Source organism: Harpia harpyja, chromosome 9 (genome assembly GCF_026419915.1).
Source record: "Harpia harpyja isolate bHarHar1 chromosome 9, bHarHar1 primary haplotype, whole genome shotgun sequence".
Classification (NCBI taxonomy): Eukaryota; Metazoa; Chordata; class Aves; order Accipitriformes; family Accipitridae; genus Harpia; species Harpia harpyja.
The window spans coordinates 10,883,831-11,005,726 of record NC_068948.1 but is presented as its reverse complement, the minus strand read 5'-3'; the positions used below and the strand labels follow the sequence as shown (position 1 = coordinate 11,005,726).

Genomic DNA, 121,896 nt, shown 5'->3' with positions numbered 1-121,896 from the left:
TCAGTACAGTGACAGAAATGGCTGATTAACGCATTCTAAGAATCAACACTGACAGTTTTGAGAGCTACCAAAATAGTTAAACAAATGCAGTAGGTTTTAAGATACTGATTCTAAACATTGCGCTTTTGTCCTATGCACAAAGTGTAATGTATACAAGACCAGTACTTTCCTCCTCCTGAAGGCATGAGGTGGTGAAAACACGTGTGGTGGTGCAAATGCTCCAACTGAAGAGGCCAATAATTGATTGTCCAAGAAAAAAACCATTCACAAAAGTTTTATTAAAAAAATTCCCCTTTCACCTCAAACAAGTGAAGCTTAAGTTCTGTACTACTAGATTATGTTTAGAAAAATGAAAATAATACAGTAATTTTTGAAGGCTATACATTGTAAAATCCCATTAAGTCAGCATAAACTTGGACTGTGCAAGCAAATATAGCAAGTATTTCAGATGTCATTTATTTGGTCCATCAGATGTACAGTATAGTAGTAGTATCTGAGTTTACAAAACATCAAATATAAATAACCTGAAACTGTAACAATACACAAAAATTTGCTTCTTACATTGACATACCAGGCAGTACGAGCTGAAAAACTTGAGTAAATTAACAGTTTTACAGTAATGTACATAGTGCCAGTTGAACTTTAAGAACACTGTTAAAACATGGCACTAATTTCCTTTATTGAATTTTCTTCTTTACTTGTTCAGGATGTGAAAAATATTTAGGACTAGGCTAAAAATATTCTTCTTCAAGCAAAAAAATAAAAATGTAGTTACTTAAAATCTGAGCATCAGATGATGACCCTTTACTAAACAAGAGCAGGTTTTTTTATCCTATTGAATTATACCAAAGAGGTATTTACACAAAAATAACATGCTTTTTTCATGACTGTTTAAGCAAATACTCATCTGTAAGTATTTATAAACTATGTTTCTACTACATTTAATATATGGAATTAATATGGAAAAACTTCTGAAAAAGTCTATTGAGATGAGAGCTTTATCATCAAGAGAAAGACACAAATTATTTAAGCCAGTGGTTTGGTATTCACTTGGAACAAAGGCCTTAAAATTAGGCTAGTTCTGGACATTTTTCACATCCCAACATAATATGCTGTTACTGTATTACATTATCCAAATCATTTTGTCAAGGGGCATTTGCACGTTCAGTCTAATGCTATAATTTCATCTTGTTCTTCTGTCTGCTCAGTACGCACTCTCTTTGTACTGACACACTCTTTATCTTCTAGTTTTCTCTTGCGGCTTTTGTTTTCCATATTATCATCAACATTGCTTGAAGTACCTTCATCTTCAGAATCAACAATCAATAGATCGTCTTGATCTGGGGCTGCAAAATACACATTTTTAATTCAAATGGATACTGTAAAGATAGTCTACTCTCAACCCAAATTTCATACATAAAAATGTCTCTAATACAACAAATACGTCCTGGAGCATTCTTTATCCATTCATTCAACTGCAAGAGTGTTTTGAATTTCTCTGAAATCAGTATAAAATAGGCTTGTCACATGGTTATTCCCTCTTCACTAGAGGCATGAAAAATATTGCAGTAACCCAAAAGTATGGGAAATGCATTAGTTCACACGATTTTTGTTTTCCATGTACAAAATAGAAGAGTTGCACACTATCTGCAGCAGTCCTTGAGAAAATAACTTTTACACACACTGAGCTGTAGAGTCCAGCCGCTCCTTTCACTACTGCATTCAACAGAACTCCCACTAGAAGCCATGCTCCATGAGAGAGAGAGAACATGGAGAGAGGGAGAAGTGGAAGGGTGAGCCAACTTAAAGAACTAAAGGATAACAATGGGTAGTATAAAGAAGGGAAAATAGAACCAAATGTGAACTTTCAAGACATCTAGTGGATCTTGTTTGTTTTGAAGTACAAATTCACTGTAAAAACTAATTTTATGCTAGTTTAATATAATTTGAAATAAATTTTAGCAATACTCTTAACATTTAGTCTCCCCTGAAACAAGAGGCAAGTGGGAGTGACTACATACTTGTGCACGTATCTTAAATAGGACCATCTGACAGGCAAAGGAACATCATCCAAAAGTGCAAGACAGACCTACAGATATCTAACTTATATCCGTCACAACAAGTATTCAGATTCATACACTATCCCTATAAAACAGTGTGACGTTTCCAGTACATTAGCCTTCAGTGCTTAAGAAACCCATATTCATTTAAGTTGAACTATTTTGAGTATGTTCAAATAAACACTCTACGTTAGGAAGGTGATGGTACTTCTTCCTGGATAGCAAATACTATTTTCTTGCCATGCTTTGTTTGGTAGGTGAAGAACAATTATTTTGTAAGCAGATAATAAATTAACAAAATGAAACATGATCAAAAGACATCCACAAAGTAATTTTTAATCTGTAGGGAGAAAGTGACAAATTTGGTTGATTCTTTTTTGTCAAGCAATAGCGTGACCATCAGATAGAATGGGTCCAACTTTATTTAAATCACTGTGCAAATGATGCACTTAAGCTGACACCCCACCAAGCCCTTGTGCGTTAAATACAATTTCAAGGTGTATTTACTGTAAACCTTTGTAACAAGCTTAAATGTGCATTTTGTAACAATCGTAAATGTGCATTTTTCTATTTAATATTATATTTATACACAGAGGCAACTTAAATGACATTTATTTCATTTTGGCGAAGTTAAGTCATAAAACTGAAGACAACTATTTTAATTGGACTGCACTATTAAAAGATTATTTTATTTAATATTGATTACTGTTATTTACCTGTTGATGTTGACGGTTGCGCTCCATCATCGCTACCATTGGTAATGTTCTTGGATGTTGGTTCTGATGGTTTAGGGCCAACTTTTTCAGGGGTATCACCAACAACTTCAAATTCTACATCTTTTTCTAGGTCTTCACTGCAGAAAAATACATATGCTTTTAAACAACCAGGTGAAAATAAAAACCTGTCTTTTTCACAAAGAAAGTATATAATTCAAGTATTAGAGCACACTGTAACTATGACAAAATGAGAAAAACAAAAGAGAGGAAAACCTGTTCAGTCCTCCTTTGTAATTTATGCTTTGTCTATTCATAAACACTGTTCTACGCAGTGCCATGGCTTAAAATGCTTAGGAATGACAAAAATCATTACCTGAGCTTACCTTTCTTCCTCAATGTCACATTCCTATTCTCACTGAAAGTGCAGTGTGTTAATTTACTGTATATAATATGTTTATTACTTATCCAGGGTTAAATACACAGACCAATGAGTTCAAAATGACTTCTATTTGCATTGCTGTATCTGAACACAGGTAGTCAAACAGAGGATCTACCACTCCAGCAGGCTGGGGGGGGGGGGTTGCCCTTTTTTATTTTGTTTTGGTTTTTAAATGGCAGTTTCTTGCTTGTTGGCTGCCTCAAAAGTAAATTTAGTTTTGCGCTGTATTTTTATGCTGTGTAATGACAAATTATTCAAATAAATTTTTCCAATTATTGTGTAAAAATAAAACCAAAACCACAACAAAGAACAAAACCAAGCCAAACCAAACCAAACCCCCCTAAACTCTATAAATTCATAAAAAATAACAATTCCTCTTTTACCTCTATTGTTTTCTTTCTGCAGCTTTATCTTTGAGCTTTATTGATGAATTTAAAATTCTGAGTTGGAAATTACCTGTGGAACTGTTCTACATGTATACACAAAAATAATCCTTACCTATGAAGCACATTGATTAACAGTGTATAGTCCTGGAGGAAATCATCTGCTTGTAGTCGAGTGCCATTTCGAATTCCAAAGTCTGATAATTTCCTGTGGTTATTTGCTAGAAAAATAGTGAAAAACGGCAGTGTATACAGCTACTTATATAAAGATCCTTTACACCTGAATAAATACAATGAAATGAGTACTCCAGAAGTTTTATGTAGAAACATAAGATGAACATTTATTAGCTATATTTAAAGTAAAACCTGACATTTAAGCCTATCAGGAGTTAAAACTACTTATGTTTGACTTATTTACCCCTCATGCATCATGTTCAAGCACTTCACTATTATTACATTTAGGAACATTTTGGAGATAGTATTTGTATTACAACAGTACCTACAAGCATCATAAAAAGACTACAATCTAAGAACAGGAAAATGAACGGGACTTGCAAACAGAGGAAGATAACTGGTGCACTTTTATAGCTGAATATCTATTCTTGAAAGGAATCCTGACACTCCAGGTGAAAAGTACTTTATACAGGAAAGCTGAACTGGACTTGCAGGCTTGGAGACAATACCACTAGCTATTCTTGAGCCACTTAAACACTTGCAGATCCATTCCTCTTCAAATACTAGTCTACAGGATGAACACTAGAACATTTGCTATACTTCCATTCTGTGTATCTTGGTTTCTTCCTAGTTTTTATCTACTCTTATCTAAAAGGCTTCAGTATGCATACCTTCTGTTTCTCCTTCTTCTGAAGAGATAAGAATAGTTCCTTTTCCATCATCTATTTGTACATCTGGTGCTACCATAGCAAATTTTTCTTTCACTATCTGAAAAGACGAATATGATTATTTAATCAATATCTGACTTAAAAACACTTATAAAAGAAAAAAACTTGAATTGTGTTGATTTTCTTATCCTGGCTTATTTTCAGGCATCTCCTGAGAGTGTATACTTTTTTTTTTACTTCCATGAAAAAAATAATTGTATTGTTGCTGTCTGAAGCCTACAGGTTCAAATACACTGAAAAAATTTTTAGTATAATTCATAAAATGACAGAATTACAAATCAGTTGTGACTACACAACTCTTATGTGGCTACTGAACTATTCAACCAAAATACAAATTTAGTTTTTCACTGTTGGATATGAATAGGCTTTAAAACCACCAAAAAGTTACAAAATACAAACATTCTTTCACAAGATACACAAGCACACATGAGCAAGAAGCATACTGGCTAATAATCTAGCTCCTCTTGTAGCTGAGGGAAATGCAAAATGTAGAGCAAATATAAACAGCTGATGTTCCGTCAAAATATACTGAACAAAAACCTAACTTTAATAATTTATAGTATTAGAATAAAAATGAAAGCTGTAGCTAATATTCAAGATTTACCTTATCCTGGAGTGTTAACACAGTAACTTTGTGTACATTAAGTTTCACAGTCACTTCTGGCTTACTTGCACATACATAACAGTTAGGATTTGGTGGATCCAAAGCACAAGGAACCAATAGCTTCTTTCTGGGATTTGGCTGCTTGTTCAGAAAAATCTTGAAGACAGACAAGAATAAAACAAGTTATTCTTTAAGTAATAGCACTCATAAAACTTGTTTTCCTACAGATTTACTCTCTTAGTCTCACAGGTTTTCCTGTTCCCTAATCCTCTTTGACATGCCTGCTGAACAGGAGAAAAATGCATATTAACAGCCAGTCTGCAATGACACCTGTGCTGACTGACCAGCTATTGCCAAACAGATCTGTAACATGAAACAACCATGTTTCAAGTGATGTCAGTCTGGTTATCTCTCCTATCCAGCAGCCAATTTTCATTAAATCAGAGGAATTTAATGATCCTTGAGACTCCCACTTCTCTTCTCATTGTGGCTGAAAGTTCCCAGCACATTCAGAATCTACTGAAGCAGCAAGTGAGACAGTAAAACTACTCAATAGTCAAAGCAGGTTAAATGTGACTTTTAAACAAATAATAAATAACAAGAAAGTAAAAGTATCTTATTCCCACTTACCGTTCTACACTGATCTATTTTTCCTGATAAAATCTTCAAACCCTCCAGCACTATCAGACCAGCTATTACTGCATTAGTAGTAGCTATAGCTGGGATAATATTTCCTGCCATTGCTGCAAAATAAGCAAGAGTATGCAGATTTTTAACAGTAAATGAAAATGAGAAGTTTAGATTATTATTTAAAATAAAACAATGTTATATTCTATCCTTACACTTGATATCAAATCTGCTCTTCATATTCATACTGAAAACATGCATCCTGAGATTCGCAGCAGAAGTGACAAAATCCATTGCAGAAGGGTCATCCTGACAAGAAGTTAATACAAAAAGTATTTAAAAATCAGATTATTCATTGGAAAAAGTTTGCAACACATGGCTCCTAAAACCTTAAAAACAGAAAGTTAAAAAAGTCTGCACAATATTCCATTTCAAAGTCAATATACTTCCTCTTTCAGAAGGTATGTTTAGACAGAGCAGTAATACTTTAAATAGACGTGTTTAGAAATTGTACTTAGTATTTTAATAGTGAATTAGTGTATCAGTATTAATGGAATGCCTTGTATGTTCAAAATAATGTCTAAATCCTAAATCTTACAATGTTTTGTGCTCAGTTTCAAAAATTGGTGTTTCAGAAAGAAGTATTTTTACTATTTGTTGTAATACTATTTTGTCCCCCCTATATTTACAAACTACTATTTTTTTTTTCTTATACCAAATGACAACTGACTGCAGGAAGATTACACTGTCTCTGGTGCTAAAAAAGAAAATTCTTTTCTTGCTTTTCTTCAGCAAAACTCATAATATAATACATACCTATCGTCAGAGCTAACTACTATGTACAACTCAGTAGAAATCTAGCTACCAACCACTGTATAAGAGCATGTTTTAGAGAAAGCTAAAAAGGAAAAAATGGAGTTGCATTATTAGAATATTTTCAAAAATAAAAATACGAAAAATACTTCTGAAGTTGTGCTATTTAAAGTTGGTGAATTAAGTTATTCTACATCACAATAGTTAATCCTTACACTCAGTGAGTTACAAAATATAGCATTTATAGTATATATTTGTTTACATATGGAAAGTCCTTTCAGTGAGGTGCCAGACATTTTTTTCTAAGTAGTACTATTTTGGAATGAAACTGAATGAGTCCAATTAATATTTGTAATACATATATAGAATATAACTGGTTCTTATGTATTTGGCAAACTAACCTTATCCCATATAAGCTCTGCTCCATCACCCTTCTCAGCCAGGTGAAGTCTCAGGGTTTCAACACTCTTTGAAAATAAGTGTGCATAGCTCTTGACATCGAGAACCTGCTGATCCTTCAAGACTGCAGAGGATTCATTTTGTTGGTCAGATATGTTTTTCTCTTTGGGAAAAGAAAAAAAGAAAATTAAGATCAGGAATACTCATAAATCCCACAGAAGTTCTCTCAAAGAGCTAAGAATTTTCCAATTTCGGCAAAATTAAGTATTTTCTAAATCAAAGAACAATATCCTTAAACTACAGTAGCCCAAACATTTTACAAGAAGTCTGCATTTAAAACTGCAACTATAGCTATCGTCTAGACATCAATCGTCTAGACATGCACAAATTACAACAAATGTACATTTTCAGCAAAACTCAGCTTTCAGAGATAAATGTATCAGTGCTCATGGTAAGGTCTCCTAGAATAAGCTGACATGTAATTCACATTTTATTTCATGAAATTCACATTTCATTTTGTGAAATGTGAATTTTCTACAGCCAATACTAAGTATCTAAAATAACAATTGCAAAACAGTTTTAGAAAAAACATTTTCTATATAGAGAAATTTAAAATCTTCAGGAATCACAAAGAATTTAATATGTTATCAGTACTCAACTGTGACAGTGAAAATGTACGTATCACAGAGATGCATTACCAAACAGCAAGTATGACTTACAAATACACAGTGGGAGGAGGGACAATTACCTTGATTTTGTACCTCAGCCCAGTCCAGTGGCACTGGAGGCTTTCTTTTCCTCCACAGCTTATCCATTGTCAGCAGATATCTAATGTCATCTTTGAAAAGCTAGGAAACATTAAAAAAAACAAAACCAAAAAAACATCAGAATGAAAGGGGGAAAAAAAGGACATACTTTATTTTTACATCTGCTGTGAAACTGAAAAATCAGCATTAGATTTATGAGATTTTGCTTTTCTCCCTGAAAATATTTTCAACCATGTAAATAAAAATCAAACTCCACAGGAGGGAAAAAAACCCCAGATTCGAAAAACTTCTTATTCCCCATTCTCTAACACTTACTGCATAAAGCAGACACAGCTCTGATTAATCTAGGGGGGAGTAAAGTAAAAATCAAGAAACAATAGTCCAAGCAGTGGCGCCCACTGTAGCCATCACTATAGCTCTTTGTGTACTCTCCCTGAGATACTCTTACCTACATGCCAATGAATTTCCAGAGTAAAGTTATTACTACCTATCAACATTACATTCTGTACTAATTTCCTCTATTTATCCACTTTCAGCAACTATTTAGAAAGAAAACTCCTAAACTGGTTTGTATTTTCTTATGCCAGAGCCTGATTATACACAGAAGATGACTGATAGCTTTTAGGTCCTCAGAGTGGTTCTGATTATGCCCAGTGAAACTCCTACATAATTCAAGTTTACCTTTTCATATTAAAAGTAATTCAAATTAAGTTTTTTCTGTACAGCATGGACAAGCTGCCAAAGCTGTCTGTACAGATGCAGATGGAATGCCGTAAAACAAGCAAGTGTTGTAAAAGACCAACGCTACAGCAAAACTGCTGGAAGTCATAACATAATTGCATAACTGATGGCTATCATTAGGTATCCAAACTGGGTTTTGACCCAACTTTAAAGCACCTCATGCACTTCAGATAAAGACATTTATTGAGGGTAAAGAAGATACCTTAGTAAAAAGTTTAACTGGATCGTATCCTGTTGATTTAGCCCACTCCTTAGTTGAAACACGTTTAATCTCACCATCTTCATTGGATGCTCGTGCTCTGGCTTCTGCTTCTGCTGGCTCCCCTATTAATAAAGTGTTAACCAATATTTTAATTCAAAAAAAGGAAAATCACATCCAAATACTTCCCTAGAGTCAATAACCAAAATTATACCGGGACCATAAAATGGCTTTACTGCGCCCAACAAAAGCTGAATTAGACACAGTGCAACTACTGTTGCTTCTGGAACTGCAACTCACTAATTTAACTTGATGTTACCTAACTCCTTTATTGGCAGAAACAGTGAACAACTGTTTCATATTAATTTTCTCCACATAATGTTGTGATTTCATAAATGTCTAACCATCCCCTTTTAGTAGTCTCTCTTCCTGGCTGAAAAGTCTTAGTTTGGTTAGAACTTCAACACACACACACACAAAAATCAGCTTCCTACCTCTGGTTATTCCTATACAAAAAAATTCCATGCATACAGATGCTATTCATTTTGTGTTTCTTTCCCAGTCACATCCAGCAATTGCTATCGTGATTCCGAATAAGCAGCAGGTTGATGTTTTCATAAAACTATCTATTAACATCTTGACCGAATGAGAAAAAAATAAATTCAGAGACCGTAACTTTATATGTAAATTTGTGAATGTTTCCCCCCTTTCACCAATGCATCATTTCATGTTTATCTGCACCAAATCTACCTAACGTCTCATTGCCCAGTCATTCTATATTGTGAAGCTTTCTACTACTTTTTGCAGTTAGTCCTCATCTTTACTGTTCTGAGTGACTTTGCTTCATCATGTATGCTGAACAACACTGGTCTGATCCCTAGTCTGAGACACTCCTCTAATTACCATTTATCTCTACGATTTAAGTAGTTTATCCACTTCAGGATCTTCATCCTTTTTTCTCCCCATGGCTGCTTAGCTCCTTCAGGTTCCTTAAAAAAAAGTTTTTGAGTGCCCCCTGCAGATTCAAAACAGCATGAACGACATATGCTTGTCCACAGGTTTGCTGATTCCTTCAAAGGACCTGCAGAGCTACGCAAGGCACAACTTCCCTTTACAAAGTTTGCATTGCCTCTTCCCTGATACACCCTGTATGTCCACCGATTCTAAACAGCATTGTCGCTACAGACGGTTTACTCACTACAGACATGAGGCTACAGCTCAGGCCTTTCTATAATTGCCCTGATATCTTTGTTTAAATAAGTGGCGTTGTGTCTGCTACCTTCCAAGTATTCCAGCAGCAGTTGTTTTAACTGAGTTTATACGCCATTCTTTTTGAGACTGAGCTATTTCATTCTGCACTTCCTGGAGGAACAACCTGTCTGGTGATCACTATCTGATGTTCGGAGAATCTGAAAAGTTGGAGGATCCTCTAAGCTCCGTCTGCAAAGTCCATTCATCTATCAATGGATCCAAAAGAAGCAATGATGCTTATTCCCCTTCACAGTAACTATGATTACTGTCCTTACAGAAAAATACTGAATAGCTGCAAAAACATTACTCAAAATGGGCATATTTCCTATGTAGATTAACATTGAAGTGTTTCAGGCTAGAAGGGTTCAAACACAATCCCTGTATTTCCTTGCAATCCCTCAGCTAGGAGTGGAAAATGCAGAGTGACTACAAATATCATTCAGTTCTCAGTCCGCAGTTCAAAAGACAAGCCTCCCAGCTGCAGGGAAGGAAGTGCTCCATCAAATCCAAATACACAGGAAGAAAAAAGGCCACCTTGTGAAGATCAGTTATGTTTAATTTACACTTCAAGCTTACTTTTCACTTCAAGTTTCTGTGCACATGGGGAAGACTGTTCGCTGCACAGGGAACAGGAGTATCCAAACAGATACAAGCCTATTCATCTAAATCATATATTTTACACCTGGATGTGTTAACTGGAACTTTATGACTAGCGAGTGTATTGTGTTCCTCACAACTGTTCTACCCACACTATCTGAGAACAATTAGTGAATGCCAGTGACCCATCTTACACTGTATTAAAAAGTTTTCACAACAGCTGAAGTAATCATTTTAATAATGTTTTAGGCTGCCCACAAATGCCACAGTTCCGACAAGTGAAACTATTAAACTGTTGTCATTTTGAAGAGTATTTTTTGCACATTACCCATGCAAAAACCTCTGCTATGCACTACGCATCAAGTTGACTAAAAAGACTGAAATTGTTTCAAATATCTAATATGTGTCAGTATGAGGGAACTAAATTATGCACAGTGTGCATGAAGGTCTGTAAGGGAAATTACTGCTAACACACCCCAAATTCTTGTTGTCCAAGGGTACAGTAAATGGAATCCTCTTAAAAGAAAATGGAGCTGAACTCTCTACACTTAAGAAATGTACAGAAACAAGTCATAATCTCTGAAATAGAACATTTCAGTAACAGGGTAAGCTATGAGGTTATATCACACTCACAGGCAGCTTCAGGATCAGCTCTGTCAGGAGAAACTTCTTGATCAGCATCTTCTTCTCCAAACAACTGGCTATATAATAATTAAGAACAAGAACACAACACTAGAATTCCACCATATCTGGCTAAAGACTGAAATATTTGCTAATGGATATATATCCACTTTAGAATTCTTGCTATCAGAGTGCCTCTTCATACATTGCTTTTTAAATTGTTGGGATTCATCACATGTGAACTTAACACTGATGACACAAAATGTCCAATACAAAAATGAATTTAGCAAAACGGTTCTGTATAACTCACTGAATAGTTCACCTAGCCTTATATTTACATTGCAGTACTGAATAGATTGCTTATAACCCTCCAAGATCCAAGCAAACTTTACATCTATTTATACATGCATTAAACTGAAAAATGTGTTAACTTCACACAAAGGTGAAGAATAAAGTACGGTCAACCTACACCGCTGCGCCAAACTACTCTGCCAGATTTTCTGTGATATTTGAACAAGGCCTAAGTACTAACCAACCTTCCATCTTTATATTAAAAAAAAAAACAAAACAAAAAACCCACCCCAAAATCCAGGTCAAAGAACTGGAGGTTTTTGCTATAATTCACATTAATTACCCCCCCCCCCCCCCCCCAAGCACATGTCCGCTTTATTTCTCGGTCTGTAGGTTTAGAAACCAGAAGAGTGAACCACAGTACCTATTTTCTTTTTTAAAAAAAATCACTTACTTGAACAAATACTTAGCCCACACAATGCAATGGATAGGTTCCGATGGCGTATTTCGGATTGTGCAGCCTGGAAAAGTCTTCTGAGTTGGTTTAGGATGACATTCGTAACATTCTGTCACTCCCTGGTGAAAAGTGAAATATTTGTCACACTTTGAAGGCTACTGGTAGTATATCCTATTACCAGATGAACTGTAACTGTATCTCAAAACACCCAACTCCCTGTTGTCTAAAGAGCCAATGATTTAAACTTAAAGCAACAAGAGTAATACACAGCCTAACCTTTTTAATAACTGTGACTTGTCCAAGGTAACCTGCAGTTCCACTCTCTATAAGAGGAACATCAGCAGCCAGACACATCCTGTTCACATGGTTGCGGGCAGCTGCAAATCAAGAGTTTTTAAAGAAAAATTTGAATAATTAGAAAAAAAAAGTTTTACTTCTCCAAATTTAAGGTAGCCTCCTATGCAAACATTTATCCTTAATCTGTCTTATTTCATTATAGAGCACTACACCTTTTCACAAAGTCAATTTCCCAATTAACACAAAATATATCGACGCTATTACATATAGCAAACTCAACTGAATAAAATTACATAGGTACACACAATACTCATCAGATCCCATAAAGCAACAACATAGCAGTTAATGTTTACTTTCAAAACACCTGTAAAAGCACTAACTACCCTTTCAATGTTCTAGTGAAGCACACAAGCATTAGTCAAACTACAGATGGGTTAAGAGGATACTTGTTATTTAACTGACACTGCAGAAGTACTAAAGAGTAGAACACATGAAAATTGTTTCTACGAACAAGCAACAGTATTTTCATCTCCAATACAAAATCATAGTGAAAACTTCACCTCTGTTATCCAGAGCATTCATAACCAACGTAAACTGGCGGAAGAACTCTACGTTATAGTCAGGGCTACAGAAAAGAAAAACAATACTCAAAATGGCTTATCAAAGTTGTTGGTTATTATGCCACAACAGAAACTATACGCATGCAAAGGGCGGATTGATGTTCGTGTGGTAAATTACACATATTATAAATTTACTGCTAGCCTTTAACTGCCCCATTTGTCTTCTGCCCATTTTAAAGCTGGGTGAAAGCATGAATTTTATGCTGCTGGAAGGAAGCTATTGCAATTAGTACTAATTTGACCAAGGAAACAGGCAGACAACGAAAAAGTGATTATACTGCTCTGACCTAATGAGTAAATTGGCTGAGCTGTGGTAACTGACCTTAAAAACCATCAGCTGAGGCTAAAACATGCACACTGTAATTACCATAGCTCATCAGACTGTTGATAATTCATTATACTGTGATAGCGCAATTGGTTTTGATCGTGCCTCCATACCCTTAGGAGCCAAGGCATGGGATTTTAAAATCTTGATGCTTTATTATCTTTACATTACATTTTTCTGATTTAAAGAAGAAGGTGGCAAAGAAGAGAGAATAAAGAGGAAACAGGATTAACGGTTTTACAGTTTCAGGAGAAGGATGCAATGAGTCAGTGTTTCAGTGGCTAATGGCAACATCAGAGTTCAAACCTTAATATTACAGAATATCAATTTTTAAGAAGCTGGACAAATATAAATTAAAACATGGGAAACAGCTAATGAAAGTCTACATAATATTTTACTCTACTCATTGGTTATGGATCACAAAGACTAAATTTTAACAGTTTGGGGCATATATAAATGATACTCAGTTACCTACACACACACAAAGGACTTAATTTTTTTAATCACAGACTCAACATTCACATTTATTTTATCTAATTATTGCTTAAGACATCAGGGCATCTTTACAGTGTAGAAACTTATATAGTAAATATTACTAATAAAATGAAAAATAGACACAAGCAAATGACTACAGCTTACTACCAGAGTTTAAGAAAACTCATGCAAAATCCACACTCCCACTCGGGTGTGTGGTACTCTTATTTACAGCTATTTCTTCTTACTGCAGTAGCTTTGTAAAATATCTTAAAGCACACCATTGTAGCATTTAAATAACACAGTACTTGCAAATCAGAACATGTAATTAGAGCTTAAAAACAAACATACTTCATGATGCTATCATGGTAAGCTATAATATTAGCTTCTGGATAAAACTGTAACACGCTTTCCTTGGCAACCTAGAAATAAAAAAAAAACAAAAACAAAAAAAACCACTTATTATTTCTTTCTTCCTTCCTTCTAAAGATACTCGATACTCAACTGGTATCGAGTCTAAGTTGACTACCTTAAGAGATTTAAATAATTTTATAATGAAATGTTGTGGATAGCCATGATCAACCAGCCAACACTTACCTCTTCACAGTAGAAACAAAACTGTGACATGTGTCTAACACTGTCCATAAAATAATACTAAGTAAGACTTGAGCTTTGACCTTTTCCTCACCTGTGATTTCGATCTTCCAACATGTTTCTTTTGAAACAAAAACTGCCTGTTGAGATTGCTGACATCAATAGTATCCAAATCAATCTATAAACACACAAGAGACAGCCATTTCACTTTTACAGAAATAAAAGGAACAAAATCATTAACAGAGTTTGAAGCAAATGTGATTGACCAAAATGCATAAACTTTACAGATCCCTTTTCAGACCTGCATACAGGTGTTATGTCTGCACTATAGGAACTGTAGAGGCACAAATGATGAGCTAATCATCTTCAGAAATCCATACATTTTAAATAATTACTTACAATAGAACCATATGTCAAAAATTAGGGCTACATGACAACAAACTTTCTGAAGAAAGAGTCCCTACTAAAAACGCACATGAATTTTGACATACATTTGCACAGTGGTTAGTAGAAAGTCGGTAACTGATTGTCCTATTTACCAGACGATAAAGATTTTAGTGAGAATTTATCAGGAGCACAGTGTACAAACTCAGAGGAGATACTGCAGAAATCTCTCTAGATAGGTCCAGTTAGACTCTACGTGGGACTAACCACCCTGAACGCTGCCTCTGTACCACATTTCCCCAAGGTCCAAGAAGACTACTCAGCAAACTAATTAGTATTTCTACTTTATATTTGAACATAGCTTTGAGCAACTGAATCAGTAAACCGAGGGCTGCATTGTCATCTAATTCATATACTGCAGGGCAAAAGCTTTTACTGTTTGTCACCAGGACTAATTGCTGAAGTGCACATTAAAAAATTATGAAGTCTACTTACAAAAAAAAAAATAATCCAATCATGCAATCAAAATGTTTAAAAACATATACCACAGCACACCTGTGATGTACCACCTCAAAGGATGCCATGACTGTAACTCCCCTAACAGCCATGTTTCTATTAATATATGCACATGAACATCATAATTTCAAATGTCTTTATGTCCCACCACAAGAATTAAGATTTAATTAGAACTCTGAGAAGATTTATTCCTACCTTTGATGCCACTACTTTTGCTTTCATTAAACACTTCTCTCTCATCAACCACTCTTTAGAAATCCTCTCCTGTCCCTAACTTTTAAGTAGGAGGGGAGACAATTTTCCTGACCCTCAGAGGTATTTATCCCAAATTCCCATAGATAATGCTGACATACTCAACATAGTAATGCTTTCAGCTATATGGAGAGTACTATCAGACTGACTGTGCAGTGTGAAGTTTAAACATGACCTACTAAGGGTATTCTCATACACTTTTAATTTTATTAACCAAACTTGAATAACGAAAAAAGCATGCTACACACTTCTCATTGAAGATCCTTTGCATGTGAGATCCAAGCTCCAAGATTAAACTTCCCAATATTTTTAATTTAAGGATTAAGTTTTAATATCCTAAGAACTGTAAATAGCTAAAGAGTTCTATTTAAACATTAAATAAAAGCACCTGTGGATATAGAGCAAACAGAAAATATAAAATGTTTTAGAAATGTATTATAAAGAAGAGACTGTTAATCTTTATTGCCTGTAGTATCCTAGTAACTACCCGTGGTCTTGTATCTTTTCATGAAAACGGTATTTGCATGAAAAAACATTTCTACCTCCTTTCCTTTCTCATAAGACACACTCAGAAAGCTTGCTTAGTCCAAAGCCAAAAAGCCCGAGAACCTCAAGTGAAAATTATTAAGTGCATAATTCTGTTAAAACTTCCACTACCCAGAAAGCTTTTAGTATTTTAACTGGAGATGATAACAAATGACATAAGCTACAACTGAAAACAGTACTACCAAGACCAAAAGAAACAGAGGAAGTTTTTCTCCACAGAGAATACTTGAGACCATTAGACCTCAACAGAAGCTTTAATCTAGCTAAGAATGATCAGAATTTAACAGTTCTCTTTATTTTAATAACTTTTACACTGCTCCCATTTTTGTAAGTTAGAAGGAAAGGCCTCAGAACTTCCTAAGAATGTATATTGATGTTCTTAATTCAGACTTGCATTTTGAGTAATTTCATTTTGTTCTTCATTAATGACAACAATGGCACTGCCTTTCAACAAAGCATAGTTAATGAAATCACATATTTGTGAGTTATCTGGTATTCAAAACTATTATTTTTTTTAGTATCAATATTTTGTTTTAAAAAATTTTCAGAACTTATAAAAGTAAAAAGCATTTTCAGGTGTTCAAGTTTGTTAGTATTTAATTACCAAGGAGAACTCTCAACAGTATTACAAACGTTAACAAAAGCAATTTATTCTCCTAACAGCGAATTTCCTCTTTGCTAACAATTTTCTTTTTGCTCTCACCTTGCCTTTTGCCCACCCACTTCGTACGTTATCAAAATGTTACTGTCTTGCATAAAACACTACCAATGATATTTTTAAATGAAGATGGCCCTGCTCCAACATGTACTTAAGTTAATGGAGTCCAAGTTGGCCTTGAAAGACAATACAAAAAAAATCAAACTATGGTAAGTGAAACAATAAGCATACCCCAATGAGATTTATGCCTAATGACTAACTGGAAAATCAGAAGATATTAAACTCTTTCTATTACAACAGACTGCAGGAATCCACAAATGATATAGTAAGGTAGGAAAAAAAAAAAAAAAAGAGGGTAAGAAACAGCAAAAAATTCAGGCTTCCACTCTTCTGCGTTGTTTACTTCACCAGTACAATGTTAAAATTGGACAGGCCCTCAGTGGCAGACTCAAATCAAAGGGACAAGTTGGAATTGCACTTAAGCATACCCTACAAGTTTTAAGAAGTATTCCAGTAGGAAAGCCTGAGCCGTATGAATAACAAGGCAAACCAGTAGCTATACTCTTCTACAAGCTGATAACAGTTTTAGATAAAAGCTGTTTCTAATAAGCTCTGCTCAACAAGTCTGACTGTAAAAACAAACTTCTCGCAACTTCTGATACAAAACTCTCAGATGTGACTCCTGGCCAGGCACACACAAGTAAAACGCATTCAAGGAAAGGGACCTGTGCTCTAGCTGGATTTGTACTCCTGTGACTTCTTAAAACCATATACTTTTCACAACTACAATAAGAAATTTATAAAGATCTGGAAACCAGGCAATCAGAGTTTTGCTAACAGTATTTATCTCTATCCCGTTTACACGACCACCCTCTCAATTCTGCCCTTCCTATACACAGTCAGAGATTAGCATCAGGAAGCAAAAGTGAAAGCAACAGCCCGCGGGAAGCTATCGTGACCGGACTTCTAAGACTGACAGTTTTACAACTCGGTATCTAAAAATACAGTTCGCCTCCCACGTATTTTGTTTTTCGCTGCGATCCAGCACCGGACCACTATCCGCAGCAGTAGCAAAGGCGGCATTAGGCAAAACTAAGACTTTAAGGAGCAATCGCCGGGCAGCAAACATGGCACACCACCACCGTTTCCCAGGAGATTTCATCTACGGGCTCCCAAAGCGGCACAGCCGCTCCGCCGCCGAGCGACGGCTGGACCCGCCGCTGCCCCGGGGGAGGCGGCCCGACCTCGGGGCGGCGGGAGGCGGCCCCCCTCTCTCCCTCCCGCCGCTCGCTCCGGCGGGCGGCCCGGGCACGGCAGCCCGGGCACGACAGCCCGCGGGGAGAAGCCCCTCGGCGCGGCCCCGTGGGAGGCGGGGGCGCGGATGGCGCCGGCAGGCCGCAGCCCCTTTGTGGCGGAGCCCATCCCCCGGCGGCAGGGGCGGCGCGGCAGCCTGGCCCGGCAGCTTTGGCGGGCCGGGAGCAGTTTGAAAACACGCAGACAATGCGGCGGGCGGGAGGGGCCGCGGCGGACGCGGGGGCGCTGTGGCGGCGCGGCCCCGCCGCCCCGGCCTCCCTCAGGCCCCCGCCCCGCTCCCTGCCCCCCTATCCCCCGGCCCCGCCGTCCCCGGCCTCGGCCGCGCCGCCGCCCGCCGTCCCCTCACCCGCCCCGGCCCCCGCCCCGGCCCGCACCACGTCGATGTTGCTGAAGCCGGTGAGCACCAGGTCCTTGAGGAGCTCGCAGCCGATGCCGCCGGCTCCCACCACCAAGAGCCGCGCCTGGGCCACGGCCTCCGCCAGCTCGCTGCGCAAGGGGCCCGACACCGGCACGGACATCACGGCGGGCGGGCGGGCGGACGACGGCGGCGGCGGCGGGAGCGACTCCGCGCGGCTCTCCTCAGCCGGGCCGCACTCCGGACAGCGAGCCCGGGCGAGACCAGAGCGGCCCTCGCCCGCAGCGCCCCCTGTCGGCGGGGAGGGCCGCGGCCCTCTCCCGCGCGCCGCCCAGGAAGGCAGCGGCGGGGCCGGAGCTCGGGCGGGACGGGGCGGACGCAGCCGCCGGTTCGAGCCCCGCTGCCGCCGCCACCGCCGCCCGGGCCCCCGCAGGGCCGCCTTGGCTGGGGCCTTGGCTACGCCCGGAGCCGGGGGCAGCGCCTCGCCTCGCCTCTCGCCTGTCTGCTGCAGCCGTCGGCGCAGCCAGGGCTCGGCCCACAAACTGCGCGCGCTGGGCTACCTGCCACGGCTGGGGAACGGTGCAGGCCGAGCACCCGTGGGGAGCACTGGCAGGCTTCGAGGCGTAACGTCAGTTAGCCTCACTTAACAGGCTCACCTCTAGAAGCTGACAGGGCAAGGTACAGTTCTTCCTTAAAAAAAGCGGTTTTGCAAACACGTTCCACTATTTTAGCTCCCCCCCCGCCCCCTTTTTTTTTTTAACCCCACATTTTTAGTGCATTAATTTACGCTGCAGCATTAAACCTGTACAAAAACCTTTAAGGACACTTACTTGAATTACTTCTCCGTTAAGTCAATTGAAATACTGCAATTTAGCCTAAACCAACAGGGAACTCAACAGAAAAATTAAGACTGTTTTAACTAAAGCAGCACGATGAGCCTGCGAGCACTAGACTGCGCTAACAAACGCAGGTGCCGTACCTACCCCCGCCATTCTGTACCTGTGAGAACAAAAGCACTAACAAAAACCCCCAGCTTTTCCTCATCCAAAGCAATGTGACTGTCAGAGCTCATCTGGCCATGAAAATGTAACTTATACTTCACTGGAAAAACATATAGAAAAGCTTAATCATAGGAAGACTGTAGTGACAGCCACTGCCCACTGAATTTCCAATCTGTGGTTAAAACAAAGCAGATCTGTTTTTTAAAAATTGAGCCTACATTAAGTTCTTCACTGCTAATAGTTTCTAAAAACTGGACCCTATTTGGCTGATGAATGCTAACAGTATAACAGACTGCAATAAGACAACCTTTCTCCTCTACTGTCCTCTCCAAATGTTAATTGTAACTAGAACCATGAAACAATCTCTGCTTAAATTTCCATGTGTAACCAAAGTATGCAAGTTTTCTGCTGCCGCATTTTAGAGGCATGATAATATATACTTCAATCAGTTATTCTTGGAAATAAGGACAATGTCATCTAATGAGTTTCATTTTTCACCACATCTGAGGAAAATTCTGTTGCATAATTACACGCTTTCACCTGTAGTAAAAAAACCCAACAGACTTTCCATCTATGCGGAGAAATACAATTTATTATTTAAATAATCTCTGATCTGGGTCTTCTTGTACAAAAATAAATTCTTCAAGAGGGGTTTGATGATTTGTTGGCCAACAGCTTCTCTCACATGTGTAAACTATAACAGTTCCAAATTCCACTGACAGATCTAAAAACAAAGCAATAAAGGTATGTAATGTAAAGGTATGAAAAATGACATAATCGGGGCTATTTCTTATTGCTATACTTCAATCTTTGCCAATTCAGAGAATATTTTTCATATTCAATCTCCTACATACATAGCATTTTCTAATTTTAAAGATTCTAAAGCAAGCTGACTCAATTTTCAAATTGCTTTTTAAGTGTCTGCAATCTTACTGACCGTATTTATTATTTTCCAAAGCCTCATTAAGAGGCAATAAAGACAAATTACTCCCAAGGTCATGGAATTATCTATATTGCTGCTGTTATGAGCAACTGAAGTTGCAATCATAGAGTCTCCAAAAACCAGATTTTTATCTTTTGTTTAGTGAAAACTATAATGGAAACAGAGTGGATTCTAAATAAGATGATCACTGTAGTTAGGCACATCAGTGCGTGTAGTTAGCAAGAAACAACCCAAATTGCAGTTCACTACACTTTACCACGAAGGTGACTCTTTCTAGTATTCATTCAGCTAAGTCAAAGGTCAACACCTGAATCACTCTGGAGCATGCTGACCAGCGCTGGCATGAGTTGAAATTCAAATATTCTGTTGCTTCCACAGTTACTGCAGGCTGGAATACCTTTGTCAATGTTGGCTGGAGGACACATTATGAATAAAGGCTGGCCACCCCAAGAGTATCTAAGAGAAGACAGGAAAAAAGTATTCATTTTTTGTATCTAAATTTCATACAAAAACATACATGTTGGCAACAGCGTTCAGGATTCTTTGAAACCTCTGAACTTGCTTGAAGTAAAAAACATTGTTATGAGCCAGAATCATTGCCAAAGTTTCACGTGAGTCATTAAACAAAGAATAAAGATGCAATGGAGAAATACTTGGAAGGTCAACGCTTGGGAATTCTCAAGGAAAGAGCTGGATCTAAAGGAGACAAATGCTTTGAATTGACACCTCCAAAATATGCTGTACCTGACTCATTTAATTAAGCGAACTACACTTTCCTGAAAAATGGAATCCTAACCAGTGGCAGTTGAAGATACTCAACATAGAATAGGTCTCAAAATCACTGTAGTTATGCCACAGAACTGGTGTTTTATTTGTAAAAGCTACCGCAGCTCCACAACTAACAGGAAACAAGATCAAAGACAGTTTCCACTGAATGCCAAGCAGGGGATTCCGTGCTGCACTGAAAGCCCAGCAGAGATCTGGCAGCCCAGGAGAACTGGGGGTCTGACAGGCATACTCACAATACCCATGAAGGGGAAAGGGAGGCCTACATAAAGATTGTAACTGGTGATAGTCATAGGGATCACCAGAGGTGATGTTTTAGAAGAACTGAAGAGCATAATACTGCAGTGTGATAGATCCAGTGAAAAAAAGTTGTCTGAAAATGTTACTTGCACTCTGCACTAGTATATTTTCTGTACAATCTTTGATAGATAATTAATGGAAGTTTCTTATATTTCTTATCTGTGTAACCAGCCCCTCAAACTTCACCTCCTCATCAAAAAGGTACCAGTTATTTCCACCTGGTTCTGGAAACTTGATAAACAAGGGTCCTGTCACTACACTGAGACAGCTTGACCAGATAGGCTGCATTGGACTCTCTGGAACAAAGTTAAAAACTAACACTTGGTATGAACCCTGAAATTCATGTGTACTATCTGATACTATGAATAATTTATCATTTCAACTCTTTGTTATGCTTTCATTCAGAATTAACTCCTCTTTCAGGAAAGTAGCTGCTCTGAGGTTCATTCTGCTTTTGTTCTAGGAAAAGCAACAGATTTACAAGAACTGAAGACTGCAGGGTCCTGAGGGGTAATCACAATAAGCTGCAGAACTCAGGCTTTAGAACGAGTGATTTCTTACTTCAGTGACATCTCAAGGACTGAGATATAAGCAATTAAAGTAAGGTTACAAAATTTCAGAGGAGCAGATAGCCTTGGAAATCTATCACAACAGCATACCACTGTGTATTATACCTCCACCTCAAAACTGCCTCTTTAAAACCTCTACGTCTGGATTTCAGCGAGTCTTCAAAGACAGTCTGGGACTGTTCTCATCAGCTCTTATGTTGAAGAAAGTCTCCCATAGCCAGATCTGGGGTCTCTGATCCTGCTTTGCTTCTCATCAACTTACACTTTATATAAAAAAGCCCAACCAGGGACTGAAGTCTAACCACACAGGCATGGTAACAGCCCTCTTAGCAATTTTTTTTATTAAGAAACAAAAATATACATCTATTCCCAATAAAATGGTTTATTTTGATGTACTAACAATCCATGTCTCTGCTCTGGATCTCCCTGTTACAACCAGATGATCAACATACCTTAGAATCTGTTCATGACACACTGATATTCTTTTCATAAATTTATGGAATGTGTGGTCCCTGCTTTTGACTTCACTCTTCTCATATTTTTCATTACCACCTTCTCCTGCAAAACTGTAAGGAAACAAGAAAAGAAACAAGATTTCCAATAAGGTTTTCAGTACGATGTGCTTGCTTTAAATAAGCAATGGTTACTACACATTCACATTAAATTATACTAAGTATACAAAAAAGCCCTATACATGTTAAATTAAGAGGCAATTCCTGTTAGATGTTGGAAGTGAACATTTTGCTTCTAGTTCTTCGGTTTCTGGTGGTTTACAATTACTAACAGTGTTTCAAACTACCACAAGAGATTCAAATCCACCAGATACCTGCTTATTCCTTAAAAAAAAAATCATTCCTTTAGTAAATTCTCAGAAGTTTTGCTTGTTTTTAAATTATGATGTCATCTTTTAAAATTTTGAATTAAATGTAATTAAAGTTCTACGATTCTATAAAGGTCAACAAAACTCAACAGGAACACCACTACGCTAAAAAGCGTTCTATGCAGATTCTGCAACTGACAGTAGCTTTAGTTATCAAAAAATTCAATGTCGCCCACAATCCAGGAAAAGTCACTGTACATGTTAATATAATCAAAAGAGAAATGGTCTGGATATAAGTGCCCACTTAAATTAATACTGAAAATATTTTCCATAACTACTTTCAAAAATTGTTTTTCAGACAACCTTCTACAAAACCTTATGGAGTCTTACCATCATCCCAGCCTCTAGTCAAAATCCCTATGTAATTAAACTCTTAAAAATGCAACTGGAATATAAGAAAAGCTTTAGCCTTGTAAAGAGAAAAAAAAACCAACAAAAAAAGAGACAAATGTTACGATATAAACTCATACCATTTAGCATAAAATATTGTTTAAACCACACTGGTTTGGTTTCAGAGATTGACAGTCCACTGCTCTATCTGGAGCCCAAGGACACTCCAACTGCTCAGTCACTCAGAAATAGATGCATCTCTGAATAACTCAAAATTTGACAGAACTGGGTGCATTGTTATGTTCTTCCACCAAAGTACTACACATCAATGATTCCTGAAGGACCCAGTTACGAACAAAAACCAGTCAGATTTAGTGACAGTCAGATTAGATCATCAATCAGCATACAGGAAACTGCGTAATCCCTTCAGTTTCAGCATGAAATCCAGACCTGTTCTCACCTTTCTGACATCAACTGTTCCAAATCGACACCCTCCCTCTGCTGATACTCCTTCAATAGCTTATCTGCATGATCTGTATCAAGGAAACCACTGTAGTCTTCCTCATCCACAACACTAATGTAAAAGGGCTGGAACACAGGAGCTGAACTAGATGTTGCCATTACTATTCCCCCACTGACTGGAGGATGCGTATTCAGGGAATCTGACCCATCAGTAGCTTCAGACAAGCAAAGCTGTTGGAACTGGGATGCACATTCCACCTCTCTGGACAAGGAGCTGCTCACAGCTTCATTTAAGCCAAGCAGCTGAAGGGAGGCACATGTAGGAGATTCTGCTCCATCACAGACTCCCCAGTCATCTGCTTCATCACACCAATCCTTTGCAGCAAAGTTCGATTCTTGTTTCTGAGAAGAAAAAAAAAAAAACAAAAAACCACAAAAAAAGGAAAAAGAACATTGTTAATATCAGCCACCCTAATGCACTTCAAATACAGCTTCATAACAGATACGAAAACTAAAACCTTAGCCTAATGCTTAGTGTTATTTCACCTATTCTCCTCATAGTGGTACTTACCAGCATACCCATATTTACTTTTCACAGCACCACACTTATGGCAAAACGTATCTCACACTGGAGAAACAGAACAAGAATTCACTGCCTTTTTGAATGGCCTTTGTACACTCTGTTGCCATACCTCGGCTTCTGGCGTGACCACTAACAGCTAGTTTGGGTACGTTTATCTGAAGCACAGTTACTGCACCACAGGTAAGCTCTAAGGGCAGAATATGGAGGAAAATAAAAACAACAACAACAACACTGAAAATACCATCTTTTTATCAGAGTACAAGCTCATTTACCACAGACCAAAATTTCATATTGCAAATGCACCGGCTGAATAAACTTTCTGCCTGTCATCACTAGTTTGATAGCCATCCTTCTCTTTCAATCTTCTTAAGCCAACATGCAGTTTTCCTCCATCGGCAAAAATACCCAAAGCACATTAACGATAATCGAGTCAGATTAATTAAAACTGATGGTTAAATTTTTAAAAATCTATTTAAATTAGAAAATAAAGAAAACATCTTAAAGATCCAAACCTAAACAGTATAGCCCAATCATTTAAAGTTGAAAAATAACATTTAGGTAGCTCAAGTAATTAAAGTATTAAATATCAGTTTTGACCATACAGGTGGACTGCAATCTCCACTTTAAAACAAGCCTAACACAGATCACAGACAAGAAGTTAATCTTCCAGTAAATAACGCATAGGACTCACGGTGTCAGAAATTCCACGACCACGACTTCTCCACGTGACCACATACGTGACTCGAAACTAGCATAGAGCGCAGCTTCTTGAGAAAGGTTACGGTTACTTAAACAAGTGTATGCAAGGTGCGAAACTCGCCCAGCTCAGCTGCATTTTTATTTTAAAACCTCCTCGATACTGCACTTCATACGGCACGCGGAAACAAAGGACAGAACCCAAGAAGGCAGTTTGCTAGCGTTACCTGTTTTAGGCTGTCATCGCCTGTCTCCTTTCCTTCTGTTTGCAGATACTGGGAGCGCAGTACCTTCCAGCTTGAACATGCCGCGTCAAGGAAAAAACCACAAAACCAGACACGTAAGAACACAACGTTTGAGCCGAAGGGGCGCTTGTTAGTCGCCGTCGAGCTGTGCCCGTTCAAGAGCAAAAGGCAAAGCCGCGTCCTCACCTGCGGGGCGCTCCCCAGCACCCCTTCCCGGCACACGCGAAGACGTTGGCGACGCGGTGGAAGGGGGACCCCTCCAGCGGGCAGTACACCTGCACCAGGTGCGCCAGCGCCCTCCCGCACACCCCGCAGCAGGGAGAGCTCGGGCGCACGGCGGGCACCCAGTCCTGAAAGACGAACAGCGCGGGCACGGCTGGAGACGCTCCGCGGGCGTCCGCCGGCCCCCTCAGGGCGCGGCCCCTCCGCCGCCATCCTCCCCCCCCGGCCCGGCCCGCCCCGGCCCTACCGCGGAGCCGCCCAGCTTGCTGGTGGCCCAGGCGGGGGCCCGCCCGCCTCCTCGGCACGGCCCCACCATGGCGGCGTCGCGGAGCCCCAGCAGTACGGGCGGCCCGGCCGCCATCGCAGCGCCGCCCTGCCCGCTCTGCTACGGCAGCCGCCAGCGGACACACGACGCCCCGGCACGGCCCGCTGGTGGCGGCGCGCCAGTGCGCATGCTCGCGGGGTCCGGCGGGACACAGCCCGCCCCGCGGCGCGGCGCCCCTGAGGCGGCGGCGGCGGCGGGGGGGGGGGGGAGGCCGCCCGTGAGGCGGGAAGGGAGCCGGGCCGCCGGGATGGGACCGGGTCACCCGTTCCCCGCCGCAGGGTACCGGGCACCCGCCTGCTTGAGCGGGCGCGGCGGTCTCATTTGCGGTCATTAAGAACGGAGATAATTAGGGCTTGGCATGGTATTTAGGCAGGCGTATGAAAACTTACCCCTTCCGACCAAAGGCGGTCCGGCCCCTCGAGGCTGTTGCGCTGCGTTTAAATCCGTCGTCTGCAGCGTGGCCCGCGGGAGGCTGGGTGCTGGGTGCTGGGTGCTGGGGCGCTCTGGGTGCCGCTCCGTGCGGAAACCGCTGTGGGAAGTCGCTCCAGGGTGACGGGGACGTCGCGTCCCAGAACTGACTCCAGGTAGAGATCGTCTCGGGAGAGCACGAGGCCAGTGCTCTACAAGAATACTGAAATTCCTTACTTTATTAGAAATGTTTTTATCTTAACAGTGCTCAAACGCAAATGACGAGTAAACAAATTCTCCAGCAGACCCCAGGCAGATACCTGCCAAGAAGGGATTTCCAAGTGCAGAGCCAACGTCATCTGCATGACCTGCTTTTACGAAGTTTGGTTTTGAACTTTTAGTTGAACTTGGTTGATGCTGACATTCACAAAAGTACACTGTATTGTCTAACAGACAAGTAATCAAAACTTGGAGCTGGTGCTTCTGTGTTACTTGTTACAGCTCCACTTGGAAGCAAGAGGTCTGCAGGAGCTCAAAGGGGAATTACATTGACATCTGCTCAGGTACTACCCGTCAGCGATGCCTGCTGTTTTCCTTGTGTGGAAATCACTTGCATAAGGAAAACAGAATTTCAATAATTTTATTTTCACAGAGTTATCTCCAGCTCACTCCGTTCCCTTCTGGGACAGGTTGTTCTCCTCAGATCCATGGAGCGTCTCCTGGAGCTTGGGAACCAGCCTCAGGGACCCTGAATGGATGGAGCCTCTGCAAAGCCTGAGCCACAACCTAGTGCCCTCCCTACACCTGACACTTAGTTCAAGGACAGCACAGGACATGGGGGAATTCTGCTGCAGTGTCTGTATCCAACAAAATGAAGGGGGAAAAAAAGCAGAGACTAGTGCAGATCTGAGGTACCAACCCTCACTTAGATAGAGGTCAATTGGCACATTAAAATTGCCTCTTCCTGTGAAAGACTCTGTGCTCTTAAATGCTTGAATGCTACATTTTTGTCCAATCCTTTTGCAAAAGGAGGGTATTTCAGCACCTGCAGAGTAAAAGTGTTTTCTGTGAGCTCCTGTGCTCCTGAATAGTTAATAAATCAACATATAAATAAAAGGCGTTATATGCATCTTACAGTTGGAAGCAGAAATCCAAATTCATGGTTTGTTACTCCTATTATGTACGGGACTGCATTGATCCTTTTTTCAGCTAGTAGCGGTGATGGGTTTTTAGGGAAAAATATACTGTCCACAACTGCATCAATAAAGAGAGGATGCTGGAGAAAAAAGCACCACTTTGTTACTTACATACTGGTTTTGCTCGGAAAGATAATTCAGCTTTCTTAGTATTGACTGAAAGAAATCACCCAAGTGACCTATTTTTAATTATAATACATAGTGTCAAAGGTAACTGAGTTTTAGGCCTTGTTCTGAGGTTCTCTTACATAATTTTAGTACTGCACAAGAATTTAATACTGAATGCTCAAGACAGAGGATGACTTGTTAACCAGTTTGTAACTCCAGCTTCTTAGGGTTGGATGAGTAACGGGGTCAAAATAGGCTTATGTGGTAAGATTGCAAAAGAACTGACAAGCCAGCACAGTGATACGGAAAGATTGATTATGGCAACAGATAAAACAGCTACTAACAAAAGGTCGGTTTTGCAAAAAGGAGAGCTTTTTCAATGACTGTACTTCCTAGAAAGGTTTGATAAATGCTGTATTACTTCCTCCAATATGCAGTCCTTCCATCTTGCACACTGTATTAAAAAATCAGCCAGCTGCTGGGAGGTGCGTTGCTGATGACAAAGGTGACATGATGGACTGTGCAAAGCTGGCCAGTTCCATTTTTGCAATTTTAACTTTCCTATTTGGTATTCGTGAGCCTGCCTTGTTCAGAACCATTCCCAGGGGAAAAAAAAGAATTTATTGTTTACATTCCTGTGATGGATGCACTTCTACCCTGAAATGCAGGGTGGTAGGGAATGTTCCTGTTTTGATTCTTCAGGTGCAGTATTGTTGTTCAAGTGCACTGTTGTGAAGTCCTGCAACAGCCAAGCAAGTGTCATACAATGGTTTTGCCTCAAGTTATCTTAGTCTTAGAGAAGGATTTATTCCATCTTATAAAACAAAGTACAGCACTAGCTACTGTTTTTAGAGTTACGTTTAGCATCTCTTTTGCCGTTTTTTCTCTTAAGCACTGAACCACTGCAGCCAAATCAGGTTTTTCACAGCCAGCGTGGTTGCAATTCTCTGCAATCAGTGTAACAAAAGACCGACAGTTTTCTTATATTAACTATGCTACTTACTCCTCCGTGGGCAGTACTTTCTCAGCAACTGAGTCACAGTGAACAGTCATCAGCTACACTGTGCTGGGAATGCTAAGTGATTTTGCAGAACTCCCGATTCCTTCCATCACAGCTGAAGAGTGGAGGCATGTTTTGTGTAAAAGCTGTGACATAAATAAGTTGCAGCAGCATGCACAATACTAAGTATTTGCAAGTTTGAGCAAAGCGGTATCATAAATGGGTGTGCAAATGGATTTTTTTCACAGGAAGCATCAATGTGTGGAAAGCTACAATATTAAAAGGCTAGTAATAATATTGAATACTATTAAAGTACTAAAATGTGGAACAATATACATTTTAAAATTAATTACTTTAGCTTGTCTTTCAGGACGGTCAGTTATCAGAGTTCTGGCTACAGCTCCACTCTCTGAGATAGCCCTATGGAACAAACCCCTTGCCAGAGGAGAGATGACCTGAGAAGCAGGAATGGCACCTAACAAACATACTTGGTCACCGACTTAGAAAGGCAATTATAGAAATTATGTATAATTAATAAATTTTTAAGTAAGATTAAGTGTTCTATTGACAGAATGTGAAAAATATAACAGCAGCATTTCTTGCTGAATATTATCAACGAAATATACTGCTAAGATTTTCTTCAAATATAGGTGCACAGTGCATACATTTGTATTTAATGTATATGTACTGTTACCTTGAGCTGAACTGGGTATCTATACCAAGTGACCATTAATATTGAAAATATAAAATAAAATGCAGTTTGGAGCATAATGTAGGAATCTGCTGCTTAAAGGTAACTTATACATTGTGGCCCCAGTGTTATTCCTTTCTCAACTGTTTGAAAGCATACCATTCTTTATATTTGGGGTTTTAAAGTAGACAGATGGACAGAACGCTGCTTCTCACACAGTTGGAAAGTACTTTGTTATGATATGTGCCTAATAAAATAAGGGGCCTCACTTTTCCACAGAAGTTATAGCTATGATTTTGCATTCACAAACACATGGGATTTTTTCTATCATCTTGTTTAAGTTAATGATTTTTGTGAACCTACAAGGACAGAAACACTGATTCAACAAACAAACCAATAACGGACTTAAAGGCTACTTCAGATCAAAACAGGGGAAGGAATAAAATGCCCAGTGTGCCCCAGATGCTGCATTATGAAATGTGTGACAGAACTAGCAGTATGGCTGAACACTGTTGCTACAATTCGCTGTTACTTAATGATGGCTTTTTGCAAGTAATGGTAACAACTAGTGGTTTTTGCAAGTTATGGAAAAAATGCACAAAAGGGGATAGCCAGGTAGAAGCTCAGTATAGATCACACAGCTCAAGGTCCACCAATTTGTAAAGGCAAGCCCAAGTGAACCCAGAGGTGAGGAGGAAGAAGAAGACATCCTCAAGAAATCAACACCTGCAGGCAGGAACTTGGGCTGCCAATGTGTCACTGTGACAGTCCCTCCTGGGAAGAGCAGCCATAGACTGTGGGATGCTGTGGGAGATGGGAGGGTGAGCTTGACACCAGTTAAGGGAGTAGTTACAGCTAATTTATTGCTGTTTGTTTATTGTTATGAGTACAGTTCTTATAGATTCTTGGATACTTACATTGTGTGTTCCTTTGTGCCTAGCAAGCGTATCTTGCTTGCCATGTAACTTTGCAAAAAAGCCACTCCACTACTTGTGTGTCCTGATGCATTCCAGGTATTGCCAAAAATGTGGTCACAGCTGCTAGTGCCCTTGAAGGGAGGAAGACTGAGGGTGCATGCTTTGCACATCAGCAGGTCTTCCCTTTGTGGGCCCACGGACAACGCTGAGCTAACAACATGCAGCGAACAACATCATACTTTGCTCTCCCCTCTGTCTCAGTGGGTGTCTGTCCTGCCAGCAAGGCTTCCTCCCTCCAGCCAGTGAATTGTGAATTCTTTGCCAGGAAGGGTTGAAGAATAGATAATCATACCACAGAATAGCCTGTGAAAACCCTGGAGCCTTGAGACTCAGCTTCTGCAAAGAAAGCTGGAAAACTCATATCTGAAACCCTTTAGGTTGAAGAAAGAAACTGGGCACATTTCTGGCTCCTTGGGTGTGATTTAACCTCTTGGAGTTAGCCTGTATCAGTTAGGTGAAGGAAAAGGAAGTTGCAAAAAATCAAAAGCAACATTTACTTATAACAGTTTACAAAACAAGAAAACAAGTAGAGATTTTCCGTTCTCATTTGTGAGATGTCAAGCCCATCTCACAGATGTTTTTTGATGAATGCTCTGCTCCCTACAAGCTATTTCCAATTAAAGAAAGTGGAAAGAGGCTGTAAGAATGACAACTGACCATTCTCTTCTGAAAGAAGAGGGGAATAAGCATATAACATAGTCTGACACTTATGATATATTCTGTATAGATAATTTCTTACAGATTTCAATATATTTGACAATTTCCCCCTCACTCCCCCTTCTCACAGGAGCAGTATTCAGTTTTGCTATCCACTGAGTAGACACCATGGTCTTTTCAAGCCTGAAAGATTGTGGTTTTTTTCTGCTTGCTTCGTTAAATAGTGATTTTTAGTCCCACAAACATTCCAAATTTCCCTTGATTCTCTCCTTTCACTGTGATCATGACAGCAGGTTACACAATAGTGAGTTAGAAGGTGATTATTATTGAATTCTGCATCCTGACAAACTAATTTTGTTTGACCTCAGATTTTAAAAGCAAACTGTACCCTCCACAACTCTCATAAATCTGTGTGTTCTCTCCTTTCATTCATCATTTGTTTTGTGAGCTGTGTCCAAAACTCCATTTTGCGTTCTTTCAATTTCTTTGATGCCTTTTGCATTAGGTCTATTTCCAGGTATCTTTCATCCAGATCATACTGAGGCCAATGGACCAAGCCTTCTCCGTTGGGATTTCTGGAAATAATATAACGAAAAATTAGCTTTCCATTTGCTTAGCAATTGTGCTCTGACTGCTCAGGTTGAGAGCATTTCAGAAAACTAACATGAGCTCAGATTATGTGATTCTAGTACCTGAATAGTTGGATTTTTTTTATCAAAATGCTCATCAGTGGAATAGCAAAAGTTTAATAATTGACATTACTTTTGGATCTAAAACTCCATTGCAGATGGAGTAAGAGCTCTTGGATTTTTTTTTTTTCTTTTTTGGTCTGCAGGTTCATTTAAAAGGTTTTTCTTGCAATCATTAAGAATAGAAATAATTTTTTGCTTTAATATTTAGCTTAAATTCTGCCATATTTGTAGGAACCACCATATAAGTATTGCTTCAGGCAAGTAAGTACATTTCAGGCAGGACAGACAAAACTTGAGCTGTGATTAGCATTATGATTCTCACCCATTTCTAGCAAAGTTAGTCCAGTATCTCATAACAGTTCTGCTAAGTTTATTTTCTTCTTCTGTAGCATATCCTACAAAGTGAGAGATGAAATGGCAACATTAAAAACTAATAATCAAAAAAGTAGTAGCTATATCAATTCCAATAGACCCTAATCAGTTCTACTTGCTACTCTGAGCTATGGCACTTTTACCAGAGCAGAGCTCTCGGAGAGAACTGCAGACGAGTGATTTCATGAAAAGTAACTACTAATAAAGGCAGAAAATGTTTATGTTGATTCCAATGTTTCTAAGGGAGAAAGTCTATTCTAAAGCCCTCCAGTAAGTAAAATGAATAATAATGTTTTAAAAAGAATACTTTAGTAAGCATGGATACGTCACCAGCTAAGAATGGCTTTCCAAAGACAAAGGCAATCTCATCTCCATGATCTGCTTTTACAAACTCTGGCACAACACCTGCCGCTGAACTTGGCCGATGTTGAAATTCATAAAAGTAGACTGGGTTGCCAGCATCTAGTGGAAAATATACAGAAGAGTGTTAGTTTGAGAGCTGAAAATACCTGCCACCAAAGATCATAAACTTTCATTACAAACTGTTTTGATAAAATGAAAACGCTATCAGTTCTTTCGATAATGAAGTACGATGCATACTGTCCACAAACACACCCCAGGATGGAATTCTACATTTCTTCTAATAGATGCTGAATTAGAGACTTACCTCTATGGTATCTTGCCACTTCAATGGCTGAAAGAACAAACAAAGGGTCTCCTATTGCATCGAGAAGGCCATCTCGCACCTGAGCACGGTTTTCTGCATTCCCTATGTATTCATTGTATACTCGATTGACAACTTCAGAAGTAACACCCTGAAATGAACAATAAAAATACTTCTTATAATGATGATTAATATTATAAAGCATATCAGCACTAATTGGATGTGCCATCTGCACATCCCTGGCTAAACCCCAAACATTAACTTCTTTCAGAGAAAATCCTCAACTGTGTTAGAGTGTGGCTCAGAGCTCAGAATTGGGAGTTACGCAGCTACTGGATATAGATGTTCTCAGGGAAAGCAGGTTTTCAAGATCTAAAGATCAAGCATCTTTAGATAAACATCAGTCAGTGATGCTGATAAATAGCTATGGTAGTCTGTTCTCCCTTCTTTGGAAATAACCCTCATAAGAGAAAAGAAATCCTGTTGGATTTCATAAAACTCATTTATTGTTGTAGATGACCATAATTTACTCCCTTTCAGAACAAGCCTGGGCTCTGCCTTTCCAAGTTCATGATGGATGTCCGTGACACTGAATGATCCATTGCAAGTACTGGCCATATTTATAAAGTTCTTAATTCTCATCTATTAATCTGCATTTTTCTATACCTATTAATCTGCATTTTTCTATATTTAGTAGTTTCAGGAGAGCACAAAGGAATGTGAAAGCTAAGAGGTTTGTAAATTACAGGGAAGCAAAACCTCAAGAAACCTGAACATAGGTCTCTCAGTGCCATTTTAAACATCTCAGGTTTATTCTTTCTAGTCTCCAGTTACTGCTTCAGAAGGGTGTGTTCTATAGGTCTTGTGTCATACCTGCCAGTACTATGCATGTCTTGGATAACCTAGGGTATCTAAAATGTCACAAGACACCTATGATTAGGTACCTGAATCGCTCCTGGATTTCCACAGAACTCCTTTTTAAAAAGAGGGGCATTTAGGATAGAAATTTAGAGTGCATTTTCAAACACTAGTGGCAACAGGAATACACCCCATCTGCTGCGCATTACTGCCCCATGGTAGGAAGCTGTCAAACTGAACAAAGTTTGCCTCTAAAATATACCTCTCCAGGAGTACAAACACAGAACCAGACCAGTAAAGAAGCAGCACTGGGTTATTCTGAAAATGGCCTCTTACCTTAAGTGATAATGCTAGGGAGCTCTGTAAAACTTGACGTGCAACATCTTCATCCAGACCATCTGTGTAAGCAGGAACTTTCATTGTCTGCATGATACAGAGAATCGTATTTATTAGAAAATCTTATATTAACAAAATGATATATAAATAACAACATTCTAAGTCTCTTACCGTAGGAAGTACCCATCCAAATTCACAGTTATTTACTCCTATTATATATGGGACTGCATTGATCACTTTTTCAGATAGTAATTGCCTGGGACTCTTCGGAAAAAATACACCATCTGCAGATGCACTGATTAACAGGGAAGGCTGGAGGGGAAAAAAAAAAGAAATCTTCATTAATACATGAATTTTGCTTCTAGAAACAATTTTCAGATTTTTACTGTAGTTCCAAAGCAAAACAAATTAAGTGCCAAGTGAAGATATAAGAAGTAATAGTCTTCCAGCCATCTCTAAATTTTCTCTTGACAGATTTTCTGCACTAAGCAGAAGATTCTGTGAGGATTAGCATTGTATTTTTAATGTTGTGAAACATAGGTGATTATGTCCAATTTACATCTCTTCTTAGTTAATTCAATCCTGTTATGGGACGTGTGGAGCAGTGAGGGAAAACCCAGCTTCTGTGTTGAAACTGCAGAGAAACGTGGAATCCAGCATTGTGATAAGAAATTTTAAGTAGGACGTAATATATTACATTAACTAATTTTCAGGTTCTCCAGGAGATACTGTGACATTTCCTACACTCTTTTCCTTCCCCTGGTAGAGCATGACAGCAAAACACAAGTAGCTCAAAGTTCATGCAGAATGAAAGGGAAGTAACCTGTTCACATTCTTCAGGTGAAGTATAGCATAGCTGCAGTGTCATCAAATCCTGAAAAGGTCAAGAAAGTCAGATGTTACATTCACTTCAAGTTCTCCTAATATTACAACACACAAATAGCATACTCCATTATGATAAAATTTGAAATGTCATTTAAATGCAAGAAGTATCATTTCACCTACCATTTTTTGTGTTATCTGTACTATCTCTTCTTCTGTTTTTTCTCTTAAGCATTCAACTATTGCAGCTGAACTGGCTTTCTCACAGCCAGAGGCAGTAGCAATTCTCTGCAATCAATAAAAACAAACAAACACTTTTTCATATACTTCCCATAGAAGGCTCTAAGTGCAACCGAGCCTTAAAGTCCAGCAGGGAGGAGTCTAAACTTCTGCACAAGGATCATTGAAGCCAGCCATGTTCCAGCTGCAGAGGTAGAGAATAGAAAGCCCTCGTGACCCTTCGCACTGTGGGCTGAGCAGAAGGACAAAACACATGCCTCCAAAATATTTTGATACAGAAATAGACCAAGATAGTAATTCTGGTAAATAACATGTTGGGCGGAGAAGACAGGATGACATAAAGGAGTTAAGAGTGATGCGCAGTCAGAATACAACCATGTAGATGGTAACAAAGAGCACATACCATTCTTGATGTCTTTTTGGGTCAAGTAACAGCTGTCATTAGAGAGACAGAGCTCATTATAATGTTGCCTCTTTTATATCCCGGATTATTAAATTAGGTTCCTGGAAGTTGTTTCTTGTAGTAGAAAAAAAAATAATTTGGTTGAAGTCAGCTCTTCTTTTCAAATATAAACAAATTGAATGAAGTCTTGTTTATATACACACAACAGGCATCAAACAGGAGAGGAAGAATATTCAGAATCTGGTGCCATTTTCCAGCCAAAAATTATAGCTCAACTTTTCTTGAGGACAGTACATGTTATAGTATTCCTTTACATTTCACAGTTCTTCCTGGCCTTCTCTCTTCGCTTCCTTAGTCTTTTGCTTTCACTCACGCATATGTGGATATTTGGGTATTTGAAAAGCAAAGCATCATTAAACATGTATTATTTGCACACAGAAATCCTGTCTTTAATGACTGTGGTTGTAGTTTCACAAGAAAAAAATTCTGGTTTTACATTTTGGAATAAACAGTTTAAGATATGCAAAACTATCTGGAAAAATAATTAAAAATACCACAAAATACCCACTTGTGCTTCCTCCTCAGGCTGGTCAGTGAACAAAATCCTGACTGCAGTACCACTCTCTGAAATGGCCTTATGGAACAAGCCCTTCGCCAGGGGAGACAAGACCTGTAAAAAGGGAAGGACAAGCATTATGTTCTAACCACTGACTTAGAATTTCATATCAGGAATTGCCATTTAAAACATTTTGAAAACAAATGTCATAAGACTGTTATTCTGTAGCCTCTGATCATAGTTTAGCTATGCAAAGGGCTTTGGCAACACTATGAGGGATAAGGAGTCCATGCCTGCCTTTCCCCCTCCCATAGCACCTTGCTTCCAAGACTTCATGGAATGACACTGCAAGCCAGATATGGATCAAATATAACTGTGTCCAAAATAATCTGGCTGTGCTGCCGAAGGGGAATAAAGAACTATTGGCCAGAGGGCAGGAGCTTAGGAAACGAATTTTTATCACATGTAGTGCTGATCCTTGGTTTCACTGTGTGATCTGTACCAAATTGTGAGAGACTGGAGAAGAACCTCTTAGCCAATGTGCTTAATGTTGATGTAAAAATCTTACATAATCACTGGGTCACAAAATGCACGTCTAGTTCAGCTATCATGACTATTCGACTTGGTTACTTTGCACAAGTGACTGTCAAAGCAAACAGGAAAAGGACAATATACCCTCTTCGAGGACTTTTCTCACAAGGATAAATTTTTGGGGTTTTGGCACTGCAAAATACCACCTGGAATTTAATTTAGTAGATAAGGAATAATATTTTGGGTCCGAACTACAAGATTTGGTTATGAAAAGAACACTTTTATCAATCAGAAGCTGTATTGTTGTATTGTATTGTTGTATTATAGACCAAGGTATCCCTTTTCTCTCACTGACTTTTCATGCAGGTACTAAAAATGAACGTGGACGGTGGTTTTTTTCCCTAAGTAATTAAAATTCAGTATTACTGTGAACTTACAAGAGCAGAAACACTGAGTCCTCCTGCAGATTCTCCAGCGATAGTGACGGATCCTGGATCTCCTCCAAAATGTATGATGTTTTCCTGAATCCACTGAAGGGCTGCTACTTGATCTAAATACCCCCAGTTACCTCGGGCATGCTTATCACCAGTGCTGCAGAGAAAGAATAGATTTGTTTAAATGCTCAATGCGAGAAAAAAGGCAGAGAAAAATACAATCTGTGGTGTCAGAAATCAGCTGCCATGCTCTATACAGAGATTCTCTACACGACTGAAAAATAAATGGCTCAGAAAGTGTTGAGATTAGAGTACCAATCGAACAAGAACAGACTTGGAAGCTGACTTGGGACTTGTAAATTGTTCCCAACAGTTGCATATGTAACTAAGAAATGTATAGGTTTTTTGCATAAGCAAGTATTGTGCACATCTCTTCACAAAGGCTTTGCACACATGATTTTGGAAATCACTTAGCAAAAACTGAGACAAAATATCTTACCTAAAATATCCAACAATACCTAATCTGTACTGAATTGTTACAACCACCACATTGTCAAAGGCCGCTAATGCTGAACCATCATATGATGAAGCTGCTCCAAAAACTAACCCACCTCCATGGATCCATACAAAGACCTGGAAAGACAAAACCAGAAACAACCCAGCACAGATAAGAGCTCCCAGTGATAAAAACTAAATATAAACCAAAATATAATATTTTGCGCTGTTTCACTCCTGACTCTTTCAGATTACATTTCACAAATAGTAGAAGTCTTTTGAATATGAGGCCTGCAGTCTTAAAAAATGGCACTGATTTTATTAAATACTTACACTATACCAGTGCCCCGTGACTTTTCACGGATTATTTAGAGGAAATCAAACATTACCTAGCTAAAATGTCAATAAAATTTTATTTGTAAAATAAGATTTTGTGTCTCTCTTAAACCTCAGCAAATATTTACTGGGGCAAAGCATGTAACTTGATCATCATTACAAAACTGCACCTGTAACTCTGCATATAGCACAGGTTGTAGGTTTGTTGTAAAATAATTTTGCTAGAGGTTTTATAATGGTTTTGCTTACAGGCAGCTTCTCCTGTTTTTCTGTAGAAACGGGTGTATACACATTTAGGTATAAGCAATTTTCAGACACTTGGAGAAGAACTTTTTCTTTTCTATTAGTAATAAAGTCCGAAAAAACCTGTCCTTGTACTTTATCCTGTAGACACCTGAATAAATGAAAAAATAACAAGCAACAGAAATAATTAAAACCTCAAAGCTATGAAGTGTAGCTTTTTTGTACTTCCACAACAAAGTGCAAACCAGAAACCAATCTCTAGTACATTTCTAGATTGTTGGCAACAGAAAACATAGAATATTTTTTTCACTTGTAATATATTTTCTTCCTTTGACCCAGCATTAAGGAGATCTGTAAAAAGGAGCCACAGTCTACAGCAGTACACAGTGACATGCAGATATAATTTTGCGTGTTTCAAAACATTACAGAAATATACCTGCAAATACATATGGCTATAAATTACTTCAATGAAAATGCAAATGAATTATTTTACATCTTCAGTAGCTTTTTATATTGTAATGGTAGGTATTAGGCTTGAGGCACTAAACAAGGGCAGTAGTACAAATGGAATAAGACATTTACAATATAGACTAGAATTGGTCTGCATTTCTTATGTGTCCTGTTAAGCATGTGACTCAGTCAGTAATTTTTTCTTCTAATATATTCCAACATTTCCTCAGCTTCTTTCTCTCTCTGCTCCAAAGCTCACAGTTTCTAAACATTGCTAAGTAATGGCCAAATGCTCCCAAACCAGAACATTATTGGCAAAGTGCTGGTCCATATTAGTTCATCACTGATGCCCATTAGATAGCAGTTTTTAATAAAAAGAGCAGCTTATAAAGGTGTCTTCAGGAATGCATTCATTGCAACAATTGCGGGTGGTAACGAGATGGCACCAAGGAATTTATCTTTGCGACTTTTGATTGCCCTGTACATCAGTGTCCCAAAATTGCATATAATATAAAATTATTAAAAAGATCAATGGTTTTGTCACTGTCTTACATTGGTGGGTAGGAAGTGGCATCTCTGACACCTTTCCATGGCTCAGGTGGCTGGGGTTCAGAAAACCTCAGTGGTCCAACTGGAGGCTTAGCAAAAGGAAGTCCCAAGAAGACATTTACACTCCTCTCAGCTGCATCTACTTTGAACTGGTACCCTTGGACTCTCCCATATTTGGTCACCACTTCTGGTTGCTCTGCTTTTTGTCCTGGGGGATGTGAGCACAAAATCACATAATTGGTCTATTCGTAAGTAATTGCCAGATTTCTAAGAGCTTTAGCTACTTAAATATGCACCTTTTGTTTGCTTAAACAATTTCATACATAAGGCTTCAGCAAACTATAATCAGTATAGCAGACATTATTTCAGCCTTCATTTTGATTGGTTTGTATGTATAATCTCCCTCAGGTATATCATATGTATCGTCTTACTATACACACAATTGCACATAGTTCTTAATCCTTTTTGATCCAGGTTGTTAGTTAAAAGTCCAATAGATTGCTCTCATTAAGAAAAGGCATTACCTTTTTCAGAAAAGAACTGTGAACGCACAAAGTATTTTCCAGACCCTTGACAGTATGGACACAGCCAAAAGAAAAAGCTTCTAACATACCTGAAAATAGTCTGGGATATACAAATACTGTTAACATTTAGGTAAAATTCATTTTAAGATCGGTGTGAAAGTTCTCAATACCAGATTACAAATGTGGTACAGTGGTCTGCTCTGCCTCAGCAGACAAGATTTTGGGACGCGAATTTGATTCACTATTTGCGAAAAAGGCAGATAAGACAAATGACTGAAAACAGGTCACAAAAAGAAATTAAGAACTATTGCTATTCAGACTTAATTTCTATGCAGCAAGGTTGGGTGCCCAGCTCCTCCGGTAAAGCTGGGGTTCCCCTAGGTGAGCAAGCTGCATATGTGCTCTATTTCCTTGCAGAAGGCAATAGGGAAAAACCCTTCTGAAGCTTACCAGTAGCTCTAAGTGCTGTGACCCCGACGGTGAGAATCAAGAACAGCAGCGATGTGTCCTTTCCCGTTGCCATTTTGCAAGCTAGTCACATATTTACCTCCTCAGTGTGTTGCCTTATATACTCTGTTAAGTATAACTGTTACGCAAGGGAAACGCTGATTAGGAAAAGCGATACTCAAGCTGTGAGCCAGCCTAGCTGTGGGCAGCCAGAGCAACTGCCCTGCCTGTAAGCCACCCCTCCCAAGGGGCTCAGCTGTATATGGGGACAGGGAGACCTCCTGCCTTGCAGAATGGACCCACAAGTTTCTCACTGGCTCCCTAGTGCTCCTTATAAATCTTATGCACAAAACCTCAGGCATCAACTATGATGTGCTTTAAAGTGCTTTGAAAACAGCCTTCCATTGCACCAAGAGATTCGTCCTGCTGCTATAACACTATTGTCTTTCTCAATGAAGTTAGGATTTCCTCACACTACACAGTGAAGAGATCAGGAAGGGAACTACACTTTTACCTTATTACATGTTTACTTCATCTTATTATTAATATCTCAATGTAAGGAATACACAATATAGCCACAAGGACCAAATTCCAAAACACTACTCAGGAAAAATGTGCTTTTGCTGAAGTAAATTTGAGGGATTTTTATTCTCACAAAAGGATATTTTTTGACAAAAACAATACTAGAAAAATCTTAGCTCCACTTGCCACTCAGTCCTGCGTGTTCAGGGATGTTTGTTTGTTATCTAACACAATAAATGAGTTCTGCAACACTAGACAGATGATTTCGCAGCTTTTGTAGTATGGGAACAATATTAAAGGATTTGATTGGTAACTATATACATTTAATGCCTCTGAAAAATCAGGAGGGTTTATGGACTTCTGTGTGAACTCACATCTATCATTGGAGCATGATATGAAAAAGAGGGAAGAGATAGCTGAATAGAAATAAAAGATTTTCTGCCCACGTTAACTAAGAGCTTGTGTTAGTTTTATGTAAGCTTTGGGCTCTGTCTTTTTTACTTTTTTTGGGGGGTGGGGGGTGGGGGGTGGGGTGCAAGGCTCAGTAGCTCTTGCTGCAGAAAGGCTGTTTTGCGATTTTATATCACGAGAATTCTCAGTTGTCAGAGACAGCATTTCTGTAGATGAATTTACTGCTTGCACCTTTGTTTTCAGCTAACTGGGCTGTGAAGACCGACAGTCGTTAAATTGGTTCAGCACATGCATTATGCACCTAGTAGTCCTGTGTACTATGGATATGCTTGTGTACTTCAAATGTGTATCTGCACAGGTGTGATTTACAGCCCTTGTAGATAAATCCCAGTCAACTTTAAACTGGACTGCTTAGAGAGCAAACTGTTGGCAGGTAGCTTCAGGTGTACACATTCAGTGCATGCTGAGTATCTTAAGCATTTGCTCTGTTAATCAGGAGACTCCTGCCCTCTGTACTGAGCTCTGTGCTGCAGCAGCTACACCGTTAACAATGTCAATGCTGTGCTAGCATGCATATCAGCCATTTCTGAGTGTATGGTTAGTGCACAGTATACATTGGCAAATGGGATAACACTGTAAATTTGAGCTTCTAAGAAAATAATGTGGACAATAACTTCATTGGAGATTTTTTATAGCTGTACAGATGATCTCTGAGAGACTTTTTTCTTGTTTCTCAAGAGTGAAGTTCATTATACTAAAGGTCAATAAAACCGGTCTGGGATTAGTCTGCACTGTTATGAATGTACAGTCTATACTGTATTGATGAATGTATGCACTGTCAAAAGCAATGAATAGAAACAGGTGCCTGGGGTACAAGTGATGGAGTTTAGCATAAGTTATCTTCTACCTTTATCTGTGTGATAAAGGTTTCCTAAAAGCCAAGGGCAGCTGTACTGTGTAGTAGTAAACTCTGCATTCCCATCTGCCTGTTTGAATACTGTTGCAAATTCTCTCACTGTCTCCACTTATCTTGGACTGCTTTGGTTCCTGGCATGGGAAAACTGTTTCCATGCGAGGTGGAACTACAAGAATCCCTGCTTGTGACTCGGCTTCCATCCTGATTGGCATGCATGCCTCAAGTCACTTGTGACCCGCAAACTACAGGAGTCCTTTACTACAAAGCCAAATGCTGTGTACTCTGCTTGCTGCTCTCTCCTTTTGCTGTAACAAACTTTACCTCCATAAACAATTTATTTTCTATCTCCTGATCTTTACTGATTTTACTAAACTCTGTCCTTTCCCATTGTTTTCCCTTTATTTTTCTCCTTCATTTACTATTCTATTTTCCAAGCCTTACTCTTCAATCTTTGTTCTACTCACTACTTCTCTCTCAAGTACCCAGCCTGCAAAATGTCTCAGCCCATATCCCGTCCACAGTCCCAGAGAAGTGTCCATTCTGAAAATATTACCAGTGCAAACTGGTTTCTGCAAACTCTGCCAATCTTACTTACAACAAACAAATGGGATTTTAGATCCCTACAGCCTTGCGTGTTGATACCTTGTATGGATCTACAAGCATGGCCTATATGGTCTGCAAATGTGGAAACACTCTAGACTAAACTCATGCCTTCTGGAGATAGTGCTACATACCTGGCAAGTGGAATTCTTGAATCCTGTTTGGCATTTCATTTTGAGAGAACATGTTGCAGCTTACCCTCAGTCAGTGAATAATGCATAAGTCAGGGATCAATCAAAAAAAATCCTGCCATATGATGACATTTGCCTCTTTAATGCACTGCTACCTTTCTTGATTTCAATAGCTGAAAAATAGAGGCAAATACCACATTTATAGGCCCATAATTGCATAAGAGCTCACAATTACATCTTGCCTCAAGTATGTATGGTAGTAATGTTTACAAGTCTGCATTTAAAACAGGGTCAGTTTGGTTTTTTTACTTAGCCCCCAGTGAGTTTTCAATGAAGCTAGAGTGTATAAAACCTAGAGCTACAGTCTACAAAGCTAGTGCTTGGACAGCTTTAACACTCTGTCTCTTTAGCAGTGGTAATCTCACATCAGGATGTCTCTGTGATGAGACAGAGTATCAGAGCACTCACCCCTAAGCAGACAGGAGTAAAATCTTTTGACATTTTCCACTGTGATTTATTTTTAGCACTGTGACTATTCTTAGCACTATGCATAAGAAGTCAGTTCCACTGCATTTCTCTGCATACACTTACAACATAAGCATATATTCTGTGCATATACATACAACGCTGCCTGTTTATCTCCTTTTAAAGGGAGCGGTACAGGACCTCAGGGGAATTTACGTGCAATGAAAATCTATCAAGACTATTTTGAGATTATATTCCCCTCACAAAACATGTTAGCTAAAACAATGGAAGAGGGACAGATGCTTAGCAGGAATTCCCGTTTACCAAAACACCAGCTGTGCTAACAGTCTACCTCCCAGTCTACCTTCTGACTGGCAACAGAATTTGGGCAGAAAGATGTAGGAATCCCACCCTATTTCTTCCAATAAAGTCATTCAGAAAGAAGGGATGGCCAGTTTGTTGCTGTAGGACATTATTAGCTATAACAATCTTAAATTCTTCCAGAGATACAGAGGGGAGATGAAAGAAGGGGGGAACAGATGCCTAGTGCCCCATAGGATCTGTGGAGCTGCATAACGCTGCTGTGAGGTAGCAGTACGGTCAGGAACATGGTTCGGGTAGCTGGAGTAGCCTAGGAGCCAGATATAGGAAACAAACAAGATACAGCAGAGAAAGAAGTCCTTGACAACACTGAAATGAAGTGTTCAAGACTTGTTCTTGGCAGTCCAAGTGCGTATCAGCCAGTAAGGGTACCAGAATAATTCTGGTACAAACGAACCTCTCGCCAGTGCTAGTAATGAAGGCCTGTGACCCAGTGCAGAGAAACTGGAACTGACTGATGGCCCAGAGAACAGCCTGGAGCACAACGTAAAGCACCATGGAAAAGACAAAAGTATGAAAATAATGTTGCCAACACTGATCCTTCTAGGGGAGTTATTGCTAAATTTGAAAGGAAAAAAGCGTGGGTAGTGGAGACAGCTTCTCCCTTTTTTAACATTTGAGAGAAGTCTTAATTCCAGCACTACTGTTACAGATTATGTATTGGAACAGTCAGAAATATACCATCTCTGTTGTAAAACCAACTTACAAAGCAGAACATTCTTTAGTTGTTTTTTTTTTCACAGAGGATATTTCTGTAGCTAAATCAGACCAAAACTTCTGTACCATTGCTGATACACTTGACATCAAAAGACAGTTTTACTTGCAAATTGTGTCTTTATTGATTTCACTTTATTAAAACAATGTTGCTGCCACATTCTGTCTTCAGTCATGGGGAAGCAACAGAAAAACCTGAGCAGTGGGGAAATCTGGTACCTATATTTAATAAGTGAGGCTTCCGCTGTAGACACAAATCCAGGAAAAAGTAAATGATCACAAAGGAGAAATAGATCAATTGGAATTATTACAGTGAATAATTGCAAATATGACAACTGTGAAGAAAAGGTGAAAGGAAACATAAGTTTATCCTCAAAATTACTTTAAGTAATTTCTTTTACTATCCTAATAGTTTGCATATTATGTGCATGCTTAGATTGTAAATTATAACTCTGAATTAACCTTCTTGTTTTCTGTTCTTTTCTTATTTGTCTTTTCAAACATCACCTTTCGCCAGAAATCTACCTTCTTTTCTTTCAACTTTCTGGCTTTCTTTTGTTTTAGATTTATCTGTAAGTATTCTTCATTTAGGTTGTAAGATGGCCATTCAACCAAACCCTCTCCGTTAGGATTTCTGTAAACAACAAAAAAGAAAGAGTGAATGCCCTTTTCAGTCACAGGGGAATTAAATCACAGAAGTTAAGATTGAATCAACAGAACAGCTAACTCATGATGCAGTCAGTACAAACCAGTAATATGTGTCATGAATCTCATGATTCTTACCCATTTCGAGCAAAGTTAGTCCAGTACTTCATTAGAATTCTACTAAGGTTCTTTTCTTCCTCTGTAACTTCACCTGAGACACAAAATAATTATTATGTGTGGCAGAAGACAAAACATTGCTACTACAGAAGCAGCATTTCAGTCTGTGAGTATGTTGTAACAACTTACTGATTACAACAGAGGCACCACACCTGCACTATGTTAGTAATACAGCAATCACGACAAGAAGATTTCAGCACTATTTATGAATGAGATTAGCATAATTATCCTTATTCTACAAATTGGGGAATGGGGGTACAAGGAAATAAGGTGATTTGTCTGTAGCTTTTCAGGAAACCAGAAGCAGAACCAAAAAAAGAACCCATGTGTCCTGAGTCCCATTACAACTCAAGGAATGGGCCACATGGTTTAGTTTCACAGATCTCATTCTAGCTTTGTGGGACTGAAATTCTCCCTATTATTCAGAGCATGACGAGGCAAAGATTTCTTCATTCTGATACAAGATGATGTCGTTCCACGTCTCAACACTTCAAGAATATTCACTTAAATGTAGTTACACATATGCCCACTGTATCAGCTAGATGAAAATAATTTTAGTGACAGTGTGTTATTATAAATGCATCTCAATACATCAAGAAAAATATTTGCTATTTTAATGCTCTTAGTAAATTCAGGCAAATAGAAAAAGAACTGTAGAGTGTTTTCTAGTGTAGGATAACATAAGTAAAAAAATAAATATAAAATACAAGCAAAATCAAAAGGCTCTAGTAACAGATTAACAAATGCTTTTACAACATAGCTGGATTGCTCCAAAGTTCAAGGGAGTAAAAGGAAATGCTTTCATTTATGTAGGCTTTGAAACAGACCATGAACTACTGTGCAAATGACAAAAATAAAAGCAGAAAAAATGGTGAATTCACTTAAAATAAGTAGAATTTCTGTGTTTGTCAAAATAAGAACTGCTCCTAATTTGTTTAATGGGAAAGAAAATACTCCATCCTGAGTATTATTGTTTTAGGCATATGCAATTAAAGCAAATTGCTGCATTCATAATATTCCTGAGGATGTGGCATCCTGTATCTAACTGTTCAATGACTGGCACGTTAATTTGGACTATAGCAACGTGGGATTCTGCCTGAAGGAACCAGAACTTCCAGAATCCTATGAGCATGTCCAAACTGACAAGGCAAAGGCAATTTTGGGAGTACACCCTTAATCCTTCATCAATGGATCAGTTCCATTTTGAATAAAATGTTGAAATATTGAGTCATGGGAGAAAACAGTCTTTAACCTAACCATTAGATCTTCACACAGAAAATTAAACACTGGAGTTCCAAGCCTTGCTCTAATCAACACAATGGGAACACTATCTGCAAAAGAGACCGAGTCTGCCACTCTATGGAGCCTGACAGCCCATGGGATTTCCTGGAAAGAAGGAGACATTAGCTTAAATTCCTTAGGAAAAGAAGAGCCTAGATTTCCTGCTTCCCAAGCACTCTGCTAATCCCCTGCAAGTTTAATTGACCTTTCCTTCAATTTATTTTTCAGCCAAAGCTATCTGGCAAATTCATGAACAGTGCTGGTATAACAACAGTGATGTTTTCTTGCAAATGTCTGATTTGCTAAATTGTTGACAACACATGTAACTTACTGTGTTTCGGAAACAGTAAACTGTACATGATAGAGAATGGAGAAGAAGAGTAAGTTTAGTGTTAAATTCTAACAGGAGAAAGGGTTATACTTTGGTCTCACTGTTAATAAATGCACTTTAGTCTGATTAAAATGGAAGTAGCACTACTGAATAGAATAATGCCAGTGTTATGAGAGTAATTTATAAGTCAACATTGAATGTTCTACTCCTTACTACGTAGCTGAATATCACCGGCCAGATATGGTCCTCCAAAGACAAAGCCAACTTCATCTCCATGATCAGCTTTCACATACTCTGGTTTATTATCCCAGTATGAAGTGGGCCGATGCTGATATTCAAAGAAGTAGACAGGAGCTCCAGACTCTAGCAGACGTAACATTTAGAGAGTTAAAGAAGAGATGCATAAGTTACAGATTACATCAGCTGTTTAAAATATTACTTTAAATATACCCAAAGCTTTATACTGGGCACATTTTTAATGAAATGTTACATTCCAATATGTATTTTTATTTTTAATTCAAAACTAAGAACTCACAGCACTTACACAAAAAATTGAAAAATTCACCCCAGGAAAACTTACAGAAAACATGATAACATCAAATTATTTTCCAGTTCTGGGTATTTTGGCATGGCTTGTCTGCACTTAAATACCAGAAAATCTCCAGGCTACAGAGCTGCTGACTTCCCAAGTCGCAGTGGGCCAAAGGACAAATTCCAGGTTGCTTTAATATGTTTTAATTTTTAAGCCTGTATACTTCAGTTAGCAAACATTTACCTGTGTTATTGTGCTCTGCTCTCAATATATTGTGACTATGAGCACAAGTGCAAGACAGTAGTACAAAGATAAAGGAGTACATACACTCGCTTCACACAATCCTGCAGACCTATGTCACTTTTCACCCTCAAGTTCTCAGTAGGAATCTCAAGAAGGGCTCTCTACACATGACAGGATTTGTGTCTACATCATTTGATCCAGCATGTCATAAGAGGTTTGAACACCTACTGTTGTTCATTAGCTCACCCCTGTGATAATTCAATGCTTTAATGGATGGCATAACAATTCCTACATCCCCTAGCAAATCCAAAAATCGGTCCCGTAGCTCAGCAGGATCATCTGTGTTCCCTAGATACTCATCCACTATCACAGGCAGAAACTCTGATGGTACATCCTAAGAGAAGAAGGGGAAACAAGAAACAAACAGAAAAATTAACACACTCTGAATTAGCAACTAAAAATGTCATCTTTTAAACTTCAGAGTTTCCACAAAGTCACAAAGGTCCAGGGTAGCACCCATGTTGATGGGAAATCACGATGACAAATAAAACCTATTCAGACTTTTTTGGGGGGAACGCCCCCCCCCCCCCCCCCCCCCCCAAAAAAAAAAAAAACAACCCAAACCCACCAACCCAAAGAAACCACCTCAGGTCAAATTTGCAACAGATTTATATGGGTTAAAACTCTACAGGAATCAACAAGGATCCAGCAACTTCTCCTGATAATACCTTTGGCTTCTGTTTTCTTCGGGAGAAAAGAGATGGGAATAACAAAAGTAAATTCTGTGAGTCCTTAAAGATTTATGGACTATTAGACTACAGGGCAAGACCAATGGGATCTCTAAACACAGCTTATGTTTTTTAGGGTTAGAATTTGCTGCTTGAAAGATACATTTCAAAACTCTGAGTGCAAAGTAACTACTTTAAAAGTTACATTTAACATAAACATACTGAAAAATCCTGCCTTGAAACCCATCAACCAGGAGATTAGCCATCAGATACCATAAGATTAGGGACACTATTACAGTAATCCTACATACAAATATGTAAGACAAAAATGTTGGTTCAGACGTCTAGAAGGAAAAAGGTATTTCCCCAAATCCCCAGCCTGACTCAATCCTATTTCTGTGTAACTCCATACACCGTAGTTCTGTCAACTTTGCTGGGACTCTCCCCAAAGCATAACATGACCTCAAGTCTTAGTAAGACTATGACTCAAGCAGGAAATTAGAGAACACCAAACTTCACAAATCTGTTATGTGCATTAAAAACAAATTTCACTTACCATCATTGGTAGTAAAAACTCTAAAGTTGAAGTGATTGATTTTTTATCTCCTATTTCCTTCAAACCTGGTATTTTTGATGTCTGCACAGAAAAAAAAAGAATATTAGTGCCATTCAACTTCTCCAATATTTTTAATATTGGAACTACATTATTCCACTTTATTCTTACTACTGGTGTTTATTTTTGAAGCATTGTATCACATGCAAAAATGCAGTATGATGCTGCAGCTGTCTTGAAAAGCTTGCATTTACTGCAGTAAATGTTTCCTTGGTGCAGGTTTCTACATAAACCACTCATACTAAGTAGTTTATCCTTAAATCAACACACATTGTTAAGAAACTTGTAAGACTAGAAAGCATTAGGGCAGAACTGTAGCAAAATGCTGCTTCTGTCGCAAAGGCTTATTTTCCCTCTGGTAGGGGAGATCTTAAAAGTCACTGGCAGCCTCTCTGTCTCTAGTCCAATTGTTTGAACCCTCTGAAGTAAAAATAAGGCAATGCTCCTCTTTTAGAGCATTACATAAAATGACTCTTCTGTCTGCAAAATTAATTAGAACAGATTTCACTATACATTTTTCTTCTTGGACTCAGTACCAGCACACTCCCAGAGACACACAGTTACTACGTAGATTCAGACAAATGCTTTGTACTACGTAGATGAACATCAATACTTAGGAAACGAAGAAAAGAGGACAAGGAAGAGAGAGGACAAAAATCCACCTCCTGTAGTTTTGTGCACTGTACAGCAATTGCTTATTTTTTGGAGTTACCCACGGAATTCATATGAGAAAGGATTTATGCACTGAGAATGGGTTGGACACCTGCATTATCTCCACACACTGTCCCCAGATGAGATTTTCAAATGGTAGAACTTTCTGCATGGTAACAAGGAACACAGGGGCAATGATATAACCAGCAGTCAGAGTTCATATTGACATACAGGGTAAGCTGTTTAAGGTGATCAACGTCACATTTTTAAACAGCCTATGTACCAATCCTGAACACTGCGTGTTGTGGGGGAAAGGATTGGTTTCATTTTTCTTTCAGTAATAAGCCCTTGACTGTTGCATTCTTTTTCCTCTCTCTGCCTGGATGAGGGATTAAAATTTTAGGATAAGCAAATACTGTATAAAATTGATATTCCAAAGATAACCATGTAGTTTAACTTGCAGGATGAAGCTTGTGTCACTGTTTTGTGACCAACTGGTTCTGGGTCATTACAGAATCATAACACAAGCAAAGTTTACCTTGTATATATTTCCAACAATGCAAAGCCTTTTGACGATACTTAAAAGGTATCCTACCAGCAAATACTGTCTCAGAGTTGCCTGCATCAGTTAACACAAACATTCAAAAAAATGAAGAATAGCCATTAAATTACAGATCTAATATTCCAGCCAAATTCATTGTTGGTGACTCCTATCATAAATGGGACTGCATTAAACTCTCTTCCAGCCAATATCTCTTTGGGTGACTTATGAAGAAATACTCCATCCAAAACTAAGGGTAGAAATGGGATTTCCTGAAGGAGGAGAAAAAAAAGATCAAATTACTTGTTAATAGTATTTTCCATTTTTCCTTCAATTCATATAATAAAATGTCCACATTTAATGTTCCAAGGGCAAAAAAGGGCTTTAAGAAATCTGAGTATCGACAGCCACTGTAACATAAAATTACAGTTTGGCACAAGACTATAAAATGCAAGCCTGGTTGGATCATGGTATGGAGTAATGTAATGGTTTCCTGATCCTGGGCTGCTTCTAACTGACATTAAAACATATGTACGCTTGAGTCTTGCTCACAACTTTACACGTGCTGTGACACTTCACTGAAAATTCTGATGAGAAATTATTTCAATATTTAGGGGGTATTTTGACAAAAGTTAAGAAAAATCAGCTTTGGAACAGGCCAACAATGACCTCTGGTCAGAGGCTGAGCTAAAGTTTTATAAGCGTGCTGTTAAAAAAATCTGTTACTAAGTAAACTTTTACCTACCGTACTGTTAAAGACTATATCATCTGCTTCCTGGTTCCTTAAGCAGTTTATCAGTGAGAGTGAACTGCTCGTCTCACACTTAAATATACTTGCCATTTTCTGAAAATTATTAACAAAGATAAAAACTGTTAGCTACAAGGTGGTCTTTAAGGAATTTATAAACAGAAAATTATTATACACGGTACTGTTAATAGTTTTATTTAAGGGCAGATTTAGGTGAGCTTGATAGGACTTAAAGTATTTTATTTTACTAGATATACTACAGTTTGATCATAAAGTGAAATCATTCTGGTATACTTCTCTTTCTTCCTATATTTCCATTCACTGTTCTACAACAAACCTTGCTGTAGAGATAATATGAGGTTGTAACATAAATCCAATAAGGCAAGAAAATTCAGAAAATCAACTTATGAGATTTACATTATTACTATGTGACGTTTCAGGAGGAGAAATGAAAAAGTACTTACACAGAGGAATTTAATTTTAAAGTTTGGGGGTTTTTATTTATTATTAATTTACTTCAAATAAAGGTCCTCCATAAAAGACCACAGCTGAATAAAAACTGAATGCCTCTTCTGGATTCTAGTTAAACTTTCCGTAATAAATTTCTTAGTTACTATATAAGTTACAGTGTGCAGGAAAATGGACATATGCCTAGCTTGGCATGTGTATAACTGAAAATACCTAAGTCAACGCACAGGTATTATAATCACATAACTGTACAATCTATTTCCAACACTAAATGAGATTGAAAATAAATAGACCATTTGAATGAAAATTTACTTAGTGCTAATCTATACATTTATAGGTATGCCATGGGAGTAAATTTGATCAACTTTGTTACATAATATGCAATCAGATTTCCCCTCTTCTCTTTTAACCAAATTATCAGATATAAGAAATGTCCTATTTTAGATTATAAAGGCTTTAAAATGCAAAAAAATGAGCCTACCTTAAGATCTGTTGGAAGAAGTAAATCTTTATCAGGGGGGATTAGAATTCCACTCTCTGATATTGCTTTATGAAAGAGACCCTTAGACAAAGGAGATAAAACCTGCCAAGAAGGGAAGAACCGAAAGTATTTATTCTACATTAAGGTCCTTATGCCATAACTTTACGCTTGACTTTACTGGATTCAGAAGGGAATTACACATTTTGATGTGCTCACAAGGGAAGTGTCCAGACTTAGCACAACATGCCATTAATCTTACTTTCAAAAATCAGATTAAGCATGAAATGTTACACTAATTGAGATTTTGAAGATTTTTTTTTTAAGACTTTACTTTCTAGTGTATATACTACATGCCTACATGTGCAAAAACAGAGCAGGATCCTGCAGATACACCAAAGAGTGTGACAGATCCTGGATCTCCACCAAAGTGTTCAATATTTTCTTGGATCCATCGAAGAGCTGCTACTTGATCCAAAAATGCCCAGTTCCCACGAGCATGTTCATCACCAGTACTGAAAGAAAAGCATTATAAGCCAACTTCTCAGGAAGAGTAATAGCTCTTCTAATACCAGAATAAAATAAATCTCACCAATTTACATTTTGTTCAAAGTGTCATATTTGGCCAAGGAAAGATCCGTATAGCCGACTGACCTAAAGCCCCACTGACTTACTTGCCTCTACTGTTTGTTCACCCATACACAGATGGATTCCTGGCCTTTACGCTATACAATTTTTTGCTTTACACACCAATGGATGGAAGTAAAGGCAAGAACAAACATCCTGTCCAGAACCAAATAAGCCCAACTATGATTTGATAGCAGGCTACAATCAAATGACAATGCAAATGGAATTTACGGACATTTCTTAATGTTCTTAAGTCCTGATGTCAGTGAACTATGTACATTTAAACCACTGTAACAGTGGGGAAGCTGGTATAGAAGTTCAGCTGATTTAGAAAACAAAACTACCCATGCTTTAAACATAATAGGAAGTATTTTGTAAAAAGTGAAATAGGTCATCTTACTTGAAGAATCCAAGGAGTCCAAGTCTGTACTGAATTATTACTACCACAATGTTCTCATAGGCTGATAGTGCAGAACCATCGTACCTAGAAGCACCACCAAATATAAAATTGCCTCCATGGATCCACACCATTACCTTAGAGAAAAAAGGGCGAGACACACTTTTATACATTGCTTGGTAGACTTCATTTGAAAAAGGAAGACAACATCAGAGAATTAAGAACTCCAAATCACCAAAGCTCAAGGGGAGCTGAATTTTAGGTTGGCGGACTTTGAATTTTACATAATAGTATTATTTTTGCTAACACAGCATCACATTTTCAAGAGCAATTAAGTGACTTAGGAGCCATTATTAGGTGCAAACTTTGTACAACACAAGTTTGTACAAAGGGTTTACGTACAGGTAACTTGTCCTTGTTTGAACCATCAGGGCTGTAAACATTTAGATACAAGCAGTCCTCAGAAGTTCGGAATGAGAGGTGTTTTTCTTTAAAGTTTTTTTCAGCTATTTTCAACATGGACAGATCTTGAGGACATCTTCACAAAAGAAGGGAAGCATGACTATTAGTAATAAAACTGAAATAGCAACGATGTAGCAACAATAGAGAAAACACGCTTTATTTTGCCCCACAGACTGAATTCCCACAGGGTGCTCAAACTTTGTGTTACTTAAATACAGTTAGAGGTGCAACCTGTAAAAGCACAGCTCTATACTTGTACTTAAAAAGCTGAATTATTTCAGCACAGTATAACGAGAAAATGTAATTTCCAAAGACAGCAATTTCCCAGGAGTTCTCTGTGGTTCCTAGTCCCACAGTTCTTACGACATATTTCAGTACCGGCAGCGTATTCACTACCAGTCAATACAAGCTCCTTACCAAAAATCAGACCTCTGTACCCTAAAAACATGACAACACTGACACACGTGAGCAGGTCCTATATACAAATGAACTGAACAGCTCTCACAGTGGTGGGTAAGAAGTTGCATCTCTCACATCATTCCAGGGTTCGGGTGGTTCAGGTGGGGAAAACCTCAAGGATCCAATAGGGGCTTTTGCAAAAGGAATCCCAAGGAAAACATTTACAAGTCTGTCTGTCCCCTTCACATTTGTTTGTCTCCCTCTGAGCCGTCCAAGTGCAATAGTCACTTCTGGCTCAGCACCATTCCGTCCTAAGTAACGTATAAGATAAAAAAAAATATTTTAAATCGCATCTTCATAATTATCAGACAGACTTTTCAATGAAGCATTTTTTACTGACTTTAATTTAGAAGATTACAGCTTATTCCTTTCAATTTTGTTCAGTTTTCATTTTGCTTTTGTGCAATGACAGACACCCCCTGCCAAATGCTCCTATAGCTGGCTCTGCCAATGACAGCTGGAGCTAGGTAAGTTTAGTTTAGTCACTGTGCAAGAGCATAAAGCTTAAAAACAAATTTCAGAGAAAACAGCAACCATCAAAATCATTAACATTTTCTAAATTTATCATCCAAAAAGATCTTTAAAATATATTTTTTAGATAATCTGGAAATGATTTTGCTTTCTACCTTTTAAGAAAGAAAGTTTTATTTTCATAAAATCATCTCAGAAATAGTTTCATCTCACAAACCCAGTAATTTTTACATCAAGCTTATTAGGATACTTTTGCAGTTTGCTAACAGAAGTATAAGAGATGTACACCCTTAGAAAGTCACTGCACTGCAACTTGTTAGCACAGTTGCTTCTGCAACGGCAATAACAACAGGTTTTGCATCTCACCTTCTGCTCCACGAGTGATGAATGCTATACTACAAGACAACGTACAAAGCAAAGCAATCTGCCTTTGAGAAGCCATTTTTCACCCCCGTTTGGACTCTAGATTATTTTCTGGTTCTATGCGGAAGAGAATGGTACAAAGGTCCTTGCTGAGGGCATTCTGAGTAGGGAGCGCGGCTAAATTCCCTTTTGAACATGCACTGCATTAAGTACTTTCAGAGTACTTGATACAGAGTGTAAATACAATCCCTTAGTGTAATGCACCTAATCATTACCTGATCCTGAGAATGGATTATCTGAAAATGACCCAACACCATCTGTGAACAACAATAAAAGGTCTAATCAAAGTTAATCTGAGTTGATCCTACAAGTAGAGAAAACAGTGAAGCTCTGAAGAGGTTCCAGAGCTGTCGACACTTAAATTCTTGAAAAAAAACCCCAAAACAACAAAAAACCTCGCCAAAAAAAAGGATTACATATAACTAGAAATAACAATAAAAAAAAAATCAATATAGTTAATTCTTGCAGAAGTTTTAATGAGGGCTAGCACATCTGTACCATAACTGACACCATATGCGCTTTCCAGCAGGGACTCGCCTCCAGCCTCCAAAATAGTTCTTCATCCCTTCTTGAATAAAAATAGGTCTCCTGCATTTTTCAAAATTAAAGGGGAGATTTAAGTTGAGGGTCAGATTATAGCTTCTTCTGTATGAGCAGCTTCAGTGGAGGTCAGAAAGCAAGGTCTACTTACCAACACCTTATGGGGTATGTACTTCCCTCAAAAAAGTGGGAAAGGGCCATGACCTCACCTTCTCTATAGCTTCCTACAATGGAAATAGGCTGGCAATCCAACAGACAGCTTTTGCCTGCTGGCTGAAAAAGTCCTAAAAAAATTTGTAGTTTGTAGAAGCATGACTACAGTGTGGATGACTGGCCCTAAACAGATTAGCTTCAAGGCCGCCTTCATAGTTGGGCCTACAAGCCCAGCTTGCTCCACCAACTCCCAATCTTCAACTGGCAAAACACCCTCTATAAAATGGGTCTTTTCCTTCCCACCTTTGATTCATTTCACATCTCCTGGACAAATGGTGTCATCAGCATTCCGCTGGCAAAGCATACCGCTTCAGGCTCCTCTGCACTGGTTTCACTTAATTCACCTCCAGTGTGGACGCTCATACAGCCTGTGAAGCCAACTTCTCCACCACAGATCATATACGATGTAAGCTCATCCTGCTTGGGAAACAGGTTTGTCAGAGTAAGTCAGTTCTTTTTTAACGAAAAGGGTCACAAATGAGATAGGTAAAACAAGATTTCCAGTGCAAGAGAATTCAGAGCTACTTGCTATTTCTTATACAGTTCCTGAGTCTCTAGGTTGCGATAACTTTGGAAAGTATGCCAATTTCTCACGAATTTCACCTGGAACTGTGCAAATATGCATTGTGGAACATATCTTGCCTTTTATTTTTTATACTTCCCTCAAATCTTTCTGGAAAATCCTTTCTGTTGCAGTTATTTTTGTTCTAGTCCGATGTGAATAGCATTGGGATTTTTGTAGATTCTTCTGGTGGACTAGAAAGACAGACCAAAACCAGAAGACAGACTTCAACATATGGGAATAGGTGTGTGCACCTGTTTGTGTGTGTAAGGATTGGGGAAAGCAGGATTCCATGAGGCTACTTAAGTTGAACGCTTTCTATCAGTGAAATCCAATGAATATGGACTTCTTGTGCTGCCAAACTGAACTGTCTTTATCCAATTAAAAAACAAAACAAAACAAAGCAACCAAAACAAAGCAACCAAAACCCACTTTCAAAATCAGCCAGCATCTTCACCGCTAAGGGTAAGTCAGCTCAGTCAGCTTTGTACTTCCTAAACAGCCAGAAAAATGATGCTTACCAACAAAATGTATTATCCAAAACAACATACACTAATTGAAAGACCAACTTAAGATAACAAAGGATAAGATTAAGAAGTGAACTTTAATGCCAACGTAATCTATACATTAACTGAATATAACACAAAGCAAAGATGAAAGCAGAGATAAATGGAAACTTTGCTCACAGGTAGTTTGCTTGTCTTATTTAAAATATCACCAGATGTGTAAACATATCAGTAACCTTCAGAACAAGTCCCACTGGGGGCAAACCCAATCCGGCCCAACTCCCTGCAGTCAAAAGCACACCTGAGGTAACCACCATTTCTGTAAGGCAGTGCTGAGCAACAGAACCACAATATACTAGTATTTTCTTCCAGTTGCAACATCTTTTGAAGCAGCAAGTCTCAGGTACTTTCAAATCCTCTTTTCTGTCAGCTGCCGGGGAAACTGCCACCCTCCGCCTGGGGAGCATGTTTGCACCTTCTTACCCATGACTGGAACTTGACGTGGCAGGCATGGAAAAAAAACCAAAATCATGTTTTGCAAAGAGAAATCAAACATATGGCGAGGAGGCTAAACCAGATGATATACAGTATGATTACACGGCAGTACGTGCTTTAACCCCATTGTAAAGGGGTGTATGAAGCCAATATATGTCATCATCACACTCTCTCGCTCCGGCTTCTTTAAGTTTGCAGGTTTTTTTAGATACGGTTTGCCTTTTCAAATTAACTCGAAGACGAAAGAAACCGTTTTAATCAAGAGCACTTGGTATGTAACACGCCCCCTAATCTACCCGTCCTTGACCGCGCTCCGTGCGCTCAGAGGTCCCTCACAGACCCCCGCAGCGTCGCTGACCCCAGCGAAGCCGTTCGGTTTGCGCTCCCAGGCTTTAGTTTAAAGCCGTCCCCGAACGCCGCCTCCCGCCTCGCCAGCGCGCCCTCCGCGCTGCTGCCCCCGCCTCCTCCCGGCCGCCCCCAAGGCGACCCTGGAGGCCGCCCGAGCTGCCCCGCCGCGCCCGCTCTCCGCCCATCGGGCCAGTTGCGCGCCTCGCCCGCAGGAGAGCACTCCCGCCACGGGCAACGGGCGGACCGGGCCGCCCCAGCGCCGCCCGCCGTCGCCGAGTGCCCGCCTCCGCGCCCGGTGCGGCGGCGAACGGCGTCCGGGCTCCTTCCGCCCCGCCGGCAGCGCCCGCCCGGCAGCCGAGGCGGGGGAGGGCCTGAGCGGCGGCGGCGGCCATGGTGGGCCCGGGCCCGGGCCCGGGCGGCGGGGCGCCGCTGGAGAACGCCAACCCGCTCATCTACCGCCGCTCGGGGGAGCGGCCGGTGACGGCGCGGGAGGAGGACGACGAGCTGCCCGACTCCATCGACGACCGGGAGATCTTCGATATCCTGCCGGGAAGGGCGGGCGGGGGGGCCGGGGCCGCTGGGGCGGCGGCGCAGGGCGGGTGGGTGCCGCTGCGCTCCGCTTTCCTTGACCCGGCACATCTCATTCGCTCCATTAACGACCCCGAGCACCCCCTCACCCTGGAGGAGCTGAATGTCGTCGAGCAAGTGCGAGTGAAAGTGAGGCCCCCGCTAAGACGTGCCTGTCGTCCCGCCTGCGCGGCGGGCCCGCCCGGGGCTCCCGGGGCCGCCGTCGGGACTGCCGCTCGGTAAACGCGTGCTGTGCTGCAGGGCGGGGCTGCCTCTGCCGTCTGACTAACTTCCCCCCCCGACATTAAAAGAGGCTTATTACAGCGGTCTACTGCAGCTAAACATAGTGTTTTAAAATGTCAGCGAAAAAAACTGTAAGCGGCCAAGTCCAGCTTCAAGCTGCATTTCACAAAACCGCCTCCAGCTAGTGTGGGGTAAAGCCGGTGAGTTTCGTACATGCAGAGTGTTTGGTTTTCAACAGGTGAATGACGCGGAAAGCACGGTGGCAGTGGAGTTTACTCCCACCATTCCTCACTGCAGCATGGCGACATTGATCGGCCTCTCCATAAAAGTGAAATTGATCCGATCTCTGCCTGAGAGATTTAAGGTGAGTAATCAGATCACTCCGGAAAGCAAAAGAGGGGGATTGGGTTTGAAAAGCGGAAAAAAAAAAAAAGGCAAGAAAATAAGCTAACCAACTTACAGTGAAAAAAAACTAGAGCTTTTTTCATATCATGGGTGGTGTAAACACTCTGGGAACCAGAGAGGGCAGTGGACTAAAATATGGATGCAGAATTACGGTTCTGTGACAGTCATGTCAAGAGCGAGTGGGGCTGTGGAGCGAAGTTACCCGTAGTGCTCTACAGCATGGGAGGAAGAGAGGTTGGTGCCTCACCCCCCTGTCTGAAGGAGGCTTAAGCAAAAGGGAATGCAGAATATTCTGTGATTTTAGACTTAATTTATTCTGCTCTATACAGTAACTGGTATTGGCAAGAATGTTTTCTTCCCTCTTATTGTCTTATTTTTGTTATGAAAGAATTTGAACTTTAGCTTCCAATGTTTTGCTGACTTGTCCCCTTTTTCTTTTGTGATGCTTTTTAAGCTGGATGTTCATATAACACCAGGAACACATGCTTCTGAGCATGCAGGTAAGATTTTTAGTGCTCTGATGTGTGGTGGTTATTATTTTTTTTAATCTTGAAAATTAAGAGAGGAGAGAGATTCCCACACCTGCAGAGCAGCTGTTTAGTATCTGGGACTTTATGGGCATCAGCTTCTGGGGGATGTTACAGAACAGGAATGTGTAATAATGACATTTAGATATGTTTTGTACTGTAGTTTAAACATCTCCTCGGGCAACCTGTGCTCTCAACTAGTCATTGATTTGCCTGGGTTATGGAGGACTCAGAAAATGGGGAGAGGCTGGGGGGAAATTTCTTCTTCTGTTACACCTGCACACACGTAGCTCCCTGCTGCTGAATCATAAACAGCTTGCTGGTTTAACTTGTGATCACATGCTAGCTTTGACTTCAGACTGCAACTCCGGAGTGTACGTAGCATCTGCAGAATTACTAGTCTACCTGAGTACCATAGCAACAGTCTGATTATGTGTCTCAACCTAAAATGCTTTAAAAAAGACATTGTATACGATTGTTTTGACTGGTTTCTTGTGGTGTTTTTTTTCTGCACAGTTAATAAACAGCTTGCTGATAAAGAACGTGTAGCAGCTGCTTTGGAAAACTCTCACTTACTGGAAGTGGTGAATCAGTGTTTGTCCGCTCGATCATAATTGCCTGATAAGGAAATTGCTGGTATTCTGCTGTGTAAACTAATTTTGTATATAAGTGGTGATGCTAGTGTTACACTATACAAATATCTATGAGCAAAATAAAATTACTCGGATTTTCTTAAAGAAATGTTTCATTACTCCTACAAAAACTAGTATGTGGGAAATTAGCTTACAGGCAGCTACAAAAATATTATGAAAATTGACTTTTAAATGTTATTAGTCAACGCATAGGTAGGATTTTTCTTTAAAAAGATTTGTTTCAAGCTGGTTTTAACTGGTTTCTCACTATCCAAAATTAGTTATAAACTGCATTTTAGAAGTGGATTTTGCACACTGGACTTTACAAGTACACCAAGCTAATTGGCAGTTAAAATCTTTACATTCATATGACTGTTTGGGGCTGCTAATATAATTTTTAGCTTCAGACATCAAAAACTGTATAAGTTCATGTGTGCAAAGTTGTAACACATTTTAGCGATTAAGTGTAAACACTTCTGAAGCATCTGCCTGGTTTTTATTATATTAACTTGGATTAGCCAAATATGGAGGGCTCTTTAGACCTGTATAAAACATGATTTATTTTTAATTACTCATTACTTGTGGTAGGAAATACAGTATCTTTGAGGTAGGGGTTTTTTTCCATGCACCTGCCGCAATATAGGAGAGAGTTGTTCATAGTTTTCAGTACGAACAGTCCGGCTACCCTCTGCTGAAAGACTTTCCTGGCAAAGTTTGACAGCTAAGTGACAAGTTTTGCTTTAAACGTATTGAGATTTAATAATAATACCTAGCCTACGCTTCTGATCTGGGAAATGTGGCATTTACTAAAGTATTGTCTTTGGCAGAAATTGACAAGAGAAAAATTCATTAAGATAGAATTCCAGAATTAATTTGAACTTTTGTAAAAGATGTTTCTAATCGTGGACCACATGGGGAAAAAAACAACCTGCTAAAGAAATCCTGTCAGGTATTTTGGTGCTTGCACACATGCAACATTACCTTCATTGTCATCAGTTATCTAGAGAGTAACTAATATACTTTTTTAAAAGTAGATTGTGCTCGCCTGTTTGATGGTAATGCTTTATATTTCAGTAGTATTTACTCTTGGAGTAGTCCAGTCTAGTCTGTGTTGAGCAGCTGAGGAAACTGAGGCAGTGGTGATCCATGTGTGACATCTAAAGTCACATAGCAAAATAGGACAGAAACAAATCCATATCTTCCCATTTCAGAAACGAGGCACCCAGTTTGCACAGGGCTTCTACAGAAAGCCAACACTGCAGCAGCCTTAATCTGCTTATTTGGCTTAGCCCCCTTTGAATGATCAACGCTTGCTTGGGTGTATGAATGAAACTGTAAATAAACACAATATTTATGTAGTATTAATATTGGGAAAGGAGCAGAATGACCCAGCTGTTAATACTATCTTTCCTCTCTGCCTCTCTTGCTGAATCACTGAACTGATTAGTTCTGACATTGTCAACGTTTGCACCACAAATGAAACTTCAACCATGGCAATGCATGCAGGCAGCTCACAGGCAACACGCTTGGCTGGTTTGATTTTGTTTTCTGGTTTTTTTTTATAGAAAATGAATTTTGCCCTCACAGATTTTGGGGAAGAAAGGAATGCAAATATGTGCCAGGGGAAAACAGAAGGATGACTAAGCTGCCAACAGATTGCTTCAACCTGCACTCCAAATAGAGGAGGAATCAGTAAATTATGCATTGTTGAATCTCTCTGCTTGGCTTTCACTGCTACATAATAATTGTGTTAAATAATTTATTGGGATGTTGGCACTTGCCTCATGAAGCACATTGTACACAGTAACCCTGGGGGTGTGTTTTGCACCATTCACCTTTTCAGAGAAACAACAGTATGGGGTTAGATTGTTTAAATTTATAGTATATAGTTGGGGGATGACTTTTCAGTAAAGGGACTCCGTTGTGGGATATCAAAGGAAAGGTCTGACTTCTGCTGCTTAGGGATGGAGAATTCTATTACTTTAGATCTGGTGTGTTTCTTTAAGTGATGTGGATGTTGTATTTATGAGATGATAGAAACAACTGTAAGGACAAACCACGGTTACTTTGCTGAAGATCACAGGTCTTCCTGTACAGGCTCCCTCAGCTTGGATACATGCTGAATGATAACATACCAGCAGTTCTAGCAAAAATCTTCCATTCCCTGGTTTTAATGATTGTTAGCTGGCTCTTCCTGTATGGAGATAAAGCGGGAGAAGAACACCTTAATTTGTTACAAATATTTCTTATCAGACTTATTTTTCCAAAAAGCTACCCCTAAATTTAGCCTCTGGAATGCTTTGTATTAGGATGCATTCCATCAGAAACTATGACCCTTGAGAGCAGCTGTATTGAATACAAACAGCCTCATTCAATTCCAGGAGAAATGCCAGAAGCAGACATCTGTTTTGCATTCCTAGGCTCTGGGCAGAGCCTTCCAGGGGTGGCTGAACGGCATTCACTACTCTCAATCTGCAAACACTGCAACAGGAGCTCCCTAGGGCAACTGGCTGTGTTGTGCACTAGAGTAACCTGCCATGTGTTTGAGCCCACAGACCAACACAGTTTGTGCATCTCGGGTTCCACCACACTGCACATACTTGGGCCTGCCCGCACAGTCCTGCTCCCTGGGAGGAAGCAGACTTCTTCCCAGCTGCTCCCATACTGTCATTGCTGCCTAGTACCAGCAATCTGAAACTTTTGAAGACTGTTCATCGCCCACTTTCATGAGTGGCAGGAGAGCAGCTCAGCAGCTTTGTATCCAAAGATGCAACTGAACTGTCCATGAAATAACTAACTTCACAATTCAGTGGCAATATTTCTTGTGCTCCTTGGGTGGAGCAATGTGTACCACACACTGGGAACTGTTAGTGAAAAAAAGTTCTTTCAGTTTTCTGGCCATGCTTAAGATTGATGTGTTTACGTCAATAAAGTGCTTTGATAAAGATCTCCCTCTGTGGCTTTGATTTATAAACTATGTGTTTTACAATGATTTTTTTTTATAGCTGTTAAAAACATTTCCCTTTAGCCTGTCAAGCAGACAACTATACCACTTTCACTTCCTTTACAAAATGCACTGTTTGGCATAAATACAGACTGAAAAAGTGGCAGAGTGAACTTTTTTCCCTAAACAAAAGAAAAGTTTATAGCAAAATCTTTCAAATGTTACTATGGAAAGGTAAGTATCAGCAAAGAGAATAAATCCAGGGGAAGTTGAGACTATTACCTGTGTGTTTAAGTCTGCTGGTACATCTCACAACCATTTGCCAGCAACATTTAATAGCCCATAAAACTTCATTCATTCCACAAAACGCTAAAAATACACAACGTTTTTACAAAACGTACAAATAGCAGAGAGCCCTTATTTTGTTCGACACACTTCAATAGTTGCAGAAGACACACTATTACATTCTGTAACCTTCTTTCGTATTTCTTATTATCAATTGATGCATTTCTTCTTTCACCTTCTTCCTACCTGTAAAGAGCTTTTGCGTCCTGTGGCAGGTTATCTTCACTCCTTTGTGGATCAGCCCCGTCTGCAGTGATAAAAACATCCTGGTTGGTTGGCTGGATGGTTGGAAACCCTGCTGTCCCAGCTTCATTCCACACACTCATCGGTGTCGCTAAGTAACTTGCCAGTTGTCTTATCAGTTTTGTTGCTTTTCAGCATCTTCTTGTGGCACATGCAAGTTTCAGATGCCAAGGCTGTCTTCTTTAGTACAGAAGTTAAAGCAGTCTCTGGTTCCTGCCATTAGCTCAGTTCCCAGCACTGGACTGGAAGGAGAGAACAGGGCAGAAGTTAATTTCCAGCAAGTCTGTGGAACAAATGTAACATGGGAATGGGGAGCAGCTGCTGCCTGGGAGCTTTGGAAAGGCACAGGAGGAGAAAGAGAAGGAAAGGGCAAGGGTGTACAGCACCTTGCTGTGCTGCTGCTAGCCTCGGTCTGTGGCAACATGGAGAACAGGGAGCTTCTACAGTGCTGGAAGCTTTGTCCTCCAAATTGCAGGGGAAATAAATGAGCTCCCATTACCTCATGCTGGACATCTCCCACCCCTCTGTTTTCCTCGTTCCCTACAAGCTGGCTGCTGAAGGAGAGATTCCCACATGGGGCCTGTAGCCAAGGCATGGCCACAGCATGGCCCCCCTCTGCCCTCTCTTGCTGGTTACTCAGCCCATCCTGTTAGTGCCCTCGCGCTGCTGCAGGTAACAAGAAAAGCTTTGCTGTCCCACTGCAGTTAAGTCATAAACAGCAGGAGGAGACAGGAGGATCAGGAGAACAAGTATGTACATAAAACTAATGCTTTAAGTTGGCAAAGGGAGATGCACACCTTGCCAGATCGTAAGTGCAGTGGCCAAAGAGTGTGGGCAGCAGCTGGGTCCATGCTGAGCCATGCGGGAAGACCCGAGCGACTGGCAAGTCATCACTGCCAAACTCTCTATGCTGGATGTGATCGTCCCCATTATTTTGGTGTAACTTTGAGATGATGGTTTATCATAGCACTTTTTTTCCTAATCTACCCAAATTAGTTTCATCTGGATTCCCATCAGATGTGTCACACGTGGCTTTGATCAAAATAACAGTAGATTTTCAGGAGCTTGCTTAACCCCAGGATGCCTGGCAGCTTGATTTCTCTACCCTTTTGCTAATGGAAGAGCTGGTACATGCTCTGTCTAAGGATTATGAAGGTATCTAAGCAGCAATACTTCTTATTTCCCTTGCAAAGTGACAAATAAATCATCTGTGTACTCTGAAATGCTTGCAGAGAAAAACAATAAATGTCAATAGATTCCATTTTTTTTCCCCCTAACAAACAGTTTGAATAGAACAAAACTAGTTTCATTACTGAAAATCAGAAAATAGTTTCATTAACACTGCAGCCAACTTTTTTAAAAACCCAATTACTTCTGAGGTAGACAGAAAATTCTGATTAGGAATGAGTCACATAAATTGTTTCTCTTCAAATTGGTACTGACTTATTTTCACAACAATGCATTTTAGACACTGTTTTTTGAAACATAAGTCAATAATGTAAAGAGCCTGTCAAATTCTACTTTATTAGTGATTCTTACTAATGACAAAATTGACTAAGAGCTTGAAACAGGAGCTGTTATTTAAACAATTTCTTCCCCTTCCCCTTCAAACTCACCATTCTGGGTCTGATTCTGCAAAGTCAGAGCTTTAATTGAGGTTATACTCTGGATTATATTTTTAGCATAGAAGTGATAAAGTCTTGTCACATTTATTTTTGTCAGTAAGAAGAATATTGGGCCATTCCTAGTAAAACAACTGAGAGTTAATTTATTTTTTCAAACAAAAAGTAAACATTGTATCAGCTTTAACCTCAGCTATAACTGCCTTACTTTAAATGCATATGCCATTTGTGTGTACATATTTAAGTTCATCTGTAGTCTAAGCACTGAACTCCACAGGAGATGTACTTATGCAGTTACCAAGTCATATAATTAATAGTTTTCTGCATTTTATGGATGAGTAAATAAACACTATAGCTTAGATGCAAATTGTATACACATCAGTTAATATATCATACTAGTTTAGCACTTGCAGGAACTTTGCTATGAATGTTATGAAGACGGTGTACCTTCCTCTGACATTTTACTGTGATCTGGTCTTCATCCTCTTAAAAGTTGCTTTCACTGACTACAAATAAATTGTGTCTTTTATTGGCTTGCATGCCTAACTGGGCAATCCCTGCTTCGCCACGAGGAATGACAAGATGAAAGAGACAACGTGGTATGAATCGTGCCTTGGTCCAGCTGGGAAGAACGGAAGCCATCCCACAGAACAGGCTCTGAAATACACAAATAAAATAACATGCCAAAGAGAGGAAATACATACCTGAAAGCTGCCAAGACTGTGACATAATGTCTCTGATTAGCTACATTCAGGTCTGTACCAGAAAAAATATTTGCCACAGAAACTGCAATGCACAGAACGTGCTCTCACAAACACAGACAACTTGAGAGGGACTGCCCTGCTCCAGGACAGATGTTTTCCCTGGTGCCCACAGGTCTCCTGCCAGCACTGTGCACGGTCCGTCCCAGCCACGCAGGCTGCCCTGCTGCACCCGGACTGGGAAACAAAATTTGAAAGCTTTGCAAGTTAAATACGTTTTTGCACGTACAGACAAATTGTCAAATTAGCAAGATGTAGAAAAGGGAATATAGGAGAAATGGGAAAGAGGGGATAGCTGAAATCATGAGCTGAGGTCGTGAATCCCGGTGTGGCTCAGGGGCTGATAACAGCACCCCCGCAGATGGTGCTGTGATTTTTCATGGGTCAGTGGCTGTCCTGAGACCTGGCCAGCACAAATCCAGATGAGAAACAAGGGAAGATGTCTTCATCCAGCATCTCAGAGCTCCTGCTGCCTCTCAGGGCTGGAAAGAGTCCCTCCAAAGCCCAGAAGCTGGCCTGGCACCTCTGTCATCCTCTGTTTGTTGGGTTCATCACCCTCATCCGGGGCACCAAGGCATTGATGCCTACACTGTACCTGCTAGATCACATCAGGTTCACAGCTTGCACTTAACCGAATCCCTTCACAAGCATAAAATCAGTGTTCACCATTCACAACAGCTCTGTCCCTACATATAGTGATGGACTGTACATACAACAGGATGTCTTTGCCACTCATAAAATCTCCTTTTTAAAGATGACATGGTTTCAGCTGAACTGAGATACAATTTATTTCAGCTGACTTGGTAATTATTGAAGCATTCCATTTTAATTAGGATGATGGTTAATGAAATCTGCCATAAAGTCATTTGTGCGTTTTAGTCTTTGTAAAAAACCTTAAAAATATGTAATAGATATAGAGAAATAAATTGGAACAGTATACAATGCATTGTTATTTTCTGTCACAGCTCATCAAAGGAAGCCTATACATCGATATGACTTGACAGTGACAGGATGACAGACTAATTTCTCCCATGAACCATTTTCTTCTTATAAGGCAAAAAAAGCACTGCATCTGTATGAGATCATCTAGAAAAGTCCTCCTTTCTGAAAAATACTATATTCTTTTTTGTTGCCTAGCTACATGCTGTTGTTACCTTAGAAGGCTGTAGATTCATCTGAATGATTCCGGTGGTGCTGATGTGCTTGAGCAGAGGAGTAATGCAAATATATAACCCTTTCTTTCGTAAAGATTATGAAAGAAAGGGGTGAGTATGAAAAGAAAGAGCCTTTGCAGAAAAGCAATTCGCTGTATTCATCATATTGTTTTTGACATTAATTGTTGAATAAAGACCATTTCCCCCCACAGACCTGGGTGCATGAGCAGGCAGTGAAATCACAGACTTGATGCTTTTGACGTGAGAGTCTGATGCTAAGGAAGTGTTTGCCTGGTTCATGTTAATTACTGCTATGAGTAAGTGTAGAGAAGGGAAACGACTGTCAAGGCCTGATTCTGATCTCATTTTCAAAACTGTAAATGGGAAAATGCCATGAAATGCAACCAGTTTGCTGAATTTCATTACCACCAGGCACTGGGATGATCACCGAGTCCTTCTTTGAATATAAGTAGCTTTGATGATTTGGAAAATTAAGAAAGTCCACTTAAAATGCCTAAGGCCCAAAGATTTACATTGTAATGTGCCTGTCAAAGAAACCTCTGACAGGGAACTCTGCCCTCACACAGGAAACATGCAGAGATGGCGAGCTGAGCAATAATTGCCTGGCACTTCCCCAGCGTGATCAGCAGCTCAGCATGCCACTGCCTCGCCAGAGATTTTAGTATTCTGGTATTCATTAGATGTGGGGAAGTTGCTTGCGGGAGGAATAAGATGAACGGGGAAATAAAGTTATTTCTTACCTGCTTCACTGTAACTCGTTTGGGTGTAGAATGTCCTTGATATGTGTCAAGATTTTGCAGTTTTATCTTTAGGACTGAGAGACTTTCAGCACTGGAGTTTTGATTCAGCTTTTTCTGGTTAGGGCTGGCTTTGAAATTAAGATCTGCATTTGCTTTCATAAAATAATATTTTTCAACTCTATTGTTTATAACCCTCTTTTTATAAGGAACACACTTCATACCATTCTATTACCTCAGTCTATGCTTGTGCTTGCTCTCTGTATTTTATCATGAGCCTAGATCCTGATAATTTTATATTTTTTGGAGACAAAGTGGTAGATAATGAAGGATATCATGATTATTATAATTATTACATTCTTTCTCAAGAATAAAATCAGAAAGAACTTTGACAATTTAAAGTGAAAATAAGAAAGTTTATTTGATTCTAGTATAATTCTACAGTAAGAATTTCGAAAGTCTTCATCAGAATATCCTGTATAGCAGCAGAGGCAAAGCAGGAAATGAGACATTTAAAAGAAGCAGAGATGCCTATTACTGCTGTGATGCAAATGTGGAATTTGCCAAACTCAGCACATTCCAACTGGATAAATTCTGCGTTTCTCCTGGAACAGATGATAATATCTCTCACATCCAAATTCCTACACACTTTACATGAACGATTCCATGACATCACTCACCACAAGAAAAGACACCATAAATTCTGCACTGGGTTATAAAGAAGTGTAAAAGCCTTTCTAATTCAAATTCATAAGTCTCGACTGTGAGTTTTTGTCCCTGGTTCAAGCTTTCATTTGTTGAAATGAAAGACAAATGGAGTTTTCCCCACAAGGGAAACAAGATCAGACTTTATCACCTAAAGCAAAAGGGCAGCTATGTTTTAATTCTGGTCACCGCCAGTCCCCACCAGGAGTCTTATAAACGGTGCTTATAAGCGATTCTAAGCATAATAAATGCACATTTGGACACAAAACTAAAGTTCTCTGTATATGAAAAGATAGATTACAAAATCCTTGTCCTTTTTTCTTATCTAGTGCACAGAAGAGGGCAGCACAGTTAAAGTTTCACTTTATATTGCCACAAAGATAAATTGTGTTTCTGTCTTACGTCCTTCCCTCAGTGACAGATCAATGTGACTCTGTGCTGGAAGCGAGTTGGCCATTTCCTCAGAGGACCAGTGGTCTGCTCCTACTTGTGGGTTTTCACTGCAAGGAGACTTTTCCTTGTTCACCTGTCATATTCATGGAAATATCTACAATATGATGACTTTACCCAGATTTTCAGATCCCACATCCCCAGATCTTCTTTCCTGTGATAGCTCTGTAATGTGTTGAAATGTAAGCAATGCTTTGTCACTGGCACAATCTGCTGTACTCCCGGCACTCTCGCTGGAATCTCTTGCTACAGAGAATTTTTCCCTTACAACTCTACTTTCCTTCTGTGGTACTATGTGGAAGAAGCCTTCTAACAGGCAACTTTTGAAGACATTGTCCTGCAGGCATATGGAAGAAATGGGCCCTGCAGGTTACCAAGGGCAGCTTTAGGCTGTTTTCTACCCAATTTCCTGCCTATTAAATCCTTAGTGCCTCAATAAAAGAGAGTTACAGCAGGTCCATGAAAATGTTACTCAGTGCTCAGCTGACAGTGTAAACAGATGCTAGGAATTCTTAGGGTTAACAAAGAAAGCAGAAAACATCACTGTCCACTGTGGAAGTCCATGGGCACATGCAGTTTGAATAATCTGTGTTTCTAATCTGTGTGCTTCTTGTCCCCTAACATCTAAAAAGGTGTATTAGAAAAGATACAGAGAAGGGCAAGCAGGAATTGTGTTTATACAAGGAGTGACTGAATACTCTAGGTTCCTCAGCCAAGAGAGATAATTACTACAGAAAGCTATAAAATCATTACATGTATGAAGACGATATGAGGGAAATCTCATTCTCTGCTTCACAATACAATAAATGAGAGTGCTGCAGGATATCGAAAATCTACATGGGTTAAAAAGCAATTAGAAAAATATGCAGAAAAAACACATCAAGGGCCTCTGAACAAAAGGAATACTTTTAGCCCGGTGGTTGTATGGGGGGAGTTTTAATTGCGTTTATCATGTTCTTACTGTCCATTCTTCTTTAGATATCTGCTACTGACAGCTGCTGGAAACTGGCTGTAAGTTGAGTCTGACCCAGGACAGCTCCTTTAATTTGTTATTGTAAATAGATTCATTCCTCTTGCCAAGAGCTATTGCTGGTAAACAATAAATCTCACATTTGCAATTTGCTTCCTTACCACTATGTACCTCTTAGTAAGACAGACAGCCATTTACTTTGCCCACTCCTTAAACCAACTGTCTGTTGCAATCTGTAAATTCAGAAACCTTTTCATGGTATCAGACTTCTAGACATTTCTTGTAAAGGGCCTCTGAAATCCACCCTAAGGAGTATACATCCCACAGGAATTGTAACAGGATATTTAGCATTCCACTCATGGATGGATGATGTATGTCACACACATTGGCCATGACAGGCTTAATACTGAAAAAGAGGAATTAGGGGTGATAAAAGAAAATAATTATGGAAATATCTTAGGTCATGTTCTGATTTTACTCCAAACTTGAAATGCAATAGGAGCAAACAGCTGATCACATACAGTACGTGCTAATGAGTCCGTTCCGCAGTGACTGACGAAACTAAGGGGGTATCCAACTCTGATTCTTGTAACAGGGTATAGCACAAGTGGTTACCATGTCAGTATGAAGTAAACTTGAATCTAAAAAACTAAAAATCAGTGCAAATTTGAAGCTAGACTGAGACAGAACGCTTTTCCCAAATATATTCTAACAGGATAGTTTACTAATAGTGTGGTGCACTCTGTGAAAAAGAAGTGGGGGAACCGCACAGGCAACAATGAAATTAGATATGCCACTTGTGCAACTTCTTTTTTCAGAGCAATGATTCACCTGGTTCAGTTGGGCATGAGGTTATCTAGTAGTGGAAGTTTCTGAGCTTACTCAAAGCAGTGAGAAATTCAGAGCAGCAGGAAGATGAACCACATTTCCAGCTATTCTTATCACAAGTTATTTTTTGCACTCTTTTGCAAGAGTTTCAGAAAGACAGGCCTTTGCTTTATGTAACAAGCAAAGGACTTAAAATGTACCTATTTTATCATTTTCTACCTGAAAAATGCAAACACTACTATATTCTTTTGCAGTGCCTATCAGTGACCTTTAGAATTGCTGGTCTGGAGCTGAGAGGAAGCACAGTAGCCATGAGAGGAACCAATTTGTGATTAATTTTGTAGATATAATAATGGATTTAGTTAGGTTTCTGCTTGCATTTCCCCCTGGGCACTCTACGTGAACTTTCTAAGCTATGTCGATTTCTATTGACTCCAAAGCTCGTGTTTTGTTGCAGCCCCAATTCATGGCTACCACTACTCAATCAAAAATATTACCTGTCATTAAATGCAAGCGTAATTATGAGAAAAAGCATGACTCCTTGGCTGAAGGGGTGTGCCGCCCTCCCTTGGCAATGTCCAAATATAGGTTCAGCATGAATGCAGTATTTATCAGGCTTTCCGACAAAGGAGCTAGTGCTAAGGCTGAAAGCTCCACCATTGCTACAGTTACTCGTACAGTTCAAACTGTAGCTTACTTTTACATTCTTATACATGAACTGCAAGATAATACAATATACCATATGCTACACATGAAAAGCTCTAATATGTATTTGCATACAACCCACAAACTGAACCGGTTAAGCCCAAATCTGTTCAGCACACACTCATCTGTGATTTTAAGGGTGATGGTGAGGAAAACTTGACACCACATTTGCACTATATCCTACTTTTTGTAGGATAAGGAAAAAATGTTGGGTTGGCTCTTTTTTTTCATTTCCCTGTACCTCTCTCTCTCTCTTGCTTAGGTTAAAAAACCCAACGCAATTCCTACTGCTGCCTCTGTCTCTTCTCCCACTGGCCTGTGTCTGTCAGTTCTGTAATTAAAATAATAATAAATGCTGCTATTTCTTTTTTAGTCCAGGTATTTTGGAGGTAGCCAGACTCATGCTTCTGCAGAAGTAATGCTTCATATAACTTGGCAAGAACAGACCTTTGTGGATATCTCTGCATTTTGTATAGAAATAACTTCACCCACATAATGGCTGATTAATTAGATTTGAGGAGTGCAGATGAGTTGAAAAGTGAGGAGAGGAGAAACCCATGACTTCCTTCCAAACCTCACTGCTGCTAATCCAGTCTTTGGGCTGTTCAAAATATTTCTATTATTCCTAATAAAATGTGAAACAATTCAAATGTAAGACAGCAGAAAAACCAAAAATTGGAATTCAGTGATAATATTAATTTGATGTAAAAAATATAAATACTATTTATAATATGGCATTTGACCTTGAACAAACACTGATGAGGTAGAATCACATATAGTTAATTCAACCCCCAAAATTCTGCTTTTTTATCTGAAAATTCACAGGGGAGGACGTTAGGTGTTAGGTTATACATGATTAGTTATCACTGCACCCCCTGCAAAGTCTGTGCTTGTCATTTAGACCGTGAAATGCACTCTGCACCTGATATAGCATAAAGATACGCCAGGCACAAGCTTTATTACCCCGGGAATAAATAACTGGAAAAACAGGATCGGACTGCATGTTTTACATTTTCCATATGATGAAAAGTACTCAGGCCAAAAGAGTGCACTAGAAATAAACACTGACACTTCTCAAAAGCTAGAGAAAAACTGAAAGGGAAAAAAAGAGAGAAAGAATAAGAAAGGAATGAGATAACAGAAAAAGAGAAACGGGATATACTACAACACTAAAATACAAAGAAAGGCACCTTAAGTGAAAAGCATATGAAATAAGGAAAATTAAAATCATGAAGATGAAATGAAACTGAAAAAAAAAAAGTAATCCCTTTTTAGAGAGCTTTGTGCTCAGTTCCACACAATATAGGACATCAGTGTTCCTTTCCTCCTAAGTCTCAGATCAAATTCTTCCATGAGAACCACAGGACACACACCACAGATGCTGGGCAGCCAAGCAAAAGTGAAGTTTTTGGATTGATTCACAAATGGGAGGTTACAGTGGCTCCGCCAGGATTCCAGAATAACCTGATAATTAGGATGTAGTTGACTGGGGTCTCTGACACCCTGAGACCCTGTGCTCCTGGCCTCAGCAGAATTTGCTTGTTACTTGTGTTAAGCTGTATCTCCTCATGCAGCTAGGATCTGGGTTAGACAGCAGCCCCTGGGCTGCAGCTCTGCTGCTGGTTATATGACACAGCCATTGCAGGGGACGGGCACCTGAATTGCTCAGGAGCCACCTGTGACTCAAGAACTGCAGATGGTACCACTGCTGCTGTGATAACCCTGATTCAGAGCACTTACAACCTGCCATGGAGGCTGGAGTGGACTTTTACCTTCAACATTGATAGACTTCAGGTCTGGCTCTATGTAAAATCTAACAAAATTATGAAATTTCCCATTTCCATTTCAATACATAGGAATGGTATATTAGGCTTACTAAATATATCAAGTCTACAGTATGTGTCTGAAGCACTCATTTAATTAAAACAAACCCCAGACCAGTAGAAGCTAGAACAATAGAAAATAAGAGTAGAAAAGCAAGACGTGAAAATCCCTTTTAAATAGAAACAAATTACAGTTAATATATCTGTTAGAAGCACAGTCACATAGAAATGGAAATGGAAGGCAGGTGAGAAAGGAGATGGTCTAAAATCCTTCAAAGAAACTAAAAGATCAGCATTTCAAGCCTGTGGTCCCATATGCACCCCACTGAAATCAGCAGATGCCACGGTAGTGTATGCATGAATATATAGCAATAATTAACAGCAAACAGAATTACATGCTATGCAAAAAATCACGTTATGTGTCCAAAGTGATTAACCTGAATTATCTGTTAATTCCTTCCAACTTCACAAAACAGCTGGACCTATTGAGATCAAAGGAGATAAGCCAGCTACATGACCCCTGTGATCTCCCCCTCTCTCTGGTTCCAGGCACAAATCCTGTGGCGGATGGGAACAGACCTAACTGCCTTGGCGCTCCTCTGTGCTACTTGTACTTACCCCTCTAGGAATAAGTGAAGCCCCGGGGACCTAATCCAAGGCCATCTCACTTTCCGTTAAAGGACAACTCACAGAACCCAGTGCCAGATCCTGAGTAGTATCCTGTAACCATGGTGGTATTCTATAACCATTAATTCATTAATTGTGCCTGGGTTCTGGCACGAAACAAGTATTTGCCACAGAGTCCTGAATTTTCTGTATGATTTCTATTAGGATTTATTTTATTTTCACTTTTCCTGCTGACACACTGTTCTCTCAAAGTTTTTATTTAGCACTTTTACATATACCTTTCCTGTTATTTTTTGGCTAGTGAGGGGTCTATCTTGCATTTACATAATTAAAATATTCATAATTCTCATCAGCAAAAGACCTGGAATAAAATATGGCTTCTTTAAGTCCTGTCAGTGAAACTCCCATTTTTAGTTTTGTTCCAGTCAATAGTGCTATATATGGCACAAAAGTGGCACTGTGTCTTCAGTTCTGATGCTTCTCAGATGTCCCTTCTTTCACACAGAAAAGAATTAAAAATACCCTCACTTTATTTGTCAACTCCTAAAGTTTGACCCTGACACACGGTAAAGGCATGCAACAAAGACTGGTCCAAAAGACTTATAAACCCACTCAGAATATTTCCAGGTGAGAATTTTAAGCAGAAACATTCAAACTTTTAAAAAGTTAACTGAAGACAAACCATTTCTGGAAGTGTCTTTACATAATTAACTGTATATAAATACAGATAAATCAAAATGGTTTTGCAAATTCCAGTTTATCCAAGTTAAGTAATCACGGTGTACTTCAAATGCTAACCAGAATTTATTTAAATATGATTTTAAATGCTAACCAGAGGTTTATAATTCAGTTCAGTTAACTGAAGCATGCACTGCGTTTCACCACCAAACTCTATTTAAACTGACAAGGCTATTTTGGTTGCTATTTTGTGAGACAGGCAGAGAGAACTTGCTGCAAGCACTTGGTGATCTTTAACTGCCACATTAACACTTCAAACTGCAGTTATCAGGGCAAAGGGGCCAAAACTACCCCAAGAGCATGGACTGGAAAATTATAATTGGCTCCTGAAAATAACAACACATTCACTTAGTTTCATGGGAAAAAATACCAGTTCCCTGTGGTCAGTCCCTTCAAAGTATTTTTCTTGTTTATCATCGTTGCAGTTAAGAAGCCGGAGAAGTTTAACATGTTATAGGAAAGAAGATGTTTCTGAGCCAGTATGCTGTATTGTATTGGCTATGCAACCCCACAGCCCAATCCCACAGATCCTTTTCTTTCCCTTACTTTATTCTCTACATCTATAACTTCATTTGCATCACCTCCCTACCTCTTGCCTTCTTAGTCTTGTTTCTGCAGCTGATTTGTAAACCCTTAAAACTTTCACGGATTTGGTGGCAACTGTCCCTATGCAGAGTCACAGGGATTTTCCCGTACTGATCAGGCTGTAATCTTTTGGGACGAGGAGCCAGAGTTACTTTGGCTGTAAAATGTCTAACATGTTTCGGTTGCTAAGTAAACAATAAACTGTATACGCGATGCTTGGGTGAGCCATTCAGAATACAAGTATAGTTATCTGGTTAGTCGTTTCTTCACCTGATCACACGGTAATGACTGTGCCACTTATGAGATAAGACTTGCACTGTCTCACTTTGCTGCTCAGGTGAAATCAAGAGAACTTGACCTTTATGTTTTATAGTGGCCTCTTGAACCGTTAACACTGCATGTGGACACACGGGCAAGCTTACTATGTAAGCGCAACACCTAGCACAGGTGCTTTTCTCATAACCCACTCCAGAACATGAAGTGAAGCAAGCACGAAGCGATGCAGATTTGGCAAATCCGCAGATGTTTTCCCTAACACCGCTGTAGACACCGGGACTACACCTAAACTCCCGGGCAATGCCATAGAGCCTAACAAGCCAGGAAACCTATCCGCATACACCACGCGCCCTCTCACGCACGGCTGCAAGTGGAAAAAAGCGACATTACATCGCAAACGCCGTCTGCCGTTCCACCCGGGGGAGCACCGGGGAAGAAAAGCACCCCGGCCCGGGCAGGAGCAGGGACGCGGGGCGGACCCCGCCCGCCTGACCGCGGAGCCCCTCGCTCCCCACACGTAACGGTATTTCCCACTGAAACGCTCCGCATCCCTCCCTCGCCTCCCCACGGCCCCGGCCGCGGCGGCTTCTCCGCGCCGACCGGAGGGGATTCCCGCCGCCGCCCCCTTCGCTGCCGCCAGTGGACCGGACCGGACCGGACCGGACCGGGCCGGGCCGGGCCGGGCCGGGCCGTGCCGTGCCTCCCCGCGGCGGGGCTCCCCGCGCCGGGCTCCCCGCCCCCGCCGAGCGGAGCGGAGCCGAGCCGAGCTGCCGTGGGCGGACGGCGCTGCCCACGGCCGCGCTGGCAGGGCGCCGGGAGGCGCGCGTCACGGCGGGGAGGGGAGGGGAGGGCCGGGCTGGCGGAGCCATAAATAGGGGCGAGGAGCGGGGTGGCGGCAGCACTCGCTGAGGGAGCTGCGGCGGCGGCACGGGCGATTAACGGCGGGGACTCCCTCACTGCTTCCCTCCCTCCGCGGAGCGCCCCGAGGTAAGCGCTGCTCCGCGGACGGCGCGGCGGGGCTCGCCCGTCCTGTGGCGGCCGGGGCCGGGGCCGGGTCGCTGCAGGGGCGGCGGGTGCTGACGGCTCTTCTCTCCCCTCCGGCCGCAGCCCGGCGCCCCCATGACTCTGAACCGAGGCGACAAGCTGCGCTACCTGGACAAGCGGCGCGGCAGCATGCCCTTCTCCGTGCACCAGCACCTGCACCGGCGAAGCATGCCGGTGGACGAGCGGGACCTGCGGGCCGCCCTGCCGCAGGGCGAGCTCTCCGGCCTGGTGCGCTGCACCTCGTACAGCCCCGGCGAGGCGCACCGGGAGAGCTGGGCCTCCGACTCCTCCGACTCCGTCATCTCCTCGGGCAGCGACTCCGACAGCAACCTCTACAAGGTGATCCTGCTGGGCGAGCACGGCGTCGGCAAGACCAGCCTGGCCCGCATCTTCGGCGGCGTGGAGGACTGCGCGGACGCGGAAGAGGCCGGTGAGGGCGCGGGGCAGCCCGCGGCAGCAGCCCGGCGGGGGGCAGCGGACTCCCGGTCCCGGGGACCCGCCGCTCGGAGCGGCGGAGCGCGGCCGCACCTCCCCGGGCATCCCCCTGCGGCCACCCTCTCTCCCAGGCGGCCGGCCGGGACGGAGAAGAATAACTTCTTTTTTCTGAACTTTTTTTCCCGTAGGAAATACGTACGACAGGTCGATTATAGTAGACGGAGAAGAGGCATCTCTCGTGGTGTTCGATATATGGGAGCAGGTACTTGCAGACTTAAGATACTGTTTCTTCACGGCTTGGTCAGTGGTTCACTGTTAAACTAGAAATGGAACAACTACATCTGCCCATTTCTTCGATCAGATCAGTAACATTAAAAAAGTGACATTAAAAAATTAGAATGCATACTGCCTTCGTTCGCTCCTGCGATTAATTTCTTGTAGCTAGGCAGGCAATTTAAAAACCTGAATGGGGCTGGAGCGCGAATCCCTTAATGCTTTGAATAAGCAGCAGCTTACATGAGCAGCCCAGGGAATTACTGTAAAATTAGAGATTCACAATCTGATCAGTGCAGACCTGGTATTATTTCTGGAAACAAGAGAATTTTGGTTTTTAATGTGTTTTAAATAACAAAATCGTTAAAAAAAAATGGGGAGGTTGGCTTACTTTTACTGACTCTTCGTAATAAAGCTAAGAAAAATATCTTTAACGTGCTTACAGTAATTAAATCATTAATCAGTACCGAACAGATTTTTCAGTACAATAAATCTATTTCTTGCTGTTTCTTCTAGGATGACAGCCAATGGCTTCAGAACCACTGTATGAAAATGGGAGATGCCTATATTATTGTATATTCAGTCACAGACAAAGTTAGTTTTGAAAAGGCCTCTGAGCTAAGAATCCAGCTAAGAAGAGCAAGGCAAACAGAAGACATTCCTATTATTCTTGTGGGCAATAAAAGTGACCTGGTCAGGTCCCGGGAAGTCTCAGTTGACGGTAAGAGACACTATTAATTTATACAGTAATGTCTAAATTAGTAGCAAAGGCTATGGAGGATTATGGCCAATAGAAATGGTCTGGGTTTGATGTAGAAAACTGTATGATTTGAGGCACACCGGAGAAATCAAGCCAGGTGGTTCATGCTGAGGGACTTGGTACCGCAGAAAACAGTGGAGATGGTGGTGGGGGAAGATTTGTGACTGCGCAATGCTCTGAACTGTAGTACAAGAGAAAAAAATTCATCAGAGCTGCAGCTTTAGCATACTGTTTTGTGTAGGATTAATTTCTGGTCAGTATTAACTGAAAGGGTTTAATTGTATGTTATGTGTGCAGCAGCACTTGCTAGTCTCAAGATTTGATAGCTCAAGGTATGCTTTTTAAGGGACAGGAGTGCCACGTCATAGAACCCAGGCAGCCTTTGAAAAGGGTGATTCCATACAGCCTGTACAATCTTCTTTCTTTTGGAAGTGATTCTATCACGTTTGAGTTGAGCTGGTGGGACCAGGCTCATACAACTTGAAGTCTTTTTGTATATGTTCTCCAGTTGTGATCAGTGAGAATTTTCTTAGCTAGTTCCAGCTAGCATTTCAGTAACTAGAGCATGGTAACCACTGCCAACACCACAGTATTAATTTAACTTATTTAAACATTTGGTGGTTTTGGTTTTTCGTCTTTTGGTTGGTTGTGGGGGTTTTTTTGTTGGTTTTTTTTTTTTACTGGGAAGAATACTCTGAAATATCAGTGCCTTGGTGATGATGAACCATCTCTTGCTGTCTGTTTTTGCCATGTTCCCTGTGTTAAATGCCTGCACAGGGAATTGACTGGAGTTCATCAGGAGATTATCACTTTTTTCAGGCTGGTGGCAGTGCATGGTTGACCTGTCGAGCCGTGAGATCAGTACTTTGCTCAGGTTTACAACTTTGCTATTATTTACCACAAGTAGAACATGGAAATTTGCACTGCAGCAATGTTGCAGAGTTATGTGCTTATGTCTGGAACATTGAGCATCTTGCATTTTGAATGCAGTCCTAGTCAAATCCAATGGTGTGCAACTTCATGACCTCTAGTCGTCTGTTCAATGACTTGACCTTGTGGACTGTGTCAGCTTCATTTGTAGCTAGCATGGAAAACTCTCACTTATTACAGCAGGACAGAGGTGTTTAACAGTTCAACAACTTCCAGAAGAAATAAAAAACATTTCTTTCTGTACCTCACACTGTTTCCTATCAAACAGCAAGCATGCATCTAAGTGCCTCTCCTATATCAGCTTTCTCTTTTAACTAATACTGGGATGGTCTGCCTAGAGGACTATTGTTGCCTTATATTCGGTATTATTGGTCAACTGAGATTTCTGACCATACCCCAGTAAAACCAAGAAGAGTAAGGGGCAAAACCATGAGTGCAAATTTGGACTTTCCTACCATGTAGTAAAGCTCTTCTGTTGCATTGAAGGCACTTTCCTTACTCAAAGTCAATTTTTGTTTCATTTTTCTGCCAGTATATATGAAGAGAAAATGTCCATCTCCACTCATCTCCCTTTTTCTCTTTCCATACAGAGGGACGGGCCTGTGCCGTTGTGTTTGACTGCAAATTCATTGAGACCTCAGCTGCTCTTCATCATAACGTCAAGGACCTGTTTGAAGGTATTGTTCGGCAAATTAGACTTCGCAAAGACAGTAAAGAAGACAATGCTAGGAGAATGGCCAACACAAAAAGAAGAGAAAGCATAGGCAAAAAGGCAAAGCGATTCCTTGGGAAAATTGTGGCAAAGAACAATAAGAAGATGGCTTTCAAAGCAAAATCAAAGTCTTGCCATGACTTATCTGTGCTTTAGAAGCTTTCAGCAAGGCCAGATGTTGCACGTGGGTGATGACTAGCATTTGACTGTTATGAGAAGTGTATAGATGATCCTCACGGTGATAACAAGAATGACTTATCAGTTGAGACTCTTGTTAATGCCTTAAGGTGCGCAAGCAAGTCCGGAAGTTACGCTACAATGACAAATGATTCATTTCATTTGATTTCATTTTCATTGAAATCATTCAAATGATTTCATTTCATTGATAAATGGTTTAAGTTTCAATGTGTGCAAGTAAATGAACTAACTTTAAGTGGCTTGACATGCCCACATTTTCACTGTGTACATATGTTATATATTCTCTTGTCCTGTGGATACCAGAGATGCAAAGATAAGAAAGGTTGATGATAAGTATCACCACAGACTTGTCTCGTTTGCAGAGCAAAATTTAAACTTGTACGCAGGCTCGTACATTCTTTTTAGTATAAAGCAAGCAATGATAAATCTTTTTAAACTGAAATGTGGGGAGGGGGGAGTAGAACCACATTAGAATGGGAGAAAACAAATTATATATATAGAGAGAGAGTTAAATACAGAACAGATATCATTTTATGAAGTTAATTTGCACTTCCATTAACTGTTATTCAATTAATTTGTTACTTGTTTACATGCAGATTTTATAATAAAGTATTATTTCCTGTTATAGTAAACTGTGCTTTTCTCATAGTATGGCTAAAGAATAAGAGCGCAGTATTTTTATACTGACCTTTTTTCACTGTACAAAATGTTATACACAGACTATGCAGATTTACACATGATAAAGTTCTGGAACAAGATGAATCAGCAATATCCTGTGTCCTTTTCTTTAATAGACAATTTCTTTAAGAAGTAAACCCTGCTTTTACAAATGCTCTACTTCAACAGCACATATTAGGAAGGGGTGCCTTGACCCTTCATATTATTGTTCATCTTCAGCCTGGTTCTCATCAGCTCTGGCAGGAACAGGCCTCTATATAATGCCTTTAGTTAGATAGATGTCTTGTGTCTATACTGATAAATTGAAGCCTGCAATGTTCTACTTTTTAAATCCTCTCCTGGCTTGAAGGTCTTGTGTTACAGCCAATAAGCGAATGTGGGGGTTTGGTTTTTATTTTGTTTTGCTATTTTTCTCTTCTGGGAGCAGTATAATTTTCTAATCTACTCACAAGCCTGTAGATACCTTCCAGTGGTTTCAAGAAGTTCAAAGCAGGCTGGCAAGACTGTTTGAAAGAGTTGTAGATTTCAGTTGTAGTGTATGGTGGCCTTCAGTGCTGTTAAAGTTTTCATGTTCATTTTATTGTGTTATAATTAATGGGTTTCCATGACTTTTCCCTATTTGCTATTCGTGAAGTTAAAAAGCAATCATGTCTCAGTGAAAAACTTGGACTTAACTGCATTTGCTTTATAAATTCCTCTTCATAGGATACATTCTCTTTAATCCATAAACTCACTTCTCAAAAAAAAAACCCAGTAAAACATCTGCTCCTCTGTCTCTTTCTACTGTCCCTGCCTGAGTCCAGTTCTTTAAAGAAATTGTTCCAGCTGCCTGGGAGCTCTGTTTGTCCATGATTTTATAGGGACTGACCTTTCCCATACAGCAGGCACATTGCATCAGCTGTTATACCTTACATTGAGCTTCCCTGAGCTCAAACAACCAACTCTCCATTGGGTTAGCCCAGTGCTTGGGCACTCAGCTGGGAACAGTTAGTACTGGGGGAAATCGCATCTGATTTGTGTAGGTAATGCTCTGTAGAGTTAGTGTCTTTTGATGGGCTGCTGGTGGACCTAACTGGTTAGATGCACAGTTTAGCATATGTTGCTGGCAGCCAGTCACGCTTCTTATGAAGAAGGGTGTTTACTTTGTGTCTTGAGTGAAGTCTAAAGTGAATAATTCTGTCCTGCTGCCAAAACTCACATTTACCTGACAATACGTTTTAACTGGATTTGGCTTTTTTTCACTAGCCTTGCTTCCTGCCAAACTACTACCACTGCAAAGTCTAACCACTGTCAGAGTATGGCACCAGGCATCTGTTTACATGGAAGCTTTTAACTGTCAACACCAAAGCAATTGCTCTAGTCCTGAAAACTCGACAGCAAGTGTCCAAATTCACGTGCATAAATTTGGCGCATACCTATTCATAGACATGCTAAAGTTACTGACAAAACTACATGGTGTTCCCTGTATGTTTGCAAAGCTTCTGTCTTTTGGTTGCCCTGTGCTTTCAGAATGATCAGGAGAGAACTGACATGTTTGATTGACTTGCAAGATTTAATTCTGTCCATAATAAATACAAGGAATGGGATGCAAACCCGGAGTTCAAGGTGTGGCATTTCACAGAGTGCAAAATGTTACAAAGATGTGTCACTCTTAAGGCTGCAACATAACTGCAGCTGCAAAGCCTCTTCAAGGTCATGGTTAACAGCTATGCATTTTGCATGCTCTGACCTACAAATCAGATGTTTTACTGTGTTCATGAATTCAAAGGTTAGGTCTGGACAACTCTTAAGCCTAAAATATTTATGAGGTGCTCTAGCGCGTTGCTAGAGGTTCATATAAAGTGTTGAAAATAATTTGTATTCTGAAAGTATGTCATATAGGACACTGAGACAATAAACTGTGAATCACTAAAGAAACTTGGGCTAATCTATAATGTATTCTATCAGTTAATATTGTACAATAAAATACTTATTCAAATCCTCATTATACTGATTTTTTAATTCATTCGTTTGTACAGGGATTAGTATAATTCAGCCATGGTTCATGAAAAGGGGGAGGGTTTGTTGTTACTGCAGCTCTGACAATAACCTGCTGTAGACCAAGATCATACTCTGTGCTATAGAAGTATTACCATGGATACTATTTTGCAGAGATTTTGTAGCTCCTGGAAGATTCTCCACTGAGAAAAAATTCATTACTTGGATGTGATTTAGTGAAATTTCCAAGCAGACTTTTTGTAAGTATACATGCAACACCAGCTAGAAGTCAGTAACAGGCACCTAACTGACAAATGCCTCTAAAAATCAACCTTCTTCAAATGGTTATTTGTAACTTCAAGCATTTGAAAGTCATCTGTAGGTTTTTGTAATTTGAGATGTTTTATCGGTACGGATACTCAGATTCTTGTCATTAATGGGGTGAATCTATGTCATGTGAAAAGTAGAGAGTCCCAGAGAGCAGTATTTTCTCTAATTATTACCGAGTATAACAGAGTGTAAGGGGTAACAGTGGTGTGAGTTTTCTTATTTTTTGCCAATGTACATCAGTTTTAATTTGGAGGGACAGTTCACACAGTCATTTAATCTTTACTGGCTTTGCTGCTGCCAGCTGAAGTTCCTATTAGTGCTAATTGTGGTGGTGGATTTTGTGTTGGCACAAATCCATTTGGAACAGCTAGTTATTAGCAACTACAGTGGAAGGACATTGCCTTTGTATGTGACACATATGTTAGGTAAACAAATCAAAGCCTCCTCTGCTTGCTGTTGCTAAACTAGCTCCTGTAAATTCCTCACCGTATGAAAAATGTGAAGAAAATCGTTCCTCCATCTGCCAAAACCACAAAGCATAAAGTCATGTCACATGAATATAGACGAAATGTTAACTGCTGGGGGAAGACTTAGCATCACCAAAAATGTAGTTTTACTCAGATGTATTTTCTCAAAATAGGACTAGAAAAAACAGGGCATGATCTACATAGTAACATTGCATAACATCACTGTTCTTTACTGAAAAGGAAAGTATAGTGAGTTGACAGTGATTAAGAATCCAGTGTGTAATAAAAGATTGCTAAGATGTAGTCTAAAAAAAGTGGGGTAATACTTACTTATATTATGCCGAAATTTGCTTTAGTACTCTAAATTTTATTCAGAGACAATGTACAGGTTTAATTGTGTGTACATCACAGACACCTCACTGAATCTGCAGTTGCAAAGGTGATGTCTGTCAGTTCCAGAACCACCATTTAATTTATAATTTACCACATGATCAGCATGAGAAGCTGAAAAATCCTTGACATTAGTCTAAACACTAATGAGCAACAACTGAAAACATCAGTGTTATCAACATTCTTTGCTCTGAACTCAAAACATAGCACTGTACCAGCTACTAGGAAGACAGTTAACTCTATCCCAGCTGAAACCAGGACAACTCCGTGTGCTCTATGACATGGATGTTGAACAGAGAAGTAAAAGATAAAAAGAGAGAACAAATGCCCATTGCTTATCTGCAAATAAGGTTTCTCTAACCTCCTGTTCAGAATCCAAGGGGGAACAACATTGTTTAACTTAAAAATGTACTAAAGGTTCTAGCACTAGAGGGTAGGAAACAGGCTAAGAAATTTACTTCAACAGAGTTCTTCACCAACAAAATAGTATTAACTGTGTACCACAAAAATTTCCTGGCCACTGGGTAAAATGGGCAGTGTGTGTTCTAAAGACTCTCCTCTCTCTTGTTCTCTTTTTTTCCCCTATTTATAAGTGTGCTGTCTGAATGAAATCACTGAAAACCAATTAGGAGCCTACAGGTTTTTTTCTAATACTCCCATATTTATCACAGGAGCTAAAGAAAAGATTAATCTGAACTAAAATTTAGCAGATTCAGAGACTGAGATAAATAGAATACATTTGAAAATATTAATTTTCTCACCCTCCTAAAAAAGCTTCTCTAAGGTCCAAAACAGGGGCTGGAGAAAGGACAGGATTTGGAGAGCAAGTGTTCCTGCTCAGAATAGTCTAGTCAGACCCCTAAAAATCTCCTCAGCTTGTTTCTGGCAGTACCTCCCACTTTCATCAGCCTCGTTACACTAGCATAAATAATTACACTACTGTTAGGCTTGCAGTCCCATTGAAGGTTGTGACCCTTACTTTGGGAATGACAGTTTTCAGTTCAGTGGAGGCCTTGGCAGAAGAACAGTAATTTTTGTCATGTCTAAATTGGACTGTTGTAATGCATTATGCTTAACAACGAGCTTTCAGGAGCTCCAGGTAGTAGGAAATATAGTAATGTTAATTAAGCTGGCTAGGTCAAAATGAGCATGTAACTTCTGTGCTCAGGCCTGGGTTCCCATACGTTTTTAGGTGAAGTGATAAACCTAGAAAACCTGTAAATAGCATTGGACATGATTAATGTTGAAAACACTTCACTTTGTTGCATGTTTCTTGGCTGGCTACAAAGCTTGTTGAACTCATGTAAAGTCAGCAGCATTGCTTGATTTTGGGCTGTTCAACAAGAACAATCTTTGCATTTCTAATTGCAGGTATTCAGGTATCTTATTACAGGTATTCAGGCCACAACACTCCAGTGCATCTGACACTGCAATGGTAACTGCAAGAGATCACGTCCTATTTATTACTCTTGCAGATCAAGGATACAAAAAGCATAAAGCAACAGAAATACATCTTAACTGAACTAGAACATACGGTGAATTTTAAAACTGTGCCAACTTGCATCAGCTCCACTTCATTACAGGCCTGCCATTGGAATTTATTGAGGAGTGTTCAACAACCTTCTTCAATAAAAAGAATAATGTAACTCTCTTTGGGTATCAGCCAGGTCCTGAACAACTTTCTCACAGATTTTTCAGCTACGGGTATCTCAGTTGTAGGGCTCCTTTGTCACACGCTTTTCATGTCAACTTCAGTTTTATCTTTCCAACCTCCATTGTTACACATTGTCACCCTTGCAGCAGTGGCTCAGCAGTACGGTGGGAATGGGAAAGCGGCACTCCTCTGCTGCTGCATGACTTACTGAAAAACATCAGCTGTCAACAGTTGTAACATGAACCTGGTCCCCTAGCTCATTGCTTTGCATAATATAGTCTAGATAAAAATGTCAGATTTTGCTGCACCTAAGTCCCTGATTAAGACAAGCTGAGAGAGTTGGGGTTGTTCAGCCTGGAGAAGACAAGGCTCCGGGGAGACCTTATAGCAGCCTTCCAGTGCTTAAAGGGGGCCTACAGGAAAGCTGGAGAGGGACTTTTCAGTAGGGCCTGTAGCGATAGGACAAGGGGCAACGGGTTTAAACTGAAAGAGGGTAGATTTAGATTAGATATAAGGAAGAAATTCTTCACTATGAGGGTGGTGAGGCACTGGAACAGGTTGCCCAGAGAGGCTGTGATGCCCCCTCCCTGGAATTGTTCAAGGCCAGGTTGGATGGGGCTTTGAGCAACCTGGTCTAGTGGAAGGTGTCCCTGCCTATGGCAGGGGGGCTGGAACTAGATGGTCTTTAAGGTCCCTTCCAACCCAAACCATTCTATGATTCTATGAAATTAAATTACTCTCTCCTTGAATGTCAGGAGTACTGTTAAATTTGCAAAGCAAAAGGGAATGGAAGATTTTTAGCTAATCTGTGCATGGAGAAAAAAGAAAAAACTTAATGCAATCTGTCAGCCACCTCTCATTTTTACCCTATAGTAATTTTTAAAATGGAAATCTTTTCAGCTAAGGCGTATTGTTGTGTATGCTCTTCTGCCCTCTGACTATTCATAGAGTTGTTGGATCTCTATCCTTCCTACCCAGTCCCATATGGAAAATCTTAGAAGTCTCACACAAAAGATCTCAAGGTAAACAAGTTAGGTGAAAGATATGAGCAATGGAAAAGTTGCCATGATTTTGAAAAACACTAATGAAAACATTTTATTCAACAAATTAGCATTCCTGTGCAGGGTTTACAGCTCACAGTCCACAGCACTGTGGTAGTCCATTAAATTCAAAAAGGAAAAACTGTTAAAGAAACAAAGAAAACACAGAACTCATTAGTCTTTATCAATAATAAGTATTTTCTGTGTTTATCTTGATACTCTGCAGCAGATCTAAAGACACTGTCTGTAATAAACTGCAAAGAAGTAGACAAAACAGAAACTACAAGACTAGGCTGTTTTCACTCTACTTTTTTGTCATTACCAATAATAAGCTTTCATTTGTGCAAGTAAAGACACTCATTTTGTACGTATGATACACAACAAATGCATCTCTATGCAGCCATTACCTGCAGAACTGCTTTTGTTTCTTTTTTTCTCTTACATAGTAATTCAAAAGATAATATTAAAAATCTAAGTTATAGCACAGAAGCAAAATAAGCACAAAAATAAAGCAGTCGACAGCACTGAGTAAGCAAATAATGCCTCCTGAAGATCTGTCTCTTATTCACCGTTTATTTTTTAAAGATACTGGAGAGCTAAAGTATCCATGCATGTCTGCACACCATTTATTCAAAAGCTGAGCTATTCAAGTATCAGAGCAAAACTCTGAATGGCCAGGCCCTCAAGAGCAAAGATTTAGGATGCAAATATGCACCAGTGTACCTTCTACCTTCCCAGAGTTTTCATTAGCAGAATGAAACTCTTTTTAGATTGGTTTTAAGGGTTCTAAAAAACAGCACATTTTATACTTAGCCTTCAGAAAATGAGTTGCAAATTAAATTCTTAGTTAAATTCTACAGATCTTGACTTGGTTAGTAATTGGTTCATTTTTAATTACAAAGTAAATAATTAACTAACATGTCTCTATTATTTCACTCCCAAAGTAATGTTCTACCCTTCAAGAGTAAGATGGATTAAGGAGCATTTTCATTTTAACCAGAGAAATTGGGAGTTGGTTGACTTTCTCTCTCTTTTCTGCTGGCTTGGACTGTGACCCCTTTAAACTCACACTACTCTCACTTGTCCCTTCCACCAAGGTGAATAAGGAGGTGTCCAGCCTTTTAAGCGAGCCCTGCAGTCATGAGTGTTTTGCCTGCTTTTCTGCTTTTACATTTCTTTTTGAATGACTATGCTTAAATATCTGCTAATACAGTATTCATTTGAGGAGTATGATGCAGAGCAGATGTCAAGCCCAAAAGAACAAACCACAGACAAATTCTGACAGGAGTTTGGGTGTTGTGAATATTGTAAAGGTGAATTAGTATTCCGGGTGGTAACTTCAGGTCTTTCTTGGCTGAACAAAGATTTTTAATATTCTCCTCGTTAATAAATGTCAGTATTTTGTAGGCTTGCTTTTAAGAGTTTTTGAAGCTTTCAGGCACTCTAAACTTTCAGTTTTATGCTGGATGGCGTATGTTTGGTGGCAAGTATCAAAGATAAAATTATGTCTATGAACTCACATTTGTTTTACATCGAGTTTTCTAGGATTTTTTACTTTGGGTGTCGTAGGAGGATTGACTCTGTGGTGGCATGCGCAGAAGTCACACAAAAGACTGAGCAAAAAGGAGAGCATTGAAATGAAACCTACATGCAACTTGATATTTCTATTCAAGGGAAGAGCTGGAGCATTTATAAAGCAAACCACCTCTGACTTTACTACTGAAATTGCAGATGGGGGATGGAGCAGACAAACAGGCCAGAGAAGACCTGTAGGTCCAGATGCAGTGTACGCTTTTTGATCACCCCCTGCTGCCAGCTGTTCCCTTCCCAAAGTCTACAGCCAAATGCAGGGGTTCTCAGGCTGAAGTAGAGAAAGGGAGGGCAATCAGAGGAGGAATAAAAACATCACTTGTACTAACTTCTTGTCTCTGAGCTGCTTCAAGAGGAAACCGCAGCACAGGGATTACTAACTTCAGCAAAGAGCTGTGCCCAAGGAAGACCGAGTGAAAAGTCTCTAAGATGCTCAAGCAGGAGTTTGGTCTTCCATGCCGTGCTTGGTAGGAAACTTCCTGCATCTCAAAGCATCACCTCCACCCTTCCTCCTCTCACCCCTCCAAAGAAAGGGCTATTCCTAATTCACTGACTGTAAAGCTTTCTTTCCCAACAGCAGGGTAAGAGGTTTAATTAAAACTCCACCTGGTAGTACTAACATAATCCAGCAAAATCCCATCCATTTCCGGGAATAAATCCTTGCCAAGGTTGGCTAACCAAAGCAATACAGTTTAGGCAGTTTTTTGTACTATTCCTTGAATTTAACTGTATTTCTGTGAGAAAAGCTTCCAGAACCATTCAAATCTCTAAAATATTTTACATGACATTGAAAATGGCTTATTAAGGTCACTTGGTGAATAATGGATGAAGAACACTAACTGCATTTTAATATGTTTCGCTTATCCTTTGTAATTTCCACAAGGATGAAAGGTAAAAAAACCCCAGCTGAAATTCCTAATACTCCTTACTTCCATCCCTATCTGTACAGCAGAGAAAGCACAGCACCTTCATTGCTAAACATACACCCAGCTTCATAATTCCTTATTCAACTGAGTACTATTTATGCAAATAATGTTATTAAGATCACAGGACAAATCCTGCTCTTTTCTGGAGAGTCAGCAGATTTAGGCCCCGCTTTTGGAAAAACTAACACATGCTTAATGTCAGCAGGGTATGCTGAATGTGTAAAATTGAATGAATATTTAAAAGGCTGTTGGTTCGGAATTGTATTCTTGCTATACTATGGGGAAAACAAAAATAGAATTTGGCGTTGTGAGAATGTCTACGTCATCTCATGAAAATGTATGGTATGTTTGCTGGATCAGGACTACATTTTGAAAACAAAATAATTGCAGGGCAATTTCTATGAGATACAATCACACTGTGGCAAACACATGAACAAGCACAGGACAGTTCTACAAACTAATCAAAACCAAAGCCAAACAATTCCTTCACTGATGATTTATTTTACTTAATTTCAGGAGCCATAAAAATAAGACAGATAAGGTATCCACTACTAGAACAAGAAAGAAGGATTACTTTAATCACTAATAAATTCAACCCTGTTTTGGAATGTTCTCAGCACTTACAGTTCATTGGTTAAGAAATCATTAAAATAATAAACTTAATGTCACATAGACACAGAACTTTCAACAGAGCAGAATGGAGCTAAGAATTAGTTTTCCAAATAAGGGGATATAATTCTAACACATCATTCTAATTCTAAATGCTGCAAATTTATCAAAGGGATAGCTGAAATTTTGCCTAACATTCTACCCACTCTGCCTTTTGGAGAGGAATGGTTATGTTGGAATCTCACTTCTATTAGAAGTTAAGGATCTAGCAATGGGGGAACAGGGAAAAGTTGAAAATGTAAACTAGATGGAACCCAAAGGCTCAAATAAAAGATAATTCTTAAATTTCATATAATTTTAAATCCTGGCTTGTGGAATTTGTGATAAAATTTAAGAATGGCAGTATCATGGATCTTTGTCATCTGTGGAAAGCATCCATTTGCAAGTTAGAGAACCAGTATGAACTTGCTTCTGAGCCTTATCTTCTTCTGAGTTACAGCAGAACAAACAAAAAAATAGTTGCACTGATTGTGGAAGAGAACTGGATTTAGTTGGGGTTTTTTTAAGCAATTGTCTCTTTATTTGCTTTTCAGTGAGAATACTTTATGAAATGAACCATTAATTTCATATCCATCTACTGGCTGCTATCTGGAGAAACAATAACTCATTTTAGACCCAAGTTTAACTGTGCGACATTTTTTTATATTCTCATTAGAAGCATCATTATTTTATTTTAAAAAAGAAAAGATTCTATTAAATTTGCAGCACAGCACACTCTTTCCCTATGTCAAGCTTTGCCTACAGTAATTAGCTTGCTTTTTTTTTCTTTTTCTTTTTTTTAAACTTTGTTTGCCATCTTAGATGTTGAATTCTTAAAAAGCTGAATAGATAGATTTATGGTGTAATGTAATCCCACCTTATGTGGAGCTTCTTTGTCTTCTCTATGTCCACATATGCTTTTTCTTTTTGTGCTGAAACATCACGTACCATTCCTATACCTTTGCAATGCAGGAGAAGAGACCCAAGTATGTCTTGGGAATTTTTAAACCCCAAAAGCAAGCCATCCTAAAATGCCTGCTACTTGGATAGTTGGAGCACTGACCTTAGAGGTGAATGTTATGTTTTTTCACTTGTCTTTTGTAATTCAGACCCATTCCAATTTAGTTGAACAAGTGTATCTTGGAATATGGATGGATCTGGATCCAGTTGCTCTAGGTTCCAGAATCATTGCTTGATGAGATTCCTTTTTATTCCCTCTCCACTTCGTCAGTGAAAACAGAGAGTACTTTGGGGGTTTGTCCTGAGGCTAGGAACAAGAAAAAAATTGAATGTCTCCAAGAATCATGTGGTAGGAAAACGGTTTCCTGCCCAGCCTTGCTGGCAAATACAATGGGTTAAATGCTAACCCTGAAGAAGCCAGTAAGTTTGCTCTTAGATCTGACTGTAGCCAAGAGCTGTACTTCCTCTGTCATTAAAGATGTAGTAACTTGAAAAAGCACAAAAAGGAAAATTAGTTCTATTTTTAAGTGGATTTTGTACAAATTAGCAAACTATGCACTGAAAGAATTCAAAACCTGTACCTCATGTTACGTGTTTTGCACAAGAATGTTTTGACAGGTGGATGCATTCAGACAGAGAAATTAAGAAAATGAACCCAGTAAAGGTTTCCTGATTATTTTTGTTTCCAACATCTTGAATATTTGAATGACTAAATGCAAAACTATGTTTCTATGTCTGGGAGGCAATTAACAACAACAAAACTGCGGAAAAGTCTTTCATTTTATTTGATTAAAAATAGAGCGGAGGTCAGAGTCCTGCAAAGGCATATGCTCCTGCCAAACATTATGCTGCAGAAGAGCTTCACTGAGTTCAAAGGAACAACTTTAATTTAAGAAATTAAACATATGCTGGGAGATTTGGAGAGCTGACCTTGCCCAGTTCACTCTCCACACCACCTCCTTGCCAGCAAGTGCCTGTCCTGCACCCCAGCCACCTGGCTGACCTAGCTCAAGCCACCAGGGAAGATAGGGCTAAGATAAGACCTGGATACTCCTCACCTGAGAGGTGCCATCCATATTTGAGAACAACATTTTAAGGATCCACAGCAGAATTTATCAAAGCTCTTATATCACGGTTTCAACAGTTTGAGCCCTCCTGTACAAGCTGATGTGTGTTAAAGAATGAATCAGAACTAAAACTGATAGACTGCTTTAATAAAGGCAACTTTAATATTGCTCCTTCCCTGATATGCTGACATTTAGACATGTGCTTGATGCTACATGAATAAAATTCAAAGTCACATGTGCATACATATTTGCAGAGCTACTGCTCTAATGACTAACTGTGGTACCAGGACATCCATTGCGGTATTACTCTTCTTTTTGTGTAAACCAATATTTTTTCCTCAGAATAATTTATTTAAAAGACATCAGGCTAATACTGATAGATTAAAATAGTGTTCAGTACTTACACGAAAACAGGAGAAATCAAAAACATTCATCCACTGTTGGATTTTGGTGCTTTATATAATGGGAATGGTCAATTAAATTTAGTCAATTGTTCTAATTAAGTCTATACTGGCAATGTAATTAAGCCAATTTTCTGACACTGAGCCAGACAGCAGGCATAGCTGGCTTTAAAAATTATTTTTCCACATATTGTTGTTTTGCCATTCACCTGTCAGTAAGCATAAGCATTTCCATACAACTCTAATAATTATCTTTATATTTTCAAAATATAGTATTTACAATAATTTTTCTTCTTTAATGTTCTGTTTTGATAAAATTGCTACTTCCAATTTTCTAGTATAAATAAACTTCTATTTCACCCTGAAATCCTTTTACCTTTCACAGGGTTATTTAAATACCAGACTTCAGTTATCTAGCTTGTGCCTACAGAACTATCATCAGTCTAGTTTATGGCTGAAACGTTACAATGACTGTTCACTACAGCACCGACATTAGCGAGCTCATTCTCCTATTTAATGAATATGTGTTAGCTGAGATTCCTTATAAATGCCTACTTCTTTCAGATATCTCTGTTTAAGACTACTGAGGCTTGACTGCTTTAAAACATGAATGGGGCTTTTTTAGATAAAACTCTGAGTCTTAAAAAGAAACAACATTTTATTTGAAACCATAAATAAAAAAAATAATCGGAAACCATGGTAGGTTCGAGTTAGGCCTTTTAGAAAGAAGTCAGTGGTTTTACCTTTACTCTTTCTTTTGACTTAAGGGTCCAAGAGTAAATTTATGTCAGCATACTTACCACTTGAGATGCATCAAGCTTGTACGAGACGGTATTTTCCTGAAATAAATTAGCCTGGCACAGTAGGATACTTATTACCAGCTGAGAAAAACCAATATATGTTAGTATTATGTGATGTTACGGGCAGTTTTATATACTCTAAGTGGTATTCTATAATACAATCTATAGGTATACCTCTAGCCTACAAAATATGTCACCTGCAAAAGTTGTCCCCTTTTAATCCTATTATATACAGAAGATTTGAAAATAATATCTGCTCTTTTTTGGGGGAGTATCGGGAATGATCAGGCTTCCTTTAAATTCTTCTGCTATGAATTCTCCCTATTTCTTGTTTAGGTGTTGTATATCCCTAGTAAATTTATTATTACATATGGGTAATTATATGTATTTTAATAACATTTTAATATATTGTATCTTACTCTGTTAATGCATTTTTAAGATTTTTTTATTATTATTTCTAAGCAAATCAGAAGATTAAAATCAGGTAAGAAAGTTTTCTAGCTATGTTATTTCTTTCATTGCATTTCAGATGTTTAAAATAGCATTTACTGTCCAGCTACTGATCATTTCCTTTTCCATGTCTGAAAATAGAAGCAGATTGCTTCTATTAATAACTTTTCTGTGGCACATATGTTAGGACTCCATAGACTATATATTGTAGGACTCCCTATGCAGCATAAAGTCAAACAATAAAAGCCCCTGTTAAGAGAAATAGTATAATATTGTAATAGATATGGTCTCTGGTCACTGACAAAGATTGAAACAGCATTATATTTCCAAATATTTATACCATTAGCATTAAATTAAGGAAATAAGGTTTTAGTTTTAAGTACAAATTTATGATTCCAGCTACTCTCCATTCTAAATATGGAATGTCCCTTCCAATTAAAAAAAAAAAAATTACTCTATTACTGGGCATAGAAATACTTAAGTTAACATAATTTCTTGGATATGATCTCAGTTCACAATGTTGAAACATCCAGTTAAGCTAAGTTTTTAAAGGCATGCTTGACTTTGAGTATATGAGGCATCATCCTCCTATGAGTAGTTGCCTTATTCATGTGCTTAAAACTGGATGCTTACTTGAGAAAATGGGTGAATCATGGCCTAAATTGAGAGTTATTCTACTTAATTGAACTTACACTGCTGTGAGATCAGAATGAAATATAGAGGGCCCCATTCTTTACTTCCTTTTTTAAATTTTTATGCAAAGCGAGTCTCAAACAGTGTGGAGTCCGGAGAACTCGAATGAGGTGTCTGGTGCACATAGATAAACAAGGTGCAGTGCAAAAGAGGCCTGGGTGTATTGTACATCATCTTGAGGCAATATCTGTAGAAAACCTTGTTTCTGCAGGTTACCTAGCTCTCTTCTCACCCCATTTCCAGCCATACTAGCAAATGGCAAAGCTGCAGCTTCTCAGTACTGCCATGCAATGCTGACTGATCCACACCAATGACACTGGGTACGACTGGCTAAAGGGCAAGGGCAAGCTTTAATTCCAGCTTCTCTGAACAAGCTAAGGTCTCAACAAGGGCCAGCTGAATCCAAATATTCAGAAATTTCAGGTGAACAGACAGACACAGATTCACAGTAATATATCATAATGGGATATTTGGATTGTAACATTGTGATATGACCCTGAGAATAACAGTGGACCGAAAGAGTCCTTTGTACCATACTCTTTCTGGATCATAAAAAGTTTGATTTGATTTTGCCCCAAAAGCACACTATGAACCTGCTCCAGGAGTTTGCACCATGAACAGAAATCTGACTATGATTCTGGAAGAGCCAAGCCCCATAGCCTTATAATACATCTATCCACAGTCAGCTTATTATTGCGTTTGTTCCATAATTAGATATAAAAGGGTGTAGGCTGACAAAGACAATGACCCAGTAAAATAGAAAAGTATGAAAACAAAGTGATAACATGGTAGGAGGTTAATGATGAAGACTTACAAAGAAAGATTCTGATAAATCTCTTGCACGTACAGCTGCACACTGACAGAATATTGAACCATACACATTCTTCCCATTTTGTAGGAGTGAGTTTGTGCTTTGTCACTTTGCCTCATTCAGATACCACGCTTTCCAATAGAAGAATATTTATTACAAAAAATGTCACTGACATTTCTTGTAATACCGATGTCTAGGTAGTGACATCAGTACTAAAGAAGCGGTCTCCATTTCTTTGCTCTTCAGACCTTCTGGATACTACAGAAAGACAAGACTCTTGTGAGGTCTCTTCACTCTTATGAAGAGTTATAGGAACACCCCATAATTATTCATGTTCTTTTTCCCTCTCCATGGTGATCCACAATACAGCAAATATACATATATAAAAATATATAAATTTTTTCCTTCTGAACAGTGAATCAGCTGTACTGTTCTGAACAGACTAATTTTTCATTGGGCTGGCATCATACAAAAAGGTACAATGTAGAGTCTCATTCAAGATTTGGTTAAACCCACGTTTCTCTGCATTAGGAGGAGTGATAATGGCCTATGTTTTTCTCTCACTGGTTACTATGCACAGACTTGTTAACTCTAGCTACTGAGTAAATAAAAGGAGGTGAATTTTAATCATAATTTATGTGGATGTCCTATCTTCTCTGTGGGCCCTCTTAATATAAAGCATATATAGGGACCACATCTTTGAGAAATATATTTTATATTGGTACACTAGTATACCAGAACCAAAAAGTAATGTTAGGCGTATCAAGCAGTCCTGATCACATTATGCTGTTAAATGGGCTAGGATACATTTGTGACATCATTTCGAGTTTTCCTCTATGCTTTTTGCCTAAAATGTAATCTATGGAAAACATCAGTAATCAAATAATGGAAATGTGACACCTATCAGTCCATCAGTTCAAGTGTTTTCTGCTTCACCATGTCATCTGATGGTCAGTGATGTTACAAACAAATGTTTTCTGCAGGGATGGGGATAAGAATCGTATCTTCCACATGACCTTTATAAGTGCAGTAATCCTGTCACCTGAGCAGCCGCCTGTGTAATATGCCTGTCTGTTTAATTACCCTGAGATTTTATTTAGACCTGATTCAAGGTTGATGGTGGTTATTCATATGAGCATGAACCATAAACTTATCCCGAGGCAAAATTTTCTGAAAGTACAGGGGTATCTATTGTTCCAAGTTTTATTCTGACCATCTTTAAACTATAATAACTGTCTAGCTTGAATTTACTGAAGAACAAGAAACTTGACTGTATGTGGTTCGTGTATCAAGTACTGAGATCAGCTGAGTAGCTCAGACAATAACCCATAGGCAGAATTAGAGATTGATTCAGAACTCATTCCTTAGCATTAAATGCAACTCCAGATTAGGGAGATGAGTTCAGATAATTATGATTAGAAACCTGACACAAAGATGTTCTGAATTCCAGAGGATTTGGTGGAAGTTGTCAATGTTCAGCACTATTCAAGATTAATTCCTCTATGTTAGTTAGAGCTCATGCTATCTGCTGCTAGAAACAGTCTAAACATTTCCTTGAAGTATAGCCAGGTTTCCAGCCATTGATGTCACATATAAAGGGAAAAATAAACACAGAATGATACATTTAAGTTGTTAACCTATACAAACATTTTTGCTATGTATTTCACTGAAGTAGAGAACTTAGAGGAATGTACTTAAGGACACTGTACAAATAAACAAGCAATTATTCTTATGTGAAAGAGGAGAAAGGAGGACTAAAGTCTGCTGTAATACATATTGATCAACTCCAGAATAACAGGACTAATTTTCAGGGAGTCATGCCACTGAATGAGACCAATAGGTATTGGTTCCATTGCTGTAAAGAGAAGATGTCATCCTAGTAATGCCAGAAAAAAAATTTTTAATTATTTGTATATGAATATGAATATGAATTAAGAAGTTAATTTATCTTTCAGGTTTTTATGTCATTATCAACAATATATCTCATTAGCAGAAAAGAATATATAGAGGTACCTGAAAAGTATGGTGGCTCATTCCCACTGTATTCCTTACACTACCATAAAAACCCACTCAGGACTTCACAGGTATTATTCTCCCCTCATTTTCACTGTTTAGTAACCCCACCAAAGTCAATGAAATGACATCAGACAGACTTACCTGGCTCACCTGCACCACCGTAGTCTGGTGCTGCTTACAAGAAACCTTTGCAGCATATTAAAAAAAAATCACTTTCAACTTAGCTTGCTATGTGCTTTTTATTTCCTTCTGCTCTTCCAGGCCCCTATTGCTGATATCCAGGAAATACAAGAAAAAGCCACTAGTATCAGATAAAAACATATTGATTTTAATATACCTGTCTTCAGCAGCCTCTTTTTTGCCTTATATCCAGATAAACTTTTATACTGATAGCATTTTTGAAGCAGACTGAGACTAGGACCTCCGTGTGAAAAATGGACTAGAAAAGCTTTGTCTGGTTTTATTTACTTAAAAGAATTATCTCAATGCTTAAAAGAAGTATTTGGAAAGTGTTTTTCCTCCAAGAAAAATATAAACAGAAACATATAAGCATTTAAAAAAATTTTTTTTTTCATAGAATAACTTCAGAAAGACTCCTGAAAATTTGGACTTGAAAATGTTGCTGTGGTAACTCTAAGGAGTCACAGTTCATACTCTGGTCCCTAACAGGGCAATATGCATCTGTAAAGCACCAAAGTGTTCCCGCTTCTTACATGTCTTAAGAGTTCCTGATCACTGTGCATCAAAAAAAGTAGGATAATAGGGAGGTTAGTTCACAGAGAGGAGAGCTATCAGAGACTCAGAAAATACTTCCTAGAAGGCTCTGAGCATCTTGAAATACATTCTTTACCTCTTAAAGCCATAATTTTCCAGTTTTTAGTCAGCATCTTAGTTTTAAATGAAGAATTAGACACACCTAGCCTATCTTTACTTCTGCAATTACTATACTATATAATCTTTCCACAATAAATGATGAAAAAACAAACACAGTATTCTAAATTTGTAAGTATAAACACTGTTGTTGACTGGAGCCACTCAGTTAAAATACATATTGAAAATAATGTATCTTGGGATCTCATAAAGCACAGAGAGATTTTGGAGAAGGCATCATAATTATTCAAGAAAACAAAGTCAAAGTCCTTTTAACATAAATATTATGCTCCCGCTCAACCTTATCATGGAGCCTGCAACTGAAACAAAACAAATGTCATTGATACCAAGTTTGCCTTTTAATTCCTAACAACAGGTTTGACTTCAGTAAATGCCCTCTGCTAGAATAACAAATGGTCATTCTCCTTCTCAGTCATAAGCACCATCTGCCATTTAATAGGTGCTTCAGTGACTCATTAGTCTGCACTTAAATTGACTTTGAACAGAACACTGCCATTTTATTGCTGCTGTGCTTCGCACCACCAGCTAGGACCCTTAAAGTCAATAGTGATAACGTCAATATCTTTGAAAACAGTTTCCAGGCTTGTGTAACCGGTGCTGGAACTTTATTTTCAGTCTTAGTATTGTTTTCTTCACCTGGCAGTGTCTGAATTCTTAAGCACACAACATGGTCCAAATACAACTGTACTATTTTTCATGAAGTAAAATTACAGTACATATTTTCAAAGGAGATTTAAAAATGTTTTGCATGTGGTAAAAGTGTGTTTGGAGTGCACAACTGCCCAACAGCATGTGCAGAGTTGAGTTTTGTGCACCGAAATAGATATTAAATGAATATGAAAAAGTATTTATAGACATATTTTTAATATTCTTTGAAAAGCTACTCAGAAAATATTACTGGAACCTCCTTAAGTAACAAATTAAATTGCATTTTGATGCCAGTTTACCTTCTCCTCAAAATTACTTCCAGATGCATCTATTTCTGTAAATGTTCTAGCTATTGAATACAGACTAAGTGCTTAAAATCATATTGCTAAAAACCCCCCAACAGTTCTTATTACAACCAATGTACACTTTGCCCAAGATTACCAAAAATGCATATTTACACACCCCTTTTCTTTTCTATCTGTAATCTGCTTGCTTGTGATGTCAGATCTTAAGGACCATGCTTGGAGATCACTGAAAGGAAAAACTAAGTAGCCTTGATCTTATAGGGACTCCTTCACCAGTTGTTGATATGTGAATGTCCAAATCGAAAATAATTAGCAAATAATGCTAATTAAAGAAATTAAGAGAAAATAATTATTAATTGAAAACTAAGCCCACATTATCTGCTAATATCACCCTATCAAATAAGTATTTGCAAATTAAAGAACATGGATGACTCTCATACCTTCTTTTCTTACTCCTCCTGTCCTCCCAAATACAGTAAATGCCCCTACATGCTGGCTAATAAGAGCTACAAACTTTGAAAGAAAACCATGGGGGCTTACCTCTCTCATGGTGACAACTTCACAGATACCTCTTTTATTTCCTGAACCCTTTTCTTGACAGAATCACATCTTATAGCCTAATTCCACATGTAGACTACATTTCTGTGGGTATTTGAGTCACCTGTCCTCCCCGACAGTAATTCAGGCCACACTTAGCAACAAAGCCTCTTTCATCCCCAGGGAGTTTCAACATGAGGCAAGGCCAATAAAAAAATCTATAGCTGAAGTATCTGGCTATGATCAGAAGTATGCACCGCAACCTCCAAATTAGGAGATGTTTCTCTGAAGACAGAAAACATGCATGGATCTGGTTACATTTAATGTATGCTGGTGACAAGCTGAGATGAAGTGATAGATTTCAAACATCGAAAAAGCCCAATACTGCTCCAGTAGCAATACTAATAAAGCAATATCCAAGCACTATATCTCTTCATATTGTTTCTTTCTGGACAACAGGTAAGCAAACTGCACTGCAGCCATACCAAGATAACTAAAAGGATGCAAAAAAATAATCGCCCCCTTGTTACCTATAGGCAAAGCAAGCTGTAACTCCGTACTCATGTCCCTGAGAAATTACTAGCAGCAATGGTAGGACCTGGAGATCTCAATAGGACCCTGTCTTTTGTCTTCTCATTACCTTTTTCCTTGGGGATATGAGGGACAGAAATTCAGATAGGAGAAACAGAGGAAGCTTATCTCCACATCTCAATTTCTTTCTTTCCCCTGTATTTTCAATATTTTAAATTTTTAATACATTTTAAATCTAAACATCACATACCCTTTATTAGTAGCAACTAATAGAGGTTTTCCTACAGTTCTAGTAACATCACGTGTATTATAAAACATGTTTTAAAAATTGGCATCTGGAAAAGATGAAGGTGAGCATCCAGAATTGAATTCCATGACCATAACAACAGCAGTAAAAGATGAAAAAAGGCAATATGCCAGTGTTGGCTGAAGATCTCTTCTCTGCAGTTCCTAGCAAATATAGAAAGGTAACATCAACCTTCCCAGCTCCTTTCTAAAAATGCACTTTCCTTTGTCTCCTCCTACATTCAAAGCCAAAGGTTTTACAGATCACATGTGCTAATCTTTGTAAATTTAGTCCAATTTATATAAACTACATAGTGTTTAAACTAAAAAGTTCAGAAATTATTTGCTCTCCCAGAGAGAAGACTAGAACTGAGTATCAAAAGAACAAGGATAAAATGCCTTAGCTCCCCAAAGATAATCACAGCCATCCATGTGGGAAGGAGAAATACCATTCCTTACTCTTTGGGATTAGGACATTCTTTTAATTTGCCATTTGGCATTATGAACACAGTAAACAAAGAGAGAAAATATAGAAACCATGTGACTGTTTGTTCCATAGCCTTGTGTACGCTGCTGCTGTAGACTTGCTTTCAGATGTCAGTACAAAGCTGCCTGCTCACTGATGCTCAGTAAGAAATGTCAGGGAAGAGATAAGCAGGCTAAAAGGAGACTATTTTAGAAACATGGACTGTTCTATCATTAGTTCTATAGATAAACTTCCCAACATATTTTTGAACAGCAAATGTTATTGCTTAGCCAAACATAAAGTCAGAAGGAGACAGTATTTTAATATGGAAGTAAGGGTGATTTCAGGACCTTCATATAGGGTGAGATAGTTTAACCTTGTTAGACTGTTGTTTTAAGCTGCTACTGTACTTAAGTCTTCATGTTAAAATGATTCTGCTTGTCAGAAAAATGGGGAAAATATAAGTGTAAATCTTCAAGACATAAGTCAGAAAGAAAATTACCTATCTTCAGGTGAGCATTAAGATGTCATGGAATGGTAAGTAAGAGCCAAATTCTAGATAATTCTCAGTTTTGCAATAGATTGAATTCATAGAATCATAGAATGGTTTGAGTTTGAAGGAACCTTTTAAAGGTCATCTAGTCCAACCCTCCTGCAAGAAGCAGGGACATCTACAACTAGATCGGGTTGCTCAGAGCCCCGTCCAACCTGACCTTGAATGTTTCCAGGGATGGGGCATCTACCACCTCTCTGGGCAACCTGTTCCAGTGTTTCACCACCCTCATTGTAAAAAATATCTTCCTTATATCTAGTTTGAATCTACCCTATTTTAGTTTAAAACCATTACTGCTTGTCCTATCTCTACAGGTCCTACTAAAAAGTCTGTCCCTATCTTTCTTATAAGGCCCCTTTAGGTTTTGAAAGGCCACAATAAGGTCTCCCCGGAGTCTTCTCCAGGCTGAACAACCCCAGCTCCCTCAGCCTTTCCTCATAGGTAAGGTGTTCCATCTCTCTGATGATTTTTGTGGCCCTCCTCTGTAGCCCCTCTGTGGCCCCCATGTCTTTCCTGGGCTGAGGACTCCAGAGCTGGACACAATACTGCAGGTGGGGTCTCACCAGAGCGGAGTAGAGGGGCAGAATCACCTCCCTCAACCTGCTGGTTTTTTTGATGCAGCCCAGGATATGTGTGGCTTTCTGGGCTGTGAGTGCACACTGATGTCTCACATCTAGCTTTTCATCCACCAGTACCCCCAAATCCTTCCCCACAGGGCTGCTCTCAATCCCTTCATCCCCCAGCCTGTATTGATACCGGGGGTTGCTCCAGCCCAGGTGCAGGACCTTGCACTTGGTTCATGTGGGCCTACTTCTTGAGCTTGTCCATTGTTCTGAAATACCTCATAACTGGGACTTGTGGTATCTGATGAGGCACTTTATGATCGCTGTTTCAGCACACTAGCTCTAATGCTTCAAACAGCAAACAAAGGGCATCTCACTCAGCTTTTGGAAACATTCTGGAAAGTTAAGCTGAAGGGATTTGCCCAGCTTCCCAGCAAAAGGGTCTATTAAATTAGCTCTGTATCTGCTTGTGGTCTACTAATGTCAAAAAGGAGCAAAATCAGGTGCATCAGGGTTTACAATGCAGAAGAACGTGTGTGGACCACAAAGTAAAAGCAGTGGGTTTAGACCACCTTAGGTAACACATTATTGACATCATCAAAGACTGGAGTAGTGACAGAGAAGATAATATGCTATTTTCTTGAGCTGATCCTGTATAGGCACACTCAATATATAGATCACCTTTACCTGCAAAAATATATTAAAATGTTCTTTTTTCACAATATACTTTTAAAGCATGTTAGTTAACATATTTTTAGAAGTCCTCTTAGTCATATCTAAATGCATCCCAAAGGGATTTAATTTAGATTGCAATTAATTTTCCTCTCCCCTACACAGCAAGTACAAATGGTATAAAAAGCTCCTACATGAAACAGGAAGTACTTTAAAACCAGCACAGATGTCAGGCAGTCATGATGCGAGGCAAAAATCAGCAGAGACTATGACCTATTTGGTACTATATTCCTCTCACATTGTTATAAATCAAGAGTAACTCTACTGAACTCTGGTTTATTATACTGATGAAAATGAGGTGTAAGCCAGAGAATAAGATCCTTGATTAATCACAAGAAGTTTTTCTGTCTGAAATATTTAATTGCCTTCAGCACGTTGGTTTCCTCAGTGTATTCATTTGGCTTGCATTGGTCATGCTGTTTTGCGTCATGTCTCAGAAGGTGGCTTTTAACAGCAATATTCATCGTATTGTAGACGTTATAAAAGGTTTGCTGTGCATTTCCATATGTTTGTAAGAGAGGCAAAAGTTACTTCACGCCACAGCAGCAGGATTCATAGTGTGAAAGCTAAATGAGTTTTAATGGGTGCTTGTCATTTGCTCCAATTTGTAACAAAAACTCTTGAGAACAAAGTAAAAATAGGTGGAGAAAGGTAGTGCTACAATCCATAGTGCTACATTACTGACATTTAATGTAATAGCACTTTCCTAATGCTATTTTCTAAATATTACTACTGTTCCAAATATTAACCCTTACATGGTCTGTCCCCACTTTCACATTAATGGGAATACATTGTATGGAATTACATGCTTTATTAATGTTTACTCCTCATAACAATCCTGCAAAACATTGTTGGACCTCTACTATCCCTCATGAGAAGAGACAGACACATTTTTGACTAGGCAATTAGCAGGTCCTTTGGGATTCCCCATGCATGTCAAACCATACGATCCTGACAACACCATTCAATTTGCATTTAGCAAATGCTACATGATTGCATAAGCTACGAACACATAGAAATTCTCCACTATGTCTAGAAAACCCCACTTACATTGGCATATCATCAAAGGTACAGTTTGGTTATGTTTTGACCATAAAGACAGCTACCTCTAGTGTGGAATACAAAAGCTATTTAGCAGCTGTTTAACACACATACAAATGTAAAAACTGGACTATTTATTTCAAAGTATGTTTCATTTTGAAAAATTAAGCAACACTGTATTAAAATATAGAAAGAAAAGAATGGACATTGTTCACATCAGGGAAACTCGCTGAGTTAGACCAACAAGGCTACAACTCCTCTAAGCAATATATCCTTTTGTTGTCTGCTTCACACTCTCGCTAAAGAGACAAGAGAACTGGGTTTCACTCACACCAGGCGTTAAAAGAAGAATGTTTTAGAAATACTACCACCCCTGAGTAAACCCCTAGAGAGGCCTAGGCCTCAAGTCATGTTTGATCTATTGCTGCGTTTCTTGGGCCATAACTGAACTCAATGTAAAACAAAAGGAAACACCAGCAATCCAGGAGGAAGTACTCCACCCCATTTGCAGTGGTACAGATGACTACAGAAGACAAGGTGCCCCAATATCTGGGCCTTGTATTTCCATAATTTGTACAAAACATTGTATTTTGTTTCAGTTTTGTAACTTTGGCAAGCCTGTCACCAGGAGATACAGCTGACACACAGAGACACACACAGGTCCCTGAAGACTCTCTCACTCAGCATATGTTCTTACTGTTGACTTCCCCCCACACATCACACATACAAACATAACATACACCCTAGTAAGTTCTTGGACCCCAAATTCTCAGGTTAAGCTCTCTTTCTGACAGTTTAAGAACAAAACCAACAAGGACCTCTCTGTGCCTTCTCCACATGTTTCCAAGACAGAGACCTAACACAAGATACATACAGTCTGTAAAAAAAAAATCTCCAACTGCTGAGCTGAAGGGTTTAAATAGCAACAAGTGGAAAGAAGAACCACCTGTGCTTAAAGCCCCAGGCCACGCTTTAAAGGTTTTCTGTGCAATCAAAACACCATGTTGTTCCACTACTAGCCTAATCAAAACTGCCAGTAGATGGGTTAGTAAGAAAGATAACAAATATAATGAGAGCTGGCAACTTTGAGCCTACAAAACGGGGCTGATAAATACTGTAAGGCTCTTGAATGACTCAGAGAAAAGGTGCAGTAGATTTGCTCTTGCTAGTGTATCTCATTTACAGCAGGTAGCTGAGGCAGTCCTAAGATTTAAAAACTTACAGGATTTAAGTTTAAGAAAAGAAACTATTAAACAGGCAGTGAATGCAGAATTGCTTGAACGCAGTAATGATGGGTAGGTACACACTGCTCTGTCTTTTCCACCTGAAAAAACACCAAAATCATACAAAATGCCTATTAAGTACAATGCATTTAATGTTTTCAGGATAGGCATATGCTCGCTAGGAAAACAAATGTGTCTATAAAAAGTATTTGTCATGTTGAACCCCACTGTGTTTTAGATTAATTACTGTTGCACCAAAACCAATTTGCAGTCTTTAAACCTGGAGTATCCTTTGTGCCTGGCTGTGCCACTGACTTGGATGACCCTTCCACACCAAATGCTCAGTTACAGTGTAAAATCCTCACACAGACTTCAAGCCAACCTTCAGAGCATATGTTACAGATGGATTCAAGGACATGGGCTATTTCTTTATCTGTAGAAGGGAAGCTACAGCTGGGCAGTTCTCCCTTGTTTTCTATTGAAGTGTTTGAACAATTATAGACCTTAAGCCTTAGGAAACAGAAGTCAGTTATCTATTTTGAGACCATGTAGAAAGCAGACAAGCATGTGAACTAAACAAAGGAATGTTTTTAGAGGCTCAAGGATGTACTGTCTCTTTTAGAGCTAGGAATAAGCTCTAGGTTTGGAAGCTGTTTAGATGCTGTTACCACAAAAAGAAAAAAAGTCTTGAACTCCCTACACCACTCCAGTGAGTAAACTCTGAATAACCAAATTAATACACAGTAGAGAAACAAGAGCACACAACACAGCAGCTGTCATATCATGGAACTCCTTGATTTTATATGAAAAAAAGGTCCTTCAGTAATATCTGGTGTAAAATTTTCCATCAGGTTTTCAGTTCTGACTTTAAGTTACCTAAGCAGTAGAAACGTAATACCTTGGCATTACTCAGAGTGGCCCTTTATAATGATTTCGGCAATGCTGATACTTTCTGTGACTCCAGGCAGAAAGCTTTTTACCAGATTGTATCCCAATGCACCTACCACTAGATGATGATGCTCCTGATGACTCCTATCCTCATTTCTTTTGTGAATAAAATCTAATATGCAAAGTTTTATTTTATAGCAGTTTTTTTTCTGAATCTACAGATTATAAAGTACAGCTGAGAATGTGCAAATTGTTATCCTTGAAAAACACTGCCTGATGCTTTATGTACACCCACACGATGCATCACCAATAATGACAGGTTGGATTGGGGGTTTTTGTAGTGCAATGAAAGGTCTTTTTGAAGTTCATTTTGTGTGCCTGCAGTCATTTTGTACTGTATAAAAGATTCTCGAAAGACTAAGTCCATACTAATGTAAGAGCCATAGAAAATGTTGGAAAGTGCAACTAAAAGAAGTCAATACATATGTGTAGGGGATTAAATAAATCTATAAATATTTTTTTAAACCCATAACTTGGAATTGTGTCAACAAACTGTGCTTATTATTTTGCATCAGTAGGAAAGAAAAGAGAAAGGGAAAGGGAGCAAAAAGACTTAGGGAAAAATTACTTTCCTTTAAAAAAACTACAAAAAATTTAATAATTTCAAACGTTGCAAGAGAGAACTATGTCTGCTCCCCCAAACCAGAATATCCAGCCTGAGAAGTTTGTAATCACATGCTATCTTGAGTGGAGAATGAATGTCTTGGCTTGGGCTTCAATTGGCTGGCTCTGTAGTAGATTCTCCTGCCTTAGACATTTTGCAAATGACATTTTATACAGAGAAAAATTACCTGGAGATATAACAGTAGAACATGACAACTCAAAAGCAATAATGGAACAAACTGGGAAGGCAGAGCAATCTCATCTTTTAGGAAGCTAACACAGGTTACAATGCTCTGTTTAAACGTACATCACAGCATTGTGTTACAATGGCACACAGAGGTGCATTCCTGGTCACATCTCCATATTCTTTATGCAATAGCATAGAAAACACCTATTATTTAATTATGAAATTAAAATTCAAGTCTGTAAACTGCTCCTCAATGTATTTTTCACTTATTTTTACATTTCCAAATGCTATGTAAGGCTGTCCACCATAATGGGAAGGGCACCTAAAAACAAACCCAAGGCTGAGACAGTAATTTTAAGTGTTTTCATGGAACTGGGAAAAGAGTTTTCCCCCCTGGAAAAACAGCTGGTTACCATCACTTAAGAAGGTCCTTGTTTATGTTTTAGATAAAGGCTAAGGTCAGAATAACAGTCAGGAACAATGACCAATCTGGACAGCTAGTTTCTTAGATTATATGAAGGCTGTTTAAACTATCACTGAAAATGTGTGTCAAATTAAGCAACAAACTCCAAAAAGAAAGGTTCAGATGAAATCAGATTTTTTTCCAGCCTTCTAGTCTAATATTATTCCTCTAATGTCTAAAATACCGCTGTCATTCAGTTGATTTCTTTTGTACCAGGAACAGTTTAACAGTGAAACACATCATCCATATAACTGTTTTGGGTAAACAGATTGAAAAATACCAGGCTTTCCTAACTTCTCTCTCTTGGCTGCTATTACTTTTGTACTGACACAGCAACCTGATATAAATCTCACCCTCTGATACAAAAGCAAAAACATCCTCTGCCTCCCTTGTGATAACAGAAGAGCACATCTTCCCTCATTCAAGAGTTCAGAGAAATTTCTATAGCTTTCAGGTATCAGTCACTACAGAATCATTAGAAAGCTGCATCACCAGCTCAACAGAAATGTAGGAGGGAAGAACATTCAAAGATAAATCTACATCCCCCTGCCAAGCTCCTTTAATACAAGCTTAAGCCCTACATCCTCTCCCACTCCTGACATTCCTGACTCCAGTCAATGAGATTACTTGTACAGAGGAAGCGGGGAAGGAACTCAGCAAAGTTCTGAACTAGAAGAAAGGTCCATACAGAGCAGATTGAGGAGGGCTACCTTCTGTTCAGAGAAGCCAGGCAGAGTGAAAGGTAGGAGGTGGCCTGCAATTCAGTGACAAATTGCTGGAGTTCTCAGGGGTCTGCAACTGTCCTCACCAAGGAAACACTAGTAATCATGAGTCAGCTTGACATCATCTCTGTCCAGCCTTAGACAGTAATGCCCATCACATTGGCACACCAGGCAGATCAGTATGCCTGGAGCATAAGGATTTAGGAGCTTGTGTAGCTATGTTAGCTTGTCTGAATGGGCCCCTCTATTGGAAATGGGAAGGGGGACTTTCTTAAATCCAACTTCTGAAAGCTCTTCCCCCTGAGTACCTGCAGTAACAAAGGAGTGTCCCATGCTGTATGCTATGCAGTCATATTGCTATGAAAACAAACACCACCTCAGAAAAGTGATAGTGAACACAGGTCACAGCATTGCCTAGAACAAGATCAGTATGGTATCTAGGTGGCTGTCTTTCATTTGCCCGCATACTCCTTCATCTGTCCCTCAGCAGAGCAGCTTGCTCCCCAGAGCCCAGGAGCTGTGCTTCTCTTTCCTGGCACCTCTCTCTCATTCAGGGCTGCTTGAAGACCTTTTCCTGGCAACACTTCATTTCCTTTCTAGCAGCAGATACTGCAGTCACCTTAAAGTGAAGATTTAGCAGCCAGCAACCCCGGATTATCAGCAGCGAGTGATCAGTACAATCATTACAAGCCTCTGAAAGACACATGGAAAGTATGGTACAGACCTATCCCAGATGCACCCCAAATTCTTCCCTTCTAGCAGGCTCGGCAGAGGTGTCATGTCCACCACCTTACTACCATTGGCAGTAACAAAACTGAAGCTAACCATGAGTAAATAAATACTGAAAAATATACAAAATCAAGAATACAGAAATATCCCTGTACCAAAGCAGCTGCTCTAATTATTTAGCAGCAGCTAACAAGAAAGGGAGCTTAATTTCACATTCTGAGACCGGCTGTCATGCTTTTGCAAAAGAATTATAAATGTCTTTGATAAGTTTCTCTTATTTGTAGACAGCTCCGTGCTAGACACATCCCAGGTCAGCAATTATCATCTAATTGTGCAAGTCAGATTTGGGGAATCAGTCTCTAGGATATTGTGCCTTAGCAACAGTGGCAATTGCAATTGTGGAAAACATCTAGGTACCTCCAGGTGCCATTTTTCTTCCAGAACTTCTGAATGTGAGTTATCCTCAGACAATTTCCAAGCTAAGTCAGGAGATCCCAATTTTCAAAAATCATTCAACTCAGATGAGATTCTCCTGCAATCTTAAATCTACTCTGCGTAATTCCTTTGTATTAGGAACATTGGCTTTGATACTGCAGAACCTGTGATTAATTTAGGCTTAAGAATAATCCCATTAAATTCAGCCTTCTCTTGTGTATTTGCAGAAATGCTGCTGTGTACACAGGTTCACTATGAAAAGCAGGTTTGCTGTGTGTTGCACATTGGAAAGCAAAAGGGAAATGTGTATGGCAACAGGCCAGTTTTAATTAGGAGAACAGGAAATGGATGTCGGGTATATGATCTTCAAGTGACAACTGATGAAAAGTGTTTCATTTACATGAAGGTGTTTAAAATGATTTACATGCCTGTGTTTTGGACTGACAGTCTTATTTTTCTCCCCGAAAGGCTAAACTCCACACTTTGACATTCTTACCCCTAGATTCTTGGAAATACCTAAAATCAGTGCTGCATTTTCCCAGTTTCTTACTCCAACCCTAACTGCCTCTTCAGCTTGCATTGTTTGAGCAGTAACAGAAACACAGGGGTGTCTAATGTACAGAGTAAAGCCTGCTGTTGTTCTATTTATTGGAACTCCAAAGGGAATCCCTCAGGCATGCAAAGATGCAAAAGGGGTAGGAAAAGGTTGCTTAAAATAACAATTTTAAACATGGATTAGAGATTGCACTGCCTTTCCTCATAACAAAGCAAGTAATGCGGTGAGGGAACTGAGTCACATGACTGTATCCACATACTTTGGGAATACAGTCATATGGGTTAAGAGGCACAAAATCTAAACAAGATCACCCAAGAAACACATTAATGCTAGCATAAACAAATGGATGTTTAAATTAGAATGAGGCCTCCATAATAGCTTTGCCTTGTTATTTTGAGCACTGATGAGGCATTGCACAAATCCCATTTATAAGTCACCTTCTCCTTTCTCCTTGTTAGGAACTGTTCTGCATCCATGGAGTTGAAAGGGTTTATGTCTTATACAAACAACTGACAAGCTGTATTTCATGAGGACTGTACAGTCTAAACACAAGTGTTTGTAGCTACATTTCCATGGTAACAGCAAAAAAATTGGTTATAATTTTTTCAGAGTTTGCTGTCCATTCTTCCTTAGACTATCTGGCATAAAAGTGTTTATTGCTTTTCACCAGTGCAGTACTGCAGAAATATTTTTAGCTCCACTAACTCAATTTCATATTTAAATCTATCTGAAAATGAGTTAACTTTCAGTCTGCCAAAGGATGTCAGGCAAAGCTTTCACCAATTTGATTTTGCTTTGGCTTGTGATGATGGAAAGATTACACCACGTAACAACAAGGAAATGTGTCCCAAAGTTCTAGAAGAATTTCATTATTTTATTTCAATTTCATTATTACCCCTTTGAATTTATTTGATATAAAATACTGCTGTTTGTCGAACTGTGGAGGCTTGCACTATCTCATCAGGAGTCTGAATAATAACATAATTATATATTCAAAGGATCTCAAAGCAGATTGAGAAAATTACATATGCAAGTCCTGCAATATTGCAGGAAGCAGGCATAAATTGTTATATTTGACAATAACTGAGGCAGAGATTAGTGATGGCTGGGTATTTAGATGTTCATTCATAAATCCAGTTAAAGTCAATAGAAACTGGTTAACTTCAGTATCATAAAAAGCCAGCGTACTGATACATAGAATGAGTCTGGCAGAAATGAAGCTCCAAGCCCAGCATTTCTTGATTCCCAGATGCCTTCTATAGCTAATAGACCATATCTCAACATTTTTTGATAATATGAATTAAGCAGCCTGTTATGGAAAAAAACATTGTCGCAGTCTTCAACCACAGCTGCTTTAAGAGCAGACACAGTACTGCAGCTAGATGCAAGAGCAATGTTGTCTCCAGTTTCATCCCAAGGCCTGTTGCCTGTCTAAAAAGACTAACTGATAAAAGGGATTAAGTTCTTTTGATAAGAACAAATTCTGGGCTGCTAACACCAGACACAAGCTTCTTGGTTCATACTCAGGATAGGTAAGGAGATGGAACGATAGCACAAGAACTTCCTAAAGTCCACCCAAAGTGCCTGGACAGCGCTCCAACTAGATGATTTCTACAGGGCAGTTTCATTTCTGTGCCTACTTACTCTTAATAACAATCTTCTGTAGCTGCCAGCAAAAATTTAATGGTGTTTTTGAGGGACCCTTTGTCCTTGAGACTGAACCATTCCAATGTTATTAATACTTTTTTGAAACTTGGAATATTTCCATTTATAATAATGTTTTACCCATGATTCCAGGTTCAGTGGCAAAGTAGAGAGGTCTATTACTATTTGAAGGGGAGCTCACCTCAGGGCTTTTTTTTCAGTTGATCCAGCCAGAAACATTTATGCAATACTAGAGTTTGACAGAGGAAGTCAGGCAGAGGTAAGTATAAATATAAAGAACAATCAGTCTGAAGTTGTAGCATGACTTCTTCAACTAGTGCTCAGAAGATTAGAGTACACAGAGTATTTTGTTAATATGGATTGAGGAAAATTCACATACGGGAAACAATAGGATTCTTAAAGATAAGGCCAGGGAAACAGTCTTCTGCCTGCTAATAACTCCTTGTCTCACAGCACTAGGGTTTATGTCCCCATGCTGCCCTGCCACTCAATGGATAGCTCTTCACATTTCCGGGCAGTGGGAAAATGCTATTATCTCCTCCTACAGAAGAAAAGACACTAGGTAGAGTCACTCACCCAAATTCATACAGGCAGCCTGTGACTAACCTAGGAATTATATTCTGTTCAGTACCTTATCCATTAAACTCCTCCTTCAAGAATAAGCTTCTGATATCAATTGCAGAATGCAGTTCTATTTTCCAGTACAGAAAGACTACTGGATTAGGAGAAGGATTTGACCCTCAACCATAAAAACAGTGATTTCTTAAATATAACTAACTCGGACTTTAATTCTGATTTGAAGCATTAAATCTGTTTGGATTTTTACATCAGTATTGCATTCCTTTATACTTCCTCCATAGTTATTTTCATGGGACTAAAACTCATGATCTTTCACTATGTAATTAGTCATAATTCCCCCCAAATACCAGGCAAACCAACTGTAATTTACCTGAAAACAGTCAGAATGAAAACCCCAGCCTCTGGCCCAGTGAGGACTGAAACAGATCACAGGCTTAAAGGTGCTACACGGGGCCCTCTGATGGAACGGTGAGCACAGAAAGCGGTCCGGGTGCTCCTGCACCAAGGCAGGTCTGGCAGCAGCACTATTATTAAGCAAATCTGTGCTTTAAATACTGTTTCATGTCCTCTTAAACTTAATCCCAGAATCCATCAGCCTATAACAAGCACTGTTAAGAAAGAATACTGAGCCAAATGTTGAGTTGGGTAGACATACAGTACAGATCTTATTGTCTACACTATCTTGTCTTGGATTTTTTCGGATGTCCTTACTATGATGCTGCTGTCCCACTTTTCCAAAGGGATGTAACAGAAAAGAGTTTACTGATGTTTCAGTGATGTAGGAACATATGGTCCTAGATATTTATAGAAAGAGCCCTGGGACTTCCATATATTAGGAAAGCCTGCAAGCTGCCATCTGGGATCCTGAAGTCTATTTTCTGTCAGTGATAACACATTTTACCTTTAGGCTTTAGATTTTCTCTGGAATATATAAAGCTGAGTATAGTGCATGCAACGAAGTCCTGTTTGAAGATCTCTATAGACAAACTCTCATTTGAAATACTGTCATTTGAAGTGTGATCAATACTTGTCAGAGAAATTTATAAATAGAAAGTAATTTTAGCTGTGTCTTTGTAGTCCAGCTCATAGCAGAAATTCTCAGCTTATGGACAAGACTGACTACTTAGCTTGTTTTGGTGATGCATCACTTCCAAACTATATAGGCTAGCAGTTGAAAAGTTGAGTATCTACCAGCACAGCCCACATGCTGCATAGAGTAGTGTAAGAGTTCATCTTTATGCCTCACTAGCTGGAGACACAGTTGGCAGAGGGGGAAAAGGAGTAAATTTTTTTTTCTTTTTTACACACTAGCTGTCCACTATTATATTCTCCTGTCCCCTTCTTGTTTCCATTAGTTCTGCTAAAATAACACTAGGCTTTGTGCAATCTATAAAAAACCTTACTGAAAAGTTTTATGTAACACAAGCTACAAGTAGCTTTTGCAGCTCAACACAGAACTTTAACAATCTTAGCCCCTTTCAGTCCTACACAACCTTATAATTTTTCCAGATTTTTTTTTTAGTATTAAAAAGGAGTTGAATGTTACGTCTATACTGCAGATCATGCCAGACTTTTTATATGAATGGAAATATTCATGCCAAATTCCACTAAGATTAATAACAAACACTTTAATCATATTACTTAAATTTTTTTTTCATCAATTTGAGCTGTATCAGCATGAGATTCAGGTTCTTGCTGGGAACAGGCTACTGTACAGTGATCCACTTACACTGCTGATAACAGTGATGGATCAGCATCCATCAGCTGTCAGAGAATGACAACCCGCCAGTATTCACCCAGGAGTTTTATCAGATAGCACTCCAATAGAATACAGCCAAATGTGAGAATGGTTCTTATGCAGTAACACAGGCTGTAAAATTGTGATGAGTCCACCACAGCTCTGAGAAAGAATAATAATTTATTTAGGACTTAGCTTTAGGACAATCTTTACTTCAGTGAGAATCTTGCCTTGGTAGCTGCTAAATGAGAGAAACCAATTCATGCTTTTTTTTGTACAGGACTTGCAAGATTCATAGATTTTGATCTAGAAGAGGCATGATCATTCATGAAATAACAAAAAACCCTTAAGGAAAAGCTTAGGAATCAGCAGTGGGAAAAAAAATACTGAAAGGTATGAAAGCCCTCATTAATCTAATTGGAGGTGAAACTATAATGTCTGAACTTTCACTATTTATTTCTCTTGTCCTTCAACATATGCTTTAACATCTTGTTTTATTTGTATTTCTGCATAGATAAACTCATTACCACATTCTTTATATAATGTTATATTACATAAAAATTGTCTCAAACCAGTGAAATTAAGAACAATTGAATTTAATTCTAAACAACTTTTTTTTCCTGAGAAGTTATCAAAGAATATATATCCTTAAAACAACCTTTAACTGCTGTATTTATAGGGTTTTTTTCATTCACTCTCAACTCAGTATTTTTACTGTTTGCAAGAAGTGAGATCATCACAGTAGAAGCAGAGAATATTAATGACCCAAAGACTAATAATTCTAAAATTGCTTATGAGATACTGAGCCAGGAGCCTCAGGTATCAAATGGCTTTTAATTTCATATTGGCAAAGAAATTCGAATGATGAGCAATGAAACTGGAGTGATAACCTTGCAGGATTACAATTTGAATGCCAGTGCTGTGAAGCACTATCAGCCTCCTTGCTGAAGCAGCACCCCTTTTGAGTGGCTCTGAGTATAGCAGGTTTTCTGTAGTCCATAGGAAAGAGCAACTGCTAACTTCATGTTCATTACACTGGCCATTACCATGATTCAATGAGGATGATGCAGTGATTCCCCAGTGACACAGCACTATTGCAGCTCCAATGACATGGGTATTTCTATAGAAACTTTATAAATACCAATGACACTCAGTCTGAAGTGACCAGTCTGGCCTATAGATCCATTTTACATAGAGTATCCACATACATACACTCACAATACAAATACTTTTACAATTAAGACTGCTATAGAAGATCACTTACTGGACAGATCACTCCAACTTTGTTATCCTGACTTCTCTTGTAATCAGATTTAGAACAGATCTTGAATCCTAAGAGGAGATTATCTCTTGTAAAACCTACAACATCACAGACCCTGCGGCAGACAGTCAGGACAGCATCCTGTTAAAGAATGTCTGCTTCTGTATCAGATATTTACTTTGGGTCAAGAAGCCTTGAAAGTTCACTTGTGTTTCCTTGCCAGATTTCAGCAGCTCTTGTAACATTTTCATTAATATGGTGGATGTAAACAACTCTCCCACCTTCTCACAAAGGTACACTCTATTTTTATTAAATTCCTGCCCCTGACAACAGCATATTGCTTACTATAGTAGTATATTAGCGACTGGGAAGCATTCTCTAGTTGCAAAGACTTTCTCAGAAGCGTCACCCGCTGATTATCATTGCAGCCATATTCTTTTCTCCTCTCTGTTCTATACATGAAGTACAAACACATAGTTGACACTCCAATAAACAGGGGAAAAAAGGGACACAAATTAACAATGTATTTATCAGCAATGAATAACAAGCCAATATTTTAATGAGTTGATTGGTACATACCTCTTGTGGCCAATACACGGGTAGTTCTCTTAGCTGTACATGATCGTACAGAGGTGTGATTTGTGCGTGACTGAACACATATGTCTACTTTTGCACCTTTAAGCATGTATTGGAGTAAATACCTTTTTTTTGGCTAGCAGTACCTGTATTTGCTACTTTGGGGGGGGCGGTGTGAACCATCTATATAGGTATGCATGATGATTTACCTACTCTTGCACGGACCTATATTTGATGAACATTTGATGAACAGTCAAGAATCTATTTGTGTAGGTTGTTCATCCAGTCACTGAGTTACAGAATGGCTAACCATCTCGAGGTGTTAAAAAAATCAGAATGAAGGCTCCCAGATCATGAAGTTATTCTAAATACCACATGCGTACACCCAGACACATTGACACACAAATTGTGCAGGGGAGAAGGGGAGAAGAGTTGCCTTTTGATTTTAAAACCTCTACATTTCAATCAAGTCACATTTCTATCCTGTCTCCAGGAGCTAAAGCTATAATCAAACTACCAGTTTTCAGAAGATTTGCATTAACAGCATGAGCATTGGGCATGCTAACTTGGATGTCTACACACCTGTAAGAACTCTTCAAAATACCAAGTGCCTCTTGAGGCTTTTACAGTAGGTCAGAGTTTTGACCTACTCTTCCAGGTTTGACAAGGTCTTCTTTCCTTGGTGCAACATTGTTTTTTGAAGACATGTCTTGCTTAGGTTAGAAAAATACTCTGATGAACTGAGACCAACTTCAATAAGATTGACAGCTTTTTCTTGCAATCTCAATATTTCTCTGTTGTTTTTAGAATAGCATGTGAGGGCTTAAGGCTGAGATAAACACAACAACAAACACAGAAGTGATTCCAAGCATCCTTGATAACTATCTGGCCCATTAAAATGTTGTCATTCTTATTATAGAAGGTGCAATGTTTGATCTCAGAGGGGAGAGATTAACATGCCAGACTTGGAAACTTTACTCTAATAGCTAGCTGTTGAAGGAGTGCTGACATCTTAGAGAATTGCACTCTGGAGTATTGAATAATGTTCAGTTACTCGGCAGCTTAATCACTTCCATATGTGGAGAGCCATGACAAAGGTTAAGGGTAGACCTAACTTTGCTCCCACTAAAGTCAGTGATAAAATATTCATTAATTTCACTAGGAGAAGAATCAGGCTAATTGTAGTCTGATACTCTGTCACAAAGATTAGTTCATTGTTTTGAAATCTAATTACACTTACATAAATAGTGCTGGAAGGGAGAAATGGATGTATTGCATGGTATATTTATTAATCTCATATAGAACATCAGTTTTTCTATGCAAAAATACTTTTGTCACCTCTTCTTCTCTCTACTCTGCTTTTTTTTTTTTTCTCCTTAATTCACATGGTCAATTTACCCTAAATTGTGATTTTAGGATTACTAAGAGATGGATAATAACTACACAGTGACAAAGCTCACAGCACAGCTGGACTTTGACTACTTGAACTCCTAGATGTTACAATAATGCTTCCAAAAGAATATAATATTAAATTAATTAATTTTAAATTAAAAAGTGGGGGAAAAAAATGTCTATCAGGCACTGTATATAAACACTATAGCAATTATCATAGATTGTACCAATCTCTCTCCTGTTACTATAGCTAAAAGTAACGTATTTCAAGATATAAGCCAGAAGCACAATAAAAGCTACTATTTTATAATCTTTTTCAATGTGAAACAGACAACTCATTTTTCATGAAGATACAGAAGTAGATATACTGATAACAAATATGACCAAAACAGATAAAGCTATGATATTCAAGTTCATTCACTTTTCTGAAGATGGAACCTTCAAAAGTCTAAACGACCCACAGACCGGCACTGTGAGCATCTGGTCTGCAAAGGTACCACAGGATTTTAGCTGGGGAAGAAATAATTTGAAGCTTGTGAACCAATGGGTTAAAATTGGCTCAAATTAAGAGGTTATGACACACTAAAATCACAACTTTAATTTAGCCAGTAGCTGTTTACATATTCGGGTAGAGTCCCCTAAAAAACATGTTTTGTGATATGTAAAAGGTTCGTAGCATTGCAAAGTTGATATTTTTAGCTAGGATAATTCACAGGTCAAAACATCTCACAGAAGAGAATTACCAGTTTAAGCTAATTTCTACATTTAAACCTCTGGGCTACATAGAAAGTTTCATAAAAAAATAATAGAAAGTTCCATACAAAACCAATCCAGAGTAACTATGAGTTTTGTTGAGTAATTCTGGATTTCTCTTGGAACTGAAAACAGAATCCCACTATTTGTGTTTTCACCTCAGACATTAGACTAATTCAGCTAATAAATACTAGGATACTGGTAGCTCCTAATACAAACTGTAGAGCTATAAATTCTAACAGCAGATGCATGGAAAACTAATAAGAACACCTGCATGATTTTTTTTTTTTAATTACTTTTTTTTTCAGTCAGCTCTGTCCATAGTTTGCTCTTGCTGTGGTACCATATGACAAGGTAAGTGTAATTAGTACTGAATTGCCTGAATATGATGGAATCTGACAAATTAAAGTATATTCTCAGATATTTACCAATCTATGGACTAATCTTGTATAGCACTTTTGCCTTTTTGTAATATAAGATCTAATAAGGATTATTTAGAAGCAGTCCAGTCTGACCCATAAATCTGAAGGTCTTTTCTTCTGAACATTTAAGGTAACCAGGGTTTGTGAGAATACCTTAATGACTATTCTGAGCCTTGCTTTCACTGTTACAAATGTTTTTTTCCCTGACTGTAGGGCAAAGTACACAAGCCCTTCTGAGGAAAAAAAAAGAAAACAAAACAAACAAAAACAATGGAGAAAAGACACTTTAGTCTTACTGCAAAGTATATTAATCAGGGTTACCACTATGTCTTCACCCAGGATGTATTGTATTAAGTTTACCTCTCTGTAGAGCTAACCTTTAATATTTTCTACCTCCTGTTTAGCTCACATATAATTAACTTACAAAAGACCACAAATTTATAGGTGTGAAACCAATCGTAGAGACTTTTTTACCTGTCCTGTGTTTTAAAAAGGATATTTGCCATATCTAGTGTCTCACAAGGAATATCTGAGAAACAAAGTCTAAAAAAAAGTTTTATCACTTGGCATTCCTTTTCCTATAGTTTTTTACCTAAGATGAGGATCTACAAAAAGCCAAAGCAAATGGACAGTAGACTATTGCCAAAAAGCAGTTAGAACTCTACTCAAACTTTCCCTATCAATTTTTCTGCTATTAATTATTTACTGAAGTATTTCCCTCCTCTTACTATCACAGTGCAAGTACCAGTTTCACTAATTATTTGTAGCATAGTAGCACGTAGGAATCTACTCTTCAGACCGGACATTATTATACTAATCTCTGCAAAGACAGAATGGGACAAAAGCTCCCTGTTCCACACAACTCACTGTACCAGTAATTCTGCTTTAGTACGGTAAATCAGATACCATCCTTGAATAGATTCTTACAATACAGAGGTAAGAACTGAATGAAGCTCCAGGCTGGAACTCTGCATTTACTAACAGTACTTACAGTATGCCTACTTATCACAGGCAACCATTGTCACCTTCCATGGAGCTGAAACAGTATTAAAATGAAAGAAAAAACCCTCAGTTTGTTTTAATCTAGTTTCCAGCTCACTCCACTTTTCTATGAGAAACAGACATTTCCCTCTTTTCCTGTCTGGAAAAGCTCAGCACAATGCGATATAAAGCTACAGAAGAAAAAAGGAGATACAAACATTTTTTTAAAATTAGAATTAAATTATTTCCTTCCTAAAATATAGGCTTAAGCTCCTGGAAATTAGCGTTTGGTTTTTCCTCGACTTTAACCAAGCAATTTGCCTGTAATTGAAGTGGCAAGTGACACTACAGAATAAGTAAACAATTAAGTGATTGCACTTGTAAAAATAACATGAATTTTTTCTACAGTCATCTCCATTAGTAGAAGACGGGGCTGTCAAGACCTGGTCTTTCACTCCTTATACTAACCTCTACCCCACTGTAGTGGGAATCCTGCTTGGTAAGGGCTATGAAACGAGCTATAGGGATCCATTTTTCTTCGGGTTTAAGAGGCAACAATAGAAGTCATTAAAACACGGTGTGGATTTTGTCCTGTGACCATATGAGTCACTAATAAAGGCAATGAAAAAAGATTATCTTTTAGTAATTGTATAATGCAGGACATCCTTATTGGTTTACTTCTATGTAAACCAGCCTTACCTTTCGACTGACGTCAATGAAAGGGTAAAACCTGGGCTTTTTAGTGTCATCAGTGAAAGTGCTAATACTCTTAAGCAGACAGCCATGTAAGTGATATCATCCTTTCAGTGAGGTCAGCTAGAACAGTAGGTTTTTAGTCACTGCATGTCACTTACAGGGTAGTTTTAGCTTCTGACAAAAGTGGCATAAGGTAAAACAGACTATTCAAAACTAGGTACCCAGTGAGTTCTCAGTCAATAAACTAATACATACAGATTTGGACAAGGCTGGCCATTATCAGCAAACATCAATTTTAGTACAAACTCTGTCCAAAACAGAAGTGGAAGATGTTAATTCAGAATTGGGCTTTAAAATTATTTGTTTAAATGTGAAAAGTTCAAATAGTGTTTTATTCAGTTTTCAGATTACTAAAGTAAGGAGTTTGGTATTGCCAGCTAAAGAGATATTTTGTCCTTTAACACATAATACAACCTATTGCATCCCATCAGAGACTCCAGAAAATACTCCGAAGTGAAACAAAAGGAATATGGCAACATCATATTTGAGGGACACATATTGAACTCTGAAAACCTTGTGGGGAAAAAATGCAAATGGGGTTTACCTGTACTTCCTGGGGCTCTCCAGGCTTTAATCAATCTGTTCAGCTTGAGTATAGATGTCACTCCTGGCTGCCGTCTTCCCTTGGGGGCTCTCTCCCTTTCACATGATGAGCATGTCTGGGGAGCAGTAAGTAGCACCACTCAGTACCACTCCACTCCATACAAAAGCATCTAGAGAAAACAACAGTGGAGAACACACTAGCAGATTGTGTTTTCATGCGTTGCAAGTCTACACGCATTGAGTCTGAAGGGGCTTAACATACTGTCAGTGGGAGATGTGTGGCCAGAGTCTGAAAAGTTGGAAACAAAAGGAAAAGACTAAGCTGTTTTAAAAAAAAACCACCAAAACACTTATAAATAATGTAACAGTGATCCAGAAAATGCTGGGTTTGAATAGAATGGAATTTAGATAGTTAGATCCCAAAGTCTGAGGAACAAATCCATAGCCCTCTCCCAAACTAAACTAATCTGGTCTTACTCTCCAGAGTCCTTAATTCCTCTGATTTCAATAAGCTTGGCTCAGATTTCTAAAGTGTAGAATTTGACATGTAAATTCTTAACTTACTAAGAAAGAAACAGTCAGTTTCCTCCCTCTGATCAACACATCAGTCACATTTCTGGAAAAAAGTTCCATAGGGGAAATGCATTCAACTCATCCTGCCACTGAAAGCTACAAAAATGAATTCCTGTGTCTCTGGACGAGAGATGGAGAGTTGCAAGCAGGCAAACAAGGATGACCTAAGTCCTCACACTGTAACGGGAATCCCCAGCACCACACTGCCTGTTCTTCTGAAGTCTCTGTATCCATCACTGTTACCTTGCAAGATTGAGGAGATTGGTTTAAAAGAAAGGCACACAGAAAACACAAGTGCTCATTTAACTGCTATTAAAACTACAGCTAAACTAACTAGGGAAGTAAACACATAATTGTTTTCTACTTTTTCATGAATCTATTTTCCAGAGGGACAAAAAAGCAGAGATGATTACAGGTAATCACAAATATAATCACTCAGGAGAGACCACAGATACTAAGTGCAGCACAGGGTAGTGCTTCAGAATACAGATGTGTCTACTTGATTTGTGTTTATAGAGTAGCCCTTAAAGAGTGATGATGATTACATTATTATAATCTCATTTTAAATCTTTGAGATAAATGCTGACTTTGTTTTAGTGTTTGGTAAGCCATCAAAGTTACTAATAATTCTACTCTGTCTCTACAATTTACTGTGATATGTGTACTGTCTTGACGCAAGCCAGGCATGTCTGGAAGTAAATCACCACATTCAAGACAGTTGGGAATTTAAGTATCCATCAAATTATTGTAGTATTCAGAGAAATTGTCCTTACTAATTCTGATCTGGATCCTTTATCTGTAGCCAAAGTTTTGCTTAGGTGGGAGATAGTCATCCAACTGCTTTACTATTTTTTCTTCTCCTTCAGAGGAATATTTATCTGGGGATGATACAGGCTAGATGGAGGAAATGAAGGTGTTTAACTTAATTCGAAGGTTTTAATCCTTATTTGTGATGCATTATCTGAAAAAATACTAAAAACATTGAATTATTAAAAGTGTAAACTACATCCAGAAATGAAGAAAAAGGGCCCAAGCGAAAAAAAGGACTATACCTTGGTGGTTCTCTGTAACTGTATTCTGTTTCAGTTTTGCCCTTTGGGAACTGAGGATCGTTCTATCTATTAAACTCCCCTGGTGTGTCTCAGGTTCTTTTCCTGTGGAATGAGTGAAATATTATTAAATGTCAGTCTTTTGACTTCCTGGAGATACTGTGGTGAAAATGCATCTTCCTTTTAACGATTTTGTCATATCTTCATTATTATAGAGGCCACATGCCAAAACATCCACAGGCTCCATTTACTATTTACAGAATAAATTAGGTTCTTAGCAGGAGAAAGCATTGCACACACTTCACAGAATGCACTGGGAACTGTGCCCTGGCCAAATAGGAAGAAAAGGAAATTTCCACCCCCAGTGAAATCTTGCATGTAAATCTGAGCTGTGCATCCTGCACTCACTGGCCCGCAACAGATGTCTTAAACAGCACTGCTAATAATGTAACAGGAGATCTTTACAAAATAGTCAATGTATCTGACAAGTGAAGTAGAAGAAATACTAGTGATTCTTGTTACACACATAACAGTATGGGCTATGGAAAGATTTATCAATATCAAGAACAGCAAACATCAAGAGGCAAAAGAAAAGGCGGCACCAAGAAATGGGCTGGTGTCCAGATGGATTTAAGGCAGGATTTGGCCAAGAAAGCAGGAAGCTCACTAGATCTTAGTTATAAGCTCTATTTCTGAGAAATTTAATGAAAGAACATAAAATTTAATCAAAGAAAAATACTTGTAAATGCTAGATAAAGCCTAAAGCAAAAAAACCTGAGAGTTTTGGATGTGAAACCGCAAATTGTTCCCTTAGAAAAATCAAACAAAACTGGCAGCTGTTGTCAGTTTTTGTGCAAGTTTATTAGCAACCACATCTTATAACTGAAGTGGGTGCTGGCTGAAATTTGTCAGCTTTATTTTACTTGTTCATTAATATTTCTAGTCAAAACTATATATCTATTCCATAAACTCTTGGAAAGTTTCAGCACTGTATCAAGAGGTAGAGAAATAAAAAAGTTATAGCCAAATCCAAAACATTCTTCCCAAAGGTTGTCCTGGCAAGAACTGTAATATGAGAATTTTATTCATAAGTTGTAGCTGGTATCATTGATGAATTATTTACTCTTTCTTAATTATACCCATATTTATATGCTTCACTGTCAAATAAATATAATAGCCAAAATCTATAAGGAATGCTAATTGACAGATAATTTTGTTCAAAAAGACATGTGGACTTTGTTTCCTTGATGTTGGAGAGGTTGTCAGATTAACACAAGAGAACGAACTATATATAATAGCATCTGAATGCTACTATTTGAGGAAAGAGTACGAAAAAGATGTGGATGCTTTGAAAATGCTTCAGTCATTTGTGGTCAACCTTAAAACCTACGGGGTTTTTTTCATGGCATAGCAGATTGGT

At 39.1% G+C, this 121,896-nt stretch overlaps 6 protein-coding genes and 1 long non-coding RNA gene across 13 annotated transcripts; 3 read left to right on the top strand and 4 right to left on the bottom strand.

Moving 5' to 3' along the window:
• Positions 1 to 244: 244 nt before the first annotated feature.
• Positions 245 to 18,459, bottom strand: UBA2 (ubiquitin like modifier activating enzyme 2). Its single transcript, XM_052795749.1, has 17 exons — positions 18,222 to 18,459; positions 14,272 to 14,355; positions 13,935 to 14,005; positions 12,725 to 12,789; positions 12,144 to 12,244; positions 11,865 to 11,986; positions 11,132 to 11,199; positions 8,654 to 8,775; positions 7,692 to 7,791; positions 6,946 to 7,106; positions 5,947 to 6,040; positions 5,735 to 5,847; positions 5,105 to 5,260; positions 4,444 to 4,540; positions 3,714 to 3,819; positions 2,777 to 2,913; positions 245 to 1,346 (listed from the first exon to the last, which is right to left on the bottom strand). The coding sequence occupies exons 1-17, from the start codon at positions 18,363 to 18,365 to the stop codon at positions 1,165 to 1,167; spliced, it is 1,923 nt and encodes a 640-aa protein (XP_052651709.1). The 5' UTR covers positions 18,366 to 18,459; the 3' UTR covers positions 245 to 1,164.
• A 1,316-nt stretch (positions 18,460 to 19,775) lies between these two features.
• On the bottom strand, positions 19,776 to 25,625 carry PDCD2L (programmed cell death 2 like). Its single transcript, XM_052796791.1, has 7 exons — positions 25,467 to 25,625; positions 25,184 to 25,347; positions 24,980 to 25,049; positions 23,472 to 23,875; positions 22,254 to 22,367; positions 20,454 to 20,602; positions 19,776 to 19,927 (listed from the first exon to the last, which is right to left on the bottom strand). Exons 1-7 carry the CDS (start codon positions 25,578 to 25,580, stop codon positions 19,797 to 19,799), a joined length of 1,146 nt encoding a protein of 381 aa, XP_052652751.1. The 5' UTR covers positions 25,581 to 25,625; the 3' UTR covers positions 19,776 to 19,796.
• Positions 25,626 to 25,759: 134 nt separating this feature from the next.
• Positions 25,760 to 30,307, top strand: LOC128145943 (uncharacterized). Of its 3 annotated transcripts, XR_008236631.1 has the most exons (4): positions 25,760 to 26,128; positions 26,218 to 26,515; positions 26,605 to 26,863; positions 28,627 to 30,307. It is a non-coding gene; the product is annotated as an uncharacterized LOC128145943 (long non-coding RNA). The 3 variants fall into 3 exon arrangements; XR_008236630.1 differs by having other exon boundaries at positions 26,642 to 30,307; XR_008236629.1 differs by having other exon boundaries at positions 26,605 to 30,307.
• A 97-nt stretch (positions 30,308 to 30,404) lies between these two features.
• LOC128145941 (fatty acyl-CoA hydrolase precursor, medium chain-like) lies at positions 30,405 to 43,427 on the bottom strand. Of its 2 annotated transcripts, XM_052796789.1 has the most exons (16): positions 43,357 to 43,427; positions 42,117 to 42,286; positions 39,537 to 39,672; positions 38,566 to 38,770; positions 37,570 to 37,714; positions 36,989 to 37,122; positions 36,493 to 36,646; positions 35,537 to 35,638; positions 34,509 to 34,613; positions 34,327 to 34,377; positions 33,675 to 33,815; positions 33,504 to 33,590; positions 32,313 to 32,460; positions 31,976 to 32,107; positions 31,596 to 31,668; positions 30,405 to 31,156 (listed from the first exon to the last, which is right to left on the bottom strand). In XM_052796789.1, the coding sequence occupies exons 3-16, from the start codon at positions 39,607 to 39,609 to the stop codon at positions 30,982 to 30,984; spliced, it is 1,725 nt and encodes a 574-aa protein (XP_052652749.1). In that variant the 5' UTR covers positions 39,610 to 39,672; positions 42,117 to 42,286; positions 43,357 to 43,427; the 3' UTR covers positions 30,405 to 30,981. The 2 variants fall into 2 exon arrangements, with proteins under 2 accessions (XP_052652749.1, XP_052652750.1); XM_052796790.1 differs by lacking the exons at positions 42,117 to 42,286; positions 43,357 to 43,427 and having other exon boundaries at positions 39,537 to 40,459.
• A 346-nt stretch (positions 43,428 to 43,773) lies between these two features.
• LOC128145834 (fatty acyl-CoA hydrolase precursor, medium chain-like) lies at positions 43,774 to 56,581 on the bottom strand. 3 transcript variants are annotated; one of them, XM_052796565.1, is made up of 14 exons: positions 56,071 to 56,581; positions 54,164 to 54,205; positions 53,101 to 53,305; positions 52,536 to 52,671; positions 52,137 to 52,270; positions 51,471 to 51,624; positions 51,113 to 51,214; positions 50,161 to 50,259; positions 49,547 to 49,687; positions 48,167 to 48,247; positions 47,129 to 47,276; positions 46,321 to 46,470; positions 44,457 to 44,529; positions 43,774 to 44,307 (listed from the first exon to the last, which is right to left on the bottom strand). In XM_052796565.1, the coding sequence occupies exons 1-14, from the start codon at positions 56,234 to 56,236 to the stop codon at positions 44,118 to 44,120; spliced, it is 1,821 nt and encodes a 606-aa protein (XP_052652525.1). In that variant the 5' UTR covers positions 56,237 to 56,581; the 3' UTR covers positions 43,774 to 44,117. The 3 variants fall into 3 exon arrangements, with proteins under 3 accessions (XP_052652525.1, XP_052652527.1, XP_052652526.1); XM_052796567.1 differs by having other exon boundaries at positions 54,945 to 56,580; XM_052796566.1 differs by lacking the exons at positions 54,164 to 54,205; positions 56,071 to 56,581 and adding an exon at positions 53,892 to 54,084.
• Positions 56,582 to 56,799: 218 nt separating this feature from the next.
• Positions 56,800 to 61,933, top strand: CIAO2B (cytosolic iron-sulfur assembly component 2B). 2 transcript variants are annotated; one of them, XR_008236607.1, is made up of 6 exons: positions 56,800 to 57,152; positions 57,252 to 57,329; positions 57,661 to 57,786; positions 58,282 to 58,327; positions 58,871 to 59,935; positions 60,574 to 61,933. XR_008236607.1 is itself a non-coding variant. In XM_052796568.1 (5 exons), exons 1-5 carry the CDS (start codon positions 57,003 to 57,005, stop codon positions 58,966 to 58,968), a joined length of 498 nt encoding a protein of 165 aa, XP_052652528.1. In that variant the 5' UTR covers positions 56,800 to 57,002; the 3' UTR covers positions 58,969 to 61,933. The 2 variants fall into 2 exon arrangements, 1 of the variants encoding a protein (XP_052652528.1); XM_052796568.1 differs by having other exon boundaries at positions 58,871 to 61,933.
• Positions 61,934 to 75,384: 13,451 nt separating this feature from the next.
• RRAD (RRAD, Ras related glycolysis inhibitor and calcium channel regulator) lies at positions 75,385 to 79,634 on the top strand. Its single transcript, XM_052797570.1, has 5 exons — positions 75,385 to 75,507; positions 75,628 to 75,994; positions 76,188 to 76,261; positions 76,789 to 76,993; positions 78,553 to 79,634. The coding sequence occupies exons 2-5, from the start codon at positions 75,640 to 75,642 to the stop codon at positions 78,828 to 78,830; spliced, it is 912 nt and encodes a 303-aa protein (XP_052653530.1). The 5' UTR covers positions 75,385 to 75,507; positions 75,628 to 75,639; the 3' UTR covers positions 78,831 to 79,634.
• The last annotated feature ends 42,262 nt before the right edge of the window (positions 79,635 to 121,896 follow it).

Excerpts from the sequence above, each read along its gene's own strand:
- UBA2 (XM_052795749.1), bottom strand. The coding sequence starts at position 18,365 with ATGTCCGTGCCGGTGTCGGGCCCCTTGCGCAGCGAGCTGGCGGAGGCC. Across the intron at positions 12,790-13,934 it reads TACCATGATAGCATCATGAA|CCCTGACTATAACGTAGAGT; the intron begins GTATGTTTGTTT and ends TCTTTTCTGTAG. Across the intron at positions 8,776-11,131 it reads AGCTGATCCTGAAGCTGCCT|GGGAGCCAGCAGAAGCAGAA; the intron begins GTGAGTGTGATA and ends CTTTATTAATAG.
- PDCD2L (XM_052796791.1), bottom strand. The coding sequence starts at position 25,580 with ATGGCGGCCGGGCCGCCCGTACTGCTGGGGCTCCGCGACGCCGCCATG. Across the intron at positions 23,876-24,979 it reads GCGATGACAGCCTAAAACAG|AAACAAGAATCGAACTTTGC; the intron begins GTAACGCTAGCA and ends TTTTCTTCTCAG. Across the intron at positions 20,603-22,253 it reads TGTCATGAACAGATTCTAAG|ATACTCTTGGGGTGGCCAGC; the intron begins GTATGTTGATCA and ends GTCTTCTCTTAG.
- LOC128145941 (XM_052796789.1), bottom strand. The coding sequence starts at position 39,609 with ATGGCAACGGGAAAGGACACATCGCTGCTGTTCTTGATTCTCACCGTC. Across the intron at positions 35,639-36,492 it reads GACTCAGTGTTTCTGCTCTT|GTCTTGTCTCCCCTGGCGAA; the intron begins GTAAGTTCACAG and ends CCCTTTTTACAG. Across the intron at positions 32,461-33,503 it reads CCCTAGCATTATCACTTAAG|GGTGTTACTTCTGAAGTTGT; the intron begins GTAAGAGGCCAT and ends TGTTCATTTCAG.
- LOC128145834 (XM_052796565.1), bottom strand. The coding sequence starts at position 56,236 with ATGCTCCCCAGGCGGAGGGTGGCAGTTTCCCCGGCAGCTGACAGAAAA. Across the intron at positions 51,625-52,136 it reads GGACTCCTTGGATTCTTCAA|TACTGGTGATGAACATGCTC; the intron begins GTAAGATGACCT and ends CTTTTCTTTCAG. Across the intron at positions 47,277-48,166 it reads AGTTTTTACTACCAATGATG|GATGTACCATCAGAGTTTCT; the intron begins GTAAGTGAAATT and ends TTCTTCTCTTAG.
- CIAO2B (XM_052796568.1), top strand. The coding sequence starts at position 57,003 with ATGGTGGGCCCGGGCCCGGGCCCGGGCGGCGGGGCGCCGCTGGAGAAC. Across the intron at positions 57,330-57,660 it reads TCGAGCAAGTGCGAGTGAAA|GTGAATGACGCGGAAAGCAC; the intron begins GTGAGGCCCCCG and ends GGTTTTCAACAG. Across the intron at positions 58,328-58,870 it reads ACATGCTTCTGAGCATGCAG|TTAATAAACAGCTTGCTGAT; the intron begins GTAAGATTTTTA and ends TTTTCTGCACAG.
- RRAD (XM_052797570.1), top strand. The coding sequence starts at position 75,640 with ATGACTCTGAACCGAGGCGACAAGCTGCGCTACCTGGACAAGCGGCGC. Across the intron at positions 75,995-76,187 it reads CGCGGACGCGGAAGAGGCCG|GAAATACGTACGACAGGTCG; the intron begins GTGAGGGCGCGG and ends TTTTTCCCGTAG. Across the intron at positions 76,994-78,552 it reads CCGGGAAGTCTCAGTTGACG|AGGGACGGGCCTGTGCCGTT; the intron begins GTAAGAGACACT and ends CTTTCCATACAG.